Consider the following 144,179-nt stretch of genomic DNA (forward strand, 5'->3'; position numbering starts at 1 on the left):
TATTCCGAATACTACGAGCATTCAGGTAAAAGTACACTTATATTGGCTTTTTTACCTCTGTTCTGAATCTTAACACCTCGATCAGTAACCTCTCCTAAGTTATATTTCCTCTTAACCTTTCTCCTAATTTTCCTTGTCGTTGAACCCATATCTTCATGTAACAACCTGCCACGTCGCTTACCATTAATGTTTTCACTTCCTGTTTTATTTCTTTTAGTATTCCTGGTCCAATTCACTGAGCTCCCCTCAGTCACTGTACCTTGTACTGTCGCCCTTTTTGATTTTTACTACCTTCCAACTTCCTGCATCGGTTCCCATCCCCCTGCCACATTAGTTTAAACTCTTCCCAACAGCTCTAGCAAACACCCCCCCCCCCATGGACATCGGTTCCAGTCCTGCCCAGGTGCAGACCGTCCGGTTTGTACTGGTCCCACCTCCCCCAGAACCGGTTCCAATGTCCCAGGGATTTGAATCCCTCCCTCTTGCACCATCTCTCGCGCCACGTATTCATCCTCTCTATCCTGACATTCCTACTCTGACTAGCTCGTGGCACTGGTAGCAATCCTGTGATTACTACCTTTGAGGTCCTACTTTTTAGTTTTAACTCCTAGCTCCCTAAATTCAGCTTGTAGGACCTCGTCCCGTTTTTTACCTATATCGTTGGTGCCTATGTGCACCACGACAGCTGGCTGTTCACCCCCCCCCCCCCCCAGAATGTCCTGCAGCCACTCCGAGACATCCTTGACCCTTGCACTAGGGAGGCAACATACCATCCTGGAGTCTCGATTGCGTCCGCAGAACCGCCTGTCTATTCCCCTTACATTTGAGTCCCCTATCACTATAGCCTTGCCATTCTTCTTCCTGCCCAGCTGCGCAGCAGAGCCAGCCACGGTGCCATGAACCTGGCTGCTGCTGCCTTCCCCTGCTGAGCCATCTCCTTCAACAGTATCCAAAGCGGTATAGCTGTTTTGCAGGGAGATGACCGCAGAGGACATCTGCACTGCCTTTCTACTCTTGCTCTGTCTTTTGGTCACCCATTTTCTATCTCCCTCAGTACCTTTCACCTGCGGTGTGACCAACTCGCTAAACGTGCTATCCACGACGTCCTCAGCATCGCGGATGCTCCAAAGTGAGTCCATCCGCACCTCCAGAGCCGTCAAGTGGTCTCACAGGAGCTGCAACTGGACACACTTCTTGCACGTGAAGGAGCCAGGGACAGTGGACGTGTCCCTGAGCTCCCACATCGCACACGAGGAGCATGACACAGGTCTGAGATCTCCTGCCATGTCTTAAACCTTCGGTTAACTTCAACAATTACAATTTACCCCCCAAAAAATGAAATAAATAAATAAACAACGAAGAACAAAATAAATAAATATACCAATGAAAAGAAACAGAAAAACAGAAACACTACTTACCAGTCACTTACCAGGGATAAAAAGCACTTCCCCCCCACCCAGCTTCGAATTCCCACCTAGATTCAAATTCCCAAACTCACTCTTTGCTGTCTCACTCTGGCTGTCTTCTCTCTGGCTCACTGGGAGTGAGTTTACAAGTTGCTCTTTTTAAACTGTCCTGAATTGACTCCCCTCCCCCACCTGCTTTTAGATCAAGGTAGATTTAAGTGACTGACACTTAACTGCCAACCAGTTATGTGAGTGGGTGGGGCAGCCCTTGTTAATCCACACTGCACAATACTAGCTTAATTTAAATTAATTTAAACTGCTGAAATTTAAAAGGAGCTGCCTTACTGATTTAATTCAATTCCCACCTAGATTCAAATTCCCAAACTCACTCTTAGCTGTGTCTCCCTCCTGGCTGTGTCTTCTCTGGCTCACTGGGAGTGAGTTTACAAGTTGCTCTTTTTAAACTGTCCTGAATTGACTCCCCTCCCCCACCTGCTTCTCCCCATGCTCGTATATTGCGCCCTTTGCCCTTCTAAGCTGCTCTACGGCCTTCCCTGTAGCCAACACCCCAAACTCGGTCTGCAGCCTCTGCCGTTTCCCAAGTAACTCTGGCCTCGGGGACTCCGATTAGCTCCTGTCCGTCCATAAAATTTCCTTAACCAGTCGGTCCGTTTCTGCCCTGTCCTGTCCCTATGAACCCGGATTGAGATCAGCTCCCCTCTCACCACTGCCTTCAACGCCTCCCAGAGCACCGCTGCTGAGACTTCCCCAGTATCATTTACCTGCAGGTAATTCTGCATGCATTTCCTCAGCCTCTCACACACCGCCTCGTCCGCTAGCAATCCAACTTCCAGCCTCCATTGTGGGTGCTGAAAGCTATCTTTGCAAATCTGCAGATCAACCCAGTGCGGAGCGTGGTGCGAGATGGTAATTGCTGAATATTTTGCACCTGTCATCCCTGTCAGCAAGTCCCTGCTCATGATAAAGAAATCAATTCGGGAATACACCTTATGAACGTGAGAATAGAACGAAAACTCCTTGGCCGACTAAATCTCCATGGGTCAGCTCCTCCCATTTGCTTCATGAACCCTCTCAGCTCCTTTGCCATCACTGGCACTCTACCCGTTTTTGAACAAGACCGGTCCAGGCCAGGATCAAGAACTGTGTTAAAGTCCCCACCCATGATCAGTTTGCGTGAGTCCAAGTCGGGGATCTTCCCCAGCAACCTCTAAACAAAATCTACATCATCCCAATTAGGGGCATATACGTTGAGCAGGACTACTCTCACCCCCTCGAGCTTACCCCTAACCATAACAAATCTGCCACCCCCATCCGCAACTGTGCCCTCCACCTCAAATTAGATCCGCTTGTTGATCAAGATCGCAACCCCCCTGGTCTTAGTGTCGAGCCCCGAATGGAAGACCTGACGAATCCAGCCCTTCCTTAATCTGACCTGGTCAGCCACTTTCAGATGAGTCTCCTGTAACATGACTACGTGCGCCTTCAAAACCCGTAAATGCGCGAACACACGAGCCCTCCTGACTAACCGTTTAGCCCTCTAACATTCCAGGTGATCGGCCTGGTCGGGGGGTACCTCACCGCCCCCCCCCCCCCCCCTTGCCGATCAGCCATCTCCTTTCTTTGGCTAGCCCTCAAGCCATGTGTCGCGCTTCCTGGCCGCCTCCACCCCTGACCTCACTGTTACCATGCCCAATTTCCAACATCGTCAGCAGACCTACTAGAACAAACAAAGAACAAAGAAATGTACAGCACAGGAACAGGCCCTTCGGCCCTCCAAGCCCGTGACGACCATGCTGCCCGACTAAACTACAATCTTCTACACTTCCTGGGTCCGTATCCCTCTATTCCCATCCTATTCATGTATTTGTCAAGATGCCCCTTAAATGTCACTATCGTCCCTGCTTCCACCACCTCCTCCGGTAGCGAGTTCCAGGCCCCCACTACCCTCTGCGTAAAAAACCTGCCTCGTACATCTACTCTAAACCTTGCCCCTCTCACCTTAAACCTATGCCCCCTAGTAATTGACCCCTCTACCCTGGGGAAAAGCCTCTGACTATCCACTCTGTCTATGCCCCTCATAATTTTGTAGACCTCTATCAGGTCTCCCCTCAACCTCCTTCGTTCCAGTGAGAACAAACCGAGTTTATTCAACCGCTCCTCATAGCTACTGCCCTCCATACCAGGCAACATTCTGGTAAATCTCTTCTGCACCCTCTCTAAAGCCTCCACATCCTTCTGGTAGTGTGGCGACCAGAATTGAACACTATACTCCAAGTGTGGCCTAACTAAGATTCTATACAGCTGCAACATGACTTGCCAATTCTTGTACTCAATGCCCCGGCCAATGAAGGCAAGCATGCCGTATGCCTTCTTGACTACCTTCTCCACCTGTGTTGCCCCTTTCAATGACCTGTGGACCTGTACTCCTAGATCTCTTTGACTTTCATTACTCTTGAGGGTTCTACCATTCACTGTATATTTCCTACCTGCATTAGACCTTCCAAAATGCATTACCTCACATTTGTCCGGATTAAACTCCATCTGCCATCTCTCCGCCCAAGTCTCCAAACAATCTATATCCTCTGACAGTCCTCATCGCTATCCGCAATTCCACCAACCTTTGTGTCGTCTGCAAACTTACTAATCAGACCAGTTACATTTTCCTCCAAATCATTTATATATACTACAAAGAGCAAAGGTCCCAGCACTGATCCCTGTGGAACACCACTGGTCACAGCCCTCCAATTAGAAAAGCATCCTTCCATTGCTACTCTCTGCCTTCTATGACCTAGCCAGTTCTGTATCCACCTTGCCAGCTCACCCCTGATCCCGTGTGACTTCACCTTTTGTACTAGTCTACCATGAGGGACCTTGTCAAAGGCCTTACTGAAGTCCATATAGACAACATCCACTGCCCTACCTGCATCAATCATCTTAGTGACCTCCTCGAAAAACTCTATCAAGTTAGTGAGACACGACCTTCCCTTCACAAAACCGTGCTGCCTCTCACTAATACGTCCATTTGCTTCGAAATGGGAGTAGATCCTGTCTCGAAGAATTCTCTCCAGTAATTTCCCTACCACTGAAGTAAGGCTCACCGGCCTGTAGTTCCCTGGATTATCCTTGCTACCCTTCTTAAACAGGAATAACATTGGCTATTCTCCAGTCCTCCGGGACATCCCCTGAAGACAGTGAGGATCCAAAGATTTCTGTCAAGGCCTCAGCAATTTCCTCTCCAGCCTCCTTCAGTATTCTGGGGTAGATCCCATCAGGCCCTGGGGACTTATCTACCTTAATATTTTTTAAGACACCAAACACGTCGTCTTTTTGGATCTCAATGTGACCCAGGCTATCTACACACCCTTCTCCAGACTCAACGTCTACCAATTTCTTCTCTTTGGTGAGCACTGATGCAAAGTATTCATTTAGTACCTCGCCCATTTCCTCTGGTTCCACACATAGATTCCCTTGCCTATCCTTCAGTGGGCCAACCCTTTCCCTGGCTACCCTCTTGCTTTTCATGTCCGTGTAAAAAGCCTTGGGATTTTCCTTAACCCTATTTGCCAATGACTTTTCGTGACCCCTTCTAGCCCTCCTGACTCCTTGCTTAAGTTCCTTCCTACTTTCCTTATATTCCACGCAGGCTTCGTCTGTTCCCAGCCTTTTAGCCCTGACAAATGCCTCCTTTTTCTTTTTGACGAGGCTACAATATCTCTCGTTATCCAAGGTTCCCGAAAATTGCCATATTTATCCTTCTTCCTCACAGGAACATGCCGGTCCTGAATTCCTTTCAACTGACACTTGAAAGCCTCCCACATGTCAGATGTTGATTTGCCCTCAAACATCCGCCCCCAATCTATGTTCTTCAGTTCCCGCCTAATATTGTTATAATTAGCCTTCCCCCAATTTAGCACATTCATCCTAGGACCACTCTTATCCTTGTCCACCAGAACTTTAAAACTTACTGAATTGTGGTCACTGTTACCGAAATGCTCCCCTACTGAAACATCTACCACCTGGCCGGGCTCATTCCCCAATACCAGGTCCAGTACCGCCCCTTCCCTAGTTGGACTGTCTACATATTGTTTTAAGAAGCCCTCCTGGATGCTCCTTACAAACCCCGCCCCGTCTAAGCCCCTGGCACTAAGTGAGTCCCAGTCAATATTGGGGAAGTTGAAGTCTCCCATCACCACAACCCTGTTGTTTTTACTCTTTTCCAAAATCTGTCTACCTATCTGCTCCTCTATCTCCCGCTGGCTGTTGGGAGGCCTGTAGTAAACCCCCAACATTGTGACTTCTTATTCCTGATCTCTACCCATATAGCCTCACTGCCCTCTGAGGTGTCCTCCCGCAGTACAGCTGTGATATTCTCCCGAACCAGTAGCGCAACTCCGCCTCCTTTTTACATCCCCCCCCTATCCCGCCTGAAATATCTAAATCCTGGAACGTTTAGCTGCCAATCCTGCCCTTCCCTCAACCAGGTCTCTGTAATGGCAACAACATCATAGTTCCAGGTACTAATCCAAGCTCTAAGTTCATCTGCCTTACCCGTAATACTTCTTGCATTAAAACATATGCACTTCAGGCCACCAGACCCGCTGTGTTCAGCAACTTCTCCCTGTCTGCTCTGCCTCAGAGCCCCACTGTCCCTATTCCCTAGTTCTCCCTCAATGCTCTCACCTTCTGACCTATTGCTCCCGTGCCCACCCCCCTGCCATACGAGTTTAAACCCTCCCGTGTGACACTAGCAAACCTCGCGGCCAGGATATTTATGCCTCTCTGGTTTAGATGCAACCCGTCCTTATATAGGTCATCACTGCCCCAGAAGAGCTCCCAGTGGTCCAGATAAGGGAAACCCTCCCTCCTACACCAGCTGTTTAGCCACGTGTTTAGCTGCTCTATCTTCCTATTTCTAGCCTCACTGGCACGTGGCACAGGGAGTAATCCCGAGATTACAACCCGAGAGGTCCTGTCTTTTAACTTTCTGCCTAGCTCCCTGAACTTCTGCTGCAGGACCTCATGCCCCTTCCTGCCTATGTCGTTAGCACCAATATGTACAACGACCTCTGCCTGTTTGCCCTCCCCCTTCAGGATGCCCTCTACCCGTTCGGAGACATCCTGGACCCTGGCACCAGGGAGGCAACATACCATCCTGGAGTCTCTTTCACGTCCACAGAAACGCCTATCTGTGCCCCTGACTATAGAGTCCCCTATTACTATTACTCTTCTGCGCTTTGACCCTCCCTTCTGAACATCAGAGCCAGCCGTGGTGCCACTGCTCTGGCTGCTGCTGTTTTCCCCTGATAGGCTATCCCCCCCCGACAGTATCCAAAGGGGTATACCTGTTCGAGAGGGGGACAACCACAGGGGATTCCTGCACTGACTGCCTGCCCTTTCTGGTGGTCACCCATTTCTCTGCCTGCACCTTGGGTGTGACCACATTTACATAACTGCGATCTATGACGCTTTCCGCCACCTGCGTGCTCTTAAGTGCATCCAATTGCTACTCCAACCGAACCATGCGGTCTGTGAGGAGATCCAGTTGGGTGCACTTTCTGCAGATGAAGCCATCCGGGACGCTGGAAGCCTCCCGGACCTGCCACATCTCACAGTCAGAGCACTGCACCCCTCTAACTGACATTGCAGCAATTAATTAAAATTAAAAAAAAATGTTTAAAAAAATTTTTAAATATATTTTTACAATTTTTTCAAAGTTACTGTTAACTATCTGTTTCCTAGCACTAGATTTCTAATAGAAATGCGAAAGCTAAATATAGTACTCTCCGATTTCTGGCTTAGATACCCCTCTAAATTATAATTAAGTAATTATGTTTAATTAGTTACCAATGCTTAATTTTTTAAATTTAGTGTAGATTCCCAACCAGCCACTCAGGCCACAGCTTTTCTGTGATGTCACTTCAGTTTCCCCCCGACACACACAATTTGAAAAAGGTATAAAAGTAAAAATAAGTAAAAATCACTTACTTACCTTCTGAGTGTCTTAGATGTTCTCAGGGTCTCTCCCTGACATAGACTGCTCCTCCTCCTCCGAACGGCTCTTCCCCCCCCCCCCCCCTCCAGCAACACCACCCTATAACCTAACCCCTGTCATAAACTAGCTAAATGAACACCCCCTACCTGGCTTCCGTTGACTAGCCCACCCAGCTAGCCTGGTGGCTCCCAACTCCGGCTCCAGCGAGTCTCTCACCTATTGTTCCCTGGCTCCCCTCCCCCCGGCCCATCCACACCACTTCCCCAAATCAGCCCTGCTTGAACAAATACTCTAAACAGGACGGAGACAGCCCCAACAATCGTGCAATTTAAGTCATACAAAATGAAATAGCAGGCACTGTCAACCATTCCTATCTGAACGCAGAAAGAGGTAGCAAAATGTCCCCGAAAAAACACCCCCCATATCCGTTCTAACTATTTTTTTTTTCCAACAAAACTCGAACACAAAAGCGAAAAAGAGACATCAAGAGAAAAAAAGACAAAAAACACATAAAACCAAGGTACAAAAGCATGAAAAAACATGCAGGCATCTCTCAGAAACAAGAGAGAAAGAATTAAAAGTTCCAACACGAGTCCAAGAGTTCTCAGCTCGGGACCAGCCCTTGCCTCTTTGCAAAGTCCATCGCCTCCTCTTGTTCCTCGAAATAATGGTGCTTGTCCTCGTGCTGAACCCACAGTCGCGCCGGATAGAGCAGTCCAAATTTCACCTTATATAAAATCTCTTTAACTTGCCTGTAGCCTGCCCTCCTTCTGGCCACCTCTGCGCTCAGGTCTTGGTAAACGCGCAGGGTGCAGCTCCACGTGCTCTTGGCCCATTGAAGAACCTGTTCCTTATCCAGGAACCTGTGGAACCGGATCACCATCACTCGTGAGGGACCCCCTCGCCGCGGCTGCCTCACCTGCGCTCCATGTGCCCTGTCCACCTCCGGCGGGCGAGAGAACACCTCGTTCCCCAGCAGCTTCTGGAACATATCTGCCACTTACGCGGCAGCATCCAGCCCCTCGGCCCCCTCCGGGAGGCAAACGATTCTTAAATTCTGCCGGCGAGAACTGTTCTCCAGGTCCTCCAGCTTTTCCAGCAGCATTTTTTGTTGGTCTCTCAACCTTCGAATCTCCATGTCTGCCACCGCTTGAAAGTCCGCCTGCTCCTCCACCATCTTCTCCAGCTCCTGGATCTTCTCAGCCTGGGCATCCAGCCTTTTCCCCATTCGGTCAAACGATTTCTGGAGCGGTTCCAAACGATCACTTTTCAGCGCTAGGAAGCTCTCCTGCATAACCTGCAACAGGTGCTCCATTGTCGGCTGAGCTGGCGGTGCCCGGCTCGGGACATCGGCCATACTGGTTTCACTCACAGCCTCCCCTTTGCCCTTGCTTGTCCACTTCTTCAGCTGTTTGCGATCCTTCCTACTTCTTAGTTCCATACACCTCTGTATGGATTCAGTTCTTGAGTGCTATTACTTTCCAATCCAGCGCTTAAAAGCAAAAAAAAGTCGGGGGGGAGGTCCAAAAGTCCGACCGGAGCAGGAGCCGCCAAGTGTGCGACTTCCTCCCTCATAGCCGCCATCGAAAGTCCCGGGAGGAAGATTATTGATTCAGTAGCTGAAGGTGGTTGGGTCGAAGACTGTGAGGAACTCCTGCCGCAATGCCCTGGGAATGAGATGATTGGCCTCCAACAAAACAACCATCTTCCTCTCTGTTGGTATGACTCCAGCGTTTTCCCGCTGATTCCCACTGACTTCAATTTTACCAGGGCTCTTTGATGCCACACTCTATCTTAGTGGCAAGGGCAAATCACTCTCACCTCCCCTGGCTCTTTTATCTATGTTTGGACCAAGGCTGTAATGAGGTCAGAAGACGTGGCCCTAGCAGAATCCAATTTTAGTATCAGTGAGCAGGTTAATGCTGAGTAAGTGCTGCTTAATAACACTGTCAAAGACACCTTCCATCACTTTGCTGATGATCAAGCTGAGGTTGTTGGGGCAGTAAATGGCCGGGTTGCAGTGTCCTGCATTTTGTGCATCAGACCTGCGTGGGCAATTTTCCGCCTTCGTTAAGTAGATGTTTGTTGTAGCTGTACTGGAACAGCTTGGTGAGGGATATTGCCAGTGGCGGAGCACGTTTTCTGTATTGTTGCTGGGATGTTGTCAGGGTTCACAACCTTTGCAACGTCCAGTTCTTCCAGATGTTTCTTGATATCGTGTGGGATGAATCGAATTGGCTGAAGATTAGAATCTGTGATGCTGGGGACCTCAGGAGGAGGCCAATGTGGATCATCTACTTGGTACTTCTGGCAGAACATGGATGCAAATACTTCAGCCTTGTTTTTTGTTTGCATTGATGTGTTGGACTACCCCCATCGTTGAGTATGGGGACATTTTATGGAGCCGCCTCTTTAAGTTGGTTGTTTAATTATCCACCACAATTTGCAACTGGATGTGGCAGGACTGCAGAACATTGATCTGACCTGTTGGTTGTGAAATCTCTTCTCTGTCGTACGCTGCTTCATTGTAGTCCTGTTTTGTAGCTTCACCAGGTTGACAACACATTCTTAAGTATGCCTGCTGTTGCTCTTGGCATGCCTTCCTGCACTCTTCATCGAACCAGGGTTGATGGTAATGGCCGAGTGAGGGGATATACCAGGCCATGAGGTTACAGATTGTGGATGAAAACCCATAGAATCTCTACAGTGCAGAAGGAGGCCAGTCGGCCCATCGGGTCTGCACTGGCCCTCCGAAAGAACACCCTACTTACACCCACTCCCATGCCCTATCCCCGTAACCCCACCTAACCTGCACACTGTTGGACACTAAAGGGCAATTTTTAGCATGCCCAAGCTACCTAACCTGCATATCTTTGGACTGTGGGAGGAAACTGGAGCCCACGCAGACACTGGGAGAATGTGTAAACTCTACACAGTCACCCAAGGCTGGAATCGAACCCGGGACCCTGTGAGACAGCAGTGCTAACTGTAATAGCCCACACAGGACTTGCGGGGTGGAATTGATTATCTTCACCATGGCTCTCGCAGAGTATGAGCTCCCCCGCTGAGGGGCGGGCGAACTCCATTCAGCAATGTATAAAAGGTCAGCCAGTAAGGCACCAACTAGAAAGAGACCCAGTAGGGATCTACCGGAAAATGTATATACCGTAATTGGAAATAAATCAAAAGTTCTTTATTTTACTTGGTGTGGACTCCCTGTATCTTTATGAAACTAATCATTGTGCCACCGTACCGCCCAGAAATCAGGCACTTTTGGTGGTGTGTTCCCATGGTGGCTTCAAAGACACTTCAAAGATCCAGCAGAGGGCAGTAGAGTGGAGCTGCTGATTGGCTGTTGCGGGGGAAATTTACATACATCCATGTGCTCACCCTAACTTGAAGCTGTACCAGAGCAAGAGACCCTAGCTGTTCAAGTGAAGACAAGCATCCAGCAGAGGGCAGTAGAGTGGAGATGCTGATTGGCTGTTGCGGGGAGAATTTGCATACATCCGTGTGCTCACCCTAACTTGAAGGTGGTTTGTGGAGGAGTTGTTGTCAAGTGACACTTAAACCCAAAACACTTCTTCAGTGTTTCCCTCCCTACCCCCTCCTCTAACCAAAAAAAACAACCGCTGTAAAGATCAAGAGGAAGGTTCGAGGGCTGGTAGAAGTTGAACCGTGACCTCACAGCCTGCAGGTAAGGGATTGGCTGGTGACTGGTAAGTAGTTTTTCTTTTATTTTCCCTAGGGTGGTATCGTGCGGGGCGCAGATGTTGCTGAGTGAGTGCTTGCTGAGAAGGGGGGTGAATAACAGGTAAGCTCTTTCTTTTTTTATCTAGAGGGGATGGCAGGGAAGGTAGTGCAATGTTCCTCCTGCAGAATGTTTGAGTTGAGGGACGCCGTCAGTGTCCCTGCTGATTTCATCTGTGGGAAGTGCACCCATCTCCAGCTCCTCAGAAACCGCGTTAGGGAACTGGAGCTGGAGCAACTTCGGATCATTCGGGAGGCAGAGGTGGTCATAGATAGAAGCTTCAGGGATGTAGTTACTCCGCAGAATAAAGATAGATGGGTGACAGTGAGAGGGGCTGGGAGGAAGCAGTCAGTACAGGGATCCCCTGTGGTCGTTCCCCTTAGTAACAAGTATACCGCTTTGGATACTGTTGGGGGGGGGGCGGGGACGGGGGGACTTACCACGTGTAAGCCATGGGGTACAGGTCTCTGGCACAGAGTGTGTCCCTGTTGCTCAGAAGGGAAGGGGGGAGAGGAGTAGAGCATTAGTCATTGGAGACTCCATAGTTAGGGGGATTGATAGGAGATTCTGTGGGAACGAGAGAGACTCGCGGATGGTGTGTTGCCTCCCAGGTGCCAGGGTGCTTGATGTCTCGGATCGTGTTTTCGGGATCCTTAAGGGGGAGGGGGAGCAGCCCCAAGTCGTGGTCCATATAGGTACCAACGACATAGGTAGGAAAAGGAATAGGGATGTAAGGCAGGAATTCAGGGAGCTAGGGTGGAAACTTGGATCTAGGACAAACCGAGTTATCTCTGGGTTGTTACCCGTGCCACGGGCTAGCGAGACGAGGAATAGAGAGAGAGAGAGCAGTTGAACACGTGGCTACAGGGATGGTGCAGGAGGGAGGGTTTCAGATTTCTGGATAATTGGGGCTCATTATGGAGTCGGTGGGACCTCCACAAACGGGATGGTCTACACCTGGACCAGAGGGGTACTGTTGCTAACTTTTGGTTGGTTCAATTGGCTCTGTTTTATAACCTTTGCTCTTTATGATACCGCCACGAGATTCAAGTTCAAGTCATGATCAATAACTCAATACACCAATTAGTAAGATTCAAATCAAAGCACATTTATTATACACAGTAAATCGCTACTCATGCATAAACTCTACTTTCTAAGCTATTTCTATCACTAACAGGCCTATACTTAGCTTCGGAACTGGCCCACCAGGTCAGGGGAACAAATGGCCTTTCGTTCGGGTTCTGAGCCTGCGGGATTCAAAGCTGGTATGGACGGGTAGCTAGGAGCGCCTATCTCGTAGCGAGCGTTGACTTAAGACTTACGTTCTTTGGAGGCAGCTGGATAGGTCACTGTCAAGGGTTGGTTCGCTTTGCTGAGTGACCCTGTCAAGAAGGACAATTTGAACTTCGGGGCTTTACTTTATAGTCCCCAGGGGCTTTCCGCCTTTCGGGGCGGACCCTGTACCTGGTTTCAAGTGATTGGACTTTGTTCCAATCGCTTGGTTCGATTTCTCCAATGCTGGAACGGTTCCCTGATCATTGGGCGGTCTTTAGGTGTCCGTTAACCTCTTTTGTGTTGGCTCCTGCTGGCGCCGAGGAGTCTGGCTTGGCCTTGTTTACCTTAAATGTTTTGATTGTTCCCGGGGATCGCTCATTAGTATGTAGATGGCTGCTACATTATTGTGCCGATGGTTGCTGGTATCGATGCTGTCTGGGCTTTTGCAGAGTCTAATACACAGTAAACTTGCACCTGCTAGTTTCTGCCTGTGTTGGCTGAATTTCCCTTCAGCCTTTGCTGTTCTCTATTTTACGTCGGGAATTGGCCAACCCAGGTGGCTACCCACCCTCCTTGTGATCCTAACGCGAAGCGTGAAGGATCACATAACTGCGTTGTTCTTCATTCCCTGACCCGGCGAGCACTCTTTTATGGCCTCTACACTGACCATAACTATGCAGGAACATTTTTAACTGACAATTCTAAGTGACGCTATGCCAAAACAGGGACATGCATTACAAAATAAGAACAAAGGTACCTCTAACTGTCCTTAATAAACTACACTCACTCAAACATTCAATCATACTAACTTCCTAAATAATACAAACAAAATCATAGCAGCATTATTCACATTTTTCCTGGCTTGGCAGTCAAGCTCAGGATTGTACAATCGCTCATGAAACATTTCTTTATTCACAAAAAGGAACGCAAACGAATGTTCTTTATTATAGATCGCGGGGGTCGGGGGTCTGGTCATAGCCGAAAATAGGGGATCTGATCCTATATACCGGGGTGCGAGCGCGGTAGGCTCTCCTTCGCCATTTCCTCAGACGAATAGTCTGCACGATGCAGCAGAGTATCGCCAATACGAGTAGGGATTCTATCAAGTAGGACAGGGAGTACCAGGTTATAAACCTGTCACACCAATATGGTGTGGTGTCGCTGGTGACTGGGCTCTGGGTACTATGGGGAAGTGAATCATTAACGGCTGGGGGGGGGGTTGGGGTCAGGGGGTTTGTGTTCGCGCGCAACCAAATGTTCATGAGGGTGGTGAGCAACACGGAGGATGTCCTCATGGTTCTTCTTCTTTCTCTTCTCTTCTCTTCTCTGGAGCTTCTGGGGTTCTGTGGGATCAAGCATAGTGTCTGCCACTATCTTGGTTTAATATCTCGTATGATAGCATGTTAGCAATTGGCACCTTTAGTGCCAATTACTCCCTTTATAATTGGTCACTATGTGTGACTCCCTCATTTTTCTTTTCCAAAAACCGAATTTCAGGACAAGACACACTTACAAATAATGAACCAGTGCGAGCCGTCTCGCAGACTGTGCGGTTTACAATCCAAATGTTTCAGGGTGTAAATAGCATGTGGTTGGCAACCTAAGGGTCACCTGAAAACAAAAACAAAACGTTTTGAACGAAAATTGCCGAAATGAGGCGCGTATGGGCCGCGACGGGTAAGATTTGGATGGAATGCCCGGGTAGGACGGTGACCAATGCCGTGTCTCCCATACCCGAGCGTAGCTGACCAGAGGGGGGTTCCCAGGCAGGGCGGGTCCCAAGCCGTTTCTCCACTGCCTGAGCAACCGACAAGAACGGGCAAGAAATGTAGTCATCGTGGGGGGTTGCCGTATTGGTTCTTCCTTCGAACCAGGAGGGCAGTTATGAACGGGGGCTGGCAAGCTCTGAGGTTTCGGCCGATGAGCGTGCTGACAAGTTCTCAGAGGTTTCGGCCGAAAAATAAGGCGTGTGGCCATGGAAAAAATGTCCGATTTCACAAACAACATTTAAGAATAACAGTAACAAACAACATTAAACATGCTGCAGGTTCCATCAGAAAGGACACCGTTTTCTCCCAAGCGGTTCCTTTTTAAAACATCATCTGGACACCTCAGTTATCGGTTGCAAACAGGGTCGCCAAGGGGTTCTCGTTTTGGGAGTCAGACTCAAAGTCGTCATCTTCTCCCAGATGCCAAACTCTCGAGTGTATCAGGGTTGGTAGGGCTGCTTGATGTGATTAGGATCCCTCTCGTCATTCCGGACGAGTCTGTATGAGTTATCTCGGTGCCAAAAGGATGTGTCTAGTTCTGTGGGGACGGAATCGGGGTCGTCATTGTAGGTCGGTGGGCGGTGGTGGGGTTTGTTTAGGAAAGTGATCATGAAAGATCACATGAATCGTGGTCAGATTCGCTGGTGTGGGTCCTGTTGCATGGGGATAGTAAGGAGGTGTGCTGTGGCTATCGTCCGAGTCACAGTCGCTGTCGCTGCTGCTGCAGTCTGTGGGCATTCCGGGGCGGAGTCTAGAGTTCGGGGATGGAGTCGGGGTTGAGTCCGTGGCTGGGCTGGACGTGTTGGGAGGGTAGGGTTACGTTGGCTGTGGTCGGGGTGTGGTGTGCTGCGTCGAGCATGACGAGGTGTGTGTGGTTAGACTGTTCCATATGCCTTCAGCTGATTGATATGGAACCACGCAGTCTTTCCGTTGGGATACTTTATTTTGTAGACGGAAGGGCTGACTTTGTCCGCAATGGAGTACGGACCCGAATACTTCGGTGACAGGAACGTGCTGGGGTTGTATACGGAGAGCATGACTTGCTGTCCTACATCAAACTCCGTCGCATACACTGTCTTATCGAAACAGGCCTTGCTCTGTTTCTTTCTTGTGCCCAATTTCACTGCGGCTGCTAGCTGAGCCGTTTTTACATTTTGTACCAGTTGTTCTACTGCTTTCTCGTGTGTGAGGGCCGTCACTTCGGGGCTGGTCAAATCTAATCCTAATAAAAATTCTGTGCCTTTCATGGGGCGTCCGGTCATGAGGGTGTGTGGGGTGTAACCTGTGGAAGTTGAAACTGTATTTCGCAAAAACATCAGCTCAAAAGGGAGGACTGAGTCCCAAGTGGTGTTGTTTTGTTGGACCATTTTTCTGAGGGTTGATTTTAGGGTCCGATTCATGCGCTCCACGATACCACTTGACTGGGAGTGGTATGCGATGTGGAATTTTTGGGTGATGCCAAATATCAAAGAACAAAGAAATGTACAGCACAGGAACAGGCCCTTCGGCCCTCCAAGCCCGTGCCGACCATGCTGCCCGACTAAACTACAATCTTCTACACTTCCTGGGTCCGTATCCTTCTATTCCCATCCTATTCATATATTTGTCAAGATGCCCCTTAAATGTCCCTATCGTCCCTGCTTCCACTACCTCCTCCGGTAGCGAGTTCCAGGCACCCACTACCCTCTGCGTAAAAAACTTGCCTCGTACATCTACTCTAAACCTTGCCCCTCTCACCTTAAACCTATGCCCCCTAGTAATTGACCCCTCTACCCTGGGGAAAAGCCTCTGACTATCCACTCTGTCTATGCCCCTCATAATTTTGTATACCTCTATCAGGTCTCGCCTCAACCTCCTTCGTTCCAGTGATTGGATGAGGATGTTCTTCATGACACATCCTGTAAAATGGGAACCTTGGTCGGATTCAATGCTGCGGGGGAGTCCCCATCGCGTAAAGATGTGGTGGGTTAAAATCTTGGCTGTGGTCTTTGCCGTGTTCGTTCTGGATGGGAATGCTTCCACCCATTTTGTAAACGTGTCTATCACCACGAGTACATATTTATAACTATTCCTGCAAGGGGGCAATGGTCCAATATAATCAATCTGGAAGTTAGTCCAGGGGCCATTAACGGGTCGGGTGTGACTAAGTTGAACTTTCTTTGCGTATCTGCCCGGATTGTTCTGAGCACAGATAAGGCAATTCTCAACGTAGTAAGTTACATCGTCTTTTAAACTCGGCCACCAGCAGAGCTGCCTGAGGTGGGCTGTAGTGGGATCAATTCTCTGATGTCCATGACTGTCATGGAACAAACAAATGAGCTGATTCCTGTCCTGTTCAGGAACCACATAAAGCGTGTCTTAACACCACACCGTCATGTGTGGTCAGAGCATTTTTAAACCTATCGTAAGGTGCTGTAAATTTTCCTTTTAAAATCTCGCTGAGATTGCTATCCTGCTTCTGGGCCTGCACTAAATCCTCGATATTAGTCTGCGAGACCTGAACTGCATTCACTGGTGCGCTTTCGGGGGGGGGGGTCCAAAAATATCCGTGCCTGGAACCTGCTTTTGCCAGTGCGTCGGCTTTTACATTTCCAGGGGGGGAGGAACGATGGTGACTACGAACTTTAACTATTCCAAAGGTCCTGCCCTGTGCTTTTTCTAGAATGAGACGGAGCAATGGGGCTGAAGGGAGGGGTTTTCTGTCTGCGGAAACAAATCCTCTTGCTTTCCACAGGGGTAGGAATTCCATAATGCTGTTGCAGACATAGAGGCTGTCCGAGTATATGGCTGCTGGGCTGGGAAAGGAATCTGGGTGTTCCACTATGTATGCGATGGCCGCTAGTTCTGCCGCCTGCGCGCCTAAGTGTCCTGGAAGTTTTATTGCTATTTCTTCTAGGGCGCGTCCCTGCGCGTCCTCGACATAAATGCCGCATCCTGTTATGCGCTTCCCTTCTAATATTGTGGAAGATCCATCCACATATATCCTAATGGGTTCGCAAAATGTTTGTGTGCTTGGGGCTCTGAGTTGGACCACCTATCTTTCTGGGGGGTGTTTTCGCAATAAAGGGGCCTGTGTTGTGGTGTGGAGAGATGATTTCACATTCATGGGGGGTGCCCGGGTACTGTAGGTTATCTGCTAAGAAAGTGTGGGTCTTGGTCCTTTTAACAGTGATGTCCCGTCCCTGCAAAAGAAGGGTCCATCTGGCTGCTCTAATCTGACTAACTACTGTCCTTGAGTCGTCCGTCAAGTAAAGGTTGGGTGGGGGTGTGTTCTGTGAGGATTGTGATGCAGCTTAGTCCGGTTTTGTAAGAAAAATACTGTACTGCCCAAAATACTGCGAGCAGGTGCCTTTCACAGGCTGAAAATCCCTGCTCCACAGCATCTAAAACTCTGGAGGCGTAAGCCACGGGCCTTAACTGGTCGTGCCGTTCCTGGAGGAGCACGGTCTGTGCTGGCTACCTCTATCGCATTGGGGGAAAGCGGGTCTGGAACTTGTAGTGCGGGGGCTGCTATGAGTGCCTGTTTTAAAGAGTCCACAGCATCCGTATGCTGCCGAAGCCATTCCCAGGGGGCTCCTTTCTTTAGGAGGTCTGAGAGGGGCGCTGCCTTGCTGGCGAAACCGTCAATGTGGTTTCGGCAGTAGCCAACCAGTCCTAAAAACGACCGGAGGGCTGAAACATTCTGGGGAAGGGGCAATTTGGCAATCGAGTCAATTCTTTTGTGCTCGATCTCGTATTTACCATGTGTGATAATTGTTCCCAAATATATCACTTTGTTTTCTAAAATCTGGGCCTTTTTGGGGTTGACTTTACATCCAATTTTCTGTAGGAGTTCCAGGAGTTCGGATAGAAGCTCGATGTGCTCTTCCTTGGTGTCTGTCTGCAATAATAGGTCGTCCACATACTGGACCAGACATTCGGGGCGAGAAAATTTTGATAATCGATTTGCCAGCTGTCGGTGGAAAATGGAGGGGGAGTTGTGGAATCCTTGTGGCAGGCATGTCCACGTGTACTGTTGACCTTTAAAGGTGAAGGCAAATTTGTATTGGCACGCTTTTGCCAATGGAATGGACCAGAATCCGTTACTGATGTCCAAAACTAAAAATATCGTGAATTGAGTCCCTGTTGGAGCATGGTCTCGTTGTGGCTACCGTGGGGGCTGCTGAGGGGATGATTTTGTTGAGTTCCCGGTAATCGATGGTCAGTCGCCATGATCCATCGGGTTTTCTCACTGGCCAAATCGGGGCATTATTAGTAGAGGCTACTGATCGAAGTACGCCTTGTTCTAATAAACTATCAATAACCTTTGAGATTTCTCTCTCTGCCTCTTGGGGAAAACCATATTGCTTCTGGGGTCGAGGGTCAGGTCCTGTTATTTGAACCGAACCAGCCATCCTGCCGCAGTCATGTTTATGACTTGCAAATGCGGTCCTGTTCTTCTGTAGAACTGCCCTAACCTGTTTGTCTGCACTAATCGTGGTCGGGTCAAACCAAAATTCGCCGACTGCGCTAATCTTGTTTGCATACTCACCTATTGTGAGCGTTGCGGGGACTCTTGCTGACTTTGTCATTTTCCAGACACATTGATTCACTGGGTCAAATGAAAGGTTGTGGGAGTTCATGAAATCAATGCCCAAAATGTGTTCTGCTGTGTGGTCCAGATCGACCAAAACTATGGGGTGTTTTGTCATAATGTTGCCAATTTGAATGGGTACAGGGGCTGTGATGTGTCCCTGTTGTGAGTGGCCTGTGAAGCCGCTGAGGGTGATTGTGGCTGTAGTGGGCTACGTGTCTTTTTGGAACATGGTGGAGGAATTAATTGTGATGCAGGATCCTCCTGTGTCCCAGAGAAATTTGATGGGCTGTCCCCGTATTTTCGCTGCAACGACTGGTCGGCCGGACCTATCCCAAAGGGTGTCGCAGACCCAACTGGGGAAGCCCGAACACCGTCAGTCAGTTCCGTTCAGTTCGGTCTGGTCTGAACGGGTGCTCACACTATGTATGGGCTTTGTCCTGTTACTATTCAGACTGCCTGCCTGCTGGGCTCTCTGTGGCTTTCGTGGGGCCTTGCACTCTCGTGCAAAGTGACCTAATTGTCCACAGTTGTAACACTCCTGTGGTTTCTGTGGGGGGCTGTTCCTGCCTTCGTTCACCCATGCGGGGTTCTGGTGTGCTTTCACTGCTTGGATATCTGCCTCTGCCTGCTGTTCCTCGGGTTTCCTAATCGCAGGTTTGTTTTGGACAGATTGCTCCCAGGAGCGGGACAACCTTTTTAAAACACATTTTTCGTTGTGCGCTTCTACCGAGGGGTCATAATTGGTACAGGATTTTTGTCCTGCCTCTGTGGCATGGGAGATAAGGGTGCGGGTCCATTTGGCCATGTTGTCTTGGGACAAATGGGCGCAGTCTAAGTTTCCATAAACGGCTGTAAAATGAATCCACAGGCGTCCAGCAAACACTGGGGTGTTCGGTTTTCTTCTGCCTGCACTTATTCAGGCCTTCTACTGGGTCACCTCTGTTGTAGCCGATCGTGTCTAGGATCGCTGCGTGCATTTCCTCAAGGGTGCCTCCTCCTACATTCTGTGGGTCGGGAAGGGCTGCTACGACCGAAAGGTCTCAGCTCAAAACTGTGAGCTTCACTTGCTCACGCTCATCCAGGCCGTACATGGTCGCCTGCTGCTTCACTCTAGCAAAGAAGTGGTGGGGGTCTGAGGTGGGGAGGAACGGTGGGATCTTTTCGCACGCGTCCCGTAATTGGGTCACGGTTAAGGGGGCGGTGTAAAGAAATTCTGCATCTCCTTCTGATGTGACTGTGCGGTGGGTAGTGACTGGATTCAGGGGTGCCTGATCTATCTGCTCTGTGGGGGGTTGGGGTGCTTTTCTCTTTTGGGGCTTTCCTTGCGCACATGTTCCCTGAACATACCTATGCACGGTTTCATTTAATTCTTGCAAATCAGGGCCGTCTTCCTCATCTAATTGGGATCCAAAAGTGCTCTGAAACCCATTTTGCACGGAAAGCAAAGACTGCAGTTCCACAATCTGCTTCCTGCATTTTGCATGATTTAATGAGCTTTGTCTGTGCTCCGTGGTGGCAGCATGGAGTGCTCTTAACGCTGCTTTTAGATCGCTGCACTGCCTTTGCAATGCATCTACCTGTTTCTCTCTCTCTTCTCTTACCAGGGCTGCACATTGCGTGTCCTGAAAGGCCTTTTCGTACTGAGTTTGGAAGCTGCTCACATAGAACAGAGGAAAATACAGCACAGAACAGGCCCTTCGGCCCACTATGTTGTGCCGAACCTTTGTCCTAGATTAATCATAGATTATCATTTAATTTACAGTGCAGAAGGAGGCCATTCGGCCCATTGAGTCAGCACCGGCTCTTGGAAAGAGCTCCCTACCCAAAGTCAATACCTCCACCCAACATTAAGGGCAATTTTGGACACTAAGGGCAATTTATCATGGCCAATCCACCTAACCTGCACATCTTTGGACTGTGGGAGGAAACCGGAGCACCCGGAGGAAACCCACGCAGACACGGGGAGGATGTGCAGACTCCGCACAGACAGTGACCCAAGCCGGAATCGAACCTGGGACCCTGGAGCTGTGAAGCAATTGTGCTATCCACAATGCTACCGTGCTGCCCTTAAGAACAAATAAATCTACACTATATCATTTTACCGTAATCCATGTACCTATCCAATAGCTGCTTGAAGGTCCCTAATGTTTCCGACTCAACTACTTCCACAGGCAGTGCATTCCATGCCCCCACTACTCTCTGGGTAAAGAACCTACCTCTCACATCCCCCCCTATATCTTCCACCATTCACCTTAAATTTATGTACCCTTGTAATGGTTTGTTCCACCTGGGGAAAAAGTCTCTGACTGTCTACTCTATCTATTCCCCTGATCATCTTATGAACCTCTATCAAGTCGCCCCTCATCCTTCTCCGTTCTAATGAGAAAAGGCACCCTCAACCTTTCCTCGTACGACCTACTCTCCATTCCAGGTAACATCCGGTAAATCTTCTTTGCACCTTTTCCAAAGCTTCCACATTCCTCCTAAAATGAGGCGACCAGAACTGTACACAGTACTCCAAATGTGGCCTTACCAAAGTTTTGTACAGCTGCATCATCACCTCACAGCTCTTGAATTCAATCCCTCTGTTAATGAACGCTAGCACACCATAGGCCTTCTTCACAGCTCCATCCACTTGAGTGGCAACTTTCAAAGATGTATGAACATAGACCCCAAGATCTCTCTGCTCCTCCACATTGCCAAGAACTCTACCGTTAGCCCTGTATTCCGCATTTATATTTGTCCTTCCAAAATGGACAACTTCACACTTTTCAGGGTTAAACTCCATCTGCCACTTCTCAGCCCAGCTCTGCATCCTATCTATGTCTCTTTGCAGCCGACAACAGCCCTCCTCACTATCCACAACTCCACCAATCTTCGTATCGTCTGCAAATTTACTGACCCACCCTTCAACTCCCTCATCCAAGTCATGCGCTAGACACGTCTGGTGTGCCCACTTGGCATCATCCACCTCTCCGTCGTTTGCTGCCAACTTCCTTCTCAAATCTATATTCTCTCTCTCAATCTCACTAACATCGACCTTGCTCATTCGATGTCTCTCTTCTATCTCTTGCGGAGCGTCCAAACAACCTCCTCTGTGCCTCGCAATTGTGCCAGACAGGACACGATTGCCATCGGCTTGCGAGCTTTCCCTAAGCTTTTCTTATGGATCTCTGACATGTTCTCCCGCCAAGTATGTCCTATACTCCCGGGTCCTGTTTCCTCATTGTCACAGAATTCACTCCAAAGGGGCCATTCTTTTCCTTTGAGATATTTTCTGATCTCTTCTTCCCAAACGGGACACTGTCCTACTCTGCTGCTGGTCGCTGCGACCTCTAATTCCTGGGGGTTCAGAAGACGTTCCATTGCCTTCATTGCCATTTTTCCTATCTGAATGCTCTTTTAAAATTTGGAACGAGGGGTACTAAGGCGGTGCTGTAATTACGGGTACGGCTTTCGCTACTTTCCAGAATACAAACTCCCGACAGTTTTTCGCAACAAAAATCTATCAGTTTTACCTTATCGCCCTGTTAGTTACGCATGCATTAACACGCTTCCGAATTATGAGGATTGATCAGAACTGCTTGAACACTTGTGGTTTTTCTGTTCCTAATTGGATTCTAATTCAAATTTTGGGTTCTCCCGGAGTGGTCAGGCCACTTCTAAGTCGGGTCCCGGCGGAGTCGCCAGTAAATGTTGCAAACTTTGGTTGGCTCTTAATTTGTTGCTCGTTGTGTCTTTACTTAATTTGCTCTGTTTCTATAACCTTTGCTCTAGAGTCGCCAGGTATCTTTATGATACCGCCACGAGGTTCAAGTTCAAGTACTGATCAATAACTCAACACACCAATTAGTAAGATTCAAATCAAAACACATTTATTATACACAGTAAATCACTACTCATGCATAAAACTCTACTTACTAGACTATCTCTATCACTAAAAGGCCTATACTTAGCTTCGGAACTGGCACCAGGTCAGGGGAACAAATGGCCTTTCGTTCGGGGTCTGAGTCTGCAGGATTCAAAAGCTGGTATGGACTTGTAGCTAGGAGCGCCTATCTCGTAGCGTGTGTTGACTGGAGACTTACTTGGTTGGTGCGGCAGCGAGGCAGGTCACTGTCGAGGGTTGGTTCGCTGCTGAGTGACCCTGCCAAGAAGCACGAATTGAACTTGGGGGCTCTACATTATAGTCCCCAGGGGCTTCGCGCCGTTCGGGGCGGACCCCGTACCTGGTTCCAAGTGATTGGACTACGTTCCGATGACTTGGATCGATTTCTCCAATACTGGAGCCGTTCCCTGATCGCTGGGAGGTCCCCGAATATCCGTTGGAATTCCTTTGTCTGGCTCCTGCTGGCGCCGAGGAGTCTGGCTTGGCCTTATTCACCTTACATGTTTCAATTGTTCCCGGGGATCGCTCATTACTATGCAGATGGCTGTGAGTTTCAGTGCTGTCTGGGTTTCTGCAAGTTCTAATGCAGAGGAAACTTTGCACCTGCTAGTTTTTCCTGGCTTGGCTGAATTTCCCTGTACTCTTTGCGGATCTCCATTTTAAGTCAGGAAATGGCCAACCCAGGTGGCTACAATAGTAACCACAATTCGGTGTCTTTCACTATTGCAATGGAGAGAGATAGGGCCATATGGCAGGGCAAGGTTTATAATTGGGGGAGGGGTAATTATGATGCGATTAGGCAAGAATTAGGGACCATAAGATGGGAATAGAAACTGTCAGGGAAAGGCACAAATGAAAAGTGGAGCTTGTTCAAGGAACAAATACTGCGTGTCCTTGATAGGTATGTCCCTGTCAGGCAGGGAGGAAATGGCCATGTGAGGGAACCATGGTTCACAAAAGAGATTGAATGTCTTGTCAAGAGGAAAAAGGAAGCGTATGTAAGGATGAGAAAACAAGGTTCAGTTGGGTCGCTTGAGGGTTACAAGGTTACAAGGAATGAGCTAAAAAAAAGGGCTTAGGAGAGCTAGGAGGGGGCATGAGAAGTCCTTGGCGGATCGGATCAAGGAAAACCCTAAGGCTTTTTACTCTATGTGAGAAATAAAAGAATGACCAGGGTGAGGTTAGGGCCGGTCAATGACAGTAGTGGGAACTTGTGCATGGAGTCAGAAGAAATAGGAGAGGCGTTGAATGAATACTTTTCTTCAGTGTTCACCAAGGAGAGGGGCCATGTTTTTGAGGATGAGAGTGTGATTCAGGCGGGTAGGCTGGAGGAAGTAGATGTTCTGAGGAAGGATGTATTAGCAATTTTGAAAATCCTGAGGGGTCGACAAGTCCCCTGGGCCAAATGGGATATATCCCAGGATATTGGTACCCCTCTGGTCCAGGTGTAGACCATCCCGTTTGTAGAAGTCCCACCAACCCCAGAATGAGCCCCAATTATCCAGAAATCTGAAACCCTCCCTCCTGCACCATCCCTATAGCCACGTGTTCAACTCCTCTCTTTCCCTGTTCCTCGTCTCGTTATCACATGGCACGGGTAACAACCCAGAGATAATAACTCTGTTTGTCCTAGATCTACGTTTCCACCCTCGCTCCCTGAATTCCTGCCTTACATCCCTATCCCTTTTCCTACCTATATCGTTGGTACCTATGTGGACCACAACTTGGGGCTGCTCCCCCTCCCCCTTAAGGATCCCGAAAACACGATCCGAGACATCACGCACCCTGGCACCTGGGAGGCAACACACCAACCGCGAGTCTCTCTCGTTCCCACAGAATCTCCTATCTATCCCCCTAACTATGGAGTCTCCAATGACTAATGCTCTACTCCGCTCCCTCTTTCCCTTCTGAGCAACAGGGACAGACTCTGTGTCAGAGACTTGCACCCCATGGCTTACCCCTGGTAAGTCGCCCCCCCCAACAGTATCCAAAGCGGTATACTTGTTACTCAGGGGAACGACCACAGGGGATCCCTGTACTGACCGCTTCCTCCCATTGATCACGAAAAGCTAGCAGGCAGATCTGGCAAATAATTAGGAAGACAAATGGAACGTAGGCGTTTATTGCAAAGAGGATATGAAATATAAAAGGAAGTTTTGTTTCCGGATTTAAACTGTATCTGGAGTACTGCGTGCAGTTTTAGTTTCTTTACTTGAGGAACGATATACATGCATTGAAGGCAGTTCAGAGAAGGTTCACTTGACTGATTCTGGAGATGAAAAGGTTGGCTTATGAGGAAACTGTCTGCGGAGTCTGCACGTTCTCCCCGTGTCTGCGTGGGTTTCCTCCGGGTGCTCCGGTTTCCTCCCACAAGTCCTGAAAGACGTGCTGTTAGGTGAATTGGACATTCTGAATTCTCCCTCTGTGACCCGAACAGGCGCCGGAATGTGGCGACGAGGGGCTTTTCACAGTAACTTCATTGCAGTGTTAATGTAACCCTACTTGTGACAATAAAGATTAGTAGTAGTGGGATTCTCCCCAGTGCGCAGTGGAGCCTGGGTCTGTCTCTGCGCTCGTTATGCCACCTGTTCCACTTTACCCGGACTGGTGCGCCTGCGCCGGAGGGGGCACATGACGGAAGTTCCTGTTCACACCGGAAGTGGAAGTGGTGTCCCGCCCACCCCGCCGCTCTCACAAACGGGTTGAAACGGGCGGTTTTGTTCCGAGCGGAAAGGCTGAAAGTCGCGCTTCACCGCAATCGGCGGCAGCTCGCGCCCGGCTGGGCTCGGCCGCCGCTGCCCCCACACCCCCCCCCCCCCGATGCTGCGAGAGGAGCGGTGGCTGGAAGCTGAGGTGAGTCCGCCCCGTGACATTCTGAAAATCAAACCCACTAACTGAATAAACAGGGGGGAGGGCGGCTCGCGCAGGAGGCCTGACCGACAGGTGGGGTGGCCAATCCCAGCGCCGCATTCCCCTCATCCCCTGAGCCCCGGCCAATCAGCGAGCAGAGGAGGCGGGACCTCCCCGAGGGGCGGGTCCCCCTCCCACCACCATTGGGTTGTAAATACCCCAATTGCCAAAGGAGCAGCACTTGTTTTCAACGTGTGTTTAAAAGCGCACAGTCTCAACCTCCTGACACTACACCCAGAGAACATTCACATCATGGCTTTTTTCCTCCCCGAAGGCTAGAGTAAGTTTTTGTGAAATACAATTAAATAAGGTCGGTTTCGAAATCGTAAAATGGATTGGTTTCTTATTGCTGTGTGGGTTAAAGTACATTTTTTGTTAACATTTTCAAACTTCCCCATCGGTTTGTCTGAACTTGGTTAAATTGTTAACGGGGTCAGACTGTTGCATATTTAAAACATTACACAATGTTGCTTCCAAATGTAATGCGGAGAAAACAGGATTAAGAAATAGGCCAAATTATTGTTGTGAGCTTAAAAAAGCATAACCCCATCAACCGTCGCTAAAATGTTTAAGACATGGCTGTGGCATAAATGCCATATTCCTTTCCTGCCTTGTGTGTGAAGTAGCTAAAATATATCATAGGACTTCCTGACACGGTGGCACAGTGGGTGGCACTGCTGCCTCACCGCGCCAGGGTCCCGGGTTCGATTCCGGCTTGGGTCACTGTCTGTGCGGAGTCTGCACTTTCTCCCCGTGTCTGCGTGGGTTTCCTCCGGGTGCTCCGGTTTCCTCCCACAGTCCAAAGATGTGCAGGTTAGGTGGATTGGACATGATAAATTGCCCCCAAGTGTCCACGGATGTGCCAGGTGTCCCTGGCACTGTGAGGCAGCAGTGTTGACCACTGTGTCACCGCACTGTCCCTTCGTTACATGAATGCATGCGGTATTGATTTTTTAAAAAGAAAACAAATCGAATGGGGCCGAATGGCTTCCTTCTGCACTGTAAAAATTCTATGATGGAGCACCCCCCCGCTAGCGGGTTTCTCTGTGCCGCGGGGGGGGGGGGGGGATGTTCACAATGGGAAATCCCATTAACAAGCGGCGGGAAGATAGAATTCCAGCGAGCGGCGCGTGGCCGAGAAACGCGTGCCTTGGGAACTGTACAATCTTGCCCATTGGGTATTTTTACTCTTACAATTAATGTATTTGCAATCTGCCTTGAACAGAAATGATTACTGGTAAGGTTATTATCTCCTCTACCTCTGCGTACGTAGTTGCTACTTATAATTATTTAAATGCTGATCACCTTTCTAAGACAATTGTGAGAAGTCATTGTTTGAATGCATTGTTGCATCTTCAAGGTGCTTGAGAGCAGATGAGGGATAGAAATGATGAGTGACAGTGTGAAGACATAATATTCTGTGATTGCTATGCTATTCTAATAGCTTTATTATTTTACACTTAAAATAGAGGGTGCTGAGTAAATCTTATTATCTATCGAGATAATAGTGTCAGCAGGATTTCAGTAAAGCATAATGGTGGGCACATTGAATTTTTCTAGACACATTTGAATTTTTCTCACCAGGATTTCAATGAAAAAGTCATATCGGGCGTGTGAAATTTTCATCCTGTTCTTAGTTGTGTAATTCTAAATCTGCTCTAAACATTTCTGGGACAGCACAGTTTGGTTTAGTGCTTTTAATGTAGCAAAACGTCCTGGGTGTTTCGCAGGGGTCTTAAATTTGACACTGAGCCACGGAAGACCACCTTTGGATAGATGACCAAATCTTTGGCCAAAGTGGTAGGTTGAAAAGAGCATTTTAAAGGGGAGAGGTTTAGGGAGGTAATGCAAACAAGTGGAAAGAAAAGAACGAGAGTTGAAATTTGGTGAACGGTCTCCTATGTTGATATAGTGTAAATAAAACTGCATTTTAATTATCAAATGTGCAAGTTTATTGGATAAAATTAAAGCCGTGCTTGTTAGGTGAATTGGAAATTCTAAATTCTCCCTCCGTGTACCCAAACAGGTGCCGGAGTGTGGTGATTCGGGGATTTTCACAGTGACGTCATTGTAGTGTTAATGTTGTGACAATTATTTGTTTTTTCAAATTTAGAGTACCCAATTATTTTTTTTCAATTAAGGGACAATTCAGCATGGCCAATCCACCTAGCCTGCACATCTTTTGGGTTGTGGGAGTGGGACCCACGCGAACATAGGGAGAATGTGCAAACTCCACAGGGACAGTGGCCTGGGATCGAACCCGGGTCCTCAGCATCGTGAGGTAGCAGTGCTAATCACTGCGCCACCGTGCCATCCTACTTGTGACAATAATAAACAATATTTTTTAAAAAAGATTATTATAAAAGTACTTTCCTACATTCTGAATAATCAGTTGAACAAAGCTGACTTATTTTTGATTCTCCCTTAATGGCAGCTTTCTCTCAACAGCCTGGGAGAGTAGTCACTCCTGGTAACATTTTGTCCAATTGTAACTGTTAATGCTGAAATCTTTATCAGACCAATAAGATTCAGTCATGCTGCAAATACCGTTAACTGAAAAAAATCCTCAATCTACATGTAAGGCTTGGTTTACAATGGATGGCTTTGAAAACTAAAACTTAGTTGTGCAGACTAGAATATAATGGCTGTGAACACACCCATTTGTAACGTTCCCGAAAATGATATGATAGCAAATTGAGTAGCGACTTCCCCAGGTAAAGTGTGGTTTTGGTAAGAAATGAACAGATTTGCTGTGTACAATGGATATGTAGTATGAGGGCATGGGAATGGATAAGAGTAAAGAAGCAAGAACTAAATACCACTTCAAGACTCTCCCAAGCACTTTACCGGCAGTGAAATGCTTTTAAAGTGTAGTCACTGCTGAATATGGCAGTTTGTGCACAGTGAACGCCCACAAACAGCAGTGAAATAATTGTTTTCGGTGTTATCAGTTGAGGGATAAATATTTTCCAGGACACTAGGGAACATTACCCTGCTGTTCAAATATTGCCATGGGATGTTTTTTGTTTTATATCCACATGAGAGGATAGACAGGGGCCTCCTTGGTTTAACATCCCATCTGATAGATGGACCTCTGAGAACACTGAAGTGACAGCCTGGATTCTGAGCTCTAGTCTCTGGAGTAGGACTTGAACGTACAGCCTTCTGACTCGGAGCTGAGTGTGATCCTACTGCTGACTCCAAAAACCTGACAAAGCTTCCACCACAATCTGGACTCTTGGATATCTAGCAAGATTTTTAAATATATTTACAGTTAAGCTTCTGTTCATTTCTGCTAATTAATGCAATCTTGGTGGAATTAGTGCAAGACACCAGAGTGAGTTATGCCCAAGGGTTTTCTATAGGCCTCCGAAAAGTTCCAGAGATGCAGAGGAGAGGATTGCAAAGATGATTCTGGATAGGAGCGAAAGCAACAGGGTAGTTGTTATGGGGGACTTTAACTTTCCAAATATTGACTGGAAACGCTATAGTTCGATTATTTAGATGGGTCTGTTTTTGTCCAATGTGTGCAGGAAGGTTTCCTGACACAGTATGTAGATAGGCCAACGAGAGGCGAGGCCATATTGGATTTGGTACTGTGTAATGAACCAGGACAGGTGTTAGAAGTGGAGGTAGGTGAGCACTTTGGTCATAGTGACCACAATTCGATTACGTTTACTTTAGTGATGGAAAGGGATAGGTATATACCACAGGGCAAGAGTTATATCTGGGGGAAAGGCAATTATGATGTGATGAGGCAAGACTTGAGATACATTTTTAAAAAAATAATTTTTATTAAAGGTTTTCATAAAATATCAATAACAAAATGAGAAAGAAAAAAGAACCCAACAGGGTTAAGTACAAAACACAATCGAAAAAAGCAACCCCCCAAACCCCCCCCCCCCCCCCCCCCCCCCCAAATACCTAAATAATAAATTAACATTAACACCCTGACTTAAGACAACGGTGTATACACCCCCTCAGACCCTTCCAGTGTAAATAACATAAACAAAAATAAAGTAAACCCCTCCCCACCCGCCGAGCTGCTGCTGCCATTGACCAATGTCTATCGTTCTGCCAGAAAGACTAAGAACGGTTGCCACCGCCTAAAGAACCCTTGTACTGACCCTCTCCAATTTAATGAACCCTGCCATATCGCTGATCCAGGATTCCACGCTTGGGGGCCTCGTATCTTTCCACTGAAGGAGAATCCTTCGCCGGGCTACCAGGGACAAAGAACAAAGAACAAAGAACAACAAATAACAAAGAAATGTACAGCACAGGAACAGGCCCTTCGACCCTCCAAGCCCGTGCCGACCATACTGCCCGACTAAACTACAATCTTCTACACTTCCTGGGTCCGTATCCTTCTATTCCCATCCTATTCATATATTTGTCAAGATGCCCCTTAAATGTCCCTATCGTCCCTGCTTCCACTACCTCCTCCGGTAGCGAGTTCCAGGTACCCACTACCCTCTGCGTAAAAAACTTGCCTCGTACATCTACTCTAAACCTTGCCCCTCTCACCTTAAACCTATGCCCCCTAGTAATTGACCCCTCTACCCTGGGGAAAAGCCTCTGACTATCCACTCTGTCTATGCCCCTCATAATTTTGTAGACCTCTATCAGGTCGCCCCTCAACCTCCTTCGTTCCAGTGAGAACAAACCGAGTTTATTCAATCGCTCCTCATAGCTTATGCCCTCCATACCAGGCAACATTCTGGTAAATCTCTTCTGCACCCTCTCTAAAGCCTCCACATCCTTCTGGTAGTGTGGCGACCAGAATTGAACACTATACTCCAAGTGTGGCCTAACTAAGGTTCTATACAGCTGCAACATGACTTGCCAATTCTTATACTCAATGCCCCGGCCAATGAAGGCAAGCATGCCGTATGCCTTCTTGACTACCTTTTCCACCTGTGTTGCCCCTTTCAATGACCTGTGGACCTGTACTCCTAGATCTCTTTGACTTTCAATACTCTTGAGGGTTCTACCATTCACTGTATATTCCCTACCTGCATTAGACCTTCCAAAATGCATTACCTCACATTTGTCAGGATTAAACTCCATCTGCCATCTCTCCGCCCAAGTCTCCAGACAATCTAAATCCTGCTGTATCCTCAGACAGTCCTCATCGCTATCCGCAATTCCACCAACCTTTGTGTCGTCTGCAAACTGACTAATCAGACCAGTTACATTTTCCTCCAAATCATTTATATATACTACAAAGAGCAAAGGTCCCAGCACTGATCCCTGTGGAACACCACTGGTCACAGCCCTCCAATTAGAAAAGCATCCCTCCATTGCTACCCTCTGCCTTCTATGGCCTAGCCAGTTCTGTATCCACCTTGCCAGTTCACCCCTGATCCCGTGTGACTTCACCTTTTGTACTAGTCTACCATGAGGGACCTTGTCAAAGGCCTTACTGAAGTCCATATAGACAACATCTACTGCCCTACCTGCATCAATCATCTTAGTGACCTCCTCGAAAAACTCTATCAAGTTAGTGAGACACGACCTCCCCTTCACAAAACCGTGCTGCCTCTCACTAATACGTCCATTTGCTTCCAAATGGGAGTAGATCCTGTCTCTAAGAATTCTCTCCAGTAATTTCCCTACCACTGAAGTAAGGCTCACCGGCCTGTAGTTCCCGGGATTATCCTTGCTACCCTTCTTAAACAGAGGAACAACATTGGCTATTCTCCAGTCCTCCGGGACATCCCCTGAAGACAGCGAGGATCCAAAGATTTCTGTCAAGGCCTCAGCAATTTCCTCTCCAGCCTCCTTCAGTATTCTGGGGTAGATCCCATCAGGCCCTGGGGACTTATCTACCTTAATATTTTTTAAGACACCCAACACCTCGTCTTTTTGGATCACAATGTGATCCAGGCTATCTACACCCCCTTCTCCAGACTCAACATCTACCAATTCCTTCTCTTTGGTGAATACTGATGCAAAGTATTCATTTAGTACCTCGCCCATTTCCTCTGGCTCCACACATAGATTCCCTTGCCTGTCCTTCAGTGGGCCAACCCTTTCCCTGGCTACCCTCTTGCTTTTTATGTACGTGTAAAAAGCCTTGGGATTTTCCTTAACCCTATTTGCTAATGACTTTTCGTGACCCCTTCTAGCCCTCCTGACTCCTTGCTTAAGTTCCTTCCTACTTTCCTTATATGCCACACAGGCTTCGTCTGTTCCCAGCCTCTTAGCCCTGACAAATGCCTCCTTTTTCTTTTTGACGAGGCCTACAATATCACTCGTCATCCAAGGTTCCCGAAAATTGCCGTATTTATCTTTCTTCCTCACAGGAACATGCCGGTCCTGTATTCCTTTCAACTGACACTTGAAAGCCTCCCACATGTCAGATGTTGATTTGCCCTCAATCATCCGCCCCCAATCAATGTTCTTCAGTTCCCGCCTAATATTGTTATAATTAGCCTTCCCCCAATTTAGCACATTCATCCTCGGACCACTCTTATCCTTGTCCACCAGTACTTTAAAACTTACTGAATTGTGGTCACTGTTACCGAAATGCTCCCCTACTGAAACATCTACCACCTGGCTGGGCTCATTCCCCAATACCAGGTCCAGTACCGCCCCTTCCCTAGTTGGACTGTCCACATATTGTTTTAAGAAGCCCTCCTGGATGCTCCTTACAAACTCCGCCCCGTCTCAGCCCCTGGCACTAAGTGAGTCCCAGTCAATATTGGGGAAGTTGAAGTCTCCCATCACCACAACCCTGTTGTTTTTACTCTTTTCCAAAATCTGTCTACCTATCTGCTCCTCTATCTCCCACTGGCTGTTGGGAGGCCTGTAGTATACCCCCAACATTGTGACTGCACCCTTCTTATTCCTGATCTCTACCCATATAGCCTCACTGCCCTCTGAGGTGTCCTCTCGCAGTATAGCTGTGATATTCTCCCGAACAAGTAGCGCAACTCCACCTCCCCTTTTACATCCCCCTCTATCCCGCTTGAAACATCTAAATCCTGGAACGTTTAGCTGCCAATCCTGCCCTTCCCTCAACCAGGTCTCTGTAATGGCAACAACATCATAGTTCCAAGTAGTAATCCAAGCTCTAAGTTCATCTGCCTTACCCGTAATGCTCCTTGCATTAAAACATATGCACTTCAGGCCACCAGACCCGCTGTGTTCAGCAACTTCTCCCCGTCTGCTCTGCCTCAGAGCCACACTGTCCCTATTCCCTAGTTCTCCCTCAATGCTCTCACCTTCTGACCTATTGCTCCCGTGCCCACCCCCTGCCATACTAGTTTAAACCCTCCCGTGTGACACTAGCAAACCTCGCGGCCAGGATATTTATGCCTCTCCGGTTTAGATGCAACCCGTCCTTCTTATACAGGTCACACCTGCCCCGGAAGAGCTCCCAGTGGTCCAGATAATGGAAACCCTCCCTCCTACACCAGCTGTTTAGCCACGTGTTTATCTAATTCCTCTATCAGCCAGTGGGAGATAGAGGAGCAGATAGGTAGACAGATTTTGGAAAAGAGTAAAAACAACAGGGTTGTGGTGATGGGAGACTTCAACTTCCTATTTCTAGCCTCACTGGCACGTGGCACAGGGAGTAATCCCGAGATTACAACCCTCGAGGTCCTGTCTTTTAACTTTCTGCCTAGCTCCCTGAACTCCTGCTGCAGGACCTCATGCCCCTTCCTGCCTATGTCGTTAGTACCAATATGTACAACGACCTCTGCCTGTTTGCCCTCCCCCTTCAGGATTCCCTCTACCCGTTCGGAGACATCCTGGACCCTGGCACCAGGGAGGCAACATACCATCCTGGAGTCTCCTTCACGTCCACAGAAGCGCCTATCTGTGCCCCTGACTATAGAGTCCCCTATTACTATTGCTCTTCTGCGCAAAGGCCAGAATTCAGGCCTCTTTCGCCTCCTGCACTCAGCTCCTCTGCCACCCCAAATATTGCGAGCCCCCATCCTGGTCTGACCCTGGATCCTACCACCCTCGACACCGTCCTTGCTACGCCCTTCCAAAATTCCTCCAGCGCTGGGCATGCCCAGAACATATGGGTGTGATTTGCTGGGCTCCCTGAGCACCTAACACACCTGTCCTCACCCCCAAAGAACCTGCTCATCCTTGTCCCGGTCATGTGTGCCCTGTGCAGCACCTTAAACTGTATGAGGCTGAGCCTCGCACATCAAGAGGAAGAGTTCACCCTCCCTAGGGCATCTGCCCACGTCCCCTCTTCGATCTCCTCCCCCAACTCCTCCTCCCACTTACCTTTCAACTCCACCACCGAGGCCCCCTCCTCCTCCTCCTGCATCACCTGGTAAGTTTCCGTGATCCCCCCCCCCCCCCCAACCCCCCAGAGCACCCTGTCCTGTACTGTGTGTGGCAGTAGCCGCGGGAATTCCACCACCTGCCGTCTGGCAAACGCCCTTACCTGTAAGTACCTGAAGGTGTTCCCCGGGGGGGGGAGCCCGCACTTCTCCTCCAGCTCACCCAAGCTCGCGAACTTCCCGTCCACAAACAGGTCCCCCAACTTTCGTATCCCTGCCCTGTGCCACCCCGAAAACCCTCCACCTGTTCTTCCTGGGGCGAACCGGTGGTTCCTCCGCAATGGGGTCCACGCCGAGGCCCTAACTTCCCCCCCTATGCCGCCTCCACTGCCCCCAAATTTTGAGGGCCGCCACCACCACCGTGGTATACCTCCTTGGAGGGAGCGGCAGCTGCGCCGTTGTCAGCGCCCCCAGACTCGTACCCACACAGAACGCCGTCTCCAGCCTCTTCCATGCAGCCCCCTCCCCCTCCATCACCCACTTGCGCACCATTGTCGCATTGGCGGCCCAGTAGTACCCACAGAGGTTGAGCAGGAAAACAACCTCAAGTCCATCAGCCTTTCCTCATAAGATTTTCCCTCCATACCAGGCAACATCCTGGTAAATCTCCTCTGCACCCGCTCCAAAGCCTCCACGTCCTTCCTATAATGCGGTGACCAGAACTGTACGCAATACTCCAAATACGGCCGTACCAGAGTTCTGTACAGCTGCGACATGACCTCCTGACTCCGGAACTCAATCCCTCTACCAATAAAGGCCAACACTCCATAGGCCTTCTTCACAACCCTATCAACCTGGGTGGCAACTTTCAGGGATCTATGCACATGGACACCGAGATCCCTCTGCTCATCCACACTTCCAAGAACTTTACCATCAGCCAAATATTCCGCATTCCTGTTATTCCTTCCAAAGTGAATCACCTCACACTTCTGTACATTAAACTCCATTTGCCACCTCTCAGCCCAGCTCTGCAGCTTATCTATGTCCCTCTGTAACCTGCTACATCCTTCCGCACTGTCGACAACACCACCGACTTTAGTGTCGTCTGCAAATTTACTCACCCACAGTTCTGCGCCCTCCTCTAGGTCATTTATAAAAATGACAAACAGCAACGGCCCCAGAACAGATCCTTGTGGTACGCCACTTGTAACTGAACTCCATTCTGAACATTTCCCATCAACCACCACCCTCTGTCTTCTTTCAGCTAGTCAATTTCTGATCCACATCTCTAAATCACCCACTTGGGCTTTTCCAAATTCACTTTTGGCTAGGTTTATCACCAAACCCGCCTCCTGAAGTCGATCGAATAACTCCATCAGATGTTTTAAATGTTCTTTCCGTGTCTGGCTGAAAATTACCAGATCGTCGATGTATACCGCACAATTGGGTAATCCTGAAACAACTTTATTAGTTAACCGTTGAAATGTGGCTGGGGTGGTTTTCATGCCAAATGGCATAACTTTGAACTGGTATATACCATCTGGAGTCACAAAAGCGGAAATCTCCTTCACCCTTTCGGATAAAGGTACCTGCCAGTAACCTTAAGTAAATGGAAATAAAAACTGATTGTCCCACTTTCTCAATGCAATCCTCCAAACGTGGGATAGGATAAGAGTCCGTTCTTGTAACTGCATTAACCTTTCTATAGTCCACACACAACCGTTGGGTACCGTCTGGTTTAGGTACCATCACTATGGGTGAGCTCCATTGGCTGCAACCCACTTCAATTATGCCATTTTTAAGCATACTCTCAATCTCTCTGTTAACCTGTGCCAATTTTAAAGAGTTAAGTCTACATGGATGTTCTTTGATTGGAACAGCATTTCCCACATCTACATCATGTATAGCCATTTTAGTACTTCCCAATTTATCTCCACAAACTTGCCCATGTGATATCAATAACTCTTTCAGGTCAGTTTGCTTTTCCTCTGGAAGATAACTCACCAATTTATCCCAATTTTTAAGGACAAACTAATTTTCCACTTTAATTTGAGGTATGTCAAATTCACAGTCATCTGGATTTGGTTCATCACTTTGAGTTAGAATCATCATTAAAACCTCCTCCTTTTTCTCCTCCCCTTTCAAAGTACCTTTTAAGCATATTCACATGACACACTCGGTGAGTCTTCCTTCTATCTGGTGTTTTTACCACATAATTCACCTCCCTTAATTTCCTTTCCATCTGATACTGTCCACAAAACCTAGCTTTTAAAGGTTCACCTACCACTGGTAACAACACTAAAACTTTATCCCCACTGGCAAAACTACGAACTTTGGATTCCTTGTCCGCTACCCGTTTAATCACATTTTATGCAACTTTTAAATGTTGTCTCGTCAATTCACCTGCTCTATTTAATCATTCCCTAAAATTTGACACGTAATCCAATAAAGTAATTTCCGATTTCTCTCTCTCCAATTTTTCCTTAATCAATTTAAGTGGTCCTCTTACCTCATGACCAAAAATTAGTTCAAAAGGACTAAATTTGGTTGACTCATTAGGTGCATCCCTAATTGCAAACAGTACGAATGGAATTCCTTTATCCCAATCCTCTACATAATCTTGACAATAAGCCCTCAACATTGTCTTTAATATCTGATGCCACCTTTCTAACGCTCCCTTCGATTCTGGATGGTACGCAGTTGATTTAAATTGTTTTATTCGTAAGCGATCCATTACTTCTTTGAGTAACCTGGAGGTAAAATTTGATCCTTGATCCGATTGTATTTCTGTGGGTAGTCCATATCTAGTAAAAAAAATTGAAGTAATTACTCCACAATCTTTTTAGCTGTAATATTACGTACTGGAATGGCCTCTGGAAACCTAGTAGACACATCCATTACAGTCAAAAGATATTGATTCCCACTTTTTGTTTTAGGAAGCGGTCCTATGCAATCAATTAGGACCCTTGTAAAAGGTTCCTCAAATGCTGGAATGGGTATTAAGGGCGCTGGTTTTATTACTGCTTGAGGTTTCCCTATCACTTGACATGTGTGACATGATTGACAAAATCTAACTACATCTTTTGTAATCCAGGCCAATAAAAAATGTTTCTGGATTTTAGCTTGAGTTTTCCTTCTTCCCAAATGACCTCCCACTGGCGTGTAACTCATGTGCAACTCTCAACACCTTTCTATACCCTACCGGCAATACTACTTGATGAACTTCTGCCCACTTTTCATCCGCCTGCATATGTACAGGTCTCCATTTTCTGATCAAGGCGTCATTTTTACGATAACACTCTGGTATACTCTCAGATTCCTCTTCCGTATATGCTTTCTGATATATCCGTTTATTTCTGCATCTTTCTGTTGTAACTCCGACAATTTTCCTGAACTAAAAATATCCGCCTCATCCTCACCTGTTCTTGTTCTTTTTCAACCATCTGATCAAAAATCGTTTCTGATAATTGCACTTCAACTTCATCTTCACTCTTTGATTTCTCCTCTTGTCTTAACCTGTGACTTTGCGACCTTGTTACTACACAATCCAGAAAAATCCCAGGATATTCATCCTTGTCAGTTGTCTGATTTTCCACTGACTTATCAACCACAGTAGGCATCACTCCCACATGCAATCCAGCTATATCATTACCCAAGATAAACTGTGTTCCCGGACAAGATAGTTTCTCTATTACTCCTACTACCACTTCACCACTCTTCACTGGACTTTCCAACCCTACCTTATATAATTGAACACTACTCCTCACCCTGAATTCCACATATTACCACCTTTTCTGGCAACATTCTTCCCAACCTACATAACTCCTCATCTCTTACCATCAAAGATTGGCTAGCTCCTGTATCTCTTAAAATTGTGACTTCTTTACCTGCTCCTCCTGATACACATGAGTAAACTTTAGCCACACAAGTAAATTCTTTAAAGACATCTGGCACCTTCTTATCAATCACCTCTTGATCGGGCTGTACAGTCTTTTGCACCTCCTTCGCTTCACTTGGGCCTTCCTTTACCACTTGAACAAACCCCACTGTCTGATCCTGTTTTACCACATCAGCCTTCCCAGTGCCTTTCTTCAACCACCAACACTGACTTTACATGGCCTAGTTTATTACAGTGAAAACATCTGAAACTCTTCATGCCTCTTCCACCCTCCTGGATTTCTTTTTTAATCTGAGGTACACTCTCCTTATAATCTCCCATCAGATCACCTTTACCTTTACCACTTGAGAATTTCTCATGTTCCCAGTTTCTATCCCTCACTGGCTGAAACTGATGTCGGAAACCAAGCTTTGATTTATGAACTAATTCATAATCATCTGCCATTTCTGCTGCTAACCTCACAGTTTTAACCCTCTGCTCTTCCACATGAGTTCTCACTACATCAGGAATTGAATTTTTAAACTCCAAAATTATAATTTCTCTGAGAGCTTCATACGTTTGGTCTATTTTCAAAGCCCCTGTCCACTTATCAAAATTACTCTGAGCCTTTCAAACTCCATGTATGTTTGAACAAATTCTTTCCTTAAATTTCTAAACCTTTGTCTGTAAGCTTCAGGTTCATATGCACCCAAGATGGAATTTTTCACCACCTCATACGTCCCAGATACCTCCTCCGGTAATGATGCAAACACTTCACTAGCTCTACCTACCAGCTTTGTTTGAATCCGTAATACCCACATGTCCTGTGGCCATTTCATTTGTTTAGCTACCTTCTCAAATGAAATGAAAAAGGCTTCTACCTCTTTCTCGTCAAACCTTGACAATGCTTGGACATAGTTAAATAGATTCCCACCTAGCCTTCGACTATGAGGCTCTTTCTCACTATCCTATCACTATCATCCAACTGTACGTTTCCCTTTATGTCTGCCAATTTTAACTGACTGTCATGTTTCATGGCCATTTTCTGAAGTTCAAACTCTCTCTCTTTAACTTTTTCCCTGATCTGTATCTCCCTTTCTCTTTTTGTTCTGCTCGGGCTATTCTTTCTTTTCTCCTTCTCTCTCCTTTTCTTTTTCCTCTCTCTCTTTTTCCGCTCTCTCTCTTTCCGCGCTCTCTCTTTCGTATTCAAGCTGCTTTAATTCTTTCTCATGTTCCATTTGTTTAATTTGCAACTGAAGTTTTGCCATTTCCAATGAGTCAAACTGTATCTCGGGCAACTTTAAATGCTTAGCCACCGTCATAATTACCTCATCTTTTCGCATTTTGTCAGGTAATGTTAACAGCAATGTTTTTGCCAGATCTCACAGCCTGCTTTTAGTCTCTGTCCGTAAGGTACTGTGTGTGACCGTCTCCACCCCGAAAAACTTCTGAGCCTCTGAAAGAGCCATTGTCCACAACACTCCCCACTTAAACTAAAATACCACACCTGAAAAGCAACTACAATATGCTCACCCCTCGCTGTCATTAAGTTCACTAAGTCAATTGTTATGGGCCAGGGTTTTGAGAATCCCAAAGTGTATCATGGAGTTCACCTGACCCACAACGTTTAATAGATTGTGGTTTGGGGAGCACACGGCGCACTCTACGGGTATGGTACAGCAGAAAATGGACCAGTGGTTTTTTAAAACAAAACAATGTTTATTCTATGAACTCAAGTTAACCTTTTTAAAACAAACAGTGAATATCTTAGCAACCAGTAAATCAAATACACCCCCAAAGAATACAACACTAAGTAACCTGTATGCTGTCCTTTTAACATCCAAAAGACTTTACAAACCTTCAAACAGGAGCACATTAGATTTATATTCAATACTGAGACCTTTTTTACAATTCTGAGTTCACCCAAATGATCCATAGATAGTCTTTTGATGGCAGAGATCAACAGCAGTGCAGCTCACTTTTAACTTCAGATTCAGCTCACTGAAAAACACACACACCCAAGCTTTCTCAAACTAAAACTAAAAAGCAGAAGTGGAGCACAGCTCCACCCATACTCTGACATCACTCCAGTAACATGAGCAGCTCCATTTCTAAAAGATACATTTCTTACACCCCCATTTCTTAACGGGTACTCTCACATGGCACACGTGATATCAAGAAATGAGGCACTGGAAGCAGCAGTATGAGCCCTGACAACATCCCGGCAGTAATTAGGACTTGTGTACTCCAGAACTCGTAGTCTATCGCCAAGCTGTTCCAGTGCAGCTACAGCACTGGCAGTGTGGAAAGATGCCTCGGTATGTCCTATCACAAAAAGCAGGACAAATCTACACTCCGTTAGCCTCATCTTGATCATTAAAGTGATGGAAGGTGGTGTTGCCTGTGCTATTAAGCGGCACTTAACGCAGCAATAACCTACTCCGTTTCGGTAGTGCAAAGACAACACAGCTCATGACTTTAATACAGTATTTGCCCAAACCTGGACACAGCATTTGCCCAAACCTGGACAAAAAAGCTGAAATTAAAGTGAGGTGTGCGAGACTGCTGTTGACATCAAGGCAGCATTTACATAAGAACAAGAACATAAGAACTAGGAGTATGGCATCAAGCAGCCCAAGCACAAAGGAAGATTATTGTTGGAGGTCAATCATCTTAATCCCAGGGCATCACTGCAGGAGTTCCTCAGGTTCTTAAGCTGCTTCAGCCAATCAACTACCCTCCATCATAAGGTCCGAAGCAGGAATGTTCGCTGTTTATTGCACTCTATTCAGTACCATTCACAACTCCTCAGATGCCGAAGCAGTGCATGTCCATGTAGCAACACCTGGACAACATTCAGGCTTGATCTGGTAAGTGGCAGTGGCACGTAACTTGTGCCACAGTGCCAGGCAATGACACTGTCCAACAAGAGAGAATTTAACCATCTCCCCATGACATTCAATGGCAAAACCAGCGCTAAATCGCCTCTATCATCGTTCTGGACCCAGCTATATAAATACTGTGCCTACAATAGCAGGTCAGAGGCTGGGAATTCTGCACAGAGTAACTCACCTCTTGACACCCTGATGCCTTTCCACCATCTCCAAGGCACAAGCCAGGAGTGTGATTAATATACTCTCTCACTTGCCTGGAGGAGTGCCGCTTCAACAGCACAAAAAAACTGACACAATCCAGGACAAAGCAGCCTGCTTGATTGGCATCCCATTCACCATTTAAATATGCACTCCCTCCACCATTGCACAGTGGCAGCAGTGTGTACCTTCCAAGATGCACTTCATCAGAAGCTCCTTCAGCACCACCTTCCAAACCCGCAGCCTCTACCGCTTAGAAGGACAAGAACAGCAGACACTTGGGAACGCCACCACCTCGAAGTTCCTGTCCAAGCCATACTCCAGCCTGACTTGGAAATATATCTTGTTCCTTTACTGTCGCTGGGTCAAAGTCCTCGAATTGTCTTCCATTTTTTAAATTTTGGAGTACAATATTCTTTTTTTTTTCCAATTAAGGGGCAATTTAGCATCGCCAATTTATCTACCCTGCACATCTTTATGGGTTGTGGGGGTGGGACCCATGCAGACACTGGGAGAATGTGCAAGCTCCACACGGACAGTGTCCCGGGGCCGGGATCGAACCTGGATCCTCGGTGCCGTGAGGCAGCAGTGCTAACCACTGCGGGAACTGTCTTCCTAACAGCACTGTGGGTGTACATATACCATATGAGCTGCAGCTGTTCAAGAAGGCAACTCACCACCACACTCTCGAGGGGCAATTAGGGAAGGGCAATAAGTGCGAGACTAGCCAGTGAGCCACATCCCATTAAATAATTTTAAAAGCTATCTTGCAGTAAGACCTTCCAGTTAGATATCACCAAGCATCAAAAGTTGCAGCTGCCAATCCCAGTTTTAATTCTTGGCCAGGTACCTCTTCAAAAGAGGTTGGGGAATTTGAAAGAAAAGACAATGTGTAGGTTAATGTCACTGTACTCTTTAAGAGTACTCAATTCTCTCTTTTTTATTAAGGTGTAATTTAGCATGGCCAATCCACCTAGCCTGCACATTTTTGGAGTGCGAGAGCCAAGCAAACATGGGGAGAATGCGCAAACTCCACACGGACAGTGACCCGGGATCGAACAGGACTTTTGATAAAAATACAAAAACTTGATGGGCGGATTTATTTTCTCTAGTCTTCAGACCTTAATGTTAAAAAGCAACTGCACTCCAGTTTAGACCAAAAAGTCCCAGTTCCTCAGCTTCAATAAACGTGGAAATGGCAAAGAAGGGATAGTGGCATCGATCTGGCGAGATATCTGCTGAAGCGGTGGCATAATGGTATTGTCACTGGACTAGTTAACCAGAGACCCGCTCTGGGGACCCAGGTTCAAATCCTGCCACTGCAGATGGTGAAATTTGAATTGAATGAAATCTGGACTGAACAGTCTAACGATGACCATGAAACCATTGTCGTAAAAACCCATCTGGTTCACTTAATGCCCTTTAGGGAAGGAAATCTGCTGTCCTTCTCCGGTCTGGCCTACATGTGACTCCAGACCCACAGCAATGTGGTTGACTCTTAACTGCCCCCTCGAGGGCAATTAGGAGTGGACAATAAATGCTGGCACAGCCTGCAACCCACGTCACATGGACGACTTTAAAAAAATATATATTTTAAAAATCCCCAGCACAACTCTGCACTTTCAGGAGAGAAGGGAAGAAAATTGAGGGAAAGCTATAGTGTGGGTAAGAAAGCATCTGCTGACATCCTTTTGTTATCATAGAAATCTAATCAAGGAGTTTTGTGTAATAAAACAATGAGAGCAAGATATAGCCTGTCCCTGGCTTCAGACAAGTCATATACTAAGTTCTGGGAATAACTGTCCAGACAGATGCTTTGTGGAGTTCAGCTTTCACACTACAATAGTAGTAGGAGATTCAATGGTTAGGGGAATAGATAGGAGATTCTGTGGTCGCGAGTGAGACTCCCGGAAGGTATGTTGCCTCCCGGGTGCCAGGGCCAGGGATGTCTCGGATCGTATCTTCAGGATCCTTAAGGGGGAGGGGGAGCAGCCAGAAGTCGTGGTGCACATTGGTACCAACGACGTAGGTAGGAAAAGGGGTGTGGAGGTAATAAACTAGTTTAGTGAGTTAGGCTGGAAGTTAAAAGCCAGGACAGACAGAGTTGTCATCTCTGGTTTGTTGCCGGTGCCACGTGATAGCGAGACTAGGAATAGGGAGAGAGTGCAGTTGAACACGTGGCTGCAGGAATGGTGTAGGAGGGAGGGCTTCAGGTAATTGGAGCGCATTCTGGGGAAGGTGGGACCTGTACAAGCAGGACGGGTAGCATCTGAACCAGAGGGGCACCAATATCCTGGGAGGGAGGTTTTCTAGTACTCTTCGGGAGGATTTAAACTAACTTGGCAGGGGAATGGGAACCGGATTTGTAGTCCAGCAACTAAGGTAGCCGGTATTCAGGACGCCAAAGCGTGTAGTGAGGCAGTGGGGAAGGGAACACTGACAAAGGAGAGTACTTGCAGGCACGGAGATGGATTGAAGTGTGTATACTTCAACGCAAGAAGCATCAGGAATCAGGTGGGTGAACGTAAGGCATGGATCGATACTTGGGACTACGATGTGGTGGCCATCACAGAAACTTGGATAGAAGAGGGGCAGAAATGGTTGTTGGAGGTCCCTGGTTATAGATGTTTCAATAAGATTAGGGAGGGTAGTAAAAGAGGTGGTGGGGGTTCGAGGAGTATCAGCCTACTGAGGTAGTATGGGTTGAAGTCAGAAATAGGAAAGGAGCAGTCACCTTGTTGGGAGTTTTCTATAGGCCCCCCAGTAGTAGCAGAGATGTGGAGGAACAGATTGGGAAACAGATTTTGGAAAGGTGCAGAAGTCACAGGGTGGTAGTCATGGGTGACTTCAACTTCCCAAACATTGAGTGGAAACTCTTTAGATCAAATAATTTGGATGGGGTGGTGTTTGTGCAGTGTGTCCAGGAAGCTTTTCTAACACAGTATGTAGATTGTCCGACCAGAGGAGGGGCCATATTGGATTTGGTACTTGGTAATGAACCAGGGCAAGTGATAGATTTGTTAGTGGGGGAGCATTTTGGAGATAGTGACCACAATTCTGTGACTTTCACTTTAGTAATGGAGAGGGATAGGTGCGTGCAACAGGGCAAGGTTTAGCAATTGGGGGAAGGGTAAATACGATGTCAGACAAGAATTGAAGTGCATAAGTTGGGAACATAAGCTATCAGGGAAGGACACAAGTGAAATGTAGAACTTGTTCAAGGAACAGGTACTACGTGTCCTTGATATGTATGTCCCTGTCAGGCAGGGAAGAGATGGTCGAGTGAGGGAACCATGGTTGACAAGAGAGGTTGAATGTCTTGTTAAGAGGAAGAAGGAGACTTATGTAAGGCTGAGGAAACAAGGTTCAGACAGGGCGTTGGAGGGATACAAGATAGCCAGGAGGGAACTGAAGAAAGGGATTAGGAGAGCTAAGAGAGGGCATGAACAATCTTTGGTGGGTAGGATCAAGGAAAACCCCAAGGCCTTTTACACATGTGAGAAATATGAGAATGACTAGAGCGAGGGTAGGTCCGATCAAGGACAGTAGCGGGAGATTGTGTATTGAGTCTGAAGAGCGAGGAGAGATCTTGAACAAGTACTTTTCTTCTGTATTTACAAATGAGAGGGGCCATATTGTTGGAGAGGACAGTGTGCAACAGACTGGTAAGCTCGAGGAAATACTTGTTAGGAAGGAAGATGTGTTGGGCATTTTGAACAACTTGAGGATAGACAAGTCCCCTGGGCCTGACGGGATATATCCAAGGATTCTATGGGAAGCAAGAGATGAAATTGCAGAGCCGTTGGCAATTATTTTTTCGTCCTCACTGTCAATAGGGGTGGTACCAGGGGATTGGAGAGTGGCGAATGTCATGCCCCTGTTCAAAAAAGGGACTAGGGATAACCCTGGGAGACAGTTGAACGCGAATGTGCGGAGGCTTTTGAACGTTATCATGATGCCGGTGAGGGAGGGGGAGGCGGAGATAGTGGTGGCGATGGACGCTGAGAAAGCCTTCGATAGGGTAGAGTGGGGGTACCTGTGGGAGGTGCTGAAGAGGTTTGGGTTTGGGGAGGGGTTTGTCAGGTGGGTTAGGTTGTTGTATGAGGTCCCAAAGGCAAGTGTGGCCACAAATAGGAGGAGGTCCGAGTACTTTCGTTTGCACCAAGGGACGAGACAGGGGTGTCCCCTGTCCCCCCTGCTCTTCGCACTGGCGATTGAACCCCTGTCTATGGCACTGAGAGAGTCGAGGAACTGGAGGGGGTTGGTGCGGGGTGGGGAGGAGCCTAGGGTGTCGCTTTATGCGGACGACCTGCTGCTGTATGTGGCGGACCCGGTGGGAGGAATGCCAGAGGTAATGAGGATCCTTCGGATATTCGGGGACTTTTCGGGGTACAAGCTCAATATGGGGAAGAGCGAGCTGTTCGTAGTTCAGCTAGGGGACCAGGAGAGGGGGATTGGCGAGCTCCCACTAAAAAGGGCAGAGAGGAGCTTCAGATATTTGTGGGTCCAGGTGGCCAGGAGCTGGGGGGCCCTGCATAGGCTTAACTTTACAAAGCTGGTGGAGCAAATGGAGGAGGAGGTCAAGAGGTGGGACGCGTTGCCGCTGTCCCTGGCGGGTAGGGTGCAGTCAATCAAAATGACGGTGCTCCCAAGGTTTTTGTTCCTGTTCCAGCGCCTCCCCGTGTTTATCCCGAAGACTTTTTTCAGGCGGGTTAACAGGAGTATAATGGGGTTTGTGTGGGCGTGAGGGACTCCGAGGGTGAGAAGGGTGTTCCTGGAGCGGAGTAGAGATAGGGGGGGGGCTGGCGCTGCCCAACCTCTGTGGGTACTACTGGGCCGCCAATGCGACGATGGTGCACAAGTGGGTGATGGAGGGGGAGGGGGCTGCATGGAAGAGGCTGGAGACGGCGTCCTGTGTGGGTACGAGTCTGGGGGGCTGGCAACGGCGCCGCTTCCGCTCCCTCCAAGGAGGTATACCACAAGCCCGGTGGTGGTGGCGGCCCTCAATTTGGGGGCAGTGGAGGCGGCATAGGGGGGAAGTTGGGGCCTCGGCGTGGACCCCATTACGGGGGAACCACTGGTTCACCCCAGGAAGAACAGGTGGAGGGTTTTCGGGGTGGCACAGGGCAGGGATACGAAGGCTGGGGGAGCTGTTTGTGGACGGGAAGTTCGCGAGCTTGGGTGAGCTGGAGGAGAAGTACGGGCTCCCCCCGGGGAACACCGTCAGGTACTTACAGGTAAGGGCGTTTGCCAGATGGCAGGTGGTGGAATTCCCGCGGCTACTGCCACACACAGTACGGGACAGGGTGTTCTCGGGGGGGGGGGGGGGGGGGGGGGGGAGAGAGATCTTGGAAACTTACCAGGTGATGTAGGAGGAGGAGGAGACCTCGGTGGTGGAGTTGAATGGTAAGTGGGAGGAGGAGTTGGGAGAGGAGATCGAAGAGGGGACGTGGGCAGATGCCCTAGGGAGGGTGAATTCTTCCTCTTCGTGCGCGAGGCTCAGCCTCATGCAGTTTAAGGTGCTGCACAGGGCACACATGACCAGGACAAGGATGAGCAGGTTCTTTGGGGGTGAGGACAGGTGTGTTAGGTGCTCAGGGAGCCCAGCAAATAACACCCATATGTTCTGGGCATGCCCAGCACTGGAGGAATTCTGGAAGGGCGTAGTGAGGACGGTGTTGAGGGTGGTAGGATCCAGGGTCAGACCGGGCTGAGGGCTCGCAATATTTGGGGTGGCAGAGGAGCTAGGAGTGCAGGACGCGAAAGAGGCCGGATTTCTGGCCTTTGCGTCCCTGGTAGCCCGGCGAAGGATTCTCATTCAGCGGAAAGATGCGAGGCCCCCAAGCGTGGAATCCTGGATCAGCGATATGGCGGGGTTCATTAAATTGGAGAGGGTGAAATTCGCCTTGAGAGGGTCGGTACAAGGGTTCTTTAGGCGGTGGCAACCGTTCTTACACTTTCTGGCAGGACGATAGACATTGGTCAATGGCAGCAGCAGCTCCGGGGGGGGCGGGGTTTACTGTATTTTGTTTATATTATTTACACTGGAAGGGTCTGAGGGGTGTATACACCTGTTGTGTTAAGTCGGGGTGTTAATGTTAATTTATTATTTATGTACGGGGGGGAGGGGTTTGGGGGGTTGCTTTTTTAGATTGTGTTTTGTACTTAACCCTGTTGGGTTCTTTTTTCTTTCTCATTTTGTGATCGATATTTTATGAAAACATAGAACATAGAACGATACAGTGCAGTACAGGCCCTTCGGCCCACGATGTTGCACCGACATGGGAAGCCAAAAAACAAAAGGCATCTAACCTACACTATGCCATTATCATCCATATGCTTATCCAATAAACTTTTAAATGCCCTCAATGTTGGCGAGTTCACTACTATTGCAGGTAGGGCATTCCACGGCGCCTCCACTCTTTGCGTAAAGAACCTACCTCTGACCTCTGTCCTATACCTATTATCCCTCAGTTTAAGGCTATGTCCCCTCGTGCTAGCCATTTCCATCCGCGGGAGAAGGCTCTCACTGTCCACCCTATCTAACCCTCTGATCATTTTGTATGCCTCTATTAAGTCTCCTCTTAACCTTCTTTTCTCTAACGAAAACAACCTCCAGTCCATCAGCCTTTCCTCATAAGATTTTCCCTCCATACCAGGCAACATCCTGGTAAATCTCCTCTGCACCCGTTCCAAAGCTTCCACGTCCTTCCTATAATGAGGTGACCAGAACTGCACGCAATACTCCAAATGCGGCCGTACCAGAGTTTTGTACAGCTGCAACATGACCTCATGACTCCGGAACTCAATCCCTCTACCAATAAAGGCCAACACTCCATAGGCCTTCTTCACAACCCTATCAACCTGGGTGGCAACTTTCAGAGATCTATGTACATGGACACCGAGATCCCTCTGCTCATCCACACTTGCAAGAATTTTACCATTAGCCAAATATTCCGCATTCCTGTTATTCCTTCCAAAGTGAATCACCTCACACTTCTCTACATTAAACTCCATTTGCCACCTCTCAGCCCAGCTCTGCAGCTTATCTATATCCCTCTGTAACCTGCAACATCCTTCCGCACTGTCGACAACACCACCGACTTTAGTGTCGTCTGCAAATTTACTCACCCACCCTTCTGCGCCCTCCTCTAGGTCATTTATAAAAATGACAAACAGCAACGGCCCCAGAACAGATCCTTGTGGAACGCCACTTGTAACTGAACTCCATTCTGAACATTTCCCATCAACCACCACCCTCTGACTTCTTTCAGCTAGCCAATTTCTGATCCACATCTCCAAATCACCCTCAATCCCCAGCCTCCGTATTTTATGCAATAGCCTACCGTGGGGAACCTTATCAAACGCTTTACTGAAATCCATATACACCACATCAACTGCTCTACCCTCGTCTACCTGTTCAGTCACCTTCTCAAAGAACTCAATAAGGTTTGTGACCTACCCTTCACAAAGCCTGATCATATTATTCCTATCTAGATGATTATAAATCTTGTCTCTTATAATCCCCTCCAAGACTTTACCCACTACAGACGTGAGGCTCACCGGTCTATAGTTGCCAGGGTTGTCTCTACTCCCCTTCTTGAACAAAGGGACCACATTTGCTATCCTCCAGTCCTCTGGCACTATTCCTGTAGCCAATGATGACACAAAAATCAAAGCCAAAGGCTCAGCAATCTCTTCCCTGGCCTCCCAGAGAATCCTAGGATAAATCCCATCAGGCCCCGGGGACTTATCTATTTTCAACCTGTCCAGAATTGCCAACACCTCTTCCCTACGTACCTCAATGCCATCTATTCTAATAGCCTGGGTCTCCGCATTCGCCTCCACAACATTATCTTTTTCCTGAGTGAATACTGACGAAAAATATTCATTTAGTATCTCGCCTATCTCTTCAGACTCCACACACAACTTCCCATCCCTGTCCTTGACTAGCCCTACTCTTTCCCTAGTCATTCTTTTATTCCTGACATACCTTTAGAAAGCTTTTGGGTTTTCCTTTATCCTACCTGCTAAATACTTCTCATGTCCCCTCCTTGCTCGTCTTAGCTCTCTCTTTAGATCCTTCCTCGCTACCTTGTAACTATCCATCGCCACAACTGAAACTTCACACCTCATCTTCACATAGGCCTCCTTCTTCCTCTTAACAAGAGATTCCACTTCTTTGGTAAACCACGGTTCCCTTGCTCGACGCCTTCCTCCCTGCCTGACCGGTACGTACTTATCAAGAACACGCAGTAGCTGATCCTTGAACAAGCTCCACATATCCAGTGTGCCCAACACTTGCAGCCTACTCCTCCAACCTACCCCTCCCAAGTCATGTCTAATGGCATCATAATTGCCCTTCCCCCAGCTCTTGCCATAACTCTTGCCCTGCGGGGTATACTTATCCTTTTCCATCACTAACGTAAACGGCACCGAATTGTGGTCACTGTCCCCAAAGTGCTCACCTACCTCCAAATCTAACACCTGGCCTGGTTCATTACCCAAAACCAAATCCAATGTGGCCTCGCCTCTTGTTGGCCTGTCAACATATTGTGTCAGTAAACCTTCCTGCACACATTGTACAAAAAACGACCCATCTAATGTACTCGAACTATATCTTTTCCAGTCAATATTTGGAAAGTTAAAGTCTCCCATAATAACTACCCTGTTACTTTCGCTCTTCTCCAGAATCATCTTCGCCATCCTTTCCTCTACATCCCTAGAACTATTAGGAGGCCTATAGAAAACTCCCAACAGGGTGACCTCTCCTTTCCTGTTTCTAACCTCAGCCCATACTACCTCGGAAGAAGAGTCCCCATCTAGCATCCTCTCCGCCACCGTAATACTGCTCTTGACTAGCAGCGCCACACCTCCCCCTCTTTTGCCTCCTTCTCGGAGCTTACTAAAACACCTAAACCCCGGAACCTGCAACATCCATTCCTGTCCCTGCTCTATCCATGTCTCCGAAATGGCCACAACATCGAAGTCCCAGGTACCAACCGATGCTGCCAGTTCCCCTACCTTGTTTCATATACTCCTGGCATTGAAGTAGACACACTTCAAACCACCTACCTGAACACTGGCCCCCTCCTGCGACGTCAAATCTGTGCTCCTGACCTCTATACTCTCATTCTCCCTTACCCTAAAACTACAATCCAGGTTCCCATGCCCCTGCTGCATTAGTTTAAACCCCCCCAAAGAGCACTAACAAATCTCCCCCCCCCCCCCCCCCCCCCAAGGATATTTGTGCCCCTCAGGTTCAGACGTAGACCATCCTGTCTGTAGAGGTCCCACCTTCCCCAGAAAGAGCCCCAGTTATCCAGAACCTTTAATAAAAATTATTTAAAATTTTTAAAAAAAAGGGATTACCCCGGGAATTACAGGCCAGTTAGTCTGACTTAGATGGTAGGCAAAGTAATGGAAAGGGTACTGAAGGATAGGATTTCTGAGCATCTGGAAAGACACTGCTTGATTAGGGATAGTCAGCACGGATTTGTATGGGGTAGGTCTTGCCTTACAAATCTTATTGAATTCTTTGAGGAGGTGACCAAGCATGTGGATGAAGGTAAAGCAGTGGATGTAGTGTACATGGATTTTGGTAAGGCATTTGATAAGGTTCCACATGGTAGGCTTCTGCAGGAGGCATGGGATAGTGGGAAATTTGGCCAGTTGGATAATGAACTGGCTAACCGATAGAAGTCAGAGAGTGGTGGTGGATGGCAAATATTCAGCCTGGATCCCAGTTACCAGTGGCGTACCGCAGGGATCAGTTCTGGGTCCTCTGCTGTTTGTGATTTTCATTAATGACTTGGATGAGGGAGTTGAAGGGTGGGTCAGTAAATTTGCAGACGATACGAAGATTGGTGGAGTTGTGGATAGTGAGGAGGGCTGTTGTCGGATGCAAAGAGACATAGATAGGATGCAGAGCTGGGCTGAGAAGTGGCAGATGGAGTTTAACCCTGAAAAGTGTGAGGTTGTCCATTTTGGAAGGACAAATATAAATGTGGAATACAGGGTTAACGGTAGAGTTCTTGGCAATGTGGAGGAGCAGAGAGATCTTTGGGTCTATGTTCATACATCTTTGAAAGTTGCCACTCAAGTGGATAGAGCTGTGAAGAAGGCCTATGGTGTGCTCGCGTTCATTAACAGAGGGATTGAATTTAAGAGCTGTGAGGTGATGATGCAGCTGTACAAAACTTTGGTAAGGCCACATTTGGACTACTGTGTACAGTTCTGGTCGCCTCATTTTAGGAAGAATGTGGAAGCTTTGGAAAAGGTGCAAAGGAGATTTACCGGATGTTACCTGGAATGGAGAGTAGGTCTTACGAGGAAAGGTTGAGGGTGCCTTTTCTCATTAGAACGGAGAAGGATGAGGGGCGACTTGATAGAGGTTTATAAGATGATCAGGGGAATAGATAGAGTAGACAGGCAGAGACTTTTTCCCCGGGTGGAACAAACCATCACAAGGGGACATAATTTTAAGGTGAATGGTGGAAGATATAGGGGGGGATGTCAGAGGTAGGTTCTTTACCCAGAGAGTAGTGGGGGCGTGGAATGCACTGCCTGTGGAAGTAGTTGAGTGGGAAACATTAGGGACCTTCAAGCAGCTATTGGATAGGTACATGGATTACGGTAGAATGATATAGTACGGTTGAGTGATATAGTGTAGATTAATTTGTTCTTGAGGGCAGCACAGTAACATTGTGGGTAGCACAATTGCTTCACAGCTCCAGGGTCCTAGGTTCGATTCCGGCTTGGGTCACTGTCTGTGCGGAGTCTGCACATCCTCCCCGTGTCTGCGTGGGTTTCCTCCGGGTGCTCCGGTTTCCTCCCACAGTCCAAAGATGTGCAGGTTAGGTGGATTGGCCATGATAAATTGCCCTTAGTGTCCAAAATTGCCCTTAGTGTTGGGTGGAGGTGTTGACTTTGGGTAGGGTGCTCTTTCCAGGAGCCGGTGCAGACTCGATGGGCCGAATGGCCTCCTGCACTGTAAATTCTATGATAATCTATGATTAATCTAGGACAAAGGTTCGGCACAACATCGTGGGCTGAAGGGCCTGTTCTGTATTTTTCGATGTTCTATGTACACCGTTAGTTCTTGTAAACATTTGAACCTTATGTAATTATTGCATGTATTTATTTCTCTCATAGTTAAAGCACTTGTATCTTGTGTATTGATTCTAGGTGAAAATGGAACAAACATGACTGCCAGCGACTTTGAGTTTCTGCTGCAATGGAGAGAAAGGATCACCATGCTAGGCGAAATGATCTGCAGTGGTCAGAAAGAAGCAAAATCCATGGGTATGTGAAGGCGCAGCAACAATTGTCCCATCACAGCCATGCCCAGTTTGATCAGATAGGACAGCCAGTTACCAGACCTCGCTGTGATGATAAAACAACTGATTTTCCAAACTATTCCTGTGGTGCCCGGTGCGATGGTGCTGAGTCAAATCGGTATATTTCAGAACGCGTCCATCCTTCTCATGGGAATACGACCTGGCAAAGGACAAGTCACCAACCAGTAAGAAATACAGACACAGGGAACTGTACGCCAGTGACCTTGTCAAATTGGAATCTTGGTGATGCTAGCTGTTTTGATCACACAGAACCATCTTCAGATCAACTCTTAGATGAAGAATTGAAAACGCTGAATATGGAAGGGTTGAGCTTCCCCTGTGGACATCTGGATTTTACAGAGCAGATGCCATCTCTGTATTGTTCTGGCATATCCGGTGATAGGTGTAATCTTCAAAGCCGAGAGACGGAGCTGGCCAGCAGTGAGAAGCCATATACTCTTTCTGATGGTATAACTGATCATAAAGGTGTGACTGAGAAAGATTCACGAGAGAATGGGTGTCTGTCCTCCATCCATCAGAGGAAAAGCTCTGCCTGTACTCATGGGTTTTTGGAAGGATGCTTTCAACCAGGCAGCTATGGAGACCACAGCTACCCCTTCAGGGCGGATGACAATCTGTCTTTCCTTGACAATTTAGACTGTATTCGTTCTGTCAATGCTTCTCAAGAAGATGGGATAGATGAATGTGAAGAATTCAATGAAGATGAAGGATTGGATGAAAACCCGGTGAAAATGATGGAAGATATCAGCTACCCTGTGAAGTTCACCAGCAGGAAAAGCAGCAAACGGCAGAGAAACAAATCCACAAAAGACACCTGTGATAAGGAGGATGCAAGGGAGCATGTGAAGAAGAATGGCAAGACTTCAGCTGCTAATAAACAGAGGCACATGAAGGCTGAGAGGAAGCGGCAGCACGCTGACAACAGGGACAGATTAAAGAGCGGTGTACAGAAACAAACTGAGGAGCTGCTTTGGCGATGTGTTACCTATGTGAAAATCCTAATGGATGTCATTCTTTTCGTGACCCACAAGTGTGGAGAGTACGTGGAAACAGGGGGCAAACTTGTGTATTCATGTTGCCAGATACAAAAGGAAGATTTTAAATACCTAAAGGGCAGTGCAAGGACCTCGTGCATGTGGCTGTTTAAGCGGGCAAAATCAGGGTCAGAGAAGCTTAGATGGTTTTGCTTTTCCTCGATGAAGATGACTATAAAGTTTTTTAAAATGCTGCTTGCTCTGCTTTTTCTCGTACTAATGTTATTTATAGGATGTTTACGGCTCTGCTACAAATATGGAAAGTCTGGGGTTTCCAGGATATTTCAGAAGTTACCCATATGGGGCAGGGAAAGCGTTCCCCATTTTCCAGCTGTCCGCTTTCTGCACAGCTTGTGCTCGTCTATAGCAGAATCTAGGACTTGGAATTATTTGAAAAGACTGTGGGAGAAGTTGAAAATGCGGTCCTGGCTAACTGGTAAATGGCGGACTGCAGGCCAGTCTCGAGCTTCATCTCCATCCCCCAAGTCACCCAGTGCAAGTAGATACCAGCCAGATCATGAGGTGAACCGGCTGCTGGCAATGGCTGATATACCGGAGGAAGACCTGGATCCTTTTAAAGTTCTGGGCGTGGAGGTAATGGCCACTGATGCCGAGCTGAAAAAGGCTTATCGGCAGTTGGCTGTACTGGTGAGTTCTGCATGAAAACATTTAACTAAAAGCCAAATTCAGCTGTCTGACTCCAGTTAGTTCCATTTGACTGATTACCAGAGCCAACGTTCTAAGTATTGTGAGTATCTAAAATTTGTTCCTATTTTCCATCTCCTGGGATTAACCCTGTGCCAGTTTTGGTCCTACAGCTCTGGGTAATCTTTTTTAAATGCCCAGTAGTTACACTAGAAGATGGTGCTAAGGTTTATAGCAATTTAAAAGGCAGTATGTCTTGTGTGCTGGTGGTCTACCATATCCAAGGAAGGAGCTGCTGATCTTTAATGATAACTAGGATCAGAGGGCTTGTCAACTATTCCATCTGGTAGTATCTCGTATCCAATTCTAGTAGAGGGGATTGAATAATGATTAAGAGCTGGAACGCTGGTAGGTTTGTTTTTGTTTTGCTCACCTCACTCACCGAGTTCATTTGTAGTAATCGGCTGTGCTAATGGACTGAACCCATTGCCAGGCTTTGCCTCAGAACCATTGGAATAGGGATGGGTAGTGCTTATCATTTTGCTATTCAGTCAGTTAATTGATCCAACCATCTTGGTCAGATATTTCAAACTCTTGACTTCCTAATGTTACGTAAGCTAACCCAGTAATATTTTTCATTTGATGCAGCACCATCTGTGGGATTGCTCAATTTGTTCAATGTTTGGTTGAGAACATGCTAGTACCCCATAGAAAGCAACAATGTGCATTTATATAGTGTCTTTGTCGCACACCAATCACCCACGGCAGTCAGCAAAACGGGCACCAAACCACAATGTCTGCTCTCACATTCTGTCTGCGCAGTGATGTAACAGCAGTGCGTGGTTTGTTTTTCCTGTGTCACTAGGGAGTCCTCGGCCTTGTTTCTGTTATTACAAAAAGGTCCGTGGTGCTCAAGAAGGTACTCTGAATACCAGTTATCGAATCTTCTGTGCACCAGTGGCCAAGGTCTGGTAGACAGCAGAGAAAGTGATTGGCAGTGCCCACTTTACTGGCAGTGATGAGGCAATTCCCCTCAAAAGTCACAACCGGCAACATTGGAGGGAAGTAAATGTGCAATCAGACACTTTAAACCAGCATTCTGTGAATAAACAAGGATTTGCATTTCTATAGCGCAGTTCACAACTTCGGGACATTCCAAAATGCTTTACAGCCAATGAAATACGTTTGAAGTGCAGTCACTGTTGTAAATTAAGATGTGCGGCAGCCAATTTGCGCACAGCAAGCTCCCACAAACAGCAATGTGATAATGACCAGACACCAGATCGTCCTTTTTCATGATGTTGATTAAATATTCTGCAGTACACCCGAGGTAACCCCTACTGCTCTTTGAAATAGTGGCTATGGGATCTTCCCCGTCCATCTGGGAGGGCAGACAGGCTCTCTGTTGAATGTCTCCTCTAAAGGCTGACAGTGCCACACTGGAGTGTCTGCCTGGATATTGTGCTCAAGTTTCTGGAGTGGAACTTGAACCCACAAACGCCTGACTCTCAGGCAGGAGTGCCATCAACTGAGTTGTTGCTGACAGCTGGAACACTGTTTTGTATAGTGAAATGCCTTTGATCAGCAAAAGTAGTGTGTTCATGTCTAACGTCACTGCATGATGCTTTCTGCATTAAATTGGAGCATAATGACCTTGACTTTGCAGGAGCAGGGCATCTCGTGCCATGACCAGTTTTTGATTTCTTTCCCCCCCCTCCCTTCAGCTCACTTGTTTTTGCACTATGAATTGCTGGAAATGTGAGCTGATAACTGGGGCAATGGGTAAACATTGAGGCCAACAAGTCCATCTTCTTAACCATTGAGAATGATGCAGAGGAAGGTGAGAGAAGGAAATGGGGCGAATTAGGCTCAAATAAGATACAGAAAGAAAGAGAAAAAAATGTTTGGATTTAGAGAAAGGAAAATAAGGAAATAACTTGAATTAAAAATGTTTTAATCTGCAGGAATGCGAATCCACCGTTTCAGTTACTCCCTGTTGAGTGACATTGCAGGAATGTAAATCTCATCATTAAAAGGATCCTTAAGCTGTTAAATATCAGCCCTAACTTTCTGCGGCAAGTTCAATTTGCTTTAAAGCGCAAATGCAGCAATTTCTTGAAGCTCTCGGAGAGTTTGACAGCAAGCTAACAGCGAAACAGCGCAAATCGTCTGGCAGCTTCTGGCTATTCGCAATTTGCCTCTGCAAGATGCCTGTTTTTTTTACACGCTAATAACAGTGAGCGCATCAAACTGGCCATTATTTTCCCAGTGCATTCTGGCTCAGTGTTTCAGCGGAAACAGCAGTTATTTATTATTTTAAATACAAAATAAATATGAGAAGGTTTCTCTGCCCCCTCAAGTTCTCACCTTTCCTGTTTTCAAGTTTTGCTGATGTACTTTTGCTTATTCTGTTGTTGCGGTTAATGTAGCGTTTCTGCTGCTGTGGCTAGTCACGTATCTGTATCAGAAGGCATTTAAAAAAAATATATATATATATCCCTCTTCAGTCAGCATTGTACTTGGGACTATTGGGACTTTACAAAACACTTGCTCTTCTGGACTCTCATTCAAATATGAAAGTAGGAGTTGGGATGTCTTGTTGAAGTTGTACAAGACATTGGTAAGACCACACATGGAACACTGTGTTCAGTTCTGGTCACCCTATTATAGGAAGGATATTGTTAAACTAGAAAGAGTGCAGAAGAGATTTACGAGGATGCTACCAGGGCTTGGATGGTCTGAGTTACAAGGAGAGGCTGGATAGGCTGGGACTTTTTTCCCTGGAGCGTAGGAGGCTTAGGGGTGATCTTCTTGAGGTCTATAAAATAATGAGCATAGATAAGGTAGATAGTCGACATCTTTTCCCAAAGGTAGAGGAGTCTAGAACTAGAGGGCATAGGTTTAAGGTGAGAGGGGAGAGATACAAAAGAGATCAGGGGTAAATTTCTTCACGCAGAGGGTGGTGAGCATCTGGAACGGGCTGCCAGAGTCAGTGGTAGAGGCGGTTACAATTTTGTCTTTTAAAAAGCAGTTGAGACAGTTAGATGGGCAGGGTGGGTATAGAGGGATATTGGTCAAATGCGGGTAAGTGGGACTAGCTTAGTGATAGAAACTGGGCAGCAAGGACAAGCTGGGCCGAAGGGCCTGTTTCCAAGCTGTAAACATCTATGACTCTCGTTGGAAAAAAAAGGGGAATTCTCAATCGCAAAATTCTACAAAACCAGACCGAATGCAAGATTCCTTTTTATATCCGAGATCTGCAGTCTGATTGGGTTCCGAACAGGCCTCCCGAATGTAGAGATTAGACTGTAGCTGTGAGATTGCAGTCTCCAATCCACAGGTCGTTCCTACCCTGTAATAATGTGGCTGAAATATGGGCTAACTTGACAAATGCACTACTTTTCCTTGCTGCTAGTAGCCACCTTTCTTTTCAGAATTTGTTTTACAGTTCTGTGTAGCTGATTTAAAAATAACTCTTTTCCGAACAGGCCTCCCGAATGTAGAGATTAGACTGTAGCTGTGAGATTGCAGTCTCCAATCCACAGGTCGTTCCTACCCTGTAATAATGTGGCTGAAATATGGGCTAACTTGACAAATGCACTACTTTTCCTTGCTGCTAGTAGCCACCTTTCTTTTCAGAATTTGTTTTACAGTTCTGTGTAGCTGATTTAAAAATAACTCTTTTCTAACAGTAGTAACCAGGTTGACCTGAGCAGAGTTTGGTTTGGGGTGTTTTATTTCCCTTCTCTCTCTCTCCTTTCAGTGCTGTTATTCATGACAATTGGTGTACTCTGCAATTCTGGTCAGAGATAGTCAAAGGGAGAAGCCTAGGGAAGGAATTGTGGTTGGCCGATTGTAAGGTATCGTGCATGGCACAAAAGTAGTAGCTAACACCTTTTTTAAAAATGGACTTATAACAATGCTAATGTTATCAGAGAGGGAAAGGTTTACAGTTGATTATGGGGAAATGGGATTGTGCTAAGTATTATAAGTGGCCAATTATCATGTTTTTATTGCACACACTGGGGTGTGGTAGGGTGTTGTATGCAGTTTTACTGGTCCTGATATTTAGAAAGCTGCGAACGTTGCCCTGCCAACAAGCGGGTCCTGATCCACTAGTGTAGCTTTCAAAGCTACACAAACATACAGTTTTAATCTCGAGTTGGCATCAAGGCAACTGATCTTACATGGTAGCTGACATATGTAATTGGTTACATAGCCTCCAGCAGCTCGCTCCCCTGTCTCAGCAGTGCCCTTTATATTGTACAAATTACTGAGTGAACATTTATGGACGGATCTGTGTGAATGCTGTATATGGTTACCTAAAATTGATGATCCACTGTGGGGCTCGAAGGTTGTTAATGTTCTATACAAGTCATGTTTTTTCACAACTTGCAGAATGACCTCCCAACACAACCGTTTTGCCAGCTGTAGCACCATCCTGCTTTCTGCTCTAGTGGTGTGATATCCAGTGGCCATGGTACAGAGGGAATTTAAAATCAGACAGCGCGGTAGCATAGTGGGGGCAGCACGGTAGCATTGTGGTTAGCACAATTGCTTCACAGCTCCAGGGTCCCAGGTTCGATTCCGGCTTGGGTCACTGTCTGTGCGGAGTCTGCACGTCCTCCCCGTGTCTGCGTGGGTTTCCTCCGGGTGCTCCGGTTTCCTCCCACAGTCCAAAGATGTGCGGGTTAGGTGGATTGGCCATGAGAAATTGCCCTTAGTGTTGGGTGGGGTTACTGGGTTATGGGGATAGGGTGGAGGTGTGGGCTTGGACGGGGTGCTTGATGGGCCAAATGGCCTCTTTCTGCACTGCACATTCTATGATGCTGTGATTTTGTACTGTACATTTGTTCCATTGAGGAATGAAATTAATAACATTTCTCGGATGCCCTTAAAGGTTGAGGTTGGGTTTTCATCCCCAATCTATATTCCTGTCTAGATTCCAGAATGAATGAACATTGCTACAATAGATAAGTAGGTATTTGTTCATTCCATTCCTGAACATTTTGATTAATCTGTTCCCAAAGCTGATGACTAAATATCTGGCAGTCCTAGTGGGGGTTCATTTATTGCAATTTCCATTTGGAATGTTTTAAGTTTTGAAAGTGTACAGGTTTTTTTTTTTTGTTAAGTTGGAAAGGCATGTCCAAAAGTTTAACATTTGTGACCACAAATGTCTCACTGGAAATAGCAACTTCTCTCTGACTGATGGGTGGATACTACCGAGCCACTAAACACCCTGATTACACACAGTCATGTTTGTTCAAAAATAACATTAAATTGAAGCAAGAGGAAGACAGCAAATATCCATTTTAATATGAGAAAAGGTAAGCAAGAAGTTGTCTTTATGCAGCACTTTTCGCTGCCTCACTATCCAGGATGCTTCATCGTGAATTAAATGCTTTTACCTGCAGCCACTGTTGTAATGTAGGGAAATGGACAGCAAGATGATCTTTTCTGGGAAATTGGTTTGAGGGATAAATCTTGGGTAGGACAACAGGGAACTCCTTGTTGTTCCACTAAGGTTTTGTGATCTTTTACACCTACCTGAGAAGACGGATTGGGCCTCCTTTTGTATCTTATCCAGCAGATGACACCTGTCGTGCTGCATTGTTTGAAAGTGTCAGCTTTGGCTGCGTTCCAAGTCTCTGGAACTGACTCGGAGGTGAGGATGCTCTATCACTGAGCCAAGATCAGATCGAGCCACACTTATTCTACCCAACCTTTATACACCACCCTCCCCAATCACAAGTACCATTAACTTCACAAAGGTTAAAATGGGATAAAAGGAAGGTCTAAAGTGTGCCTTTTACACAATTACAGCAGTTAAAAACATCAGTCTCCCTGAAGTGTTGTGAGCTATTTGCACCTATTGAAAAAAGAGGAATGCTTCTACAGAGCAGGCCTACTCCACCTAGTTAAAGCATGTTAAGAGTTGCTGTTATGTAGGCTGGGAGCTACTAATATAGACTTGTCAGCTAATGCTCAATAAGCCATGCATCTAGAAAAATGTCCTCCTAAATGTTTTTCTGTTGTGTGGCCTGTTTGAGTGGAAAGTATCTTTACGTTTTTTTAGTGTATCTTGAACAGGACAACCTATGAGCAGTCTGCGGCACTTTTCCATATGCTGCTTGGCCAGGCACGTAACTTATAAGGTGCATTGCACCGAGACAAAGACGCCTCATCACGAGGCACTAATATGCATTTGAGGTGTACAATGAGACATCTTTGACCAGTAATTCCACTTTATTAATCATCGCTAGCAAAATTCCACAAGGTAATATCAAGCACACTCTTTTATGATTTGAAAGAAGATGCGTCCCTGACCTCCTGTTGAAGGTACGCTGATTTCTGCAATGAGTTCGTGCAGCTCTGTATCGGAGGACTCTTCACCATCTCTGGGTGTCTCTTTATTTCCACCTCACTGGTTCAGGGTCCTTTCTCTGGTTTAGCAGTAGGTTTGTATATAATGTGATACAATGCTTTGCTGTAGAGCAGTGGACTTGACAACCTATAACAGTATTTTGGTGAGTCTCACTATTTCAAATTAATAAATAATGGAATTTAGAGTTTAAAACATTAATAATTGTAAAATAATTTCTGTAACTGGTGAACTTTCTTGAGTAACAGTCTTCATTTCTGACCCTAGATAGCATCAGCAGATTGTTCAGCTCTAGAGGGACCTAATATCGTGCAACCCTCTAGCCAGTGTCACTGAATAGTAATCGGAACAGTGAACCCCAGCTGATGTCTTTTTGTTTCTTCGTCCCTTCTTTCCTTGCGCGCTGCACCTCCCTCAAAAGGGACAGTGTGCTGAGGTGAGTTGTAGCATTCCATTGGCTAAAATTAAATAATAGCACCGACCGATGAGTAAAGCTGGGAGCTTCCTGGTTTGTTGCAGGCCCTGAAGTGGTACTAATACAGTTACCCATCAAGGAACCTGCGGTTTGTAAACTCTGATTTTAGTCATTTACTTCCACCCAAGATTTGTAGGATGAGCTTTAGTTAAATAATTTTCTTTTATTAATGAAGACTGGCAAGCCTGGATTTGAGTGAAATATCACCGGTTGTAGCTGAGCAAGGTACATTAGGTTGAGACACTGTCTTTTAAAGTAATCCCCCCCATTGTGATTGCAGGTTCATCCTGACAAAAACCAACACCCACGATCAGAAGAAGCCTTTAAGGTGGTGCGAGCAGCGTGGGATATTGTGAGCAATCCTGAGAGAAGGAAGGAATATGAAATGTAAGCAAAATTCAGTGCTGCAATCCAGACATATCCATGTGGCCTCTGATTCTTAACTTTTTAGGGTCAAAATTTACCTTCTATTTGGTATTTCAACATGTTTTGAACTACTCAAATCTGATTACTGTTCGTAATTTTTCAAAAAGTTTACCATTTTGATTGATTTAGGGAGTGACAATCTGCTTGAACGTGTTGCCAAGTTTAATGTTTTTTAAAAATGCCTCGAGGTTCATTCAGGATATCGCCATTTTAACACCGGACTGGGTTTAAGCACAGCTCCGACCAATGGAATTAAAGTTTCCTCGCTGTTGGTTGCAAGAGTCCCTGGTGAACGGAGTTTGGACAGATTTGACTGAGTTTCTATTCCTACGTCACAAAACTGTCTGTAAACTCCAACTCAATTAACTTGTCAGTCTCTGCAGAGAAGTCATACAGATGATTTGGAAGCACTTGATGTTGAAGCTGGATGCAAAGGTTTGCCCATTCCCCTGCACTGCTCGGCACAAAAATCCACTAGAACATTCGCCTTAATGAAAGACAACAGGCAGGATTTTCCGGCCCTTTCCCACCGATGGGATCTTGCCGAAGGCGACTCCTCACACCGAGCCATACAAAATGCCATAGGCAACCAATGGGGAGCCACTGCGGGCCCCGCCCAAAATATTACGTGGCTATTCAAATGTATACCTAATTCGCCCCAGGTAGGCCTACTTTACTCCTGTTTCATTACTTTTCTCTCTTTATTTTTACAACCTCTTTCCATTTTACAAGTATCTAATTTAGTTCAGCGTTTCTGATTGAGGGAGGTTGTGAGTAAGTCATTTTAGTACTCCACACAGAAGGCTATGCAAAGGGAGACTGCATGAGGTGCCATACCTGCTATTACTTTGTGCTACTTGTGCTGTGCAAAAGCAACCTGAAGCGATTGGCCCCATCATTTTCTTGATCTCCAAACGGAAGCGGTGTTTTCCTGTTCGGATCCCACGGCATAATTTGAAGAAGAGCAAGGGCGTTCCATCCTTTCTCCTGGCCAACGTTGATCCCTCAAGTGGCCTAATCAAAACCTGATCATCTGGTTGTTCATTCATTTGCTGTTTGTTGGGCCTTGCTGCGCGCAAATTGGCTGCTGCATTTGCTTTATGACTGCACTTCTTCAAAAAAAAAGTAATTTGTTGGTTGTAAAGCACTTTGGGCCATCTTGCAAAAGGGATGCGGTGTGGGTAAATGCAACTTCTCTCTTGTGTAACTTCTCAATTTATCAAAGCTGCCTTTCCCCAGGGATGGGTACCGAAAGCACGTTGTAAAGAGGTTTGTATGGAGTCTTTGTTTAGATTCTGCGGAATTGTAGAACTCAAGTTTAGGTTTCATCGACTTATTGCCCTTGATTTTGTTCCAGGTATAACTGGATGCTTTTGTGTTCTTATTTTTTAGCAAACGGGCCGCAGAGAGTGAGTTACATCGGTCCATGAATGAGTTTCTCACCAAGCTCCAGGATGACTTAAAGGAAGCCATGAACACTATGATGTGCAGTAAATGTGAAGGAAAACACAAGTTTGTACTCTCATTTATCTGTTCAATAAATGTAAAGTTAGGTGATGTTTGTTTTGTTGATCTCCCCTCCAGTTTTCCCATCTTCCTTCCATCAAGGTGCAAACTCTGGCTGGCATAAGATTCCATGGATAGCAAGTGCCCTTCCATACCTCATTCGACTGACCATCATGTGAGCCTGGATGTTGAATATTAGTCTATTCAACCATAGTGGCTCACATCTGAGACCAACATCTGTCTCCAGCAATACTAGTCATGCATGGTAACCCGAATTGATGTAATTTCTCACACTGAGGCCAGTTGCAGTATACTTAGATTGCTCTTACTCCGAAATGCAGATTTGTCAGTTTCCTGTCCGATTGTTTTCATTTTTGTATGTTTTAGAAGTTGGTCATCAGCTAACTGACCATGGCACCGAGATACAGGAAGTCATTCAAATGGGGGGAGAAAAAGGAATGTAGTGATAGTAGGGGGCAGTATAGTCAGAAAGATTGAGACCATCCTCCTGCGGCAAGGAGCTTGAGTCCAGACGGCTATGTTGCCTGTCCAGTTCCAGGATTTGGGACATTGGGTCCTGAGTTCGGGGCATTGCTGGAGAGGAATTTGCAGTAGGAGGGGAGGATCCAGTTGTCGTGGTCCACAAAGGCACCAACGGTATAGGCAGGACAAAGAAGTATGTTCTGCATAATCAGTATAAGGACCTAGGCACCAAATTAAGAAGTAGAGCTTCCAGGGTCATAATCTCTGGATTATTACCTGAGCCACGTGCAAATTGGCATAGGAAAAATCAGACTAGAGGATGGAAGCGTGTTCAATGACTGTGGTGTGGGAGAAGTGGGTTCCGGTTTGTCGGCCAATGGTATTAGTACTCTGGGAAGGAGGGATCTGTGCTGTCGGAATACTCTACACCTGAACTGTGCCGGGGCTGGTGTTCTTGCGAGCCACATTACTAGGGAATTAGAGAGGGTTTTAAACTAAATAGTGGGGCAAGGGTTCAAATTTGGGAAGATGTGGTAAATCAAAGAGCAGAGACCAGGCAAAAGAGATTATGGGAAATGAAAAGCAGACCGTGACAGGACAGGATAGAGAGTGCAAATCTTTTTTCTTTTTAATAAATCTTTTTAAAAATTTAGAGTATCCAATTATTTTTTCCAATTAAGGGGTAATTTAGCGTGGCCAATCCACCTACACTGCACATCTTTTGAGTTGTGGGGATGGAACTCGCGCAGACACGGGGAAAACGTGCAAGCTCCACACAGATAGTGACCCAGGGCCGTGAATCAAACCTGGTCGGTGCCGGAGGCAGCAATGCTAACCACTGCGCCACTGTGCTGCCCTAGAGAGTGCAAATCAGCGGATGGGACTCGAGGTTACAAAAAGGATAAAACTGTATCTGAATGCATTCAAAACAAAACCGAACATAGGAATAAATAAATGTGATTTGTTAGCCGTTATGGAGACATGGCTGCAGAAGGACATGGATTCGGACCTGAATATTGAAGGGTACATGATATTTAGGAAGGACAGGAAGTGAGGAAAAGGTGGAAGGGTGGCTCTGTTAGTTGATGATGGTATTAGCACAATGCAGAGGGAGGACCTAAGATCAGGAAGCCAGGATGTGGAAATAGTTTGGGTAGAGATGAGAGATAGTAAAAGTAAGAAGTCACTTGCGGGAGCCGTGTACCGGCCCCTTAATAGTAACCACATGGTAGGGTGGGGTGTCAAGGAAGAAAGTAGTGGGAGCTTGTCAGAAAGGCACGGCGATAATCATTGGAGATTTTAATTTACATGTAGACTGGAAAAATCAGATGAGCAAAGGTGGCCTAAATGAAGAGTTTTTAAAAAAAAAATAATGTTTATTAAAGGTTTTCATAAAATATCAATAACAAAATGAGAAAGAAAAAAGAACCCAACAGGGTTAAGTACAAAACACAATCGAAAAAAGCAACCCCCCAACCCCCCCCCCCCCCCCGTACCTAAATAATAAATTAACATTAACACCTGACTTAAGACAACAGGTGTATACACCCCCTCAGACCCTTCCAGTGTAAATAACATAAACAAAAATAAAGTAAACCCCCCCGCCCCCCACCCCCCGAGCTGCTGCTGCCATTGACCAATGTCTATCGTTCTGCCAGAAAGTCTAAGAACGGTTACCACCGCCTAAAGAACCCTTGTACCGACCCTCTCAAGGCGAATTTCACCCTCTCCAATTTAATGAACCCTGCCATATCGCTGATCCAGGATTCCACACTTGGGGGGCCTCGTATCTTTCCACTGAAGGAGAATCCTCCGCCGGGCTACCAGGGACGCAAAGGCCAGAATTCCAGCCTCTTTCGCCTCCTGCACTCCCGGCTCCTCTGCCACCCCAAATATTGCGAGCCCCCAGCCCGGTTTGACCCTGGATCCTACCACCCTCGACACCGTCCTCGCTACGCCCTTCCAAAATTCCTCCACCGCTGGGCATGCCCAGAACATATGGGTGTGATTAGCTGGGCTCCCTGAGCACCTAACACACCTGTCCTCACCCCCAAAGAACCTGCTCATCCTTGTCCTGGTCATGTGTGCCCTGTGCAGCACCTTAAACTGTATGAGGCTGAGCCTCACGCATGAAGAGGAAGAGTTCACCCTCCCTCGGGCATCTGCCCACGTCCCCTCTTCGATCTCCTCTCCCAACTCCTCCTCCCACTTACCTTTCAACTCCACCACCGAGGCCCCCTCCTCCTCCTGCATCACCTGGTAAGTTTCCGAGATCTTCCCCAATCCCACCCACCCCCCCGAGAGTGTCCTGTCCTGTACTGTGTGTGGCAGTAGCCGTGGGAATTCCACCACCTGCCGTCTGGCAAACGCCCTTACCTGTAAGTACCTGAAGGTGTTCCCCGGGGGGAGCCCGTACTTCTCCTCCAGCTCACCCAAGCTCGCGAACTTCCCGTCCACAAACAGGTCCCCCAACTTTCGTATGCCTGCCCTGTGCCACCCCGAAAACCCTCCACCTGTTCTTCCTGGGGCGAACCGGTGGTTCCCCCATAATGGGGTCCACGCCGAGGCCCTAACTTTCCCCCTCTAAATGAAGAGTTAATTGAATATTTTCAGGATAGTTTCTGGAGCCAACCAGAGAGCAGGCTATATTAGACCTGGTATTGTGCGATGAGATGGGAGTAATTAATGATTTCCTAGTGAAGGTGCCCCTTGTAGCAGCGACCACTGGAGTTCGGAATAGTAAGAGGCAGCGTGATTGAAATATATGAAATCCTGAGGGGGGTGGGGGGGTTCTTAATTTAGAGTACCCAATAAATTGTTTCCAATTGAGAAACAATTTAGTGTGGCCAATCCACCTACCCTGCACGTCTTTGGGTGGGGGTTCTTGACAGGATGGATATGGAGAGGATGTGGGAGATTCTCTTGTGGGAGAATGGCATGAACGTTCCCTATAGATTATATGACTTTATTTGAACACCTCCATTTCATTGTTATTAAGTACACACTGAAATTAATGAATCCTTTTTTTCAAATGATCTTTGCCAGATGCAGTTAGCTGTTCAGCCCACCTACTTGTACCTTCTGGTCAGGTTCCTGTTCCTCTCCGTTTTGCTTTACAATTCCATCCCAAAAACCCCTGACCTGTTTAGCTCCCAGGCCAGAGGAGAGCTATGCATAGAACATAGAACATAGAAAAATACAGCACAGAACAGGCCCTTCGGCCCACGATGTTGTGCCGAACCTTTGTCCTAGATTAATCATAGATTATCATTGAATTTACAGTGCAGAAGGAGGCCATTCGGCCCTTTGAGTCTGCACCAGCTCTTGGAAAGAGCACCCTACCCAAAGTCAACACCTCCACCCAACACTAAGGGCAATTTATCATGGCCGATCCACCTAACCTGCACATCTTTGGACTGTGGGAGGAAACCGGAGCACCCGGAGGAAACCCACGCAGACACGGAGGATGTGCAGACTCCGCACAGACAGTGACCCAAGCCGGAATCGAACATGGGGCCCTGGAGCTGTGAAGCAATTGTGCTATCCACAATGCTACCGTGCTGCCCTTAAGAACAAATAAATCTACACTATATCATTTTACCATAATCCATGTACCTATCCAATAGCTGCTTGAAGGTCCCTAAAGTTTCCGACTCAACTACTTCCACAGGCAGTGCATTCCATGCCCCCACTACTCTCTGGGTAAAGAACCTACCTCTGACATCCCCCCTATATCTTCCACCATTCACCTTAAATTTATGTCCCCTTGTATTGGTTTGTTCCACCCGGGGAAAAAGTCTCTGACTGTCTACTCTATCTATTCCCCTGATCATCTTATAAACCTCTATCAAGTCGCCCCTCATCCTTCTCCGTTCTAATGAGAAAAGGCACCCTCAACCTTTCCTCGTAAGACCTACTCTCCATTCCAGGTAACATCTGGTAAATCTCCTTTGCACCTTTTCCAAAGCTTCCACATTCTTCCTAAAATGAGGCGACCAGAACTGTACACAATACTCCAAATGTGGCCTTACCAAAGTTTTGTACAGCTGCATCATCACCTCACGGCTCTTAAATTCAATCCCTCTGTTAATGAACGCGAGCACACCATAGGCCTTCTTCACAGCTCTATCCACTTGAGTGGCAACTTTCAAAGATGTATGAACATAGACCCCAAGATCTCTCTGCTCCTCCACATTGCCACGAACTCTACCGTTAACCCTGTATTCCGCATTCATATTTGTCCTTCCAAAATGGACAACCTCACACTTTTCAGGATTAAACTCCATCTGCCACTTCTCAGCCCAGCTCTGCATCCTATCTATGTCTCTTTGCAGCCGACAACAGCCCTCCTCACTATCCACCACTCCACCAATCTTCGTATCGTCTGCAAATTTACTGACCCACCCTTCAACTCCCTCACCCAAGTCATTAATGAAAATCACAAACAGCAGAGGACCCAGAACTGATCCCTGCGGTACGCCACTGGTAACTGGGCTCCAGGCTGAATATTTGCCACCCACCACCACTCTCTGACTTCTATCGGTTAGCCAGTTCGTTATCCAACTGGCCAAATTTCCCACTATCCCATGCCTCCTTACTTTCTGCAGAAGCCTACCATGGGGAACCTTATCAAATGCCTTACTAAAATCCATGTACACTACATCCACTGCTTTACCTTCATCCACATGCTCGGTCACCTCCTGAAAGAATTCAATAAGACTTGTAAGGCAAGACCTACCCCTCAGAAATCCGTGCTGACTATCCCTAACCAAGCAGTGTCTTTCCAGATGCACAGAAATCCTATCCTTCAGTACCCTTTCCATTACTTTGCCTACCACCGAAGTAAGACTAACTGGCCTGTAATTCTCAGGGTTATCCCTAGTCCCTTTTTTGAACAGGGGCACGACATTCGCCACTCTCCAATCCCCTGGTGCCACCCCTGTTGACAGTGAGGACGAAAAGATCATTGCCAACGGCTCTGCAATTTCATCTCTTGCTTCCCATAGAATCCTTGGATATATCCCATCAGGCCTGGGGGACTTGTCTATCCTCATGTTTTTCAAAATGCCCAACACATCTTCCTTCCTAACAAGTATTTCCTCGAGCTTACCAGTCTGTTTCACACTGTCCTCTCCAACAATATGGCCCTTCTCATTTGTAAATACAGAAGAAAAGTACTTGTTCAAGATCTCTCCTAGCTCTTCACACTCAATACACAATCTCCCGCTACTGTCCTTGATCGGACCTACCCTCGCTCTAGTCATTCTCATATTTCTCTCACATGTGTAAAAGGCCTTGGGGTTTTCCTTGATCCTAACCGCCAAAGATTGTGCATGTCCTCTCTTAGCTCTCCTAATCCCTTTCTTCAGTTCCCTCCTGGCTATCTTGTATCCCTCCAGCGCCCTGTCTGAACCTTGTTTCCTCAGCCTTGCATAAGTTTCCTTTTTCCTCTTAACAAGACATTCAACCTCTCTTGTCAACCATGGTTCCCTTACTCGACTATCTCTTCCCTGCCTGACAGGGACATACATATCAAGGACACGTAGTACCTGTTCCTTGAACAAGTTCCACATTTCACTTGTGTCCTTCCCTGACAGCCTATGTTCCCCTGACGGCCTATGTTCCCAACTTATGCACTTCAATTCTTGTCTGACAACATCGTATTTACCCTTCCCCCAATTGCTAAACCTTGCCCTGTTGCACGCACCTATCCCTCTCCATTACTAAAGTGAAAGTCACAGAATTGTGGTCACTATCTCCAAAATGCTCCCCCACTAACAAATCTATCACTTGCCCTGGTTCATTACCAAGTACTAAATCCAATATTGCCCTTCCTCTGGTCGGACAATCTACATACTGTGTTAGAAAAGCTTCCTGGACACACTGCACAAACACCACCCCATCCAAACTATTTGATCTAAAGAGTTTCCGCTCAATATTTGGGACGTTAAAGTCACCCATGACTACTACCCTGTGACTTCTGCACCTTTCCAAAATCTGTTTCCCAATCTGTTCCTCCACATCTCTGCTACTATTGGGGGGCCTATAGAAAACTCCTAACAAGGTGACTGCTCCTTTCCTATTTCTGACTTCAACCCTTACTACCTCAGTAGGGTGATACTCCTCGAACTGCCTTTCTGCAGCTGTTATACTATCTCTAATTACCAATGCCACCCCCCCCCGCCCACCTCTTTTACCACCCTCCTTAATCTTATTGAAACATCTATAACCAGGGACCTCCAACAACCATTTCTGCCCCTCTTCTATCCAAGATTCCGTGATGGCCACCGCACCCGTAGTCCCAAGTACCGATCCATGCCTTAAGTTCACCCACCTTATTCCTGATGCTTCTTGCGTTGAAGTATACACACTTCAACCCATCTCCGTGCCTGCAAGTACTCTCCTTTGTCAGTGTTCCCTTCCCCACTGCCTCATTACACGCTTTGGCGTCCTGAATATCGGCTACCTTAGTTGCTGGACTACAAATCCGGTTCTCATTCCCCTGCCAAGTTAGTTTAAATCCTCCCGAAGAGTACTAGAAAACCTCCCTCCCAGGATATTGGTGCCCCTCTGGTTCAGATGCAACCCGTCCTGCTTGTACAGGTCCCACCTTCCCCAAAATGCGCTCCAATTATCCAAATACCTGAAGCCCTCCCTCCTACACCATTCCTGCAGCCACGTGTTCAGCTGCACTCTCTCCCTATTCCTAGCCTTGCTATCACGTGGCACCGGCAACAAACCAGAGATGACAACTCTGTCTGTCCTGGCTTTTAACTTCCAGCCTAACTCCCTAAACTCGTTTATTACCTCCACACCTCTTTTCCTACCTACGTCGTTGGTATCAATGTGCGCCACGACTTCTGGCTGCTCCACCTCCCCCTTAAGGATCCTGAAGACATGATCCGAGACATCCCTGGCACCCGGGAGGCAACATACCTTCCGGGAGTCTCGATCTCGACCACAGAATCTCCTATCTATTCCCCTAAGCATTGAATCTCCTACTACTATTGCTTTTCTATTCTCCCCCCCTTCCCTTCTGAGCCCCAGAGCCAGACTCAGTGCCAGAGACCTGCCCGCTAGGGCCTTCCCCCGGTAGGTCATTCCCCCCCCAACAGCATCCAAAACGGTATACTTGATTTGAAGGGGAATGGCCACGAGGGATCCCTGCACCGTCTGCCTGGTTTTTTTTTTTCTCCCCTGACTGTGACCCAGCTATTCTTGTCCTGTACCTGGGGTGTTAAATGAATGCTCCAGGATAAGATAGTGCAATGATCTTTCCGAAAGTACAATTCCTAATATACCTGTGGTGAAAAGTAGAGTTTGACCTTCCTTTGCAGGAGATTTGAAATGGATCGTGACCCACAGGCAGCTCGATACTGTGCAGTGTGTAACAAGAGGCATCCTGTGGAGGATGGGGATTTCTGGGCAGAATCGAGCATGCTGGGATTGAAAATCACTTACTTTGCCATGATGGATGGCAAAGTCTATGATATCACTGGTAAGGAGATTGGAAATTTGAAGTCATCTTCATATTTCTGTTTAATTAAAAGAAGGTTTTAGTGAGACTTGTGTATGATGTAAGTTTGGAAATAATTTGCTCTGTAAATTTAGCAATTGTGACAGTTACAGCGGAATAGCATTGTGTTCAGTGTTCAGCGCACACACCAGTTGAGCCAAGGGCCTGTTTCTATTCTGTGCAATGCTATGTGAAAATCTCAGGTCTTTGGTTTCATTGTTGGGTGCTCATGTAGAAGATAGATTTCTAGTTTCTTGGGATAAAGCAACAACAAAAAAATACTACAAACTGCTCTCTACTGAATAAAGGGGAATGAGGATGGGAAGGAATGTACTTTACACCAAGTATTTATTACTGTTCCTTCCGATCATGACAATTCATCAACTTGCCTCATTGTTCAACAATTTCAACAGAAAGTACAGCCACATCTTGTTTTCATGGTATTTGCTTCACCTTTTGATTCCGATCCATTCAGATGGATCCAATATATAAACAAGGGATAATAACTTTCAGTAAAGATGTAAACCATTACTGGCCCGTGAGATTCTTCCAAAGCCGCCGTGGAACCATTCTGGAATATCCAAATAAAATCCTTTTCCAGAATGTTTCACAACTTTTGCTGAAATAGTTTGAAAGCCTGGAAATAACCGTAAACAGAAAAAATGAGAATAGAATGATAGAAGTTTACAGTATGGAAACAGGCCCTTTGGCCCAACCAGTCCATGCCGCCCAGTTTTTACCATTAAGCTAGTCCCAGTTGCCCGCACTTGGCCCATAACCCTCTATACCCATCTTACCCATGTAACTATCTAAATGCTTTTTAAAAGACACAATTGTACCCGCCTCTACTACTACCTCTGGCAGCCCATTCCAGACACTCACTACCCTCTGAGTGAAGAAATTGCCCCTCTGGGCCCTTCTGAATCTCTCCCCTCTCACCTTAAACCTATGCCCTCTAGTTTTAGACTCCCCTACCTTTGGGAAAAGATGTTGACTATCTACCTTATCTATGCCCCTCATTATTTTATAGACCTCTATAAGATCACCCCTAAGCCTCCTACGTTCCAGGGAAAAAAGTCCCAGTCTATCCAGCCTCTCCTTATAACTCAAACCATCAAGTCCCGGTAACATCCTAGTAAATCTTTTCTGCACTCTTTCTAGTTTAATAATATCCTTTCTATAATAGGGTGACCAGAACTGCACACAGTATTCCAAGTGTGGCCGTACCAATGTCTTGTACAACTTCAACAAGACGTCCCAACTCCTGTATTCAATGTTCTGACCAATGAAACCAAGCATGCCGAATGCCTTCTTCACCACCCTGTCCACCTGCGACTCCACCTTCAAGAAGCCAGGTGTGAAAATCTTGGGGATGAAAAGCCTCTCAAATCACCACTTTTTTTGAGGGGATTGGGGAGTCGGCATAGTGATGTGGTTTGCGTTTGACGCATTCTGATTTCTCGGTTGGTTCTGGGCCACCTGAGGTAAAATGGTGACTTGAAATGTGCTGGGACAGTCAGTAGAATCGAGGCCATTCAGCCCCTTGAGCCTGTTACGCAGAAATATAAGCTCCTCAAAACCATTCCGCCATTCAATTCGATCATGGCAGATCTGTACCTCATCTCCATTTATCTACCTGCTTCCAAGTCCCTCAATACATCTTTGTTTTGAAATTCACTTGTATCCTTTCTCCTGGGTTGTTGGGGAGCTAATTGCAGAGTGAAGACACATGCCGCCCCCTCCCCATTTGGCTGAGGAATACTAAATGGAGACCCAAGACAAAGTATCTGTTTTGTTCTTTTTGCGCTGTTTATTCCAGCCTCAGACAGATTGGCCCCACATTTGTGTGATGTATTGGAAGAAGGATTAGGAGAGCTAAGCAGTGCACGAGGGGAAGAGAGGATGTGGAGGGGGTAAGGAGGAAGAGGGGATGGCGGGGGAGAGAGTGGATGGGCAGTGGGCAAAGTGGAGGAGGTAAGAGGTCAAGAAATAAAAGGATGGGAGGGCAGCAGGGTGGCGCAGTGGATTAGCCCTGCTGCCTCACGGCGCCGAGGTGCCAGGTTCGATCCTGGCTCTGGGTCACTGTCCGTGTGGAGTTTGCACATTTTCCCCGTGTTTGTATGGGTTTCGCCCCCACAACCCAAAGATGTGCAGGATAGGTGGATTGGCCACGATAAATTGCCCCTTAATTGGAAAAAATGAATTGGGTACTCTAAATTTATTTTTTTAAAAGAAATAAAAGGATGGGGAAGGTAAGGAGGGAATAGAGTGGGGGAAGTGAGGAGCTCTGGGCTGGGACTAAGTGGAATAAAGGGAGAGAGGAATAAGGGGGGGGGGGCGAATTTGGGAATAAGCATGGTAAGTGGGGAGGTAAGAGGGGTTGAGAGTAAGAGTGATAGGGGAGAGACAATGTAGAGAAGAGACGGTACAGACAAGGGTAAAGGGGATACTGGAGGTTATAGAAGAAGACGTGAGGAGTAAAGGGGATAGGGTGGGATGGAGAGGGGGATAGCTGGATAAGAGCATGGTGGCACAGTGGTACGCACTGCTGCCTCAGTGCCAGGGACCCAGGTTCGATCCCTGACTGTGTGGAGTTTACACGTTCTCCATGTGTCTGCGTGGGTTTCCTCCGGGTGCTCCTGTTTCCTTCCACAGTCCAAAGATGTGTACATTTGGTGGATTGGCCCTGATAAATTGACCCTTAGTGTCCAAAAGGTTAGGTAGGGTTATGGGGACAGGGTGCCCTTTCAGAGGGTTGATGCAGACTCGATGGGCCGAATGGCCTATGGCCTCCTTCTGCACTGTGGGGATTCTATGATTTTTTTAAAAAAAAATTCCAGTTAAGGGGCAATTTAGCATGGCCAATCCACCTAGGAAGGCAGCAGTAGCCAAGTTCATGGCACTGTGGCTGGCTCTGCTTTACAGGAGGGCAGGAAAAAGTGGTAGAGCTATAGTGTTAGGGGATTCGATTGTAAGGAGAGTAGACTGGTTTCTGCGGAGGCAAACGAGACTTCAGGAAGGTATGTTGCCTCTTGGATGTCTCTGAGCACCTGCAGGGCATTCTAAAGGGGGAGGCTGAACAGCCAGCTGTCATGGTGCATATAGGCACCAACGATATAGGTAAAAAAACGGGATTAGGTCCTACATGCTGAATTTAGGGAGTTAGGAGCTAAACTAAAAAGTAGGACCTCAAAGGTAGTAATCTCAGGATTGCTACCAGTGCCACGAGCTAGTCAGCGTAGGAATGTCAGGATAGACAGGATGAATGTGTGGCTTGAGAGATGGTGCAGGAGGGAGGGGTTCAGAATGTTGGGACATTGGAACCGGTTCTGGGAGAGGTGGGACCATTACAAATTGGGCGGCCTACACCTGGGCAGGACTGGAACCAATGTCATTGGGCGGGCGGTGGGGGGGGGTTGCTAGCGCTGTTGGGGAGGGTTTAAACTAAAGTGGCAGGGGGGTGGGAACCAATGCAGAAAGTCTGAGGGTAGTAAAGAGGGGACAAGAACAAAAGCTAGTAAGGAGAAAAGTGGAAGGCAGAGAAACAGATTGAACTGCCTAGTATGGCAAGGGGGGGGGGGGAACAAGAGCAGTAGGTTAGCGGGAGAAATAATTGAGTGAGAGCTACAGACTAAGGTCTGGAAGATTAAGAGTAAGAGCAGGCAGGGAGTGGTTGGGCAACGCAGCGGGGCTGGTGGGCTGAAGTGCATTAGTTTCAATGCGAGGAGTATTTCAGGTAAAACAGATGAATTTAGAGCTTGGATTACGTGGAATTATGATGTTGCTATTACAGAAACTTGGTTTCGTAAGAAGTCTTATAACACCAGGTTAAAGTCCAGCAGGTTTGTTTCGAATCACTAGCTTTCGGAGCACTGCTTCCTCAGGTGAATGAAGCGGTGGGTTCCAGAAACATATATATATATATATATATATATATATATAAACAAAGTCAAAGATGCAAGATGATACTTTGAATGCGAGTCTTTGCAGGTAATTAAGTCTTTACAGGTCCAGACGAAGCAACTGGAGAGAGGGATAATCACAGGTTCAAGAGGTGTGAATTGTCTCAAGCCAGGACAGTTGGTAGGATTTCGCAAGCCCAGGCCGGACGGTGGGGGGGTGAATGTAATGCGACATGAATCCAAGGTCCCAGTTGAGGCCGTACTCGTGTGCGGAACTTGGCAATAAGTTTCTGCTCGACGATTCTGCATTGTTGTGCGTCCTGAAGGCCGCCTTGGAGAACGCTTACCTGGAGATCAGAGGCTGAATGCCCTTGACTGCTGAAGTGTTCCCCGACTGGAAGGCAACATTCCTGCCTAGCGATCCAGAATGAATGAAGCGGATGAGTTGCAGAATTGCGTCTGGAGATTGGCAGTTGTCGGTGTTGAGTACGGAGGGTGTTGCAGCAATGCCGTCGTCGTGGGGGATGCTGGTGTAGAGTGCCGAGACGTCCATTGTGACGAGGCATGTTCCTGGTTCAACTGGTCCATGGGTGCTGAGTTTCTGTAAGAAGTCCATCGTATCGCGACAGAAGCTGGGCGCACCTTGTACGATGGGTTTCAAGATGCCTTCGATGTAGCCAGAGAGGTTCTCACACAGGGTCCCATTGCCTGATACGATAGGACGTCCTCTGATCTTCGGGTTGAGACAATTCACACCTCTTTAATCTGTGATTAACCCTCTCTCCAGGTGCTCCGTCTGGATCTGGAAAGACTTAATTACCTGCAAAGACTCATTCAAATGCATCTTGCATCTTTGATCGAAGTTTCAGTAGGAGATAATTTCGGGAATCATAATTCTGTATGTTTTAAGCTGCTTATGGAAAAGGACAAGAGTGGTCCTCAGGTGAAGTTGTTAGACTGGGGAAAGGCAAATTACAACAGCAATAGGCAGGATCTGGAGAGTGTTGACTGGGCGAGGCTTTTTGAGGGAAGATCCGGCATGTGGGAGGCTTTCAAATGTCAGTTGATTAGAATTCAGGACCGGCATGTACCTGAATCCTGTGAGGACGAAAGATAAGGGTGGAAAGTGTAGAGAACCCTGGATAACGAGGGATATTATGAATCTTGTCAAAAAGAAAACGGAAGCATTTGTAAGGTCTAAAAGGCTTGGGACAGATGAAGCCCATGAAGAATATAAAACCAGTAGGAAGGAACTTAAGATAGGAGTTAGGAAGGCTAAAAGGGGTCATGAAATGTCAGTGGCAAACAGGATTACAGCGTTTTATACATATGTAAGAGCAAGAGGGTAGCCAGAGAAAGGGTTGGTCCATTCAAGGATATTGGAAGAAATCTATGTATGGAGCCAGAGGAAATGGGAGAGATACTAAATGAATACTTTGCCTCAGTATTCCCCAAAGAGAAGGGCTTGGTAGATGAGGAGTATAGGGTAGAGTGTGTAGATATTCTGAGTCATGTTGATATTAATAAAGAGGAGGTGTTGGGTATCTTAAAAAGCATTAAAGTAGATAAGTCCCCAGGGCCTGATGGAATCTACCCCAGAATACTGAGGGAAGCAAGGGAGGAAATTGCTGGGGCCTTGACCGTAATCTTTGTATCCTCATTGGCAACAGGTGAAGTTCCAAAAGACTGGAGAGTAGCCAATGTTGTTCCATTGTGACTTCCGGTTGCGGCTATGCGGAGCTAAGCCGCACGATTCGGCAGCTCCCGCGATCACGGACTTTCGGGCTCGCGAGAGGAGCCCCAACGGAATTTTTTCACAGACAACCCGTGGGGAAGAGAAGAGAGAGGTCCCCTACCAACTTTTATGGACCGGACCCGAAGTGCAACGGCCAAAAAAGCGGCATTGGAGCAGCGGGAGAAGCGAGGGAAAAAAAGCAAAATGGCGGCGGCCAGGGACAAAGAGGAGATGCAGGATTTCATCAAGCGCTGCTTCGAGGAGCTGCGTAAGGAGATGCTGGCGCCTATGCTGGCGGTAATTGAAGGACTAGGGATAACCCAGAAGGCCCACGAGGTGAAGATCCAGGAAGTCCAGAAAAGAGAGAGTGAGAATGAGGACGAGCTCTTGGGCCTGGCGGTGAGAGTGGAGCAGCACGAGGCGCTACACAAGAAGTGGGCGGGAAGACTTGAAGAACAGGTCGAGGAGAAAGAATCTGCGGATCCTTGGTCTCCCTGAAGGAGTGGAGGGGGCCGATGCCGCGGCATATGTGGGCACGATAATCGGGGCGATGATGGGCGCGGAGGCCCCTTCGAGGTCGCTGGAGCTGGACGGGGCGCACCGGGTGCTGGCGAGGAAGCCCAAGGCAAATGAGCCGCCAAGGGCGATTGTGGTGAGATTTCACCGGTTTACGGACAGAGAGAGGGTCCTGAAATGGGCCAAGAAGGAGCGGAGCAGCAAGTGGGACAATGCAGAGGTCCGGGTATATTCGGATTGGAGCACGGAGGTTGCTAAGCGGAGAGCGGGTTTCAACCGGGCCAAAGTGGCGTTGTACCGGAAAGAAGTGAAATTCGGAATGCTGCAGCCAGCAGTATGTGGGTCACATACAAGGGCCAACACTACTACTTCGAAATGTCTGAAGAGGCGTGGACGTTTGTACAAGCCGAAAAGTTGGACTCTAACTGAGGTTTTGTGAGGGTGGGGGGGATGTTTGAGGTTTGATGTGTTGTGGTTGTTGTATATAGGGGGTCAATCACGCACCGGAAATGTTATATGGGCTGGGGGAGAGAGACAAGGCCGCGACAGGAGCTGCGCCAGAGGGGGCGGGGCAAGCCTTTGAAAGCGCGGGTTTTTTTTTCCCGCGCGTGGGAAGGGGAAAGAAGGAACGTATATGGATTGGGAGACTTCCACACCGGGGGGGGGGGGGGGGGGGGGGGGGGGGGGGTCAAAGGGACGGGGGGGGGGGGGGGGGGGGGGGGGTCAAAGGGACGGGGGGGGGGGGGGGGGGGGGGGTCAAAGGGACGGGGGGGGGGGGGGGTCAAAGGGACGGCGGAGGAAGCCGGGGTCAGCGGGCTACAGCTGACTTACGGGAGTGATATCGGGGGAGCAAAACAGCTAGACAGGGGTCTTGCGGGATGGGGAAGGGTTGCTGCCGCACTGGCCGAAAGGGAATGGGACACAGAAGAGGTGGTCGGGACGGAGGTCCCCCGGCTGGGGGATTGGAGGGCGAGGGAGATGCGGACATGGGACTGGCCCAGAAAAGGAGATGGCTAGTCGGCGGGGGGATGAGAGCCCCTCCAATCCTGCTGATAACGTGGAACGTGAGGGGCCTGAATGGGCCGGTGAAGAGGGCTCGAGTGTTCGCGCACTTGAAGTACTGAAGGCAGACGTGGCCATGCTCCAAGAGACACACCTGAAGGTGGCGGACCAGGTCAGGTTAAGAAGGGGATGGGTAGGACAGGTATTTCACTCTGGACTGGACGCAAAAAATAGAGTGGCAATTTTGGTGGGAAAGCGTGTGTCATTTGAGGCCAAGACTATCGTAGCGGACAATGGAGGGAGATATGTGATGGTGAGTGGTAGGCTGCAAGGGACGTGGGTGGTGTTGGTAAATGTATACGCCCCGAACTGGGATGATGCTGGATTCATGAAGCGCATGTTGGGGCGCATTCTGGACCAGGAGGTAGGAGGCCTGATAATGGGAGGCGATTTCAATACGGTGTTGGATCCAGCACTGGACCGCTCCAAATCAAGGACTGGAAAGAGGCCGGCGGCGGCCAAGGTGCTCTGGGTTTATGGATCAGATGGGGGGAGTGGACCCATGGAGGTTTGCAAGACCGCAGGCTAGGGAATTTTCTTTCTTCTCCCACGTGCACAAAGCCTACTCCCGGATAGATTTCTTTGTTCTGGGCAGGGCGCTCATCCCGAGGGTGGAGGGGGTTTTTGTTTGTGTTTCAGTGCCTTCCCATCGTGATCACCAAGGGCTTTTTCAAGAGAGTAGGTAGGAGTATTATGGGGTTTGTGTGGGCGAATAAGACCCCGAGGGTAAGACCCCGAGGGTTCCTGGAACGCAGTAGGGACCGAGGAGGGTTGGCGCTGCCAAACCTAGGGAGCTACTACTGGGCAGCAAATGTGGCGATGATCCGCAAGTGGGTTTCATAGAATTTATAGTGCAGAAGGAGGCCATTCGGCCCATCGAGTCTGCACCAGCTCTTTTTGAAAGAGCACCCTACCTAAGTCCACACCTCCACCCTATCCCCATAACCCAGTAACCCCACCCAACACTAAGGGCAATTTTGGACACTAAGGGCAATTTATCATGGCCAATCCACCTAACCTGCACATCTTTGGACTGTGGGAGGAAACCGGAGCCCCCGGAGGAAACCCACGCACACACGGGGAGAACGTGCAGACTCCACACAGACCGTGACCTAAGCTGGGAATTGAACCTGGGACCCTGGAGCTGTGAAGCAATTGTGCTAACCACCATGCTACCGTGCTGCCCATATGGAGGGAGAGGGGGGCGGCATGGAAGAGGATGGAGATGGCGTCCTGTAAAGGAACGGGCTTGGGGGCGTTGGTGACGGCACCGCTGCCGTTCTCGCCATCAAAGTATACCACGAGCCCGGTGGTGGCAGCAACGTTAAGGATCTGGGGCCAGTGGAGACTGCACAGGGGTGCAGTGGGAGCCTCGGTGTGGTCCCCGATCGGGGTAACCACCGGTTTGTCCCGGGGAAGATGGACGGGGGGGTTCCAGGGCTGGCATCGGGCAGGGATTAGAAGAATGGGGGACCTGTTAATTGACAGGACATTTGCGAGCCTAGGGGCACTGGAGGAGAAGTTTGAGTTCCCCCCCGGGAAATGCATTTAGATATATGCAGGTGAGGGCTTTTGTGAGGCGACAGGTCAGGGAATTCCCGTTGCTCCCGGCACAAGAAATTCAAGACCGGGTGATCTCGGGTGTATTGGTCGGGGAGGGCAAGGTTTCGGCAATACACCAAGAGATGAAAGAAGAGGGGGAAGCGCTAGCAGAAGAGTTGAAGGGTAAATGGGAGGAGGAGCTGGGGGAGGAGATCGAGGAAGGTTTGTGGGCAGATGTCCTGGGTAGGGTTAATTCCTCCTCCTCATGTGCCGGGCTCAGCCTGATACAATTTAAGGTGGTTCACAGAGAGCACTTGATGGGGGCTGTCATGATATTCAAACACACACATCATGATGGACACACTAACAGGCAAATCAGAGTACACAACACCACAACCAATCACAGACAAGAACACCAACCACATAAAAAGCACGAGCACGACACCTGGAGGTCAGTAGGTCTGGGGAGAAGGAAGCATGAAAGAGCTGTTGAAACACCACAAGCAGGGAGCCCCCCACGTGCAGAGTGCAAAGACCAAGTTGTAAATAGTGAGTTTAAATAAACAAGTGTTGTACCATATGCAACTGTGTTGGCTCTTCTGTGTGTTAGAACACCCAACACCACATGGTACAGGAGTGGATCGATACCTGCCTACCAACCTGCCATTCTGGACATGGACCACACCGGCAAACCGCAGCCGATGCAAGTCACGGGGAACCTAGGCACCAACTGGAAGCTCTACAGGCAGCGATTTGACCTGTACATCCGTGCCACCGAAAAACAGAATGTCTCGGATGATTCGAAGATTGCAATGCTCCTCTTCTACGCAGGCCCCCACCCAAATGATGTCTTTAATTCACTGGTGTTCGAGGAAGGCGAAAACCAGGCCAAATATGACACGGTCATCCTCAAAATGGACCAGCACTTTCAAACTGAAGTAAACGAAACTTTCGAAAGATACATCTTTCAGCAACGCCTGCAAGGTAAGGAGGAGCTTTTTCAACCCTTTTTGACGCACCTCCGGATTCTAGCGCAGTCCTGCGGTTACGGCACCACCACAGAGTCCATGATCAGGGACCAGATTGTTTTTGGCGTTGCCTCCAGTGGCCTACGCCAGCAGCTTCTTAAAATAAAGAGCCTCACCTTAGCGTCTGCTGTGGAAGCCTGTGTCCTCCATGAAAATGCGACCTGCCGTTTTGCCCGATTTCAGGCGTCCGAGTTGGCACGGAGGGGGTCCCCAGCCGTCGAATCGGCAAGCCAGGCCGCCCACGACGTTGAACGCATCCAGGCCGTCGATTTCTTCCCGCCCCACGGCCCGGACGACAGCGGCCGCTTCCCGCGCTTTTCGCGGTCTCCCGCGCAGGTGCGCGCCAAGAATAACGGCCACAACGAGGGACGCACTGCGCAGGCGCGCCCACCGCAAGATCGCACTGCGCATGCGCAGTGGCGCAACGAACGCCGTGACGTCATGACGTGCAGCAAGTGTGGAGGTCTACACTTAAAAGGGCAATGTCCTGCAAAATACCAACAGTGCAACAGATGTGCCATGATAGGCCACTACGCAGCCCGCTGTCGTGCGGCTCAACCCATGGATCCGGCGCATCCTCGACAACCTCGCACACGAGTCAGGACCGTCCAGCCCACGCATCAAGACTTCCAGTTAAGTGATGCAGATGACCAGGATGACTTCAGAGTTGCCGTCATTGATGTCAACAAGGTCAATGCCATCAATCCAGACGATGAGTGGTGTGCCACCCTGACGGTCAACCGATCGCGCGTCGCCTTCCGTCTGGACACCGGCGCATCCGCCAACCTGATTGCTTACTCTGCAGTCCAGGCCATGAAGGTCAAACCACTCATCACACCATCCCGGCTTCAAATGGTTGACTATAACGGGAACGTTATCCCGTCCGTAGGATCTTGCCAGCTACAGGTGACTCACAAGGGGTACACGGCCACACTCCCCTTCGAAGTTGTGGGCTCATCAAAGGACTCGTTACTGGGCGCACAAGCGTGTAAGGTCCTTCACCTGGTACAGCGCATCATGTCTCTCTCTCCAGATGAGATATCCGACTTCCCGGATGCTGAGTTCCACGCGAATCTCCATTCCCTCCTCGCTCACAACCAGGAGGTTTTTGAAGGCATGGGGACATTGCCACACACGTACAAGATTCGACTCAGACCGGACGCCATCCCTGTCGTTCACGCACCTCGCAGGGTTCCTGCGCCTCTCAAAGACCGCCTCAAGGCACAACTGCAGATTCTTCAGGACCAAGGGGTCCTATCCAAGGTCACGGAGCCCACGCCATGGGTCAGCTCCATGGTCTGTGTAAAGAAGCCCTCTGGCGAGCTCCGTATATGTATAGATCCAAAAGATCTGAACAACAACATCATGCGGGAACACTATCCCATCCCAAAACGAGAAGACCTCACCAGCGAGATGGCGCGAGCCAACATATTCACTAAATTGGATGCGTCCAAAGGATTCTGGCAGATCCAACTGGACCCGGCCAGCCGAAGACTATGCACATTCAACACCCCTTTTGGCAGATTCTGCTACAACCGGATGCCATTCGGCATCATTTCGGCATCTGAAGTATTCCACCGCATTATGGAGCAGATGATGGAAGGCATCGAAGGGGTACGTGTATATGTGGACGATATCATCATTTGGTCCACCACTCCGCAGGAACACATGCATCGTCTTCGACGTGTCTTCACCCGCATACGGCAAAATGGCCTGCGTCTCAACCGTGCGAAGTGTGCTTTCGGCCAGACGGAGCTGAAATTCCTCGGGGACCACATCTCAAGGTCCGGGGTCCGTCCCGATGCAGACAAGGTTAGCGCCATCACAGCCATGCCACGACCGGCTGACAAGAAGGCTGTCTTAAGATTCCTGGGCATGGTCAACTTCCTTGGGAAGTTCATTCCCAACCTGGCTTCTCATACAACAAACATGCGCCATCTCGTAAAAAAATCGACGGAATTCAACTGGCACCAGTCGCATCAGCAGGAATGGGAGGAGCTCAAGCACAAACTGGTCACGGCACCAGTGCTGGCCTTCTTTGACGCGACTCGCCCTACAAAGATCTCAACAGACGCCAGCCAATCTGGTATTGGAGCGGTACTCCTGCAAAAAGACAGCACGTCATCATGGGCCCCGGTTGCGTATGCCTCACGAGCCATGACCCCTACCGAACAGCGCTACGCGCAAATCGAAAAAGAATGCCTGGGCTTGTTAACTGGACTGGACAAGTTCCACGACTATGTGTATGGCCTGCCACGATTCACGGTCGAAACTGACCACCGCCCCCTGGTCAACATCATTAACAAAGACCTGAACGACATGACTCCTCGCCTCCAGCGCATCTTACTCAAACTCAGGAGGTACGATTTTGAACTGATCTACACTCCGGGGAAGGAACTCATAGTGGCGGACACTCTTTCCCGAGCAGTGAGCACACCACCAGATGCGGAGGGGTTCGTGCGTCAAATTGAGGCACACGTGACTCTGACAGCAGCAAATATGCCAGCTGATGATCCTTGTCTGGCCCACATACGCGCAGAGACGGCGACTGACCCTCTGCTGCAGCGAGTGATGCGCCACATGACGGAAGGGTGGCTAAAAGGGCAGTGCCCCCAGTTTTACAATGTGCGAGATGATCTCACCAATATAGACGGGGTCCTTATGAAATCGCATAGGATCGTCATTCCACACAGTGTGCGCCAGATGATTCTTCGTCAACTACACGAAGGCCACCTGGGTGTCGAAAAATGCAGACGAAGGGCCCGGGCGGCGGTATATTGGCCGGGTATTAATGAAGACATAGCCAACATGGTGCTCAACTGCACAACCTGTCAGAGGTTTCAGCCGGCGCAACCTCCGGAAACACTTCTACCACACGAGATGGTGACGTCCCCCTGGGCGAAGGTGGGTGTTGACCTATTTCACGCGCTCGGCAGAGATTACATTGTTATTATAGACTACTTCTCAAACTACCCGGAAGTCATGCCTCTCCATGATCTGACGTCGTCCGCAGTCATTGGGGCCTGCAAGGAAACGTTTGCTCGCCATGGCATTCCAAGGACTGTCATGTCAGACAATGGACCTTGTTTTGCCAGCCGTGAATGGTCGTCCTTTGCCGCAGCATATGGTTTCACTCATGTGACATCCAGCCCTCTGCATCCACAATCGAACGGGAAGGCTGAAAAGGGTGTCCACATCGCAAAGCGGCTCCTGTGCAAGGCGGCTGATGCCGGATCGGACTTTAACCTTGCCTTGCTGGCCTATCGATCGGCCCCGTTATCCACGGGCCTCTCGCCAGCGCAGCTACTAATGGGTCGCTCCCTCAGGACGACGGTACCTTCCGTCCTGGCACCGACAACAGACCATGAGGCGGTTCTTCGGGACATGCAACTGCAGCGTGATCGCCAGAAAGGTCGGTACGACACACGAGCGACGGACCTGCCCCCCCTGTCCTCCGGAGACAAAGTACGCGTCCATCAACCGTATGGTGGCTGGTCAGCACCGGCCGAAGTCCTCCGACAAGTGGCTCCCCGCTCGTTCCTGGTTCGCATGCCGGATGGTTCCGTGCGTCGCCGCAATCGGCGCGCCCTTCGCCGACTTCCACGTTCACAGCCACACAACACGCCAGATCCTCAACAGGCTTCCGAGGATGACTTTGTGGAGCTGCCGCACATCACGCCCTTTCCATCGCCACCCATGGCCATGCCTGCACAGCAGCCGGTGGTTCTTGATCCACCCTTAAGGCGGTCAACCCGAATTCGTCGCAAACCCATTAGAATGGACTTATAATACAGTTCATATGTTTAATAAGTTGGACAATTTTACATGATAACCTGTTGTTGTTTATCGTTCCAGATGTCGTCTGACTGGACAACTGTTCAAAATTTTTTTTCTTCTTCTCTCGTTCGAATTTCTGTTATGTTATGGTACAACTGGATTCATGTGACGCACTCGACATCGCCCCATGTACATAGTTCCGTCATAGACACATGCTGCACACGACACACACACACTCTTAGATGCACTCACGTCACGATCATATTTATTACCACGTAGGCACATATCTTTGTAAAAAGGGGGGATGTCATGATATTCAAACACACACATCATGATGGACACACTAACAGGCAAATCAGAGTACACAACACCACAACCAATCACAGACAAGAACACCAACCACATAAAAAGCACGAGCACGACACCTGGAGGTCAGTAGGTCTGGGGAGAAGGAAGCATGAAAGAGCTGTTGAAACACCACAAGCAGGGAGCCCCCCACGTGCAGAGTGCAAAGACCAAGTTGTAAATAGTGAGTTTAAATAAACAAGTGTTGTACCATATGCAACTGTGTTGGCTCTTCTGTGTGTTAGAACACCCAACACCACAGGGGCGAGGTTGAGTAGGTTCTTTGGGGGAGAGGACAGATGTGGAAGCTGTTCAGGGAGTCCGGCGAACCATGCCCATCTGTTTTGGTCATGCCCGGCACTGGAGGGGTTCTGGAGGGGAGTGGCAGGAGCAATATCTCAAGTGGTGAAAGTCCGGGTCAAGCCAAGCTGGGGGCTAGCAATACTTGGAGTAGTGGACGAGCCGGGAGTGCAGGAGGCGAAAGAGGCCGGCATTCTGGCCTTTGCGTCCCTAGAAGCCCGGCGAAGGATCTTGCTAATGTGGAAGGAGGCGAAGCCCCCCAGCGTGGAGGCCTGGATAAATGATATGGCTGGGTTCATAAAGTTGGAGAGGATTAAGTTCGCCTTGAGAGGGTCTGTGCAGGGGTTCTACAGGCGGTGGCAACCGTTCCTAGACTATCTCGCGGAGCGTTAGAGGAAGATCGGTCAGCAGCAGCAGCAGCAACCCTGGGGGGGGGGGGGGGATGAGCAGGAGTTAACGTGAAGGGCGGGGGGGAAAACTGGCAGGAGAGAGCCAGTGTATAAAGCTATGTAAATATACCATTTTGCCATGTATATATCTTGCTCAGTGCGATTTTGTGTTCTTTTGTTACGGGGGGGGGGGGGGGGGGGGGGTTATTGTTTGTAAGGGGGAAAAATTGTGTTGGTAAACAACTCTAATAAATATATTTATAAAAAAAAAAAAAAAAAATGTTGTTCCATTGTTTAAGTAAGGCAGCAGGGATAATCCAGGAAATTATAGGCCGGTGAGCCTTACGTCAGTGGTAGGGAAATTATTGGAAAAGATTCTCAGAGATAGGATTTACTCACATTTGGAAACAAATGGCCATATTAGTGATGGACAGCATGGTTTTGTGAAGGGGAGGTCGTGTCTCACTAATTCGATCGAGTTTTTCGAGGAGGTCACTAAGATGATAATTGAGGGAAAGATAGTAGATGTTGTATTCATGGACTTCACTAAAGCCTTTGACAAGGTCCCTCTTGGTAGACTGCTACAAAAGGTGAAGTCACACGGGATCAGGGGTGAGTTGGCAAGTTAGCAAGAACTAGCTAGGGTAGCAGTAGAAGGATGCTTTTCTGAATGGTAGGCTGTGACTAGCAGTGTTACCACAGGGGTCAGTTCTGGGGCCTTTGCTGTTTGTAGTATATATAAATGATTTGGAAGAAAATGTAGCTGGTCTGATTAGTAAGTTCGCAGACGACACCAGAATTGGTGGAGTTGCGGATAGTGAAGAGGATTGTCAGAGGATACAGCAGGATGTAAACTGGTTGGAGTCTTGGGCAGAGAAATGGCAGATGGAGTTTAATCCGGACAAGTGTGAGGTAACGCACTTTGGAAGGTCCAATGCATGTAGGAATTACACAATAAATGGTGGAACTCTTGTGAGTACTGACACCGATCACTGACAGTGGCAACTCATGTGGATAAGGTGGTCAAGAAGGCATACGGCATGCTGGCCTTCATCGGCCGGGGCACTGAATATAAAAATTGGCAAGTCATGTTGCAGCTGTACAGGACCCTAGTTAGGCCTCATTTAGAATATTGTGTACAATTCTGGTCGCCACACTACCAGAAGGATGTGGATGCTCTCGAGAGGGTGCAGAAGCGCTTTACTAGGATGTTGCCTGGTATGGAAGGCATTAGCTATGAGGAGAGGTTAGATAAACTCTGTCTGTTCTCACTGGAACGACGGAGGTTGAGGGGCGACATGATGGAGATCTACAAGATTGAGTGGCATGGACAGAGTGGATAGTCAGATGCTCTTTCCTAGGGTAGGAGAGTCAAGTACTCTGGGACATAGGTTTCAAGTGCGCGGGGAAAAGTTTAGAGCAGATGTGCGAGGCAAGTTCTTTACGTAGAAGGTGGTAAATATATGGAACTTGCTGACTGGGGAGGTACGATAGCGGCATTTAAGGGACATCTAGACAAAAATATGAATAGGGTGGGAATGGAAGGATACGGACTCTGTAAGTGCAGACTTTAGACATGGTCGGTGCAGGCTTGGAGGGCCGAAGGGCCTGTTCCTGTGCTGTACTGTTCTTTGTACTCTTGGATTGGGTGAGATCCACACAGACACTGGGAGAAATGTGCAAACTCCACACAGACAATGACCCGGGACGGGATCAAACCCGGGTCCTCGGCGCCCTGAGGCAGCAGTGCTAACCACTGCGCCACCGTGCCTTCTGGGATTCTATGATTCTTGACAAGTCATGCGGAACCACAGGAATTCAGTAACTCCATTTTTGTTTTCTCTTTTCTCTTCAGAATGGGCTGGATGTCAGAGGGTTGGAATATCTCCTGATAGACATCATGTTCCTTACCATATATCCTTTGCTACGCGAACCTCTGGAAACAGTGGTCGACATAGGTAGGTAAATGGAAGGATGTTCAGCATTAATGTTCTAATTGTTTTCTCCTCCCTCTATTTTCTCTGGCATTAAAGGTGAATTTTAGTGAAGCAATCGAAATTCAGATTCACAGAAAATGCTGCATGAACTCGGCACGTCTGGCAGCATCTGTGGAGAGAGATATATGACTCTTCAGGTCTCTGAAGAAGAGTAACTCGGGCGAGAAATGTTAACTCGGTTTCTCTCTCCACAATTGCTGCCAAACCTGCAGAATTACCCAGCATTTTCTATTTTTATTTCCAATATCCAGCATCTGCAGTATATTGCTTTGATAATATTGCGGATTCACAGGCAAGCTTTACAGGAGCTAGAAGCCCCTGGATGAAATCACTTACCTGTGTACCTTTTTAGCAGGAATTGCAGTGTCCCAGTTGGCCTAATATAAATTGCAATAATTAAATCAAGGTGAGTAGAATAAAATCTAGCTGTATAGTTATAGTCTGGTGCAGATTTTCAATTATCTATGCCAAAGTTATCAGAATGATGACTTCCTTCTGTGTTATAATCATTCAGCATCCAATTCCTTTTTGATAGCGCCACACTCGAGCAGTACATTCTAGATCCTAACCACTTGCAGCATAAAAATATTTTTCCTCATTCCTCACCGAGACATTGATCGGATGCAGAGCTGGGCCGAAAAATGGCAGATGGAGTTTAACCCTGATAAGTGTGAGGTGATTCATTTTGGTTAAAAAAATTTGAAAGCGGATTACGGGGTCAACGGCAGGGTTCTGAGGAATGTGGAGGAACAGAGTGATCTTGGGGTTCATGTCTACAGATCTCTGAAGGTTGCCACTCAAGTGGATAGAGCCGTGAAGAAGGCCTATAGTGTGTTAGCGTTTATTAACAGGGGGCTTGAGTTTAAGAGCCGTGGGGTTATGCTGCAACTGTACAAGACCCTGGTGAGACCACATTTGGAGTATTGTGTGCAGTTCTGGTCACCTCACTATAGGAAGGATGTGGAAGCATTGGAAAGGGTGCAAAGGAGATTTACCAGGATGCTGCCTGGTTTGCAGGATAGGTCTTATGAGGAAAGGTTGAGGGAGCTAGGGCTTTTCTCTTTGGAGCGGAGGAGGATGAGGGGCAACTTAATAGAGGTTATAAGATGATGAGGGGGATAGATAGAGTGGACGTTCAGAGACGATTTCCTCGGGTGGATGTAGCTGTTACAAGGGGGCATAACTATAAGATTCAGGGTGGGAGATATAGGAGGGATGTCCGAGGTAGGTTCTTTACTCAGAGAGTGGTTAGGGTGTGGAATGGACTGCCTGCTGTGATAGTGGAGTCGGACACTTTAGGAACTTTCAAGCGGTTATTGGATAGGCACATGGAGCACACCAGAATGACAGGGAGTGGGATAGCTTGATCTTGATTTCTGACAATGCTCGGCACATCATCGAGGGCCGAAGGGCCTCTTCTGTGCCGTACTGTTCTATGTTCATTGAGTTGTGAGAGTTTTACGGTAGTTTCTTCGCTTCATGAAGAATGCAGATTCTTTCCAGCCTGAATTACCTTTCGAGACTAGGTTCATTTTCTCTTGAGTATACGTCCTAGAGTATAAAGTGGTCTGATAATTTCACAATACGGAATTGGGTCATGTAGCAATTTAAAAAAAGAAAAGAAGTGTTATCTTGTCTGGTTTATATCTCATTAAAATCAGCATTATCATGCAGTTTAATGTTTGTCTTCTGTAAATGATCCGTCCCCGCCTCCGCTCTCTCTCTTTCCGCCCCCCCCCCCCCCTCATTTTATCCTATTTTCTCTTTGATCTTGATAATAATTATTTTAATCTTTATTGGTGTCACAAGTAGGTTTACGTTAACATTGCAATGAAGTTACTGTGAAAAGCCCCTAGTCGCCACACTCCGGCGCCTGTTCGGGTACACAGAGGGAGAATTCAGAGTGTCCAATTCACCAAACAGCACGTCTTTCGGGACTTGTGGGAGGAAACCGGAGCACCCGGAGGAAACCTGTGCAGACCCCGCACAGACAGTGACCCAAGTCGGGAATCGAACCCGGATCCCTGGCGCTGTGAAGCAACAGTGCTAACCACTGTGCTGCCATTAAAAACACCCACTCTGGCTCGAGCATAGTTCCATGTGAACCCTCACCCTCACTTTGTGTTCCATGTGAACCCTCACCAGGGCAATACAGTGTCCTAATAATGTTCATGTGGTCACTTGCAGGTATGCTTTGTTAGAATATCAGAACTAAGAACTTTATTTTGCTCTTTTCTCTGACCTTGCCTGAGATCAGCCAACTTGGCACAGATTATGAATCAGATTATGAATCAAAGCTGGAACTTTTCTGGGTTTGTAGCTTGTCAATCTTGGGAGGTTGCTATGTCAATTTAGAATGGTACCAGCATCATGGTTGCATACAATTTGACAGACAATAGCCATGTTTTGAGTGGCTCAGTCATTGTATAAACCACAGCTGTAAATTTGTATTTCTAATATTTTTTAACTGACTTGCAGCATGGAGGTGTAAATGGTGTAATAGTTGAGACTTGCGTGAATGTCTGTGGTCTGCAAAATAATGCTATATTATACTGCTCAGCTAGCAGCCTGGAGAGATGGTTCCAAACTCAATAATAATGGAGTATGTTTCCCTTTGTTAATAATAAAAAGCCACACATTCTCCCGGTGTCTGCGTGGGTCTCACCCCCACAACCCAAAGATGTGCAGGTCAAGTGGATTGGTCCTTAATTGGATAAAAATAATTGGGTACTCTAAATTTAAAATAATAATAATAAAAAGCCATGATAACTTTTTTTCCACTAACCATGAATGGACGGCGATTACCCCAATCTGGGCACTGTCTTGTCTCGACTATATTTTGTAAAGGTTGGTGAAAGGTCAAATGCTCCCCAACAAGAAGGAATAAAAGTCGAGGTCAAGCTACCCTCATTTAACCTTTTAACAGTCAGCTCAAAAACAGCATTGGCAGAAGTAGTTTGCCTATTCTGGACAGGGAATGGCATATGACACAGTTGATCTCCACATGAAAATTCAAGTGAATTTAGCAGTCTGGCTGGTTGAGGATTTTGACAATCTGCTGCCACGGGTTGCCCTATATGTAGGGGTGGGGGGGGGTAACCTGAATTGTAATGTTTCTTTCTCTTGTGTTTAGAGCTAGCTCCGAAAACAGCCCAAGTCCTCCCACTGACCTCCAAGACTTCTTCAGCAAGATTTTCCAGGGTGCTGCGCCTCAAAAGGCGAATGGGAGCTTCTTTGGCCCTCCGCAGTCGGGGCCCAGCAGTCAGGCCAAAACCAAGGCTGCACCGAGAACCGAAACGAAGCAAAAGCGGAGGAAGAAGGTGCGACGAACATTCCCGCGCTGAGCCTTAAAAGTGCAAAAACAAACCTCAGCGATCACCTCAGTTAGCGTGATGGCAACCTAACTGAGAAGGACAACCATGATTCTAGAATAGAACAAAGACAAATAAGTCCTCTTTTATTGAATTGTATGAATAGGTTTGGACTGTACCTTGTTTTTAATGTTTTAATTTGAATGTACAATAGCAACTAAGATGATCTTAAGAGGACTTTACTTTTTAAGTTGAGTTAAACAAAGACAAATTAATTTCTGGTTTCAACAGGTAGAATGAAACATGACCCAACGGGTGACTTTTTAAAAATGCTTTATTATTCTTCAATGTTTTTTTGGGGGGGGGCTGTACATTCCCTGAGGTCACAAATACTCCTAATTTTTGATGGGGAGTAAATGCGTTGCAAAAATATCATTAAACCGCATGTTTGGGGTCTAATTTGCACCATAAGACAGGTATTTTATTTTTAAAAGTAAAGCACTTTTTTTTTTTGTTATGAAAAATGGAAGAAACCAGAAAATAATTTGAGTTACCCATGTACAATTGAGCACATTTGTTGTGGATCGGATACAATTTCTTTTTGTAACTTTAAGAAAAAAATTAAAAAATTTACTGGAAAATTTACTGTGCTACAGAAATCATACAGAATCTTAGAAACAGAAAATAAGAACCTTTGATCAATAACTTTTACTATAAAAAGAAAAAGTGAGTTGTGTTCTTTTTTAGTCCTTTGCTTTCTCTGTAACTATTGTCTGTCCTCTCTCTCTCTCTCTCTCTCTCTCTCTCTCCCACTCTCTGTACTCCAATTGACTTTAACATAACTCTTCGAAGATGATAGTGTTGCACGATAATGGAACACCGTTATCAGTAGCAGTGATAATGTTGTATGGCTGTCTGCAGAGATCTTAATATGATTGAACACAGTGAGTCTGAAGTGCCTTGCAACCATAATGAGGTACACAAGGTTAACACTGGATTTAATTCAGTCAAGGAATATAAAGTCATCTTTATATCATCTATATTCACAGCTCCATGGGGTGGGAATGGAACGAGGATATTCATTGATATAAATTTGATTTAGCACTGTACCTTTTTCACTACTTGAAGATTTGGCCACTTTTCTCTGGGAATCGATGAAGAAATTGTCGAATTAATAGTAATAAGAGTTAAAGATTTATTATATTGTGTAAAAGGTGCCCACCTATATTGTGTCTCCCTACTGTTTAGCCAAAAGAAAAACCTCTGACCCACGTATGAAATGGTCTATCAGTTCAGACAGTAGGAAATTTGATTTAGATGCATGTTTACTGTTCTTTGCCCTTCTGAGTGTGCACAGACGGACAGGTAGGGATCTAGCAAGAGAGCACTGAACAATCCAATATAGCGCAGGTGTGTGCTCCACATAGTGAGCTAAGATTCTGTTCTCCACAATAGCTTGCATGAGATGTCCCCACCGTAACAGTGATCTAAATTTCCTAGTTCTGTACAGTATGCCTGAGATGTTGGATTACCTTGTAATCATTGAACAATCTGGAGAATTAGGACATCTACATTGTAGTCAGTTGATTGTATATCTGAACACCCTGGGTTTCAAAAGATGGTCTCAAGTCAGTCTTTCAACCATTCTGTTCAAACTGCCCAAAACCTAGCTAAGTGTTAAATTTGGGAGTCGTGTTTTTAGGAGGCACAGGTTGGGAGAATCATGGTCACAGTCATGCATCAACTGGTGCAGTCTCAGTGCTGAGGGCAAAGCAGAATTCAGGTTGGAGGTGGGAGAATAGCTGCAAGACAGCAACTGAGGGCTTTGGAGAGGAAAGGTCTGAGAAGCGGTGCTGCTTGGAGGGGTTTAGGTCGTTGCTGAATGGAAGAGATGTGATTATGCTGGGAAGCATGGAGACGATGAGGGTTAGGATCTGGGGTGAACGGGCATTGAGAGATCAGAACAATAGACTTTGTAGCCAAGGTGAATAAAGTGGCCGGGGGGAGAATACAATAAAGAGAAGATGATTTGCTTTAGTGAAATTTGGGGGGGGGGGGGGGAGGAGGAAAGAGTTTGCGTTTGGGAAATTTACATGAACAAGTGCATTAAGATAAAATAATTGAACTCTAGTGCTTTCAGATATTTGCACGGCGCTGCGATTCTGAATTAAAGTTACAACTGAAACAAATGCTAGTCTAATAATCCATTCCAACATCAGGAATATCTTATAGTGATATTGACACTATGCTTTAACTTAAAAAATTAAACCATTTTTCTGTATGCGGTTTTTTTTTTAAACCTGCCCAAACTTTACCTTTTTACACTTCATGTTTTCCTCTTACCTTTTGCCTTTCTCGACAGCCCACTTTGGAGGTGAAGCAAGCTTTTGGCTGTAAAGTGGTTACAAAGGTGTCTTAAAAGCCCATATTGTGTAGGTTGAAGTGACAATGTGAAAATTGCACACACAGCTTTAAAGTGCTTCCTGATGATGAGTAAAGTCAGCAGACCCCCCCCCAACCCAACACATTGATTGTGTCTGTACAAATAAACCCATCACATTCCAAGAATTAAAATGGTGTATGTGCCATTTGTACTTTTCACTGCAGTGATGTCAGTTTTGGCAAAGAGTCAAAAAAAATAATAATGGAAAAGAGTCAAAAAAAATAATAATGGAAGAGTATCATTGTCCAGGTCCAGTTATGGATCTCTGATGGAAGGTCAACAATCTAAGGAGTTAACTCTTGCTCTCCACAAATGTTGCCTGACGTGCTGTTTTACAACATTTTTACTATTTCATTTTCTGAAGTCACCGTTTGTTTCTAACTCTGAAATTCCTGACAGTAGGTTGCCCCTTTTCGATGAACTAAGATATTCAAGTTTGAACAAGTAATTTAAAAATTGTTGGCTTTTATGACCAGATTGTTCGATGTAGAATTTTGTACGCTGTTATTCACAAAGTTCTGCTGACTTACTGTGAGCATTGTTGAACTTGAGCTAATTTCGAGGTGACAGTCGACAAATTTGAAGCTGTATTATTTGATGGGTTCATCTATTGGACCTTCATTCATTTGATTTGAAAAGGCTTGTAGATCCCAACACAATCTCCTGTTGGCCAGAACCTTGTCAGGAGTGAAAATAAAATGCAGATTGCATTACCAAAGTGTATTTTTTTTTGTGAGGGAGAGTATTTTTAAAATTGTACTGTTGCTGAGAGTTTTATCTTTAGACATTCAAGCATGATTGGGATCTATTGTTTTCCATTAGAGAACTTGCATTTCTGTAGCACTTTTCACAACTACAGGAAGTCACAAAGGAATTTACAGCCAGTTAAATTCATTTGCAGTATCTTCACTTGTAACGGAGGAAATACTGCAGTCAATTTGCATGTAGCAAGCTCCCACAAACAGCAATATAGAACAGAAAATACTAGACAATCTCAGCAGGTCTGACAGCATCTGTGGAGACAGAAGAGAGCTAACGTTTAGAGTCTGGATGACTTTGTCAAAGCACTTATACAGTTGTTGACTGAGGGATAGATATTGGCCAGGGCACTAGAAAGAACTCCAGTACTCTTAGGAATAGTGCCATGAGATCTTTTATATCCACCTGAGAGGGCAGTTGGGGGCCTTAATTCATCAGATGCTACATTAGATAAACAACTAGCCAGTCAGGTATTTGAGCAATTGAGAAGAGACACTTAAAAATGTTTTTAAAACTGTTGGGAGACTTGTCTGCTGTGGTGAGAGTGCTGATCATAGTACATGGACGCTCTAATGCAGGTAAATGCCAACCTTGTCAGGATTGCTCTTCAAACTACATGCATTGAAGCTGATGGGCTTGGTTAGGCATACTGGAATGAAATCTCTTTTTCATTGTTTGTACCCGTCACTGTTCAATAACCCCGTTGGATAAATGAAAAAAAATCCCAGCTGAAATGCGCCTTCAGTTGCTGTTGGACCTGCTAACTAGTTGCAGTCTGTTGTGTTTTTATTTTTAAAAGGTTTGTCTCCAATTATTTTGTTTTGCTGAGTAAGGTTTAAAATTCTGCAAACTCTTTTGTGCTGTGAATGTGTACACACCAGGACCATTTTCAGACTAGCCCCAGCTATTTCACTTGACACGTTCACACGTATCATAGAATCTAGAGTGCAGAAGGAGGCCATTTGGCCCATCGGAAAGAGCACCCTACCCAAGCCCACCCCTCCACCCATAACCCAGTAACCCCACCCAAAACACTAAGGGACAATTTAGCATAGCCAATCCACCTAACCTGCATATCTTTGGACTGTGGGAGGAAACTGGAGTACCTGTTGCAGGAAACCCATGCAGATATGGGGAGAATGTGCAGACTGCGTACAGGCAGTGACCCAAGCCAGGAATCGAACCTGGGACCCTGGAGCTGTGAAGCTGCTGTGCTGCCACTGCTATTGCTTAATCAGCTAGTTAATCTGTGTCTGGTGTTGTTGAGTGATGAATGATTACCAGGCGAACTTACTGGTCTTCCTCTAATGCTCTGGGATGACATCCATTAGATATGGGTTGCAATTCAATAATGTGCTTGAAGTACATCCAGTAATGTAGCACGCCCTCCGTATTGCACCAGCGTGCGAGCCTAAAATCACATGCTTAAGTCCTGAAGTGGGTGTTGAACACAGGACCTTCCAACACTGGAGAATAATGGAGTCCTGCTGCTACAAGCTAAAGCAGGGATAAAAGCGCAGTAAAAGCACTCTAGCTTCATTTTGGGGCTTAGAAATGTGAGATATGTTACATTGAGAGCAAAAAGCAGTTTGTGTTCCACTGTACGGTAAAGTGAATGGAAGTTTCCATTTTGAGGCCTCCGTGTTCAGTCTCTGTTTCTTCATGTTATTTAAAAAATGATATTTCTCCAGCATCATTCACAACCTCAGGAAATCCAAATGTGCTTTTGAAACTTAATCCAGTGTGTTGCTGAAACAGATGTGCTGTTAAATCTCCTCTTGCACTCATGTGGCCAGTCACAAGAATTCCAAATTTCAACGAGTGCAACACTTCCTACTGCGTGAGAAAAGGGTGTGTGCGAATTGCTAAGCAAGGTGGCCTTCGAGAATGCACCAGGAAGTTATTGTTCCCCCTCACTTCCAATTCAAAAAAGGCACAATGCCTGGACGTGTTTCTTTTCCTTACAGAAAACAGGTCCTTGTCTATGAATAGTTTCTAGCAAGCGTAAATGAGCCACATTGCAAGCGCAACTGATAATCTTAATGTTGTTAATTTAACTCTTAGCACAACTGGGATTGTTCAGAAAGTGCTGTACCCTCGTGGAATCACATCTAACATTAGACATTATGTTCTGAGTTTTGCAGGCATAGCATAAATTCCCCCAATCTGTTCAATTTCATCCTGCATGAATGCATTCTATCATAGGACTGTGTCTCACTTTGGCATTATCAACACGCTTGGAAAGGAACACTCGCACAAGCTTGGGTCTAATACACTCAAATTCAATATGTAATTAACAGTCCAACAATGTTGTTGATATCACAAATTTGATCTTTGTTGTGCCTCTGTCTCAGGTGTATAGTCACTTGATATACAGAACTTAAGGAGTTTCTGAAACAGAGACATGCAGTTGAAGCTTTTTGTCTTGCATTCATTAGGACAGATGCAAGAATGTGAAATTTCAAAGGGAGCAACAATTTATACAGCATGAGAAAAGGGTGCTGATTGGTCATGGTGATGATACCAGGGAGTTGTATGTAGTTTTGGTCTCTGAGGAAAGATGTAAATGGATTGGAAGCAATTCCGAGGAGGTTCAATTCCTGTACCGGCTTGAGGTTATCCACGAAGGCCCTGCCTTATCAACTTTGCCCCTCACCTGAGGTGTGGTGACCCTCAGGTTCTCGCTCTCAAAATCTATGGTCCATGGGGACTATGGCAGCTTTCAGTCATTCACTGGATTGATATCTAGAGTGAGCCGTTTGTCTTATGAGGAAAGGTTGGATAGACTGGGCTTGTTCCACGGGGGTTTAGAAGAGTGAGGAGTGACTTGATTGAAGTATATAAGATTATTACGATCCCAGACCAGACCCTAACAGTGGCTAGGATGCTGGACAGAAACTGAAATATTTTAATTTTGAGGATACCTCACTCCAGGAGTGATTGCAAGAAATAGGGATAGGGCATATTAAAACAAATGTTATTACTAACACAGTATTAAAATATCTTTAACATCACATAAAAGAACTATGCTACAAAAAAAGTGAATATTAACTGCTATCTTTATTCCCACTCAAACAAGAAAAAAAATTTCCGCTCTCAATCCACGTTCATACCATTAGCACATAGGAATACCACAATATAGAGATGTTCTTTGAGAAAGAGAGATTTTGTGCATTGCTTTGAACAAAAGCTCTGAATCCTGTCATAGATACATAGAAGATAGGGGCAAGAGGAGGCCTTTTGGCCCTTCTAGCCTGCTCCGCCATTCATCACGATCATGGCTGATCATCCAACTCAATAGCCTAATCCTGCTTTCTCCCCATAGCCTTTGATCCCATTCTACCCAAGTGCTATATCCAGCCGCCTCTTGAATATATTCAAAGTTTTAGCATCAACTACTTCCTGTGGTAATGAATTCCACAGGCTCACCACTCTTTGTGAAGAAATGTCTCTTTATCTCTGTCTGAAATGGTTTACCCTGAATCCTCAGACTTTTATAAGTCTCCATGAGATCCCCCCCCTTATTTTTCTGAACTCCAGCGAGAACAATCCCAACCTTGTCAATCTCTCCTCATATGACATCATTTCCCGCCATCCCTGGAATAAATCTGGTAAACCTTTGCTGCACTCCCTCGAGAGCAAGAACATCCTTCCTCAGAGAAGGAAACCAAAACTGCCCACAATACTCCAGGTGTGGCCTCACCAAGGCCCTGTACAATTGCAGCAACACATCCCTGCTTCTATACTCGAAACCTCTCGCAATGAAGGCCAACATACCATTAGCCTTCTTTACCGCCTGCTGCACATGCATGCTTACCGTCAACAATTGGTGCACACTCCCCTCTCCCAATTTATAACCATTCAGGTAGTAATCTGCCTTCCTGTTTTTGCTTCCAAAGTGAATAACCTCACACTTATCCAAATAATACTGCATCTGCTATTGATTTGCCCACTCTTCCAACTTGTCCAGATCCTTGCATCCTCGTCACAATTCACCCTCCCACCTAACTTGGTATCATCTGCAAACTTTGATCATTAATATATATTGTGAATAGCTGGGGCCCCAGCACCGATCCCTGTGATACCCCACTAGTTACTGCCTGCCAATTTGAAAAGGACCCATTAATCCGTACTCTTTGTTTCCTCTCTGCCAACCAGTTTTCTATCCACCTCAATACATTTCCCCCAATCCCATGCGCTTTAATTTTGCACAATAATCTCTTATGCGGGACTTTGTCAAACGCCTTCTGAAAGTCCAAATATACCACATCGACTGGCTCCCCCTTGTCAACTGTACTGATTACATCTTCAAAGAATTCCAACAGATTTGTCAAGCATGATTTTCCCTGCTTTCTCTATACCTCCCTTTTTGAATATCGGAGTGACGTGAGCTACCTTTGAATCTGCAGGGACAGTTCCAGAGTCTATTGAATCCCGGAAGATGACCACCAATACATCCACTATTTCCAGAGCCACCTCCTTAAGCTCTCTGGGATGCAGATTCTCAGACCCTGAGGATTTATCCACCTTCAATCCCATCGGTTTTCCCAGCACCATTTCTCTACTAATGTTGATCTCCCTCAGTTCTTCTCTCACTAAACCTTTCATTCTCCAACATTTCTGGTATCTGATTTGTGTCCTCTTTTGTGAAGACAGAACCAAAGTTTGTATTCAATTTCTCAGCCATGTCTTTGTCCCTTATTATGCATTCCCCTGTTTCTGTCTGTGGGGGGCCTACATTTCTCTTCACCAATCTCTTTCTCTTCACATATCTATTGAAACTCTTAGTGTCAGTCTTTATGTTCCCTGCAAGCTGCCTTTCGTACTGTACTTTCCCCTTCTTAATCAATCCCTTTGTCCTTCTTTGCTGCATTCTAAACTGCTCCCAATCCTCAGACCTATGATTTTTCTTGGCCAATCTGTCTGCTTCTTCCTTGTATCGGATACTATTTCTAATTTCCTTTGTAAGCCATGGATTGGCCCTCTTACCCCCTTTGCTTTTCTGCCAGACAGGAATGAACAGTTGCTGTAGTTCCCCCATGTGTTCCTTGAATGTTTGCCATTGTCTATCCACTGTCATCCCTTTAAGTAACTCTCCCCAATCTATCAAGGCCAACTCACGCCTCGTATCTTCATAGTTCCCTTGATTAAGATTCAGCACCTGAGTCTCCAAATCAAATACTTCACTCTTCATCTTGATAATAAATTCTATCATGTTATGGTCGCTCATCCCCAAGGGGTCTCGGAGAGCCAGATTGGCAATGATTCCCTTCTCATTGCACAGTACCCAGTCTAGGATGGCCTGCTCTCTCGTTGGTTCCTCCACACATTGGTCAAGAAAACCATCCCGTAAACACTCCAGGAATTCCTCCTCTCCGGCATTGTGGCTAATTTGATTTGTCCAATCTATGTGCAGATTAAAATCACCCATAATCACAGATATTCCTTTATTAAATCCATCTCTAATTTCTCGTTTCATGCCATTCCCAACCCCACCACTGCCGTTTGGGGGTCTATGACACCCACTAATGTTTTTTGTCCCTTGGTATTTCTCAACTCTACCCATACAGACTCCACATTGTCAGAGCTAATATCCTTTCTCACTATTGTGTTAATTTCCTCTTTAACCAGCAGTGTCACGCCACCACCTTATCTTTTACGCCTGTCCTTCCTAAATACTGAGAACCCTGGGACATTCAGTTCCCAATCCTGGGACATTCAGTTCCCGTCCCTGGTCACCCTGCAGCCAAGTCTCTGTAATCCCAATTATATCAGACCCATTTATATCTATCTGCGCGATTAGTTCATCCACGTTATTGCCAACGCTCCGTGCATTAAGTTTGTCTTTTTCACAATGCTGGTCTTGCTCCCAATATTTTTCTCTCCTGCCCTGTTTGAATTTTGCCCTTGGTTTCTCCACCGATCACTTTTCTACCTTTTGTTTTTGTCCTTGCTCCCTCTTTCTCTGACTCCTGGCGTAGGTTCCCATCCCCCTGGAATATTAGTTTAAACCCTTCCCAACCGCTCTAGCAAATAGTCCACCTAGGACATCAGTTCCAGTTCTGCCCAGGTGTAACCCATCCAATTTGTACAGGTCCCACCTCCCCCAGAACCGGTCCCAATGCCCCAGGAATCTGAAACCCTCCCCCTGACACCATCTCTTCAACCACGTATTCATCCTATATATCCTGTCATTTCTACTCTGACTAGCACGTGGCACCGATAGTAATCCTGAGATCACTACCTTTGAGGTCCGATTTCTTAACTTCCTTCCTAGCTCCCTGTGTTCTGCTTTTGGGACCTCATCCCGTTTTTAAATCTATGTCGTTTGTACCGCTGTGACCACGGCCACTGGCTGTTCACCCTCCCCCTCCAGAATGTCCTGTACCCGCTCCGAGACATCCTTGACCCTAGCATCAGGGAGGCAACATACCATCCTGGAGTCTCCTTTGCGGCCACAGAAACGCCTGGCTATTCCCCTTACAATTGAATCCCCTATAACTATTGCACTGTCACACTTATCACCCCTCCCCTCTGCAGCAGAACCAACCGTGGTGCCACGAGTTTGGCTGTTGCTGTTTTCCCCTGAGAGGCCATTCCTCTCAACAGTATCCAAAACAGTATATCTGTTCTACAGGGAAATGGCCACAGGAGATTCCTGCACTACCTGCCTTGCTCTCTTGCTCTGTCTGGTGGTCACCCATTCCCTTCCTGCCTGCAGAGTCTGAGCCTGCGGTGTGACCACCTCTCTATACGTGCTATCCACGATGCTCTCCGACACTCCAGTGTCTCCAGCCGCCGCTTCAGCTCTGAAACTCGAGCTTCCAGGAGCTGTGACCGGAGACACTTCCTGCACACATGCTGACCCTGGGGACTGGAACTGTCCCTAGTCTGCCACATGGAGCAAGAGGAGCAGACCACGCCTTGGAGCTGCCCTGCCATGATTTATTCCTTTAAACTTCTGAAAGATGTTTTGTGTCAGATTATATCCAATGTCTCCAATACTATTTAATTAGCTTTTTAAAAAAAAATACTGAGTATTTATCCCTCTTGATCTGCGATCAAATTAAAAAGTTATTTAAATCAAATTCAAAGTTATTTAAATCCACCTACAAATAGTTATTTAAGTCAAATAAAAACCAGTCTGCTCTTCAGCCAATCAGGTCACAAAACCATGCAGAAACTCTGGCTGTATCTCTTCAGAAGGTGCTTCTGCCCACCTTCCAATCAGACAAGTCTGAACTGCTTTGAATGACTGCTGATATGTCTGCAGACATATCTTTACTGCAGAGAGCAGACTGCTGTTCACAGCTTCATCTCGAACTCCACTACTGCTGTGATAGTGGAGTCGGACACTTTAGGAACTTTCAAGCGGTTATTGGATAGGCACATGGAGCACACCAGAATGACAGGGAGTGGGATAGCTTGATCTTGGTTTCGGACAAGGCTCGGCACAACATCGAGGGCCGAAGGGCCTGTTCTGTGCTGTACTGTTCTATGTTTTCCACTAACCTACTTTCCCTGCAATATACCTGGTGCTGGATTCTCCGACCCGCCGGCAGGATTCTCCGTTACGACGGCCGGTCAATGGGGTTTCCTGTTGTGGGGCAGCCCCACGCCGTCGGGAAACCCCCGGGTGCTGAAAAAATGGTGAACTGCACTGGCGGAGAATCCCGCCCCTGATGCCTTAGCTCCACCCAGCACCAACATCATTTTACCAAGCTGCAATCTAATTTAACTCCCCAGGAAACCACCCTTAATCCAAACAAAACTGCATTAGCCCAACCTTTTTATGATGGCTTCATTGCGCCCGTGGCTCTCAAAACCTTTGCTGTCTTTCAAACCAGGATTCTTTTAAAACATGATTGTAGCAGTCAATAATTAACTCAGGCTTTTAACCATTACTACATCAAATACCTATAAAACAATACATCTGAAAGTCCTACATTCATCACAAGATTCTGAACAGTCTTGACAAGACTGACGTGGAAAGGATGCTTCCTCTTGTGGCTGAGTCCAGACATAGGCAGCCACAGTTTGAAAAATTAAGGGGTCATCCATTCAGGACAGAGATGGGTATTTTTAAGGCGGAGGTAGATTCTTGCTAGGCAAAGGAATCATGAGAAGGTGGAATTTGAAACACAAACCAATCAGTCACGCTCTTGTTGATTGGAGCAGGCGCGAGGAGCCAAATGGCCTACTTCTGCTCCCATATCGCACGTTTGAATGAGCTAGCGTTCCCCGTGCTTTTGTTGAATTCGAAAGAGGCAAGTTGCTTTCTCCAGGCACCCATTTTCTCTTGCAGTATAAATTGTTGCTCCCTTAGAAATTTGACACTCTTGCACCTGGCCTGATGCATGGAAGACAAAACCTTCACGAGCACATCTCTCGACCGGTTGTGATCATTTGTGTTGTGGCAGTCATTGCACGGAAAGTTCCCAAAAACAGCAATGTGATAATGACAATGTTTTAGTGATATTGGCCGAGCGATAAATGTTGACTGACTAGGCATGGGGGTAAAACTCCCTTATTGTTTTATAGAAATAGTGCCATGGGATTTTTAACAGATCCACCAGGGAGGACAGATAGGTTTATTGTTCCATCTGAATGATGGCCCCTCAAAAAAGGCAATAGAAAGGCAGCACCAGGCGATGGCAGTCTAGATTTCTGTTCTGAGGTTTCTGGAGTGGGATTTGAACTCGCAACCTTTTGATTTGGAGATGTGCCTACTATCCACTGAACCACCACTGATGCTTGTTAACTGATACCTGTAGGTAATTGTTCAACTGCATGAATACTTGTGATAAGTGGCTGCTAAAAGTGAGGCAACTGCAGTTTAACGCCCCAAGGAGCAGAGTAATTGAAAGAGCTGTTTGGCTTTGCATTGCTTTGTGCTCCTTCTGGACAGTTTTGTCAATCCACAATGGGAACTGAATTAGTTCAGTTTCCAGTTGCAGTTTTAGAATTAACGAAAGAGTGCATGGAAATAATTTAATTTCAGAAATATTCAACCGAGCTAAATACTTTGCACAGTTGTGAAATGTTTCCATTCTCGAGATTTATAGTGAGATTGCTAACAGAGCAAAATTATGTGCGAGTTTGTGTATGAGGGACCTGGTCAAGACTGACTAACCAACTCCCCAGTAGACAGTACTAACAAGAAGTTGAATCATTCTTGGATCAGCGGTTTAGAAGGTTCAATATAGTTATAGGTGTACAATAGGCTTAGCACTGTGTTTGGCATTGTCACCTATGGAATGTGATTAATCAAGTTATGGACGGTAGTGTAGGTGGTGTCAGTTGAGATGTTGAAATTTCACAATGTTACTCATCAGTCGTGTTAAAGGGCTATTTCAAGCAATGCCAGACTCGAGGGCCCCTCATTGTCACACAGCATGCAGCCCTTTTGGATGCTGTTGAAAAACTAGGATAGCTTTTAAACAACATCCAAAAGGGCTCATAACCACCTCTGTAGAGTGCAAGAAAAATTAATGGGACTAACTCCCAGGTCAGTCTGTATTACCAGTTGAGTAGATTACACTGAGTAGATTACAAGGAGAGGTCATTTCAAGCCGCAACTCTGCCATGGTTACAGGTAGAAAGGCAGCACCAGGCTCTTGTACCACAGTCGCAGTGAGGAAGACATTTTACATAAATTATTGCGTTAAGCAGTTCTCTCCCAGGTATTAGCGACTAAACCAGTTTGGCAGCATCTGCAAGGTAATGTAGACAGGAGCAATCTGCATTCTTCTTCGCTAAACACATACTTATGTTCTTATGCACAAACACTGCTATGCACCCTCAATGACATGAACATCTTTTATATGTCTACAATTAATGCAAAGAAGGAAAAAAGTATAAAATTATACACAAGCAGCTTATACACAGGAGCACATCGCATACATACAAAGTCTTTCACTTGCGCAGGTAAGAAAACAGTTGATGTTTCAAGAGGTAGTGCCAGCAGTTCCTTCATTGTCCATTGTCTGGGTACATTGTGCCCATCGCTCATGCTGGCCCATTCTGAGGAGGTTTGGAGCTACTGGCAGAATCAACTTTCAGCATTTGCCCAGCGGTCATGCACCCACTCAATACTTGTTGATGCCAAAGATTCGGACACCGTGCAGCTGCGGGAGTTTGGGAATGAGTGCAGTGAGCAAAGATGTGGTGTTCACCAGGAAATGAACAACGTTGTATTTAGTGTAAAAACTTGCTAGCAGATACCTGAAAGGAAAACACAGTTTTAACAATGGTTTGTCACCTAAATAAGTGCTAATTGGTAGAATCACACAGCACAGGAAGTGGCCATCCATCCCACTGTGCCTGTGTCAGCTCTTTGGATTAGTACCAATTTCCCACTGTCATATTCCCAGTAGAGTATCGAGGGAGTGCCGCACTGTTGGTTAGGACTGAGGGAGTGCTAAAAGTTTTCCCCTTTCAAATATTTCTCCAATTCCCGCTTTTTGAAAGTTCCTATTGAATCTGCTTCCACCGCCCTTTTGGGCAGCACACTCCAGATCACAACTCGCTGTGTAAAAACAAAACGCTCCATCTCCCCGTCTGGATCTCTTGTCAATCACCTTAAATCTGGGTCCTTTAATGATTGACGTTGTGAAGAAGGCCTATGGAGTGTTGGCCTTTATTGGTAGAGGGATTGAGTTCCGGAGTCGGGAGGTCATGTTGCAGCTGTACAGAACTCTGGTACGGCCGCATTTGGAGTATTGCGTACAGTTCTGGTCACCGCATTATAGGAAGGACGTGGAGGCTTTGGAGCGGGTGCAGAGGAGATTTACTAGGATGTTGCCTGGTATGGAGGGAAAATCTTATGAGGAAAGGCTGATGGACTTGAGGTTGTTTTCGTTGGAGAGAAGAAGGTTAAGAGGAGACTTAATAGAGGCATACAAAATGATCAGGGGGTTGGATAGGGTGGACAGTGAGAGCCTTCTCCCACGGATGGATATGGCTGGCACGAGGGGACATAACTTTAAACTGAGGGGTAATAGATATAGGACAGAGGTCAGAGGTAGGTTCTTTACGCAAAGAGTAGTGAGGCCGTGGAATGCCCTACCTGCTACAGTGGTGAACTCGCCAACATTGAGGGCATTTAAAAGTTTATTGGATAAACATATGGATGATAATGGCATAGTGTAGGTTGGATGGCTTTTGTTTCGGTGCAACATCGTGGGCCGAAGGGCCTGTACTGCGCTGTATTGTTCTATGTTCTATGTTCTATCTGCTGTTCACTCTATCAAAACCCCTCTGATATTTCAACACCTCTATTAGGATTCCCCTTAACCTCTCCTCTAAGGAGACCAAACCCAGCTTCCTCCCCTCATAGCTCAAGTGCCTTATCCCTGGTGCCATTTTACTAAATATCATTTGCGCCGGTTGCAACGCCTTGTATTATTGGAGTTTCCCCTCGCCCATATGCTTGGGAACGATACCACAGGCACTGGTTGCTTTACAGCAATGAAAGAAAATCCAACAGGTGTGATCGGCTATTCAACTATGGAAGATAAAGATGTGTAAAGCCTCACTGATCAGCAAGAGGGACCCTAGCAGAATTTTCCATGCTAGGGATACTACATCAATCAGAGAACCACACTTCATGAGATGATCATAATAATAATCTATATTTGTTTTATATAATATATAGCAGCTTTCATGACCTCAGGATGTCCTAAAGTTCTTTTCAGCCAACAAGTACTTTTTAAAGTAATAATAAATAAACGTTATTATTGTCACAAGTAGGCTTACATTAACACTGCAATGTGTGAATCCCCTAGTCACCCCATTCCGGCGCCTGTTCGGGTCACAGAGGGAGAATTCAGAATGTCCAATTCACCTAACAGCAAATCTTTCGGGACTTGTGGGAGGAAACCGGAGCACCCGGAGGAAACCCACGCAGACACGGGGAGAACGTGCAGACTCCACACAGACAGTGACCCGAGCCGGGAATCGAACCTGAAACCCTGGTGCTGTGAAGCAACAGTGCTAACCACTGTGCGACCGTGCCGCCCATGTGTAGTCACTGTTGCAACGTAGGAAAAATGGCAGCTAATTTGCGCACAGCAAGCTCCCACAAACAGCAAGGTGATAATGACCAGATAATCTGTTTCAGTAATGTGGGTTGGAGGATAGATATCGGCTCCTGGAGAGTAGGGAAAACTAAACCCCACCTCCACTCCCATTACTGACCCTCCGACAGTGCGGCGCTCCCTCAGCACTGACCCTCCCACAGTGCGGCGCTCCCTCAGCACTGACCCTCCCACAGTGCAGCACTCCCTCAGCACTGACCCTCCCACAGTGCGGCGCTCCCTCAGCACTGACCCTCCCACAGTGCAGCACTCCCTCAGCACGGACCCTCCCACAGTGCGGCGCTCCCTCAGCACTGACCTCCCACAGTGCGGCGCTCCCTCAGCACTGACCTCCCACAGTGCGGCTCTCCCCCAGCACTGACCCTCCCACAGTGCGGCGCTCCCTCAGCACTGACCCTCCCACAGTGCAGCACTCCCTCAGCACGGACCCTCCCACAGTGCGGCGCTCCCTCAGCACTGACCTCCCACAGTGCGGCGCTCCCTCAGCACTGACCTCCCACAGTGCGGCTCTCCCCCAGCACTGACCCTCCCACAGTGCGGAGCTCCCTCAGCACTGACCCTCCCACAGTGCGGCGCTCCCTCAGCACTGACCCTCCCACAGTGCAGCACTCCCTCAGCACTGACCCGCTGACAGTGCAGCACTCCCTCAGTACTGACCCTCTGACAGTGCGGCACTCCCTCAGTACTGACCCTCTGACAGTGCAGCACTCCCTCAGTACTGACCCTCTGACAGTGCAGCACTCCCTCAGTACTGACCCTCTGACAGTGCGGCACTCCCTCAGTTCTGACCTTCTGACAGTGCGGCACTCCCTCAGTACTGACCCTCTGACAGTGCAGCATTCCCTCAGCACTGACCCTCCCACAGTGCGGCACTCCCTCAGTACTGACCCTCTGACAGTGCAGCATTCCCTCAGTACTGACCCTCCCACAGTGCGGCACTCCCTCAGTACTGACCCTCTAACAGTGCAGCACTCCCTCAGTACTGACCCTCTGACAGTGCAGCACTCCCTCAGTACTGACCCTCTGACAGTGCAGCATTCCCTCAGCACTGACCCTCCCACAGTGTGGCGCTCAGCACTGACCCTTGCAGCGGGACTGTCACCTTTGACTTTTGTGCCTGTCAAGTCTGGCTTGAACTCACAACCTTCTGACTCGGAGGCAGAGTGGTAGCCACTGAGCCATGGCCGACTTCCTGTTAATAACACGGAGCCCAATGGTTAGTTTCCGTCCTCCCTCCCTCTTCTGCTGCAGTAGAATTCCAGATTTTGCATTTGATTTAACAAATAAAACAGTTGTTGTGAAAACAGAACATGGACTTACAGAATTATTGGAGTGATGGTGAGAAATTTGCGTGAAGATGTAAACTGGATCCCATAATCCATTTGCTCCCAGTGTGTAAGTAATCGTGCCTTTCCCTGGTCTGGAGTCTCAAACGGTGTTCCTTTAACCGTGTGTAGAAACCAATACATTGCCTACAAACAGAGACTTGGTACATCACTTGGAGCTGACCAAGGCCTTTTCCATTTTGTCTGTTAAGTGGAGAGGCTCTCAGCAATTATGGAAATACCTCAGAGCAACCGAGAGGATATGGAGCACAGCTGGAGCCTGCAGGTCTGTCTCCAGCTTTTTCATCTCATTCTTGCTGAAGGAATTATGGATTCATATGAAATGCCTTCCATGTGAAGATTTTGTGGTCTACAAACCTCGGCTTTAGGCTAGAAAGTTGTGTCAGGAAGATACACTGACAGCCCTATAGTAATTGCAGCAAAGGCCAGTTTGAAACAGTTAGCACCCAAGTACAATATCATAACCGCACATTGTGTTATTCCATTGACAGCAATAAGAATTTCTAGGGTTTGGGTTGTTATTTAATGCTAACTGCTGAGAATATATTTGTCCCTATAAGTTACCTCAGTGACAAATGTGTTATTATCAAAGGCACATTAGCTCTTGCCAACCTCTGCTCCAATGCAATGGGCCAGTCCTCGAGTGTGCAGTCCACAACAGTCCAGAAACGTGGTGTGTTTCAGTTAGTGATGTGTAAAAAATCCCCACCTGGACAAAATAAAATCAAGCCTTCGGAAATCATCAGTGCAATGATGATCATTGCTCCAGCATTAGCCTGTAGAAGGAATCCATTGCTCAGCGCTGCACTGAATTGGGGAAGATTTGAGTGCCATTTGCAATGTCTCCTCGTGGGATGATGGGGGCGGGGAGGGGTTCCAGAGACGAATTAAGACAGGATATTCACCCCCAATGATCAGACTTCAGGCAGTAGTACATTCTACATGGACTACAGCAGTTCAAGAAGACAGCTCACCGTCACAACTAGGGAGGAGCAATCAATGCTGACATCCCATGAATGAATGTTTCAAAATTCAACCTTGAGCAGGTGCAGGTCAAGCAGGGAGAATTTACTTTGAAAATAAAATTATCCTGCAAGAGTGTGTTGTGGACAACGGGGATCTGTTTAGTTACATTGAGAAATTTTCAGTTTGAGGTCTCCATCAGTGAAATTTCCAGTAATAACCAATCTCTCTCAGTGTGCTTTTCCAACAATGCCTCTCTGATTTCTTGAATGCGTAGGAAACGGAGTAGTTCACATCATGTCAAATACAATTAATACTGAGAGTCTATCTGCCGCATGCTGAAGGGAAAAAAATGGTGTACCCATCCCACACTTCAGTAAATGGGGGCTAACTGTTTTCTGTTCTGGTCGCTGTACAATGAAATGAAAAAGCAAGGAGTGATGCAGCTCAGCAATGGTCATCGAATGACTTCTCCAACCAGAATGCTCCACCGTTAGAGAGAAGATCGTCACAAGATCTGATTGGACGAGGATGAGTTTGAGCTCAGCTGTGTTGCCACAGTGGAACAGTTCACTGGCACTAACTGCCTGAGCTCACTTTTGAAGAATAGCCAGTGACAGAAGATGATAGGACCTGCAGACCTGCAGAAACATTGTCCCAGTCAGTGCATTAAAGAGCGAAAGAAGGACAGCAAATCACACAATGGTATTTGACATCAAGGAGCACCCTACCGAGGCCCACTCCCCCATCCTTTAACCCCACCTAACCTGCACATCTTTGGATTGTGGGAGGAAACCGGGGCACCCGGAGGAAACCCACGCAGACACGGGGAGAATGTGCAAACTCCACACAGACTGTCACCCAAGGCTGGAATTGAACCCAGGTCCGTGGTGCTGTGAGGCAGCAATGCTAACCACTGTGCCACCGTGCCACCCACACGAGATAGTGATCAGCTGGTGCCCATGGTGCTTTTTTTCCCCCCAACCCATAACTGAAGTCAATTTTTGCACCATGCCTTTCTTCCCACAGGATGATGGGAGCCCTTTAAGAGCGTGAATTTTTGCCTTCCCACCAATAACCCCGCCCATTCTCCATGACTCACCGAATTGTGGATGACATGAGTGAGGGTCCACACCACAGGAATGCTGAAGAACGGAATGCTCAGCAGGACGACGTGGAGAATTCCAACTAAAATGAGGTAGGCCAGCCAGATTCCCCGGCTGTTCATTATCCGGGTGTTTGGATTAACCTCACTGTGAGCGACACCAACATTCATCCTGTCTCCTACTTTAAAGAAGGGGAAAGTTCAAACGAGAAAGTGGTCCTCATTCTCTGTCCTCCACTTATAGCTGCTGGCATCCGTCTGCATAACCAGGTAAAGCGAAATGATACAGTTTACCCCAAAACAGAAATAGTAAAAGTTAAGCATGCTTTTTTTTTCAGTTATGGCGCACAGGGAGAGTTAGGTTATTACTCCGATTCCATCCAAAGCCAGTATTTGAGCTACTTATAAAAGACTTTTAATGCAAAGCTGACAAACATCAACAGCAAAAAAAAAAACCTTGCTTTTATTTCGCCAGTCAATTTGCGCATGGCAAGATTCCACAAATAGCAATGAGACAAACTATTAAATCTGTTTATTTTGACAATAAATGTTGGCCCCATGACACAAGGGAGATCTCCCCCTGCTCTTCTTCAAAATAGTGGCTGTAGGATCTTTTATATCCACCTGAGGGGACAGACTGGGGCGTCAGTTTAACATTTAATCCAAAAGGCAGCAACTGTGACAGTGCAGCACCCTCTCAATATTGACCTTTCAGCAATGCAGCACCCCCTCGGTACTGCACTGGGGGTATCAGCCTTATTTTGTGGGCCTTTGAAGCAACAACATTTTGACTCAGAGGCGAGAGTGCTACCCACTGTGCCATGGCAGAAATGGAATGGGCATCGGTCACATTATGCAATGCTTACTATATCGAAAGCAGAGCTCTCCTCCCTGCACCGATCCCCCACCCTGCATCATGGCTCAGTGAGAAGTGGAGGGGAGAAACCGAGTCTCTGGGAGGTACTCGAGCTTCATGAACACAGCCACATGGTGAGCTCCTGATCACACCCACGCTGAGGTGAGGAGATGCCAAAAGAATTGTACCCCAGGTGGAAATGGGCTAGGCAGCCTCATTCCAGACAATGCAAAACTGCCACATTCAGGATACAATTGGTCTCCTGGTGCATTTGTACCATTTGCGCATTTTGCCAGGTCCATTTTATGCTATTGCGCACAGAGCAAAGCTGCCCCAGGTTTTCCACCATTCCGTCATTTCAATCAGGGCTTATGCATGCCTGCCCGTAATTCAGAAATTAGTTGTCCTACTGCGTTCTGTGCTGCTGAGGCAGGAGACGATTACTGATAGGGGGCAGGGAAGGATGGGCTGCATCAGGAAAAATGCAGGTGAAAGCTGTTGTACCCACATAATTTACCTTGTTATAATATCTACAGTGCCCTCCTGGCCAGCCTACCACCTCAACCCTCTCTAAACTTGAGCTCATCCAAAATTCCACTGCCTGTATCCTAACTTACTCCACGTCCCATTCTCCCATCATCCTCTACCCGTGTCTCCAGCCACCTAAGACCTAAACTCTGGAATTCCCTCCCTAAACCTCTCTACAACTTTAAGCCAACCCTTCTGGCCTATTAGAACATAGAAAAATACAGCACAGAACAGGCCCTTCGGCCCACGATGTTGTGTCAAACTATTGTTACCCAAGTTATTGGCATTCTGCCGTACTCCTTTTATGTCAAATTATTTTCTGGAAACTGCTCCTGGGAAGCTTCTTGGAATGTTTTCCTATGTATTTTTAATTCAAATTTAGAGTACCCAATTATTTATTTTCCAATTAAGGGGCACTTTAGCATGGCCAATCCACCTATCAACAAAGAACAAAGAAAATTACAGCACAGGAACAGGCTCTTCGGCCCTCCCAGCCTGTGCCGATCCAGATCCTTTATCTAAACCTGTCGCCTATTTTCCAAGGATCTACTTCCCTCTGTTCCCCGCCCGTTCATATATCTGTCTAGATGCATCTTAAATGATGCTATCGTGCCCGCCTCTACCACCTCCGCTGGCGAAGTGTTCCAGGCACCCACCACCCTCTGCGTAAAAAACTTTCCACGCACATCTACCCTAAACATTCCCCCTCTCACCTTGAAATCGTGACCCCTTGTAATTGACACCCCCACTCTTGGAAAAAGCTTGTTGCTATCCACCCTGTCCATACCTCTCAATTTTGTAGACCTCAATCTGGTCCCCCCTCAATCTCCGTCTTTCCAACAAAAACAATCCTAATCGACTCAACCTTTCTTCATAGCTAGCACCCTCCATACCAGGCAACATCCTGGTGAACCTCCTCTGCACCCGCTCTAAAGCATCCTTCTGGTAATGTGGCGACCAGAACTGCACGCAGTATTCCAAACGTGGCCTAACCAAAGTCCTATACAACTGTAACATGACCTGCCGACTCTTGTACTCAATACCCCGTCCGATGAAGGCAAGCATGCTGTATGCCTTCTTGACCACTCTATCGACCTGCGTTGCCACCTTCAGGGTACAATGGACCTGAACTCCCAAATCTCTCTGTACATCAATTTTCCCCAGGACTCTTCCATTGACCGTATAGTCCACTATTGAATTGGATCTTCCAAAATGCATCACAAAGGACAAAGAACAAAGAAATGTACAGCACAGGAACAGGCCCTTCGGCCCTCCAAGCCCGTGCCGACCATGCTGCCCGACTAAACTACAATCTTCTACACTTCCTGGGTCCGTATCCCTCTATTCCCATCCTATTCATATATTTGTCAAGATGCCCCTTAAATGTCCCTATCGTCCCTGCTTCCACTCCCTCCTCCGGTAGCGAGTTCCAGGCACCCACTACCCTCTGCGTAAAAAACTTGCCTCGTACATCTACTCTAAACCTTGCCCCTCTCACCTTAAACCTATGCCCCCTAGTAATTGACCCCTCTACCCTGGGGAAAAGCCTCTGACTATCCACTCTGTCTATGCCCCTCATAATTTTGTATACCTCTATCAGGTCTCCCCTCAACCTCCTTCGTTCCAGTGATTGGGTGAGGATGTTCTTCATGACACATCACGCGAGGTTGCAGGGCGCGAGCCGCCTGACGGAAGCAGCAGCTTGGAGGGAATGGGCCGGAAAACAGGCAGGTTAACACCCGCCTCCCTTCCCTCCCCCTCTCTCTCGCCCCCTCTCCAGCTTAAAGGTACCTTCTATTTGTTTAATCTTAGTGACAAAACTGAAAATCACGTTTGGATTTTTCCCCCCAGTAGGTTTATTGTGCTGTCATGGTACCAGGTAGCTGTGGTGCCAGCCTGTACAAAGAACAAAGTACAGCACAGGAACAGGCCCTTCGGCCCTCCAAGCCCGTGCCGACCATGCTGCCCGACTAAACTACAATCTTCTACACTTCCTGGGTCCGTATCCCTCTATTCCCATCCTATTCATGTATTTGTCAAGATGCCCCTTAAATGTCACTATCGTCCCTGCTTCCACCACCTCCTCCGGTAGCGAGTTCCAGGCACCCACTACCCTCTGTGTAAAAAAACTTGCCTTGTACATCTCCTCTAAACCTTGCCCCTCTCACCTTAAACCTATGCCCCCTAGTAATTGACCTCGCATTTGCCTGGATTGAACTCCATCTGCCATTTCTCTGCCCAACTCTCCAATCTATCTATATTTTGCTGTATTCTCTGCGTATACTCTGTATACTCCTCGCTATCTGCAACTCCACCAATCTTAGTATCATCTGCAAACTTGCGAATTAGATCACCTATACCTTCGTCCAGATCATTTATGTATATCACAAACAACAGTCGTCCGAGCACGGATCCCTGTGGAACACCACTAGTCACCTTTCTCCATTTTGAGACACTCCCTTCCACCACTACTCTCTGTCTCCTGTTGCCAGCCAGTTCTTTATCCATCTAGCTAGTACACCCTGAACCCCATAAGACTTCACTTTTTCCATCAACCTGCCATGGGAAACTTTATCAAACGCCTTACTGAAGTCCATGTATATGACATCTACAGCCCTTCCCTCATCAATTAAATTTGTCACTTCCTCAAAGAATTCTATTAGGTTTGTAAGACATAACCTTCCCTGCACAAAACCATGGGGGTGAAACCCACGCAGACACGGGGAAAATGTGCAAACTCCACACGGGCAGTGACCCCGGGCCGGGATTCGAACCCGGGCCCTCAGCGCCGCAGTCCCAGTGCTAACCACTGCGCCACATGCCACCCCTTTGTTTTCCTATGTTAAAGGGGCTGCACAAGTACAAGTTCTTTTAAAAAAATCAAAAGGCAAAGGCAACATCACAGACTCCACAAATAGGTCACGGTAATAGCATCGAATTAGCTGATTTTGGTGGGATTCAAGCATCTGACCACTGGCATGTGGAAAAGCAGTAAAATGAACTGCACATTGATAAAGTTAAACTCCGTGGCATGCACACACGAAGATCAATCAAACGTTCTTTAGGGGGTGAAAAGGGGGCCGACAAGTTCTTCTCATTTGTTTGAAACTGTAATCCTCGTTGGACAGATGGGATCTCTTTGGGATCTAGATAACACCATCAGCAATGGAATGAATGACCTCGATGGCAGACTCAGTGGTCTGATACCTGAGCCAACTAGCTCCACAGTAATTCAGGGCACGACTCAATGGCCAACCCTGAGAAATGCACCCAGCTCCATAAGGTAGATTTATAGTCGAGCAAGCAGCAGGAGTACTCTGATTTATATGGTTCTTATCTTTCCCTAGGTGGAGTTGGACTTCCAAATCCTTGACTCTCACCAACCTTCACCCAAGTTTTACAGGATCAGATACCCTGCCCAACTGACTAAAACAAATGTTGAAGTGTTACAAGTATTAACAATGTCACTGGTGCTCGACATTTTGACAACAACAACAAAAATAGTCCCCCACATCTTCTAAAAAGCAATTTGTGAGAAAATCCCTTAAAACAAGCAGCAGCAGGCAAGGTACACCATCCGGCAGAAAACTCCCCACCACGGAAAGAAGTTGTTAGTGAGGACCAAATACTCCCCAAAACGCTTGGCGACTTGTTTTAAAGAAAATAAAAGGAGATAATTCGAAAAGGGCGAGGTGGAAGTGGTTGTTTTCTCAGCACTTGTCGGAAAACAGGTCCTGCAGCCTGTCCCTTTAAAAGGCGAGTAATGGGGGTCAAAAGAACATGTTAACATTTAACTTCTCTGATTTTTTTTTTTTTAAAAACGGGAGATTATATCTTCAAAAGCATTTGAACCCCAGACCGGAATCGAGAGCTTTCCACTTACCCCAGCGCCTTTAACTGCGAGCGGCAAGGCCTGCACTGCTCAACCTGACCTGTCACCGCCAGCACCGCCCACCTCAGCTGCTGGTTGGCTGCTGGAGCTGGCTCCGCCCTGTGATTGGCCGGCTCCAACGTCAATCGGCCGCCGAGCCCGCCCATCACGCGAGGTTGCGGGGCGCGAGCCGCCTGACGGAAGCAGCAGCTTGGAGGGAATGGGCCGGAAAACAGGCAGGTTAACACCCGCCTCCCTTCCCTCCCCACTCTCCAGCTTAAAGGTACCTTCTATTTGTTTAATCTTAGTGACAAAACTGAAAATCACGTTTGGATTTTTCCCCCCAGTAGCTTTATTGTGCTGTCATGGTACCAGGTAGCTGTGGTGCCAGCCTGTACAAAGAAAAGTACAGCACAGGAACAGGCCCTTCGGCCCTCCAAGCCCGTGCCGACCATGCTGCCCGACTAAACTACAATCTTCTACACTTCCCGGGTCCGTATCCCTCTATTCCCATCCTATTCATATATTTGTCAAGATGCTCCTTAAATGTCACTATCGTCCCTGCTTCCACCACCTCCTCCGGTAGCGAGTTCCAGGCACCCACTACCCTCTGCGTAAAAAACTTGCCTCGTACATCTACTCTAAACCTTGCCCCTCTCACCTTAAACCTATGCCCCCTAGTAATTGACCCCTCTACCCTGGGGAAAAGCCTCTGACTATCCACTCTGTCTATGCCCCTCATAATTTTGTAGACCTCTGGTCGCCCCTCAACCTCCTTCGTTCCAGTGAGAACGAACCGAGTTTATTCAACCGCTCCTCATAGCTAATGCCCTCCATACCAGGCATCATCCTGGTAAATCTCTTCTGCACCCTCTCTAAAGCCTCCACATCCTTCTGGTAGTGTGGCGACCAGAATTGAACACTATACTCCAAGTGTGGCCTAACTAAGGTTCTATACAGCTGCAACATGACTTGCCAATTCTTATACTCAATGCCCCGGCCAATGAAGGCAAGCATGCCGTATGCCTTCTTGACTACCTTCTCCACCTGTGTTGCCCCTTTCAGTGACCTGTGGACCTGTACACCTAGATCTCTCTGACTGTCAATACTCTTGAGGGTTCTACCATTCACTGTATATTCCCTACCTGCATTAGACCTTCCAAAATGCATTACCTCACATTTGTCTGGATTAAACTCCATCTGCCATCTCTCCACTCAAGTCTCCAAATGACCTAAATCCTGCTGTATCCTCTGACAGTCCTCATTGCTATCTGCAATTCCACCAACCTTTGTGTTGTTTGCAAACTTACTAATCAGACCAGTTACATTTTCCTCCAAATCATTTATATATACTACGAACAGCAAAGGTCCCAGCACTGATCCCTGTGGAACACCACTAGTCACAGCCCTCCAATGAGAAAAGCATCCTTCCATTGCTACTCTCTGCCTTCTGTGACCTAGCCAGTTCTGTATCCATCTTGCCAGCTCACCCCTGATCCCGTGTGACTTCACCTTTTGTACCAGGATAGGACTGACAATCTGAGCTCTCTGAGCCACCCCAAAATTGGCACCTTTTTTTTTCAAATTAAGTCACCAATTCATTTTTTTTTCCAATTAAGGGGCAATTTAACGTGGCCGATCCACCTATCTGCACATCTTCGCAAACACGGTGAGAATGTGCAAACTCCACACGTACAGTAACCCAGAGCCGGGATCGAACCTGGGACCTCGGTGCCGTGAGGCTGCAGTGCTAACCCACTGCGCCACCGTGCTGCCCTAAATTGGCACCTTTTACCCAGTCCAGAAATCATAGAATCATAGAATTTACAGTCCAGAAGGAGGCCATTCGGCCCATCGAGTCTGCACCAGCTCCTAGAATGAGCACCCTACCCAAGCCCACACATCCAACCTATCCCCGTAACCCAGTAACCCTACCTAACCTAAGGACAACTTTTGCATGGCCAATCCACCTAACCTGCACATCGTTGGACTGTGGGAGGAAACCGGAGCACCCGGAGGAAACCCACGCAGACACGGGGAGAACGTGCAGACTCCGCACAGACAGTGACCCAAGCTGGGAATCGAACCTGGGACCCTGGAGCTGTGAAGCAATTGTGCAAACCACTGTGCTACCGTGCCGCCCTGTGGGCACAGAATTGGCTCAGGTGCAGTTTTTCTTGGGGGGGGGGGGGAGGTGTTAAAACAAATCATTTCAACATTCAGCTGGTTTGGGTTTTATAATCCCACAATACCTCATATTTCGAATTCTCACCCCCATGTCCCTTTCAGCTGCCTTATTTCTAACCCACCGATGCCTAACATCACCCACATCCCCAATCTCTGTAATTCTGACCTCTTGAACATTTCCCCACCCCCGATTTCCATCGCTGCACCATTGGTGGCAGTGCCTTCAGCTGCAGAGGCCCAAGCACTGGCGTTCCCTCCTTATGGGTTTCCTCCGGCTGCTGCAGTTTCCTCCCACGGACGAGGGATGTGCAGGTTAGGTGGAGTGGCCATTCTAAATTGCCCTTAGAGTCCAAAAGGTTAGGTGGGGTTACTGGGTTACGGGGATAGGTTGGAGGCATGAGCTTAAGTAGGGTGCTCTTTCCTAGGGCTGGTGCAGTTTTGATGGGCCGAATGACCTCCTGCACAGTAAATTCTATGATTCAACCTCTCCGACTCTCTACCACTCACTGTAAGATGCTCCTTAAAACCTACACATTCAATTTTTTGCCGCCCTCTCCCAATATCTTTCTTTGGGCTGTCGTCCATTATTTTGTTGTTCATGTCCCTGTGAAATGTCTTGGGATGCTTCTCTGTCAAAAGCGCTAGATAAATGTTCTAGATTTCCTGTGCTGTAATTTTCTTTGATCTTTGTTTTAGTTCAGGTCAGCCCTGGGCAGTATGGTTGGTGCTGGCTTGGAGGGCCAAATAGCCAGTTCCTGTGCTGTAATTTCCTGTTCCTGTGCTGTAATTTCCTGTTCCTGTGCTGTAATTTTCTTTGTTCTTTGTTTTAATTCAGACGGGCAGCATGGTAGATGCAGGCTTGAGGGCCGAAGGGCCTGTTCCTGTGCTGTAATTTTATTTGTTCTTTATTAGGTGACTCGCCATTTGCAAGATACAAGATAATTGTTTGCCCACACAAATATAGGTGTTAATCAAACATGCATCCTAAAATAGGCCCGCAGGATGCTTGTATCGGAATTGAATAACCTAGCCCATTGATCCATTCCAATCATTTTGATTTCTCTCGACAGGGCCCTCATTCAAGGGCTATGGCTGGAATCAACACGTACACATTAACCAGTCTTTAGCGTGCAGAAACAGCTATTGTAACCAATTTTAACCCTATGTGCACTTTAACCAGCAAGAAAGAATCCAATAAATCAGACAGAAATGCTCATCACCATTTCCGAAAGGGAATCCAGTGATCGAAGGCATTTGGAAGAAGAGGAATTCAAGGTATATCAAACAGAGGAATGTACAAGAGGGACTATGTGCATCCCCACAGCACCAACAGAGGTCTGCAGACAGAGGTGCCGTGCTTTGACAGTCGATTAGAGCATGGGGATGCTCCTGTTTCCAGAGGACAGTGAAGCAATGGCACCCGTGGTATGTGAATGCTTGACTAAGTGCAATGTTGGATGTTCCCTCCCAGTTTTGGTGCATCACAATTTCAGCGGTAATACATTAAAGGAGGCATGCCACAGCTGGTTAATTGGTTGTGTCATGTGAGAGTGCCTTTAAGACATAGAACATAGGACATTACAGCGCAGGACAGGCCCTTCGGCCCTCGATATTGCGCCGACGTGTGAAACCACTCTAAAGCCCATCTACACTATTCCCTTATCATCCATATGTCTATCCAATGACCATTTGAATACCCTTAGTGTTGGCGAGTCCACTCACTGGATGTTTAAGCAATGTACCTTCAAGAAATGCAGTAATGTCAGAGTGTGGGTGGAGCTGGGCTTCAGCTCTGCCATTTTGAAGTTTTTAGTTTCAGTTTTGAGAGAGAGCAGCTGAAAAGTGCCTGGCTGGTTTGCTGTGAGATGCTTGAAAGGAGAAAGCCAGTTTGAGGAGAAAGCTGGGAGTGTCTGTATGTTTTTGCTGAGAGCTGCAGGAAGAAAACACAGAGCTGGTCTGTGGATGTCTGCAAATCCAAAGACTATAAATATATTGAATGTAACCTCATGTCTGTTGTTACAGGTGAAGTCTTTTGGATGTTTGAAGGAACATTTTGAGGGATTATTTAGTGTTGTATTATTTTCGGGGTTATAGAATCATAGAATCATAGAAGTTTACAGCATGGAAACAGGCCCTTCGGTCCAACCAGTCCATGCCGCCCAGTTTTTACCATTAAGCTAGTCCCAGTTGCCTGCACTTGGCCCATAACCCTCTATACCCATCTTACCCATGTAACCATCTAATTGCTTTTTGAAAGACACAATTGTACCCGCCTCTACTACTACCTCTGGCAGCCCATTCCAGACACTCACTACCCTCTGAGTGAAGAAATTGCCCCTCTGGGCCCTTCTGAATCTCTCCCCTCTCACCTTAAACCTATGCCCTCTAGTTTTAGACTCCCCTACCTTTGGGAAAAGATGTTGACTATCTACCTTATCTATGCCCCTCATTATTTTATAGACCTCTATAAGATCACCCCTAAGCCTCCTACGCTCCAGGGAAAAAAGTCCCAGTCTATCCAGCCTCTCCTTATAACTCAAACCATCAAGTCCCGGCAACATCCTAGTAAATCTTTTCTGCACTCTTTCTAGTTTAATAATATCCTTTCTATAGTAGGGTGACCAGAACTGCACACAGTATTCCAAGTGTGGCCGTACCAATGTCTTGTACAACTTCAACAAGACGTCCCAACTCCTATATTCAATGTTCTGACCAATGAAACCAAGCATGCCGAATGCCTTCTTCACCACCCTGTCCACCTGCGACTCCACCTTCAAGGAGCTATGAACCTGTACTCCTAGATCTCTTTGTTCTATAACTCTCCCCAACGCCATACCATTAACTGAGTAGGTCCTGGCCTGATTCGATCTGCCAAAATGCATCACCTCACATTTATCTAAATTAAACTCCATCTGCCATTCGTCGGCCCACTGGCCTAATTGATCAAGATCCCGTTGCAATCCTAGATAACCTTCTTCACTATCCACTGTGCCACCAATCTTGGTGTCATCTGCAAACTTACTAACCATGCCTCCTAAATTCTCATCCAAATCATTAATATAAATCACAAATAACAGTGGACCCAGCACCGATCCCTGAGGCACACCACTGGTCACAGGCCTCCAGTTTGAAAAACAACCCTCTACAACCACCCTCTGCCTTCTGTCGTCCAGCCAATTTTGAATCCAATTGGCAACCTCACCCTGGATCCCGTGAGCTTTAACCTTCTGCAACAACCTACCATGCGGTACCTTGTCAAAGGCTTTGCTAAAGTCCATGTAGACAACGTCTACTGCACTGCCCTCATCTACCTTCTTGGTCACTCCCTCAAAAAACTCAATCAAATTTGTGAGACATGATTTTCCACGCACAAAGCCATGCTGACTGCCCCGAATCAGTCCTTGCCTCTCTAAATGCTTGTAGATCCTGTCTCTCAGAATACCTTCTAGCAACTTACCTACTACAGACGTTAGGCTCACCGGTCTGTAGTTCCCAGGCTTTTCCCTGCTGCCCTTCTTAAACAAGGGCACAACATTCGCCACTCTCCAATCTTCAGGCACCTCACCTGTGGCTGCCGATGATTCAAATATCTCGGTTAGGGGACCCGCAATTTCCTCCCTAGCCTCCCACAACATCCTGGGATACATTTCATCAGGTCCCGGGGATTTATCTACCTTGATGCGCTTTAAGACTTCCAGCACCTCCTCGTCTGTAATATGCACACTTCTCAAGACATCACTATTTATTTCCCTTAGTTTCCTAACATCCATGCCTTTCTCCACCGTGAATACCGATGAGAAATATTCATTCAGGATCTCACCCAACTCTTGTGGCTCTGCACATAGATGCCCTTGTTGATCCTTAAGAGGCCCTACTCTGTCCCTAGTTACTCTTTTCCCCTTTATGTATCTGTAGAATCTCTTTGGATTCTCCCTTGCATTATTTGCCAAAGCAATTTCATGTCCCCTTTTTGCCCTCCTGATTTCCCTCTTAACTCTATTTCGACAATCTCTATACTCTTCAAGGGATCTACTTGATCCCAGTTGCTTATGTACGTCATATGCCGCCTCCTTCTTTTTGACCAGAGTCTCAATATCTCGAGTCATCCAGGGTTCCCTACTTCTACCAGCCTTGCCCTTCACTCTAAAGGGAATGTGCTTACCCTGCACCCTGGTTAACACATTTTTAAAAGCCTCCCATTTACCAGCCGTCCCTTTGTCTGCCAATAGTCTCCCCCAATCTACCTCTGCAAGTTCCTGTCTGATACCATCAAAATTGGCCTTGCCCCAATTAAGAATTTTAACTCTTGGGCCAGACCTATCATTCTCCATAGCTATCTTAAAACTAATGGAATTATGGTCACTTGTCCCAAAATGATCCCTCACTAGCACTTCTGTCACTTGCCCTTCCTTATTTCCCAAGACGAGGTCAAGTTTTGCCCCCTCTCTAGTCGGCCCATCCACATACTGAATGAGAAATTCCTCCTGAATACACTCAACAAATTTCCCTCCATCCAAGCCCCTAATGCTATGGCTGTCCCAGTCAATGTTGGGAAAGTTAAAGTCCCCTACTACTACCACCCTATTATTCTTGCAGCTATCTGTAATCTCCTTACATATTTGCTCCTCAATTTCCCGCTGACTATTTGGGGGCCTGTAGTACAGTCCTACCAAGGTGATCTCTCCCTTCTTATTTTTCAGTTCCACCCATATAGACTCAGTGGGCGAACCCTCGGATATATCCCCTCTAAGTACTGCTGTGATGTTCTCCCTAATCAAAAACGCCACTCCCCCTCCTCTCTTACCTCCTGTTCTATCCTTTCTATAGCATCTGTACCCCGGAACATTGAGCTGCCAGTCCTGCCCCTCCCTTAGCCATGTTTCAGTCATAGCTATAATATCCCAGTCCCATGTGCCCGTCCATGCCCTGAGTTCATCCGCTTTGCCCGTCAGGCCCCTTGCATTGAAATAAATGCAGTTTAATGTAGACCTTCCTTGCTCTCTGCCCTGCTTTCTCTGGTCATGCTTTACACACTCTCCCTTCCTGCCTTTTGTTTCTGTCCCCACTGACTTCCTACATCGGTTCCCATCTTTGAAGTAAGGGGTGTTAAGTGATCCAATGTTTGTTTAAAAGGTTAATTTGAGTTCATGGAATAAACATTGTTTTGTGTTAAAAACCACATGTCCATAATTGTAATCCCACTCCTGGGGAACAAGCCATGTGCTTCAAAAGCAACAATCCGTTAAAGGGGAGGTTGGTTGAACTACATGATACATTTTGGGGTTCTGAAAACATCTCTCCCATAACAATTGGGGGCTCGAGAGGGATAAAAGTCTATCTATTGGATTGGCTTTTGTGAACTTAAATACAGTGAAGGGTTGTTGCTTTTCTGGTGTGGTATTTTAGTTTAAATGGGGATAGTGTTGTGAACAATGGCTCTTTCGGAGGCTCAGAGGTTTTTGGGGGTGGACATGGTAACACGTGATACCTTACGGACAGAGAGTAAAAACAGACTGTTAGGTTTGGCAAAAGCATTGCAGTTAACACTGCCTAGCAAAATACGAAAAGATGAGGTACTTAACGCGGTATCTGCACATTTACGTTTGCCTGTGATGCATTCTGACTCATTAGATATGGCAAAGCTCCAGTTGCAGATTAAGCAATTTGAACATGAAAAAGAATTAAAGCAACTTGAACATGAAAAATAATTAAAGTGGCTTGAATATGCAATGAAAGAAAAAGAAAGAGATAGAGATAGAGAGGAAAAAGTAACGGAGAGAGAAGAAAGAAACAAAGAGATAGAGAGGAAAGGGAAAAAGAGAGAGAGGTTGAACTTCGGAAAATGGCTCTGAAACATGAAAATCAGTTAAAATTTGCAGACGCAAAGGGACACGTACAGTTGGAGAAGATGGATGAGGATAATGAAGCAGAGCGTCATAGTCAAAGACGTGGTGGGGATCTATTTAAATATGTCCAAGCATTGCTAATGTTTGACGAGAAGGAGGTAGAAGCCTTTTTCATTTTACTTGAGAAGGTAGCTAAACAATGCAATGGCCACAGGACATGTGAGTATTACTGATTCAAACAAAGCTGGTAGGATCACTACCGAAGGAGGTATCTGGAACGTATGAGGAGGTGAAGAAATCCATCTTAAGTGCATATGAGCTGGTGCCTGAAGCTTACAGACAATGGTTTAGAAATTTAAGGAAAGAATTTGGTCAAACATACATGGAGTTTGAAAGGCTCAAACAGAGTAATTTTGATAGGTGGATAAGGGCTTTGAAAATAGACCAAACGTATGAAGTTCTCAGAGAAATTATACTTTTGGAGGAGTTTAAAAATTCAATTCCTGATGTAGTGAGAACTCATGTGGAAGAACAGAGGGCTAAAACTGCGAGATTAGCAGCAGAAATGGCAGATGATTATGAATTAGTTCATAAATCAAAGAGTGGTTTCCGACATCAGTTTCAGCCGGTGAGGGATAGAAACTGGGGACATGAGAAATACTCAAGCGGTAAAGGTAAAGGTGATCTGATGGGAGACAATAAAGAGAGTGTACCTCAGATTAAAAAAGAAATCCAGGAGGGTGGAAAAGAGATGAAAAGTTTCAAATGTTTTCTGTAATAAACTAGGCCATGTAAAGTCACAGTTGTTGGTGGTTGAAGAAAAGCACTGGGAAGGCTGATGTGGTAAAACAGGATAAGACAGTGGGGTTTGTTAGAGTGGTAAAGGAAAGCCCAAGGGAAGCGAAGGAGGTGCAAACGATTGTACAGCCTGTTCAAGAAGTAATTGTTAAGAAGGTGCCAGATGTCTTTAAAGAATTTACTAGTGTGGGTAAAGTTTACTCATGTGTATCAGGAGGAGCAGGTAAAGAAGTCACAATTATAAGAGATACAGGGGCTAGTCAATCTTTAATGGTAAGAGATGAGGAATTATGTAGTTTGGGAAGAATGGTGCCAGAAAAGGTGGTGATATGTGGAATTCAGGGCGAATAGTAGTGTTCCATTATATAAGATAAGGTTGGAAAGTCAAGTGAGGAGTGGTGAAGTGGTAGTAGGAGTAATAGAGAAACTATCTTGTCCAGGAATACAGTTTATCTTGGGTAATGATATAGCTGGATCGCAGGTGGGAGTGAGGCCTACTGTGGTTGATAAGCCAGTGGAAAATCAGACAACTGAAGTGTTGAAGGACGAATATCCTGGGATTTTTCCGGATTGTGTAGTAACAAGGTCGCAAAGTCACAGATTAAGACGAGGAGAAATCAAAGAGTGAAGATGAAGTGCAATTATCATAAACGATTTTTGATCAGATGGTTGAAAAAGAACAAGAACAGGTGGAGGATGAGGCGGATATTTTTAGTTCAGGAAAATTGGCGGAGTTAGAACATAGAACATAGAACAGTACAGCACAGAACAGGCATTTCGGCCCTCAATGTTGTGCCGAGCATTGTCCGAAACCAAGATCAAGCTATCCCACTCCCTGTCATTCTGGTGTGCTCCATGTGCCTATCCAATAACCGCTTGAAAGTTCCTAAAGTGTCCGACTCCACTATCACAGCAGGCAGTCCATTCCACACCCTAACCACTCTCTGAGTAAAGAACCAACCTCGGACATCCCTCCTATATCTCCCACCCTGAATCTTATAGTTATGCCCCCTCGTAACAGCTACATCCACCCGAGGAAATAGTCTCTGAACGTCCACTCTATCTATCCCCCTCATTATCTTATAACCTCTATTAAGTCGCCTCTCATCCTCCTTCACTCCAATGAGAAAAGCCCTAGCTCCCTCAACCGTTCCCCATAAGACCGATCCTGCAAACCAGGCAGCATCCTGGTAAATCTCCTTTGCACCCTTTCCAATTGTTCCACATCCCTCCTATAATGAGGTGACCAGAACTGCACTCAATACTCCAAATGTGGTCTCACCAGGGTCATGTATAGTTGCAGCATAACCCCGCGGCTCTTAAACTCAATTCCCTGTGTTAATAAACGCTAACACACTATAGGCCTTCTTCACAGCTCCATCCACTTGAGTGCCAACCTTCAGAGATCTGTGGACATGAAGCCCAAGATCTCTCTGTTTCTCCACATTCCTCAGAACCCTGCCGTTGACCCTGTAATCCGCATTCAAATTTTTTCCACCAAAATGAATCACCTCGCACTTATCAGGGTTGAACTCTATCTGCCATTTTTCGGCCCAGCTCTGCATCCTATCAATGTCTCTTTGCAGCCTACTACAGCCCTCCACCAATCTTGGTGTCATCAGCAAATTTACTGACCCACCCTTCAGCCCCCTCCTCCAAGTCATTGATAAAAATCACAAATAGCAGAGGACCCAGCACTGATCCTTGTGGTACACCGCTGGTAACTGGTTCGCCAGTCTGAAAATTTTCCATCCACCGCCACCCTCTGTCTTCTATGTGATAGCCAGTTACTTATCCAATTGGCCAAATTTCCCTCTATCCCACACCTCCTTACTTTCTTCATGAGCCGACCATGGGGAACCTTATCAAACGCCTTACTAAAATCCATGTATACGACATCAACTGCTCTATCTTCATCTACACACTTAGTTACCTCCTCAAAGAATTCAATCAAATTTGTGAGGCAAGACCTACCCTTCACGAATCCGTGTTGATTATCCCGGATTAAGCTGCATCTTTCCAAATGGTCATAAATCCTATCCTTCAGCACCTTTTCCATTATCTTCCCGACCACCGAAGTAAAACTAACTGACCTATAATTACCAGGATCATTCTTATTCCCTTTCTTGAACAGAGGAACAACATTCGCCACTCTCCAGTCCTCTGGCACTATCCCCGTGGACAGCAAGGACCCAAAGATCAAAGCCAAAGGCTCTGCAATCTCATCCCTTGCCTCCCAAAGAATCCTTGGGTATATCCCATCTGGCCCAGGGGACTTGTCGACCCTCAGGTTTTTGAAAATTGCTAATACATCCTTCCTCAGAACATCTACTTCCTCCAGCCTACCCGCCTGAATCACACACTCATCCTCAAAAACATGGCCCCTCTCCTTTGTGAACACTGAAGAAAAGTATTCATTCAATGCCTCTCCTATTTCTTCTGACTCCATGCACAAGTTCCGACTACTGTCCTTGACCGGCCCTAACCTCACCCTGGTCATTCTTTTATTTCTCACATAAGAGTAACAACAGAAAGATGTAGAAATAAAACGGATATATCAGAAAGCATATATGGAAGAGGAATCTGAGAGTATACCGGAGTGTTGTTACCGTAAAAGTGATGTCTTGATGAGAAAATGGAGACCTGTACATATGCAGGTGGATGAAAAGTGGGCAGAAGTTCATCAAGTAGTATTGCCGGTAGGGTATAGAAAGGAGGTGTTGCGAGTTGCACATGAGGTACCAGTGGGAGGTCATTTGGGAAGAAGGAAAACTCAAGCTAAAATCCAGAAACATTTTTATTGGCCTGGACTACATAAAGACGTAGTTACATTTTGTTAATCATGTCACACATGTCAAGTGACGGAAACCTCAAGCAGTGATAAGACCAGCGCCCTTAATACCCATTCCAGCATTTGAGGAACCTTTTACGAGGGTCCTAATTGATTGTGTAGGACCGCTTCCGAAAACAAAAAGTGGGAATCAATATCTTTTGACTATAATGGATGTGTCTACTAGGTTTCCAGAGGCCATTCCAGTACGTAATATTACAGCTAAAAGGATTGTGGAGGAGTTAATCGGATCAAGGATCAAATTTTACTTCAAAGTTATTCAAAGAAATTATGGATAGCTTAGGAATAAAACAATTTAAATCAACTGCGTACCATCCAGAATCGCAGGGAGAGTTAGAAAGGTGGCATCAGACATTAAAGACAATGTTGAGGGCATATTGTCAAGATTATCCAGAGGATTGGGATAAAGGAATCCCATTCGTATTGTTTGCAATTAGGGATACACCTAATGAGTCGACCAAATTTAGTCCTTTTGAACTAATTTTTGGTCATGAGGTAAGAGGACCACTTAAATTGATTCAGGAAAAATTGGTGGGTGAGAAATCGGAAATTACATTATATGTAATTAAATTATATGAAATTAAATTACATGTGTCAAATTTTAGGGAACGATTAAATAGAGCAGGTGAATAGGCTAGACAACATTTACAAGTTGCACAAAATGTGATGAAACGGGTAGCGGACAAGAAATCCAAAGTTCGTAGTTTTGCCAGTGGGGGTAAAGTTTTAGTGTTGTTACCAGTGGTAGGGGAGCCTTTAAAAGCTAGGTTTTGTGGACCGTATCAGATTGAAAGGTAATTAAGTGAGGTGAATTATGTGGTAAAAACACCAGATAGAAGGAAGACTCACCGAGTGTGTCATGTGAATATGCTTTAAAGGGAAGGAGAGAAAAAGGAGGTTTTAATGATTCTAACTCAAAGTGACGAATCAAATCCAGATGACTGAATTTGACATACCTCCAATTAAACTGGAAAATGAGGATGTTCTTAAAAATTGGGATGAATTGTTAAGTTACCTTCCAGAGGAAAAACGTACTGACCTAAAAGAGTTATTTAAAAAATATATATATTTATTAAAGTTTTTTAACACAATTTTTCTCCCTTACAAACAATAACCCCCCCCCCGCCCCCCCCCCCCCCCCCCGTAACAAAAAAAAAGAGAAATTGCGCAGAGCAAGATATATACATGGCAAAATGATATATTTACACAGCTTTGTACACTGGCCCTCACCCGTACGTGCTAGTTTCCCCAACCCTTCATGTTATCTCTTGCTCATCCACCCTCCCAGGTAGTCCCCCCTTCCCCCCCCCCCCCCCCCCCCCTCCCAGGACGTCCCCTCCACCCCCCCCCCAAGGTTGCTGCTGCTGACCGACCTTCCTCTAACGCTCCGCGGGATAGTCTAGGAACGGTTGCCACCGCCTGTAGAACCCCTGCGCAGACCCTCTCAAGGCGAACTTAATCCTCTCCAACTTTATGAACCCAGCCATATCATTTATCCAGGCCTCCAGGCTGGGGGGCTTCGCCTCCTTCCACATTAGCAAGATCCTTTGCCGGGCTACTAGGGACGCAAAGGCCAGAATGCCGGCCTCTTTCGCCTCCTGCACTCCCGGTTCGTCCACTACTCCAAATATTGCTAGCCCCCAGCTTGGCTTGACCCGGACTTTCACCACCTGAGATATTGCTCCCGCCACTCCTCTCCAGAACCCCTCCAGTGCCGGGCATGACCAAAACATATGGACATGGTTCGCCGGGCTCCCTGAGCACCTTCCACATCTGTCCTCCACCCCAAAGAACCTACTCAACCTCGCGACCTAAAAGAGTTATTGATATCACATGGGTAAGTTTGTAGAGATAAATTGGGAAGTACTAAAATGGCTATACATGATGTAGATGTGGGAAATGTTGTTCCTATCAAACAACATCCAAAGACTTAATCCTTTAAAATTGGCACAGGTTAACAGAGAGATTGAGAGTGTGCTTAAAAATGGCATAATTGAAGTGGGTTGCAGCCAATGGAGCTCACCCATAGTGATGGTACCAAAACCAGATGGTACCCAACGGTTGTGTGTGGACTATCGAAAGGCGAATGCAGTTACAAGAACGGACTCTTACCCTATCACACGTTTGAAGGATTGCATTGAGAAATTGGGACAATCTGCTTTTATTTCCAACTTCCAGACATGGAAAGAACATTTAAAACATCGTATGGAGTTCTTCGATCGACTTCAGGAGGCGGGTTTGGTGATGAACCTAGCCAAAAGTGAATTTGGAGAAGCCCGAATCACTTTCCTTGCGGGGTTTCCGGTACCCTCAAGACGAAGGGAAATAATGCGATCTCTTAGCATGAGTGGATTTGATCGAACCTTTGTGCAAAAGATTTGTAGCGTGATTGCTCCACTGTTGGACTTGCTGAAGAAACGTAAAAAATTTCAATGGACAGCGGACTTTCAACAGGCATTTGACTGCCTGAAAGCTGTGATCACCAATGCTCCTGTATTGGAGAATTGCAAGGGACTCTGTGGTCAGAGTGAACTAAAGTATCTAACTTTAAAGAGAAATGCCGAGGAGTAGAGGAATGGATGGATCGTGCAGAGACTTTCTTGTTCAAATAATCGATCAAGAAGGATTTTGGTTGGAGGAAGAAGAACAAAGAGAAATGGACTATATTATTATACCTGTTTGCGTGTGTTGTTTTTTTTTAAAAACGAAAATGTGTATTTACTGTGTGCATTTCATAGTGGATGGTGCAAAAGTGAAAAATGAAACCATCTTGAAGTTGATACAAAGAACAAGAAGAAAGAAAATTACAGCACAGGAACAGGTCCTTCGGCCCTCGCAGCCTGCGCTGATCCAGACCCTTTATCTAAACCTGTCGCCTATTTTCCAAGGATCTACTTCCCTCTGTTCCCCGCCCATTCATATATCTGTCTAGATGCATCTTAAATGATGCTATCGTGCCCGCCTCTACCACCTCCGCTGGCAAAGCGTTCCAGGCACCCACCACCCTCTGCGTAAAAAACTTTCCACGCACATCTCCCTTAAACTTTCCCCCTCTCACCTTGAAATCGTGACCCCTTGTAATTGACACCCCCACTCTTGGAAAAAGCTTGTTGCTATCCACCCTGTCCATACCTCATAATTTTGTAGACCTCAATCAGATGGCGTCAACCCCCATCTTTCCAATGAAAACAATCCAAATCTACTCAACCTTTCTTCATAGCTAGCACCTTCCATACCAGGCAACATTCTGGTGAACCTCCTCTGCACCCTCTCTAAAGCATCCACATTCTTCTGGTAATGTGGCGACCAGAACTGCACGCAGTATTCCAAATGTGGCCTAACCAAAGTCCTATACAACTGTAACATGACCTGCCGACTCTTGTACTCAATACCCCGTTCGATGAAGGCAAGCATGCTGTATGCCTTCTTGACCGCTCTATCGACCTGCGTTGCCACCTTCAGGGTACAATGGACCTGAACTCCCAGATCTCTCTGTACATCAATTTTCCCCAGGACTCTTCCATTGACCGTATAGTCCACTATTGAATTGGATCTTCCAAAATGCATCACCTCGCATTTGCCTGGATTGAACTCCATCTGCCATTTCTCTGCCCAACTCTCCAATCTATTTATATTTTGCTGTATTCTCTGACAGTCCTCCTCGCTATCTGCAACTCCACCAATCTTTGTATCATCTGCAAACTTGCGAATCAGATCACCTATGCCTACGTCCAGATCATTTATGTATATCACAAACAACAGTGGTCCGAGCACGGATCCCTGTGGAACACCACTAGTTACCTTTCTCCATTTTGAGACACTCTCTTCCACCACTACTCTCTGTCTCCTGTTGCCCAGCCAGTTCTTTATCCATCTAGCTAGTACACCCAGAGCCCCATACGACTTCACTTTTTCCATCAACCTGCCATGGGAAACTTTATCAAACGCCTTACTGAAGTCCATGTATATGACATCTACAGCCCTTCCCTCATCAATTAACTTTGTCACTTCCTCAAAGAATTCTATTAGGTTTGTGAGACATGACCTTCCCTGCACAAAACCATGCTGCCTATCACTGATAAGTCTATTTTCTTCCAACTGTGAATAGATCCTATCCCTCAGTATCTTCTCCAACTGTTTGCCTACCACTGACGTCAAGCTCAAATGTCTATAATTCCCTGGATTATCCCTGCTACCCTTCTTAAACAAAGGGACAACATTAGCAATTCTCCAGTCCTCCGGGACCTCACCCGTGCTCAAGGATGCTGCAAAGATATCTGTTAAGGCCCCAGCTATTTCGTCCCTCGCTTCCCTCAGTAACCTGGGATAGATCCCATCCAGACCTGGGGACTTGTCCACCTTAATGCCTTTTAGAATACCCAAAGCTTCCCCCTTCCTTATGCCAACTTGACCTCGAGTATTTAAACGTCCATCCCTAGCCTCAACATCCGTCATGTCCCTCTCCTTGGTGAATACCGCGAGGGTATTCGGTATGGGGTGGGGGGGGGGGGGGTGGGGGTGGGGGAGGTGGGTGTTGGGGGGTGGGTGGAGGGGTGGGGGTGGGGGGGAGTGGGGGTGGGGGTGGTGGGGAGGGGGGGTGGTGGGGAGGGGGGGGTGGTGGGGAGGGGTGGAGGTGGGGGTGGGGGGGTGGGGGTGGGGAGGGGTGGGGGTGGGGGTGGGAGGGGTGGGTTGGACACTAAGGGCAATTTATCATTGGCCAATTCACCTAACCCGCACATCTTTGGACTGTGGGAGGAAACCGGAGCACCCGGAGGAAACCCACGCAGACACGGGGAGGACGTGCAGACTCCGCACAGACAGTGACCCAAGCCGGAATCGAACCTGGGACCCTGGAGCTGTAAAGCAATTGTGCTATCCACAATGCTAGAACAAATAAATCTACACTATATCATTTTACCTTAATCCATGTACCTATCCAATAGCTGCTTGAAGGTCCCTAATGTTCCCGACTCAACTACTTCCACAGGCAGTGCATTCCATGCTCCCACTACTCTCTGGGTAAAGAACCTACCTCTGATATCCCTCCACCTTTCACCTTAAATTTATGTCCCCTTGTAATGGTTTGTTCCACCCGGGGAAAAAGTCTCTGACTGTCTACTCTATCTATTCCCCTGATCATCTTATAAACCTCTATCAAGTCGCCCCTCATCCTTCTCCGTTCTAATGAGAAAAGGCCTAGCACCCTCAACCTTTCCTCGTAAGACCTACTCTCCATTCCAGGCAACATCCTGGTAAATCTTCTTTGCACCTTTTCCAAAGCTTCCACATCCTTCCTAAAATGAGGCGACCAAAACAGTGTTGGGCACACTGGATAAGTGGAGCTTGTTCAAGGATCAGCTACTGCGTGTTCTTGATAAGTATGTACCGGTCAGGCAGGGAGGAAGGCGTCGAGCGAGGGAACCGTGGTTTACCAAAGAAGTGGAATCTCTTGTTAAGAGGAAGAAGGAGGCCTATGTGAAGATGAGGTGTGAAGTTTCAGTTGGGGCGATGGATAGTTACAAGGTAGCGAGGAAGGATCTAAAGAGAGAGCTAAGACGAGCAAGGAGGGGACATGAGAAGTATTTGGCAGGTAGGATCAAGGAAAACCCAAAAGCTTTCTATAGGTATGTCAGGAATAAGCGAATGACTAGGGTAAGAGTAGGACCAGTCAAGGACAGGGATGGGAAGTTGTGTGTGGAGTCTGAAGAGATAGGCGAGATACTAAATGAATATTTTTTGTCAGTATTCACTCAGGAAAAAGAGAATGTTGTGGAGGAGAATGCTGAGACCCAGGCTAATAGAATAGATGGCATTGAGGTACGTAGGGAAGAGGTGTTGGCAATTCTGGACAGGCTGAAAATAGATAAGTCCCCGGGTCCTGATGGGATTTATCCTAGGATTCTCTGGGAGGCCAGGGAAGAGATTGCTGGACCTTTGGCTTTGATTTTTATGTCATCATTGGCTACAGGAATAGTGCCAGAGGACTGGAGGATAGCAAATGTGGTCCCTTTGTTCAAAAAGGGGAGCAGAGACAACCCCGGCAACTATAGACCGGTGAGCCTCACGTCTGTAGTGGGTAAAGTCTTGGAGGGGATTATAAGAGACAAGATTTATAATCATCTAGATAGGAATAATATGATCAGGGATAGTCAGCATGGCTTTGTGAAGGGTAGGTCATGCCTCACAAACCTTATCGAGTTCTTTGAGAAGGTGACTGAACAGGTAGACTAGGGTAGAGCAGTTGATGTGGTGTATATGGATTTCAGCAAAGCGTTTGATAAGGTTCCCCACGGTAGGCTATTGCAGAAAATACGGAGGCTGGGGATTGAGGGTGATTTAGAGATGTGGATCAGAAATTGGCTAGCTGAAAGAAGAGGGTGGTGGTTGATGGGAAATGTTCAGAATGGAGTTCAGTTGCAAGTGGAGTACCACAAGGATCTGTTCTGGGGCCGTTGCTGTTTGTCATTTTTATCAATGACCTAGAGGAAGGCGCAGAAGGGTGGGTGAGTAAATTTGCAGACGATACTAAAGTCGGTGGTGTTGTCGATAGTGTGGAAGGATGTAGCAGGTTACAGAGGGATATAGATAAGCTGCAGAGCTGGGCTGAGAGGTGGCAAATGGAGTTTAATGTAGAGAAGTGTGAGGTGATTCACTTTGGAAGGAATAACAGGAATGCGGAATATTTGGCTAATGGTAAAGTTCTTGGAAGTGTGGATGAGCAGAGGGATCTAGGTGTCCATGTACATAGATCCCTGAAAGTTGCCACCCAGGTTGATAGGGTTGTGAAGAAGGCCTATGGAGTGTTGGCCTTTATTGGTAGAGGGATTGAGTTCCGGAGTCAGGAGGTCATGTTGCAGCTGTACAGAACTCTGGTACGGCCTCATTTGGAGTATTGCGTACAGTTCTGGTCACCGCATTATAGGAAGGACGTGGAGGCTTTGGAGCGGGTGCAGAGGAGATTTACCAGGATGTTGCCTGGTATGGAGGGAAAATCTTATGAGGAAAGGCTGATGGACTTGAGGTTGTTTTCGTTGGAGAGAAGAAGGTTAAGAGGAGACTTAATAGAGGCATACAAAATGATCAGGGGGTTGGATAGGGTGGACAGTGAGAGCCTTCTCCCGCGGATGGAAATGGCTGGCACGAGGGGACATAGCTTTAAACTGAGGGGTAATAGATATAGGACAGAGGTCAGAGGTAGGTTCTTTACGCAAAGAGTAGTGAGGCCGTGGAATGCCCTACCTGCTACAGTAGTGAACTCGCCAACATTGAGGGCATTTAAAAGTTTATTGGATAAACATATGGATGATAATGGCATAGTGTAGGTTAGATGGCTTTTGTTTCGGTGCAACATCGTGGGCCGAAGGGCCTGTACTGCGCTGTATCGTTCTATGCACCACGCCGGGTGCCGGCACCCCTCCAGGATCGTCTGAAGAAGCAATTACAGGACCTCCAAGACCAGGGCATCATATCGAAGGTCACAGAGCCAACAGACTGGGTCAGCTCCATGGTCTGCGTAAAGAAGCTGTCAGGGGAGCTTCGCATTTGCATTGACCCTCAGGATCTAAACCGCAACATCATGCGGGAGCACTACCCGATCCCGAAGCGTGAAGAGTTGGCCAGTGAGATGGCTCAGGCCAAATTCTTTACTGAGCTGGACGCCTCCAGGGCTTTTGGCAAATACAGCTGGACACGTCCAGTCGCAAGCTGTGCACGTTCAACACCCCGTTTCGTCGCTACTGCTCCAACCGGATGCCTTTTGGGATCATATCTGCCTCCGAAGTATTTCGCCGCGTCATGTAGCAGATGATGGAGGGTATCGAGGGGGTGCGAGTATACGTTGACGATGTAATTATCTGGTCCACAACGCCCCAGGAACTCATCGTTCGCCTCAAGAAGGTATTCCAGAGACTTCATGAACATGGTCTCCAGCTCAAAGGGCCAAGTGCTCATTTGGTCAATCGGATATTAAGTTCCTGGGTGACCACATCTTGCAGCAGGGCGTACGGCCAGATGCCGACAAGGTCTTGGCGATCAACGCCATGAAAACCCCGGAGGACAAGAAGGCGGTCCTCCGCTTCCTCGGGATAGTCAACTTCCTCGGGAAATTAATTCCCAATATGGCATCCCACACCACGGCCCTCCGCCATCTCGTCAAGAAGTCGACGGAATTCCAGTGGCTGCCCACACATGAAGAGGAATGGCGTGAGCTGAAAGCAAAGCTCACCACAGCCCCGGTTCTAGCGTTCTTGGACCCTATCAAGGAAACCAAGATATCGACTGATGCAAGCCAGGATGGCATTGGGGCGGTGCTCCTTCAGCGAGATGACTCCTCGTCCTGGGCTCCAGTGGCGTATGCCTCCATTACGCCCACTGAGCAATAGTACGCTCAGATTGAGAAGGAGTGTCTGGGCCTCCTGATAGTCAAGTTTCACGACTATGTTTACGGCCTGCCAAAATTCACGGTAGAAACGGACCACAGGCCTCTAGTCCATATAATCCAAAAGGATTTAAATGACATGACACCTCGGTTACAGCGAATTCTTCTTAAGCTACGCCGCTACGACTTCGAACTTGTCTACACACCAGGCAAAGAGCTGATCATTGCAGATGCCCTCTCCAGGTCCATCACCACACCGTGTGAACAAAGTGACTTCATCTGCCACATAGAAGCCCAAGTGCAGTTGTGTGGCACCAACCTTCCGGCCTCTGACGAACGGGTGGTCCAAATTCGTGAGGAGACGGCCAAGGATCCTCTGCTGCAGTGTGTGATGCAGCACCTTACCCATGGCTGGCAGAAGGGACAATGTCCCCAGTTCTATAACGTAAAAGACGACCTGATGGTGGTGGATGGAATCCTTCTGAAACTCGACAGGATTGTAATTCCTCCGAGCATGCGGGCTATGGTGCTGGGTCAACTCCATGAGGGTCACCTTGGGGTCAAGAAATGCCGACGCAGAGCTCGGGAGGTGGTCTATTGGCCGGGCATCAGCCAGGACATTGCCGACACAGTCCTCAACTGCCCTAACTGTTAGAAGTTTCAACCAGCTCATCCCAAGGAAACGCTGCAACAGCACGAGATCGTGACCTCTCCATGGTCCAAAGTAGGTGTAGACCTTTTCCACGCCAAGGGGCGTGACTACGTACTCCTGGTCGACTACTTCTCCAGTTACCCAGAAGTGGTGAAACTGTCCGACCTCACGTCGAAGGCGGTAATCAAAGCCTGCAAAGAAACATTCGCCAGGCATGGGATTCCCCTCACGGTAATGAGCGACAACGGCCTTTTACAGCCAGGAATGGTCTGATTTTGCACAGTCCTACAACTTCCGCCACGTAACCTCCAGTCCCCACTACCCGCAGTCAAACGGAAAGGCCGAGAAAGGGGTCCATATTGTCAAGTGTGAAAGTGTACAAACTCAGCAATAGCATGATGGGAAAAATAGCCAACTTATGTAACCAAGTGTAAGACAGCTGTGTCAGCTAAGTGCCAAGATCAGACCCTGACAAACTAGACAAAGCTAAGAATCCACATAATCGTATCATACAAGGCCAGAAGAGGGAAAATAGTGCCTGACCTTAGTAAAACCTGATAACAAAGCCACGATCTAGGAATGTCCTAGTAACACAACCTCCTCATGACCTAGGTCCATCTGCGTCAAGGCATCATGAGGGCAGAGGTGAAAAACAAAATAGGACCACGTCTTAAATCCTCTAAAGACAAAATACTGCAAATAAGCCGAGTCAGGGTCTTTCCATGACAACATGTTTGATCAGAAGTTATGACTGTATTGACATTTTTGAACAAGGTCTGTTTTTGTAAAATGATACAGCTTTTGTATAAATATTGAACGGTTTCTCCATGTCTTTGCGAGCTTGAGAAAGAATGAGCAGGTTTACCTTAACAGCTCTCTCTCTCTCTAACCTGTAGCCATCTGCATGCAGACTTTGGTCAATAAAGACGAAGTTAGTTTTATCGAAACCAAGGTGTAAAGTTGTTTTTTTCACAGTCTTGAAGTAGGAAAGATTTTAAAAGACGACTGTGGCGCTGCGAGCAGGGTTCGAACCTGCGCGGGGAAACCCCTTCTGGTTCAATTTAATGACCGTCAATGTTGTATTCCCTTCACTGTCACGCGTACCCTCAGTGTTAATCTTGCTGGCCGTGATCTGTTATGTCCCTTACAAGTTGAGATTGTTTGCCTTGACGACGGCGTCACGATCTCCACGGCTCCACAAGTCCAGCCTCGAAATTTACCCCTTTTTTTCACTCCCCAATGGTGGTCCGTTGATTTTGATCCCTCCAATTTTTCACCTCCCTTGCATGTTCCTCATCCACACGTGACCCTTTGCTATGACCGCACGGGGTGCTCGCCCGACTTGGAGACCATCTACCGGGACTCCCTCGGGTCCACGGTGGCGGTTACTTTCATCGCTCATGCTGAGGGAAAAGAGGGCTCTGCATTTCTTGTTGAAGTGCCCCTCGTATTCTGGAAACAGTCTGGACTAGTGGCACCTCACGTTACCCTCACTGTCAATGCAGGCTACAGTGCCAGGTCACTGGGCTTTCTGGTTGCTACCCTCCAAGGAAAATGTGATCCTTTTTATACTGGACGACAGACCTTCCCTGAAGGCACGTTACAGTATTTTTCACAGCCCTTTTGTGTTGATGGTATATTGAACCACCATCGGACCAACCGTTCCCCATCCCCAGAGATTCCTGCAGACTTATGGGCTGCGTCCAAACACAAAGTTGGTCTTACTAATGTGCCTCCAGTTCTCATTAAGGGTAAGTCCGGTGTGCCCCTACCCTCCATTTCTCAGTACCCTATTCGCCCTGACGCTGAGGAAGGAATCTCCAGCATGATACAGTCCTTCCTTCAACAGGGAATTTTGGTTCCGTGCCAATCGCCCTGTAACACTCCTATTCTTCCGGTTCCTAAGGTTGGGCGGCCGTCTGAATGGCGTTTGGTCCAGGACCTCCGCCGCATCAATCAGATCGTTGAACCCTTGCATCCCCTGGTCACTAACCCGGCTACAATCCTCAGTAATATCCCGCCTGAGGCAGCTGTCTTTACCCTTGTGGACTTACAACATGCCTTTTTTGCGATACCCCTTGCCGCTGAATCCCAGTATTTGTTTGCCTTCACATTCAAAGGGCACCAGTACACTTGGACTAGGCTACCACAAGGTTTCATTCATTCACCGACACTCTTCTCACAGGCACTGCACTCCCAATTAGCTACTTTGACACCTCCGGGGGAATCTACTATTATACAGTATGTCGATGACTTACTCCTTGCTAGCCCTGACTTTGCTTCTAACGAACGCGACTCCATTTATCTGCTCACCCGTCTCCATTCCTGGGGATATGTAATACCGCCTAATAAAGTACACAAAGGACAGAGGCAGGTTAAATTTCTGGGCATTCTGATAAGCGCTACTGAACGTTCCCTTACGCAGGATCGTATTACTCCCATTTTGCAAACCGCACTTCCTATCTCGCCAAAGCAGATGAGAGCCTTTTTAGGTTTAGTGAACTTTTGCAGACAATGGATTCCGAATGTTACTGCTCATACCAAGGAGCTTACTCCTTATTCCTCCCAGAATTCACCCCTTCAGTTTGAACTACCCGATTTAGCACAGCAATCTTTTGTTACTCTCAAGAACGCGTTGGCTTCCGCCCCGGCTCTAGGATGACCTCTTTATGACAGGCCCTTCCAGTTGTATGTCAATTTCCTTGACCTATGTGCCACGGGTGTCTTGACACAGGAACATGGTGACCAACGCCGTCCGGTTGCCTATTATTCTACTAAATTGGATCCAGTAGCTTGTGGTTTGCCCCCCTGCATTCAAATTCTCACTGCTGTACATGTGTTAGCTCAGGCAGCCTCTAATCTAACCCTTCATCAGCCCGTGCATGTGTATACCTCACACTCTGTTGTGGCTCTCCTTCCATCTCAGCAGACCCAGCATCTGACACAGGCCCGCTTGAGCCGATATGTGGTCTCACTATTACAGAACCCATATCTGTCTTTCCATTACTGTTCCACTTTAAATCCCGCAGCATTCCTCGAACATCCCCCTGACGTACTTGTTGATCCACCACATGATTGTTTGCTTAGGAATCACTTCCTTACCGCACCTCATCCCGATTTAACTGACCACCCTCTTGATAATCCTGATCTCACTTTTTATGTTGATGGCAGTTCTTCTATTTCCCAAATGGGTGTCCCGCAATCGGGATATGCCATTGTTACAGACACTGACATTCTGGAAGCAGCTGCTTTCCAGATTCCAGTCTCAGCGCAGAAAGCTGAGCTATTCGCCCTTACTAGAGCTTGTGTTCTGGCCAAAGACCAAAGTGTGAATGTGTTAGTTTTATCGAAACCAAGGTGTAAAGTTGGTTTTTTCACAGTCTTGAAGTAGGAAAGATTTTAAAAGACGACACAAGCGGTTGCTGTGCAAAGCTGCAGACTCAGGCTCCGACTTCAACCTGGCGATGCTGGCATACAGGGCAACCCCACTGTCCACTGGGTTGTCTCCAGCGCAGATGCTCATGAATCGCACTCTGAGGACCACAGTTCCAGCCATCCATGTTCCAGACCTTGACCACCTCACGGTCTTACAGAAAATGCAGCAGTCATGGGCCCAACAGAAGGCCACATACGATGCTCATGCCACGGATCTACCCGAGCTGAACCCAACTGATCATGTTCGTGTCCAGTTGCCTGTCGGCGGCTGGTCAGCCACAGCTGTTGTGATCAAACAAGTGGCCCCAAAATCGGTCCTTGTCCGCATGGCAGATGGCTCCCTGCTACGGCGCAACAGACGGGCACTGCAAAGAGTTCCACGCCCGCTACCTGACCGAAATGCCCCGCCGCCTACGATGCTTCCTCCGGACGTACCCTGCCACGAGGCCACCGATCTACCAGCAATCCTGCCGGCCCATGCGACCACCGCGATCCCGCCTATCCACGTGCAGGCGGCTCCTGATCCACCTCTGCGGCGATCAACAAGAATTCGTCGCCCACCACAAAGACTGAATCTGCAGACTGAACTCTTGTACATTTTGTGACTTCATCGATTTAACCTCTGTAAAAATTGTTTTGTTTGCCATGTATCTGCACTATCGGCACCTTCCTATGTATATCTGTTCATTTAGACACCTTTGTATATAGTCAGGCGCATATATATATATATATATATATATATATATATATATACGCACGCACACCTTAGTATTTATCTAAAAAAAAAAGGGGAGATGTCATAATATCCACTCATGTATATAATGAGATGCAGACAGGCAGTGATTGACACACAGGACGACCAATAAGCACACAACACAGTGCAGCCAATCACCAGACAGGACACTACCACTATAAATCCAGAGGGCACTAGGTTGCCCGCTCTCTCGGGACCCAGCCACTGAGACAGTCAGAGTCCACGAGCTAGCAAGTGCAAACACAATGCGATAGCTAGTAAGTCTGGTCAGGCTACTAAAAGGTCTCCAGTCAGTTCAGTATAGTGTCGACCCACAGCTGAATATGTATATCAGTTCTATCGTTGAATAAAACAGTGTTGGATCTTCTCCAGTGTTAGACGTCTGTTTCTAGCTTCCCTGCATCGAGTGCAGTCCACATCGAACCTACCTGCCTAACACATCAATACCCCCGTATGCAGTGCAGTATATACAATATAATACAACAGTGGTGACGACCACAACCTAACAAGGTGAGGGCCCAGATCGTCACTTGCCTGAACTTTTAATCTGCTCCTGTTATCAGAACCTTTGCCAAACAAAATTAGTTCTAGTATTTTCAACAAGTCTGAGCTCAAAATCCGAAAGCAGAAGTTTCCAGTTCTTGTTTCGATAAGTATATTAGTTATCCACAGAGGAATTAAGAACGGCTAGTGCCCAGATCCTCCTCAATATATTTATGCTGTGCTTCTGACAGACACGTTTTATGTTATGATATTGATCGGGAAAATCAAGTTTCATCGAAAAACTCAATCTCTGTGTATTTCCATATTTCTCAATATCAGTTCCCATTTGTAATGTATAGTAATAATAATCTTTACTGTCACAAGTAGGCTTACATTAACACTGCAATGAAGTTACTGTGAAAATCCCCTCGTCGCCACATTCCGGCGCCTGTTCGGGTCACAGAGGGAGAATTCAGAATGTCCAATTCACCTAACCACGTCTTTCGGGACATGTGGGAGGAAACCGGAGCACCCGGAGATCATAGATCATAGAATTTACAGTGCAGAAGGAGGCCATTTGGCCCATCGAGTCTGCACCGGCTCTTGGAAAGAGCACCCTACCCAAGCCCACACCCCCACCTTATCCCCATAACCCAGTTACCCTACCCGACACTAAGGGCAATTTATCATGGCCAATCCACCTAACATGCACATCTTTGGACTGTGGGGGGAAACCCACACAGTCACGGCAAGAACGTGCAGACTCTACACAGGCAGTGGCCCAAGCCGGGAATCGAACCTGGGACCCTGGAGCTGTGAAGCAACAGTGCTAATCACTGTGCTGCACAGCCATTGGGATCCTGGAGGGTCGTAGCGGCTAGAGGGTGTTACAGAGATGAGGAGGAGGCAACGAGGCCATGGAGGAATCTCTACTCAAAGACGAAAAATTTAAATTCCAGGCATTGGTTGACTGGGAATCAGTGTGGGTTAGTGAGCAGAGAATGGATGGGCAGACAGGACTTTTACAGAGTATTATCAGCACTGAAACAGACTATTCGGTCCCCTAGATCCATACCAGGGTTTTTGTTACTCACAAGTTTCCTCATACCCCATTTCTCCTTCATGTTAATCCAGTTTCTCCTCAAATGTTTCTATGCTATTCACTGCCACATTCTCCCCACTCTCTGGGTAAAGACGTTTCTCCTGAGGGGCAGCACGGTGGTGCCGTGGTTAGCACTGCTGCCTCACGGCGCCGAGGTCCCAGGTTCGATCCCAGCTCTGGGCCACTGTCCGTGTGGAGTTTGCGTGGGTTTCGCCCCCACAACCCAAAGATGTGCAGGGATTGGCCACGCTAAATTGCCCCTTAATTGAGAAAAAATAATTGAGTACTCTAAATTTATTTAAAAAAAAAGAAGTTTCTCCTGAATTTCCACGATTGGCTTTATTAGCAACTGTCACATACTTATGCCCTCCCAGTTCTGCTCTTCCTCACAAATGGAAACATCGTCTCTGCGTTTCCCCTACCAAACCCTTTCATTACCTAAGAGAACTCGACCAGTTCACCCTCCCAGCCTTCTATTTTCTGGAGAAAAGAGGCCAGGCCTATTCAATCTTTCCTGATAGTTATATTCCTCTCAGTTCTGGTGTCATCCTTGGTGTGAGTCAGGATTGGAAGAGCCAAAGATCCCATATTGTAGAATCATAGAATTTACAGTGCAGAAGGAGGCCATTCGGCCCATCGAGCCTGCACCAACCCTTGGAAAGAGCACCCTACCCAAGCCCACGCCTCCACCCTATCCCCGTAACCCAATAACCCCACCTAACCTTTTGGACTCTTAAGGGCCAATTTATCACGGCCAATCCACCTAACCTGCACATCTTTGGACTGTGGGAGGAAACCGGGGCACCCGGAGGAAACCCACGCGCACACGGGGAGGACGTGCAGACTGCATATGGTGAACAATTCCTCAAATACTCGATTCCACACAAAGTGTCTCAAAACATTTGCATCTCTTGGCTCTGTTTAAGGAAAGACGGTTAAAATATTTTAACACCTGCTTTGATGAAATGGTCTACATTTTTCCAATACACTTTAATCACATTGCAGACAGTGCAGACGCAACAGTTGGACAACTCCCTGGGTATTCTGTTATGTTTGGCTTCTCGTTCAGGGATATCTCCGCTCAGACCTGTCATCACCACTTGAAAGGAGCTGTTTAGCAGAGTGCTAAATCGCTGGCTTTGAAAGCAGGCCAGCAGCACGGTTCAATTCCCGTAACAGCCTCCCCGAACAGGCGCCGGAATGTGGCGACTAGGGGCTTTTCACAGTAACTTCATTGAAGCCTACTTGTGACAATAAGCGATTTTCATTTCATTTCATCTTCCCAGAGCTGGCAAGTCTTTTCTCGTAGGTGTTCCATCAGAAGCAGGCAGCATAAGGGATTTCCTCGCCTGATCTGATGCAAGACTGGAATTAAATAATGGGCTACCTAGAGATGAGCACCCTCATATCACAGCATTCCAATGCGCATAACCCACGTGGGCTGTGATGCAGTTTACATTTTGCGATTCCATCTGAGGAGGGCATACCGAGCTCCCTTTTCCCGACACAGGAGACGGTGCAGAGGGCAAACAGACCCAGCTCCTCCTCACACCTTTTAGCAATCCTTTCCAAAGCAATTTCGGGATCAGGTTATCAACTTCACTCATTCTCAACAACTAAATGTTACTCTGTAGAATTCAAAACATGCGCCCTTTGTGCACACTCTGCCATTGGCAACCTGCTGTCCCTCTTTGATTAAACTTATCTTTTCTCCTCTCCGCCACATAACATGCATCATTCCACAGCCAAGATTGGCGGGAAGGTGTCCTGCTCCCTGGTCTTTCCCAGTACTACTCTCAAGCTAACTTCCAGAATGGGTGTGAGACTTGCTTGTACACAATTTCTTCTCCATTTTCCCCTCACTCTCCACAGCTAAAGTATGAACTCAGCTTTGCTTGATGACATGGGTGAGATGGGTGATGCAGTATCAATTACGATGAGACGAGAGTAGAGAGTAAGCGAGGCTTTATTACACGGAGATGTGTAGCTTCCTGCAGCTGCTGCCGAAATGGCTGCAGCTCGGAGAGCCCACACATTTATACTCCGCCTACTGGGCGGAGCCAGCAGGCAGGGATCTACCCCCGTACCTGTAGTACAGGGGCCTTATCGTAATACCCATATATACAATATAATACAACAGTGGTGACTACCACATTCACCCCCTGTTAAAAAGGAGTCCAGCAGGGGTGGTGGAAAGCTATTTACATTCAGGTGTTTAACATTTTAAGGAAAAGTTGACAAATTCAGACGATTGGGCACCTTGATCCGTCGTTGCGAGCGCCGCAGTTCTGGTGGCGATTTTGACGTCTGTTCGGTCGTCGGTGACTCCGGGAGTGTGTCGACCTCCTCTTCATCCCCGAGTGGGACCAAGGGGAGGACGGATTGTCCTGGAGCGGGGGCTGTGGTGGGGTGTGCTGGGGGGAGGGAGTGTGGCTCCGGGGCGGGGGGGGGACCCAGCTAGTGACAAGTCCCTGAGGGTGACTGTGTCTTGGCGGCTGCCAGGGTACGCTACATAGGCGTACTGTCGGTTCGCGTGAAGTAGCTGTACCCTCTCAACCAACGGGTCCGCCTTGTGTAGCCGCATGTGCTTGCAGAGGAGAATGGGTTCTGCCAGGCACGTTGGGAGCGAAACCCCGGAGGTGGACTTCCTGGGGAAGACAAGGAGACGTTCATGGGGAGTTTTGTTAGTCGCAGTGCACAGGAGCGACCGAATGGAGTGAAGGGCGTCGGGGAGGACCTCCTGCCAGCGGGAGGCCGGGAGATTTCTGGACCGTAGGGCCAGCTGGACAGCCTTCCAGACCGTCCCATTCTCCCGCTCCACCTGCCTGTTTCCCCGGGGGTTGTAGCTGGTCGTCCTGCTCGAGGCAATGCCCCTGTTGAGCAGGTACTGGCGCAGCTCCTCGCTCATAAATGAGGATCCCCAGTCGCTGTGGACGTAGGCGGGGAAACCGAACAGAGCGAAGATGGTGTTGAGGGCTTTGATGATGGTGGCAGACATCATGGGCGAAATTCTCCTACCCGCTCCGCCACATTTCTGCGCCGACCGGCCGGCGGGAGTCTCCGTAACACCGGCCGGTCAATGGGGTTTCCCATTGTGGGGCAGCCCCACGCCGTCGGGAAACCCCCGGGCGCCGGCAAAACAGAGACTCCCGCCGGCGGAGAATGACGCCCCATATCGGGG

At 47.1% G+C, this 144,179-nt stretch overlaps 2 protein-coding genes across 7 annotated transcripts; one reads left to right on the forward strand and one right to left on the reverse strand.

Annotated features, from left to right (window-relative positions):
• Nucleotides 1-25,346: 25,346 nt before the first annotated feature.
• On the forward strand, nt 25,347-91,185 carry dnajc14 (DnaJ (Hsp40) homolog, subfamily C, member 14). 3 transcript variants are annotated; one of them, XM_072493746.1, is made up of 7 exons: nt 25,350-25,532; nt 51,998-53,852; nt 60,990-61,096; nt 62,528-62,647; nt 70,462-70,622; nt 87,092-87,194; nt 90,367-91,185. In XM_072493746.1, the coding sequence occupies exons 2-7, from the start codon at nt 52,047-52,049 to the stop codon at nt 90,575-90,577; spliced, it is 2,508 nt and encodes an 835-aa protein (XP_072349847.1). In that variant the 5' UTR covers nt 25,350-25,532; nt 51,998-52,046; the 3' UTR covers nt 90,578-91,185. The 3 variants fall into 3 exon arrangements, with proteins under 3 accessions (XP_072349849.1, XP_072349847.1, XP_072349848.1); XM_072493747.1 differs by lacking the exon at nt 25,350-25,532 and adding an exon at nt 25,620-25,869; XM_072493748.1 differs by lacking the exon at nt 70,462-70,622 and having other exon boundaries at nt 25,347-25,532; nt 87,073-87,194.
• On the reverse strand, nt 90,590-114,629 carry ormdl2 (ORMDL sphingolipid biosynthesis regulator 2). 4 transcript variants are annotated; one of them, XM_072493752.1, is made up of 4 exons: nt 114,526-114,585; nt 109,256-109,437; nt 107,165-107,316; nt 103,552-103,970 (listed from the first exon to the last, which is right to left on the reverse strand). In XM_072493752.1, exons 2-4 carry the CDS (start codon nt 109,427-109,429, stop codon nt 103,835-103,837), a joined length of 462 nt encoding a protein of 153 aa, XP_072349853.1. In that variant the 5' UTR covers nt 109,430-109,437; nt 114,526-114,585; the 3' UTR covers nt 103,552-103,834. The 4 variants fall into 4 exon arrangements, with proteins under 4 accessions (XP_072349850.1, XP_072349853.1, XP_072349852.1 ...); XM_072493751.1 differs by having other exon boundaries at nt 109,256-109,516; nt 114,526-114,576; XM_072493753.1 differs by having other exon boundaries at nt 109,256-109,440; nt 114,526-114,568.
• Nucleotides 114,630-144,179: the final 29,550 nt, after the last annotated feature.

This window comes from Scyliorhinus torazame, chromosome X (assembly GCF_047496885.1).
Source record: "Scyliorhinus torazame isolate Kashiwa2021f chromosome X, sScyTor2.1, whole genome shotgun sequence".
NCBI lineage: Eukaryota > Metazoa > Chordata > Chondrichthyes > Carcharhiniformes > Scyliorhinidae > Scyliorhinus > Scyliorhinus torazame.

Excerpts from the sequence above, each read along its gene's own strand:
- dnajc14 (XM_072493746.1), top strand. The coding sequence starts at position 52,047 with ATGGAGAGAAAGGATCACCATGCTAGGCGAAATGATCTGCAGTGGTCA. Across the intron at positions 61,097-62,527 it reads AGAAGGAAGGAATATGAAAT|CAAACGGGCCGCAGAGAGTG; the intron begins GTAAGCAAAATT and ends CTTATTTTTTAG. Across the intron at positions 87,195-90,366 it reads GGAAACAGTGGTCGACATAG|AGCTAGCTCCGAAAACAGCC; the intron begins GTAGGTAAATGG and ends TCTTGTGTTTAG.
- ormdl2 (XM_072493749.1), bottom strand. The coding sequence starts at position 99,312 with ATGGGTAGAGTTGAGAAATACCAAGGGACAAAAAACATTAGTGGGTGT.